A 144,179-nucleotide genomic window follows, 5' to 3' on the forward strand; every position below is an offset into this window, starting at 1 on the left:
AAGGACAGGATCATATTTGTCACGGATAATCCAACTACCTGTTTCTGTTAATACAATAAATTTTACTCTGAAGAAATATTTTTGATTGTCCTCGTATTCAGCGATGTAGTTGATGATAGTTGCCGCTCGCTTGTCATTCATTGTGGCGTCCGTGACTTTGTCAGCTTCCTTGACTCCGTCAAGGCGTATGATCTTGAACGTTGACCATGTATGAGATGCACCATCCGTGTAAAATTCCTTCTTGGCGTCGTGGATTTTCGAGATCAAACTTTTATTTTTCGGATCAACCAAATCTCGCACTGGCAAGTCTGGAGATAATCTGTCGAGGTTGAATTTATATTTAACAGGCCTAGTTTGGGATAATCTCTCAAATTCGTTCATATAATTAAAACAAATATTTAAAATAAAAAATTTTATATATACAATGTCTCAATGCAGATGGTTGATGATCGGCTCAGTAAATCGATGGAACAAATCCTGCAGAAAGGAATTTTGCTGGATGCACTTACAAAACATACGACGAGGAAGTCTAGGACCAATACCATGTCTGCGGTGTGGTATTGGAGTGCGAGGAAAAACAAAATTATGTGGAAAGTGCGGCGGAAAACGGTTCAGAGAACTTAAAAGATATTATGACAAAAAAAAATAATAACGGTGAAAACGCTATAAAATCCGTGGAGGATTATATATCAAGATTTCAAACAAACAATGATTTAAACAAATAATATTATTATAATGGAGCAAAATAAATTTGTCCCACATCCAGTCATTAAGAATTACGAATCAAATATTAATGGTATCATCAGAAATTGTAGGTTGAAGAGACCAGTTGGTAATGTTACTAATGCTAGTTATCTGATGTTTACTGTTAGGAAGAAACATTATTATTGTCATCGTTTCATCTACGAATGTTTCTATGGAGTGATCAAAGATGGTTTTGTTATTGATCATATTGACGGAAATCCTCGAAATAACTCCTTATCCAATTTACAAGCTATCACGCAAAGCGAGAACTCTGCACGTGGTAATACAGGAAGATGTAAGACAGTTTCTAGAAGGGCGGTAAAATCTACAAACACAGAAACTGGTGAAGAAATAATATTTCGTTCGATGCATTCAGCTGCTAAATATTTTGATATTGACTCGCGTGTGGTAAAATACGTCGCAGAAAATATAACCAGATCTACTTTCTCGAAAAAATATAAACAGAAAATTACCTTTCAGTATTGTTAACGAGATAAACTATCAAAATCATTTATTATTTGAGGGGACCCAGTACTGTCTGATTGTATACTACTGAATTTTTGATTATATAAAATGGAGATTACTTTGTAATATATAGTTTTCTTCGTAGATTTTTGATTTTTTATGATCGTAATTAGTCAGTTTAACTAATTACGTCGTAATTAATTACTCGTAGAAGTATTATTTATGGTTTTAAATATTTCCCATCATACAACATTACGAGAAATCATGACAATGTTATTGATCCGCAAGGAAGCTGTAATACAGGTACAGAACAGAAACCGTTGTTATGGTATAAATCGATCTGCAGGTGTGTTCATGCCGCTTAGGACTGCTGTTATTATTGATTCGCAGTCTGCTTAGGAAAACGATGTTTTATATTCAGAAACTGTTGTTATAAATACAGAAACTGTTGTTATAAGTACAGAAACTGTTTATTATTCAGAAACTGCTGTTTTAGTGTAAATATTGGTTCCTTAGCTATATATTAACTTCCGAAACATATGTTCGTAACAAGGTTCGACAGCTCAATCAGTATGGTATTGGACTGTGACGCTCGCGGTCCAGGATCGAATCCCCATGGCTGACAATTTGTCGGTGGTGCGCATAATTGCGATTTTTATAATATGGGGGAACCGCAAACCCCCCCCAGCAAAATTCAACCACAATATTGACTGGTGGTTGATACATTTTCGTATCACCCACTGGATTAATTATTGTGGGTGGGATGTTTGCTGAGCGTTTAGTTATATGTTTGTGCCGTCCAATGCATAATCTGAGCTCGCTAATACACTCGATAGGGGCTCTTCATTCATAATCTGAGCTCGCTAATACACTCGATAGGGGCTCTTCATTCATTGTATATGTTGTGCTGTCCTTGAAACATCCCGACGAACTCGCTAAAGACTCGATAGGGGTTCTAGGGATATTTTTTTTATTTTAAAGATTTATATATTATATAATGAACCATGAAAATATCAATGATGTAATTGTTGCTATTAAAAAATTGAAAAAAGATGGAATTAATATATCTGATGAACTAAATCCTGAAAAAATAGTTTCTGATTTTGAGATTTTACAAGAACGTAAAAACCAGGGAACACACACACTATCATCTGAATACAAGCTCATGAAACGGATTCAGGCAGCAATGTTTCAGTCGCTAGCTACCGTAGAAGATGATCATGTGAAGTAGTTCGTTCCTCTCTCTGCCGCCGTAGAAAGAATTAAATCGCTATTATCCCACGAGTTCGAGGCAAAGAAAACAATTAGTACTCGTATAAGACAATTAAGAAAAATTATGTTAGATCGTGAAACGATCCAGAGTAACTTCGTTACTGGTGAAACGATCCAGAGTAACCCCGTTACTGGTGATAATGAAAATGAAAGTTTTGGTAACTGGGGTCCCTGTCAACGCTAACCACGTGTGGGCTAGAAAAAAAAATAAAAAACATTTTTTTTGCAAGGCTGATTAATTTGTAGCAAACACAAATTTGTATCAGTAATAAAAAAATATTTTTTTTTAAGTTGATCGAATATCCTCGTGTGTAAAAACCCTCCATTACATAAAGATCTACGATTTCACATACAGATTTATCACAAGTTCTTCTCCACGTATGTCAATTACGCGATTAAGGTGGTCTGTAAGCTTAAAATTTATTCGTGTTAACATATTATTGTGACACCGCAAATACACAGGATTAGTTGGTTCTTGCACGATTAAACTTCCAGGGGAAACTTGTGGTGTGAACGTGTATAGGATGTATCCTTGTTGAGCCTGATTTGATCTTCCGAGATCTATTTGATAGCTGCCATCGATTACGTCACAAACTAGATTAACCGCGATCGTCGACGTTATATTAACGATTCCCGGAGATACGTGTCTCCCGCCGCCATGTGGATCATTATCATATCTGAGAACAAACTCCGGTGGAGTTATTTTTTTCCATGCATCGGTTATTTTAGGAAAGTTTTCATTGATAAGATCCTTGAGTAATTTTGTCAAGTCGTCGGTGGCAAATCCTGGTAGTATAAAATCTAATAAATTCGCTTCAGTTATTTTATAATGATCAAGATAGGTTTGTCTAGTACTTTTACCCGTCTTAAGCGGAAGAACACTTTCATTTATGACATCAATAAAATATCGATTAACGTATTTAAGATCTAATATAATTTGATTCAGATGTTGTATTGTTTCAATAATTTTTTCTTTCAGATTGTTATTAGGATACTCCAGGATATAATTTTTAAACAACTGTGTTAATGTCGTTAATGCATTTGTAAACTCGGCCTTAATTTTGTCGGATATAATCCTGACATATTCCTCACCAACAGTTGTGGTTGAAGCTGTCACATCAACAACAACAAAATGAGGAAATGCTGGTGTGATAAGTTTTCCACCAGCAGCAGCAACAAAATCTCTCCATGCTGGATACTGGCGAGAAAATCGACATCCTGGAACTGTTATAAGTTTTGCTTCATCCGTGAGAAATTCACTTAACTTCGGTTCTGATGGTCCATGATATTCTGGCATGATATCAGGCCAACCTAGTACGGATCTTATCGTGGATTGATAAATATCAACGACGTAATCGGGAGAATGTATTTCAACCGTCGAGGACAGGGTCGGTTCATGAACATTAATTGATATTTTTGCTTCTTTTCCCGTTATTGATTTTATTCTACGTTGAAATTCCTCATTGATCTCTTCAATCTCGTAACTGCCAGTTGGTATTCCAACAACAACCCAGTCAGGTGTTCCATTGGGTTTGTTCTTGTTAGCAAATACAAGCGAATTATTTGCTGGTGTACCATTAAATGATTTTGATCTGATATTTGGCCAGCTGTAATATACTCGTAATTTCGCTAGTGCTATTTCTTTTACTGGAATTGCAGTAGGAAAATTAATACTAAATTCAGGATTACATGAACTTACCGAGATCATCGTTATCTTTGGCGGAGTTGTGTTGGTCACGATCTGCTGGAGTAATTCTGTCATTATTAATACTTGTATCTTTAATACCGATACCTTCGTCGTATATTTTGGTCATCATTGAAAATTCGAAATCAGATATAATTCCATCACTAAGACTCGCTGATAACAACGAGGATAATTTCGAGTATGCTACCGTCGCTGTATGTAATTTTATTTTGTAATCGGATAATTTTTCGTTCGTGCAAGTACATATTTTTTTATGATGATATTAAGCACACCTGCAATAGTTGTTGCCGCTGAAATACAAATAGTTACAGCTACTGGTGCCATCACTGTCATCGCTGATAATATAGCACCGGTTCCAGCAACAACAGCGGATACTGAATAAACAATCACATCAACGATAACCAATCGTCGTCGATATTTTTTTACTTTTACTGTATATTGATCGAATTGATCTTTTAGCGCCGCCTGCCATTCACGTGCTTGATTGTACCTGTATTGTGCACCGTCCATATATTTTTATGCAGTAACCAATTGAGGTGTTTCAGCTACAAATTCCAAACACCACCAGTAAGATGTTGTGATTAATTTCTCATCAGCTGCTTCCAGAATAAATATTTCCTCGTTTCCGCTATTTAATATAACAGATACAACCCCGGAAAACCTATCGGTGGAATGACGCCATGGAAACGTTGTAAATATTTCAAATTTTGCAGCACTGAACACAGACAGCCTGTACACGCCAGTGACTGTTGAGGTATATTTGATAGTATTATTTTGTTTGGACCATGTTGCAAATCCCGATGATACCGTGCATACGATGCTTGTGATATGTCCGGGAGTTATTCCAGCTGAAATTTTAATCAGACTGGTTTTATTGACAATCTCAGGAATTCCCGCTACGATGTTTTGCTGTGTTTGTTTGATCGTGTCTAGGTTAGTTTTGATATCAACGAGTTTTATATCAATGGTGTGCGGAATGCCAAAGAATTTATCAATGGATTCGTCGGTTTTTTGAAAATTTCTTCGAAGTCTTGTAAACGCGCCCACGTGAACATCATACTCGGCTCGTAGCGTGGATAGTTTTCCATCCACGTTGTCGACGTATTTTTTTGTTGCTGCGTCTTCGTCAGATGTTGGATCTCTTAAAACTACTATTTTATTTCCGTTCATGCTGAGTTCACCCGTCATTGTATCACCGGTGTTTTTCACACGATTAGCAACGTTTCTTGCAATTTCATTTCTAAGTGTTGCTAATGATACGCTTGAATCTCTGATTCTACCACCGTCAGTAAACACGGGAATATTATCCGTAACTGCACCAAGTACTCGCCGAACTATATCATTCCATTTGATATTACTCGTTTTTAGTTTACCATATCGATCTTGAAAAATAACAACCTCATCTGGGTCAACTCCAGCCAGGTTCATGATATCAGCCAAGTCATCTTTAGTCGCGTACTTTGACAAATCAACATCTTCCGTAGATGTCAACCATTATAATAAGACCTGTTGTTTAAAACGCTTTACGCGCAACGAATTGGTTACTTGTATAATCATGCACAACTTTATGTGGTGGTTTGGATGATTTTGATATAGCGTCGAGTACATTAATTACTTCACGGCCGCATATTGGCGGATCTGTCATTGTTTGTGTGGGTAGCGTTGAATACCAAACTTTGGTTGTTGCGTGAAGTGGTGCAACATACTTGATAAATTCAACAGGTGGGGCTAACCCGTACGAATCAAAATAAACGATTCCACGTGGATCAACCGCGTATGCGGTCCAATGAGTACCGGGTCCGGAATGTTCGTCAAGATTAATAATACCTGTTTCGAGTTTGTTTGGTTGTTTCGGTAATTGATCTCGCATAAAAACACCTCTAAAGGCTTTTATTTTTAATTTTTTAGCAACATCAAGTAAATCAAAATTTGATGCTGGAACGTCTAACGAAGTGATCCTGGAAGCCTTAGGCCTCTCCCCCAACGAGATCCTGGCAATCTTAGACCGCGTCCCTTTTTTTGCTATATCGTCCACCAGTAATTTTATCAAATATTTTTTTTACCCGCTGCTCCAGCAGCACCTAACGCGACTGCTTTTGCTACGGCTGGAGCAGCAGATGCGGCTATCGCAGGTAACGCAGCTGCTTTTGCTGCAAGTAGTGCTGGTATTGCAGCTAATAGTGGGAAAAATCCACCTATTTTAATCATGTCTTTGATGGCGCTCGGAGAAAGATGTATTTGAACTCCAGTTTTTAATTCCAGAGCTTTACTGAAATGTTTAATCTGATTATTTGTCAACGATAATTTGTTTGGACCACCACTAATCTGATCTCGTTTTAGTGATATTTTAGTTCCGCATTTGCTGGCGGTTTTTGATTGAAGCTTCTTGATCTGACCGGGGGTCAGAGTAACATTAACATGACTATACGACATTTTTATATAAATAATATTTTTTCTGAATAATTAAAGATTTTCCACTGGTGCGTCAACGACTCTCATTCGACCACTACCACCTTCAAGTAACATGGCTTTATCGCTAAGTATGACCGCGATTGCTCTGTAGAAGCCGTGAACAAGTGGTGGACCAGGTATATCAGGAGGAGGGTTAGTAACATGAGCTCGAAAGTGTATATCAACGACAGATTGCTTGGATAAATCAAGATGCTCCAGCGAAAAATAATAAATCGGATATAGACCTGTAAAATCTAGTTGTGATATTTGCAAACCGGTATCTATATTTTGATCATGTCCCATAAATGACATCAAACGATGATATGCACGCGTTACATGATTTTGTTCAAAATTTAACAATATATCCTCAGCCGGTTCTTGATGTCCATTTATCCGCAAGGAAACTTCATTAACTCCAAGGTTATCAAATATCATATGTGAACGTTCTTGATTATTCGTCCGAGCATTATCTTGCAGCGCAATAAAAATATGTCGTGGCGCAGAAACACCCTGTTGTGATGCTATATTCCATGTAAATAAACCATTAATATTGCTTTGAACAGCATCTGTGGTTACTGTTAAACATGATATCAATGATTTACCGCCTTGATCCATGAAAGATAGTAATTTTTGTTCTTCAGTGATAGATGGTGTCATTACTGGCATCCACAATGTGAGTTTTGATATATTTACTTTACCTTCAGCAACACCAGCACCTCGCCAGATTGCATCATTATCATTATTTTTTCTTACAAGTACAACTGTGTGTTTAGCTCCAAAGATTACCTTTCTAACATTTCTGCAAAATCCAAAGATGTGAGATAATGGAATTGCACATGAAAAATTTCTATTTTCTCCTGACAACGCTGCTCGGCGTGTTGCAAATCCTAGGTTGTAAGTCGCACTAACACTTTTTATAATATCAAAAGCAGCACCCGGTCTGTCTGTGTGTTCAAAATCAACCGGTTGTGGATTAGCAGCAGTATCTACTGGTGTCCGTAACTTAATATACTGAACATGATCAGCGTTGTCAGTAATATCCTTGGCAAACATCATTGTTGGACCGGCTGATCTTGTAAAGTCGTCAGAATATCTCGCTAGACCAATTATTGTTGTAGCAACATCAACATCCTTCTGAATCGATTCAATATTTTTTCCATCAATCATGTATGTGGCGCTATCAAACAGTGCCATAATTCCGTTGTTAACAAAACAACACGCAAATTGGCAGCATATGGCGTATTAGCCACAACATTCGTTACAAGTCTACCTTCTACCGCAATAAACGCCTCAGCGGGTAAAAAATATCTACTTGTATCGTGAACCTGTAATTCGATTCTCCCCCGATCATTTGGTTGCCTTGCGTCATAGGAATAAAATTGATAATCACGCACCGATTCATCTTTGAGGACCGGTGTATCCATGTCAAATGCTGGGTCGGATATACGTTTAAACATTTTATTATAATTAGCATTTTTCCAAATGATGATCATCGTCGACGAAGACCGCTTCCTGCTATTAAATTTGCTGTTATATTTTTTCCGCTTCTTCAGATAATTCCGCTAGTTTTTTGATTTGCAGCTTGATTTATTATTTTGCTGACATCTGCAGGCATCACCTCAGTACTTGGTAATTTTACTGGTGGTTGTTGTTTTCGCCGCAGTAATCGTGCTAGTCTTTCTTTGATCGCCGAGAACGCCTTACCAGCAACATTGACAATTGCACCAGGAGCTTTTTCACGAACAGCCTCAATAGCCTTCATACCTAATTGTTTTGCAATCGGTATTGCTTTTGGAGCCATCCTTCTAAATAGACCGTGAATAACATCACCAAGTCCATCTCCGTAAATAACCCTATGGATTGGTAATCGTGAGTTTACCGCTCTGACCTGTACAGGTTTGCGATGATTATTATGTATTATCATCTTATTTTTATTTACCATTTATCTAACAACTAGTCATCAACAAGTTCATCGATAAGTTCTCGGTAAACTCCGATATCCATGATGCCGCCACGAAATAATCGCTGGCAAATATCAGCTGCTTCATCAATTATTTCTGGTGAATTATTTCCAGCACGTTTTCCTCCTATGAGAACTTCTAACCGTGACACGTCATTGATGATATTATCAGGACAAACAAAATTATTTCCCAGACCACTGCCAGTAGCACCCGGTGCATCGTAAAATTCTTCTGGAGATTGCGGTCGAGGAGGTTGTTGCTGCGGTGGTGGAGTTTGTTTTTTCCGTTTCTGCGGTGGCGGAGAAGAAGGTTGTATTTGTTGTTGCTGCGGTGGCGGAGAAGAAGGTTGTATTTGTTGTTGCTGCGGTGGCGGAGAAGAAGGTTGTATTTGTTGTTGCTGTTGTTGTTTTTGCAGTCGATCAAAATATAAATCTATTGCATTAATAAATGCAATATATTTAGTAACATTGTTTCTAGCTTGGTCAACATCATAATGTATACGATATATCCACTTGAACCAATTTTCACGACTTATAATATCATCGCCAAACTCGGTTTTTAAAACTTCTTTTCGATGATCATAACTCTGTGCGGCATATTCAGCTAATTTATCTATATTTATAAATTTCTTTATGTAATTAAGATGTTGTTCATTAAATTTATCTTTTATATGAACCTTTTCCCTTGCTTCTCCTGTTTCTGTTTCTGGTACATGATCTTTCATCTCATCTATTTCAGCACGAATTTTACCAATACCCTCAAGTATTTCTTCACCAACATGTGGAGGTTGAGCCGCAGCTATATCAGTTGGAAGATCTCGTAAAATCTTCTTTGTCTGTTTAGTTCTTCTTGCTATTTTTTCAGTCTGCGCTGCAGTTTGTTTTGATACCGGAAGAAGATCTTCTTTGATGACTGCAGTGACGGGCTTAAACAGTTTTTTAGTTTCTTCTTCGTACTCAACTTGTGCTTCTTGCTGCGCTTGCAGATTTTTTCTGAATGAATCTCTGACAGGAAGAAATTTTTTAATTGCTTCTAATCGTTCTCGTGCTGTTCTTGCAGTATGAGATTCTGGATGTATCATTTTATTATAACATAATGATTTAATTAATATCAGCAGAAGGGGTGTAAATTTAATTAAAAAGATATCGTCCATATAATGAACAACTATGCGTGGTTACGTCAAGGAACAACAGATAAATGCAACAAAAGGTGCCGTGGAGAATATTGCAAGAAATATAATTATCTTATAAAGAAAAACCTTCATGCTGGTCCACGAAGTTGTGTTGGTTGTAACAACGGCGTTAGAGGATTATATCAGATTTGCAAAAATTGCGGTGGAGGTCGATACAGACGTTTGATGATATATTATAAACACAGAAAGAACATAAATCCAAAAATAGAAAAACCACCATCAGAACTTGAATATTACTTGAAACATAGAACAAATAAAGATGAAACAAATAAAGATGAAACAGATGAAGATTCCCATGATTCAGATGAAAAGAAAAATATTCATCAAACTTAAATTTCTTTTACAACATGGATAGCAGCAGAGAGGGGGCGTCTACAATTCTGTTTGGGACAAACAATAATCGTAGACGTGGTATTGACCTCCATGAAGGGTCACTATTTTTTTTGGTCCAAACACAAGGGTGACCACTCCCTTAAGTGGTCTGTTCACCCTCTCTGCTGCTATAATGAACTGCAATCGGGTTTGGGAAGGAAATCTATATTCCATTAATATACACTGCTGTCGGGCATTTCTGCTCACCTAAGGTTTTCGTTTCTAATTTTGAAGCAAACTGCATACAGAAATCGAGGGATTGACAAAATTAAAATACAACAATGCTTATCATTTGAAAAGATGCAATTGTCAACACAATATTCTGTTCAAAATAATATTAATTGTGGGCACAGGGGATACCACCACCCCTGTTTTCCTGACTCGCGATATGTCGGTCTATTCTGCGCATAGCTTTGAAAAGATGTAATCTTTATCCATCTTGCTATAGAAATGAAATATATTACTTTGGACTGTTCCTGTCAGCAGTTCAGTCAAGTAACTAGGGCAGGTTTATAGCCAGTTTTACAAAATTTAACTTAAAAATGACAATAAATGGCAAGATATATTAAGCAAACTAAACCGATCCTGTACAAAAGTTAGTAAAGTACAACATGTTATGAAAAATAAGCTATTACGTGGAAGAGAAACAACAATGAATAGGATGTAATGTGTTTAAATCGTCTTGTTGATGGGGTAAAATTACTACAGTATTTAGAAGCAGACTATATGCCGGGGAATTTTTTGAGAATTTATGTTCTAGCGGCAAGTTGACACGTTGGGTAGCAGACGATATTGTACGTGTGGGACAACTTCTTGCAAAATTGGAAACTTGGATTAAATACAGTTGTTTCTTTTAAGGGACATATTTTATATAATGTATTCATGCGTATAATTCTAAACGATGCATAGTAAATCAAATTCTCTTGGTTACATGTTCAAGAAGGTCATGGAGTGTATCTTAACGTTGCCATTTAGAGATCACATTTTTATCTGCATTTCGAGTCTAAATGTGGGATATTTTTGTACACTTTATGAATATAGCTTTTCTTAGTTAATGTACGTTTCTTCTTTCTGGATACAAAATGGATTTTTGACCCAAAATAGCACCTTATCAAATGTTTACATAAATGACGTATCATTGCACAGAATTATCCGACGCGCAGAATAGGCCAACATGGCGATATGTGCAGCCAGTTTCATTGCGCCGATTGTGTTATTTGTAATTTTTACCATTCGATTGTCTAATAATTATTGTTTTTTGTCTGCTTCCATAAACTGAATTAATTGGTCTCATAAACTTATTGAACGCAGTTGTTCAGAAAATGAGATAAGGATAACAAAAAAGAGTAAGAATATTTTCACTTTACTAGTTCCTGCACGTGGAACCCATGTGCCTCACACGGAATAATTTCAAGTTGCAACCTCAGTTATAAGAATGTAAGCTAAACAAATGAGTTATCAAATCCGAGAATATAAGGAATATGTAAATAATAAATAGGAGATATATTTTGCAAATCTTGTTTAGAATATCGGCATGGCTAGCAAATATATTATCAATATACCATTAAAGGACAGATTAGAAAGACATGTAAAGGAGAAAGGCTATTTATTTTGCCATTTGTTGTACTTCTGAAGTGCTAGATATATTTTGATTGACATTTTTCTGTATAAAATGCGCAATATTATTTTACCCATACCAATATTATCAATCTAGGTAATTATTATGTTATGATTGTGTCATAATCTGTTTAGTGTTCAAGAATATTTCATTTTCTGGTTCAAACTTTGGACAAACCAGTATAAATACCTAACCTTCAACCGTTTCGGACGAATCAAGCACAATTTAAGTCACCGCCACTACTAAAAAGGATTAAATAAAGTTTTATATAGTCAAATGACACACAATTGCTAGTCCACGGTTTGATACAAGGTATTTGCTTTGCATCAGGGATGTATGATTTCGCTCTAGTATTTACATCTGATATATATTCCATAGACCTGGCTTCATAAATATGCAAATGTGTGCCTCAGCATAAGAAAAGCTTAGCATATGCCGATCTAGAATGCATTTGTCAAACAAAGCAATATGATTATTACGAAAACAAAACTGGGAGAAGAAGATGAAAATGTTTTATACATGAAATCTAAGTATACACTTATTGATGGATGTGTTATTATGGGGTATTGATCAACATGACAATCAATTAATTTTGTCCTGTTACTTCACACAAAATACCCCCGAAATAGTGAACATGATTTGAAGCTTTTGCCATTATTTGATATTCTTTTCGATCAGGTTTAACTTCCGTCAAAATAATAAGTAAATTGTTGATTCGAATATTTTAAATCGCATGAACTATTTGACCAACAAAAAAAATCGATACCGATACCTGCTTAATCGACTGACTCTTTGAGTGGCATCTTAACTAAGCCCTTCACCTAAGACAAGGCTATATAAAGATGCTGATTAAAAACAAACTTGACTTGATCCGTCAAATTAAGCATATACAAAATAATACAAACAAACGAACGGTTTTCAAGGAAAACAAAGGTTTCTTTGCCATTGAATATATTTACTAAATTCATTCTTTTTGCACCATGTTAATCAAACTTCACACTAGAATACATCACACTGAGTACATCCATCATATACCTGTTCCTTCTGATTTACTTGGAAATTGTACAAGTTATGACAAGCATCACTTTAAATAATACTCCACAAAAACAAACACACAATTCTCAGAACAATTTAATATCAAGCAATTTCTGCATCAAACATGATCATTTTAGCATTTCATTTCCTCTTAACTATTATAATTAAATAAGTTTTTGCATCCCTACTGCACCTTAAAACAGCATTTCAAACTATAACTACTCATTGCTGGGATGTCTCAGTAGTAAGTATTCCAGACATCTAGCCATAAAGTGATGATTCGGTAACTACTGCCAAAGCACTCTAGTTCGGCTACAGTTATGTTTCACTGTGCAAGTGACTTTATTCAAAATGGCTAAGAATGGAATATATTTGATATGTTTCTATACCCTAAAATACCACAAAAAGCAAACTCTTTGGTACATATATACATGATCGAAGCAAACATCTGGAGCAAGTAACTTCTAAATTACATACAAAAGGCTACAAATTAAAAATGAATCACATATCTTGGAATGGAGATGTAAGCTAATATTCGTAAAAATTTAAAAACATTTTAAGAGACGAACATTTTTGTAATTCACAAATTTACGTCAATATTCGTAGCAAAAAAATATGACACACTAATTTGCTAACTTAAAACCAGCAGGAATTTTGACCAAATATTTTCAACCATTGAAATCAACCAGCAATGGATATGATCACTCTTCGAAAAGAAAGCCGAAAATAAACAACCATCTATACTTAGATGCAATGCAGAAGTGAAACTTGTATTCTGTTTCCGAAATAAAACATATCTGATATTCTTAATCAGGTTTGTCACACAAATCGCGATTTCTCATTACATATTTGCCCGATTCAATGATCTATTGAATCGTGTCCTCGAAAGTCTTAAGAACTCATCCCCAATACATTACATCTCCAATCTAATCATTAAAATCAAGAAAGGTGAAAATGCAAGACTATAGATCATCAATGTGTCAAGAATTTACATAACCTATATAAAACATTAATACCTTCAAATTGATTGTAAAGTTGAAAGATATTATTTATATAATATGTTCATAAAAGAATTTATTCTCTGCATCTCCTGTATTAAACAGAAACATATGTTGATTTATGGGAATTGATTCGGATAAAAAGCTAACTAAATATATTGATTATTCACTTGTAACGAAATAACAAGTATTTGCTTTTTATACATATATACATTATCCAAGCTATTCTACTAAGGATTGTTAACCTGCCGTACTTGCAAACAGCGTGGTGCTGATTGAAATCCTAGCATCTGAATCAGTCGATAATTGAACTATGTGTTGGGCAAAGGCATATTACACAAATTGTTTTGGACCTAAATAACATTCGTGTTTTGTTGTGTCTTAAAATAACTCAACCATCCATGCATAGCAAATGAACCAATTCAATCAAAATAAATACGAACTCTTTAAATTTTGCTACTTTTTAAAGTCAAATAACATATGTTCCAATGGAACGGATTACCTTTTAACGAAATCTTTTGTAAAAAGTGATTGTACTTTCGTTATATTTTGAAATACATATAAAAACATGTATTTATGTAAGTGAAACTGTTTGGATATTCAATAAATTAAATACAGTGTTGCACACCAATAAACACTCGAACTAAACATATCTACGATGTATTAAATCTAGAATACTCATATATTAAACAGTATTGTAAATTAGTTACACACTAGAAATGAATCCAATGTAGATAAATGTAGGTTTTAGTCAAATATTCTTTACGGTATTCATTTTTCTTCATTACCGTGTTTCTATAATTAATAATTTACAACAATGTCCCTTCTCTCTCTTAATAAGAAAAGAAAAAACAATAGAGACAATACATTATTTCACCACAACCAAGTACACTGATTATTAAATTCTGATTTAAATATAAACTAATTAAGATAACAATGAATCATATCCCTGTTAATAGGAACACTGTTCAGATATTTAACTACTCATCATGGAAAGGACATTTATATGATAAACAATTTATATTTCTTTCCTATGCCACACCTGCAAAGAAATGGAGACAGTTCAATTTTTCATTTAAAACAAGCACTAACATTTAGAATATATTTTCCATCCTGAGAAGAACATACTCTTGCAACATACGTACAACCAACCATATATTTAAAGCAGCAATTTAAATTTAAAACGGGAAACTTACATTCCACAATGCTGCCATACAATTATCAAAGAAAGAAAATCACATTTGCTCATTGCCACTCTCAATTTGCGTCGTCTCATATATTTAGTCACCAATAAAGTATAAGAGAAATTGCATTAATTATTTTTCAAATCAAGCTAAGTCTAAATTATCAACGAAATAGTCAAAATAATCTCTATAAAGAATTTAAAGACTGTCTGTTAATATTGTATTACTTCTAATAATGTTTAATATATTTTGCTTAATTGTAGCACATACTTTCAACTGGTATACCGCTTCCAAACTTTTGTTAACTATGTATACATATGGTAAATACATGCAATCATATATTGATAACAGTCAGTTGGTTCGGATATGAAACAAGTCACACAGTGGTCACACTAGAAATGAATTTTAAAAAATGTGAAAATGAAAATTTCACTCAAATATGCTACACACAGTTTTGATATTATTTTATAACCAATCTTTTTATGTGTAGCAATAATCATTTATATTATATGCCGGATAAGTCCAATGGGTGCTACATAGCGTGCAAATTACTGCATAGTTTGACACTTTTAACTCTTTATGTGCAACACCAACCTTTGTTAATCTGATTGAAATCATCCTATAACGTATCAATAATCACACACACACACACACACACACACACACACACATATATATATATATATATATATATATATATATATATATATATATATATATATATATATATATATATATATATATATATATATATATATATATATATATATATATATATATATATATATATATATTTAATAGGGTAGATAAGTCCAATCGGTGCTACTTTGCGTACAATTTATTGCATAATTTAGCACTTTTAAATGTTTAGGCACACAGTGAAACCTTGCAGGCATTTATTCAAACTGTATTTATAAATATGGGCAATAATAGTGTTGTCAAGATATATAAAATACTAACTTTGGCCAATAAATTAAAATACAGAATGCAGTCAATCAAACTTCAACCAGATATTTGTTGGAAATATAACTTGATTAAAGCATTTGCATAATATATGTAATAAAGTTTGTATTTTCAATCGTTGGAAGGACGTCCAGTTCTAATGCTGTCTAAACCTTGTTACACAACCGTTACTTAGTTTATAAAAATAACCTTGAAGGAATATAACATTTTATTCATCTTGTATGTACAATATGGTGCAAATTTCAGAGGAAAAAGGTTCAAGACACAGGCAAGCTACTAATCTACAAACATCAAATATCTTAAGAAGAATCTTTATCATACATTCCGTAAAACAATTTATTATATAATTTTCAATAACAAGAATCAATGTGTACAGTTTCTGTTCTAGAGTTAAACTTGGTGACAACCGCCACGGCGTCAAGAAGTACCAATCAGTCACTTTTAGGCACAATGTCACGGCAATCCTTTTCAAGCGAATCGGCTTTGTCCCGCTCTTCGGCAAGGCAGGTGGAGCCGACGGGGAATGGCTGAAACTGGAGCTTCAACCTACACTGGGGAGATTGCTTTTTAGGCCCTACTCCAAGCCTTTTGCCTGCAGCCACATGTCAGTGATAGTCTCTACTGACGCGGTATACTCCAATTCTATCATAGTCCAACAAAGTAATTTTTTGGGGCTGTGGTTAGACACTTTTTGTTTTCGATTTCCATCTGTCAATATTTTGAAATAATCTGCTCTTATTTATAGACAAAAAGCGTCATATTATATGCATGCATGATATTCTGTTAAAGAAAGTATTAATTATCGTCAGATAAAAGACAAGTTGAAAAGAAAATTGCATCAAACACCCTCCGCAATATTTGTGAAACCAACCATTAATTAAAACATCTGTAACAAAGTCCTTCTGAAGGCGACATTTCTACATGCTTACAGTTTATTCCCGAGTTCTAGTACCTATCTGAACTCAATAAACTCCCGAGATTTTGATTTTCGTTCATGTGGTATCCCTAGTTCTACTTAATATCTTTACTGTATATGCTCATTATTAATGCTGATACCTGATATATATATATCATACGAATTTTGCAAAGGATGTGACCTTGCTGTATAAACAAAAACGTGTGATCGGCATCGAAGGATCAACGATTCTAATGAAATGAGGCATATTATTCAAACCTTTAACACCAATTAATGCCAGAGAATGCGAAACATATAATCTTTTGTGGGGAATTTGATTATGTTAGAATATGTACTTACTTTGTTTCACAACAGTGGTTCATCTCAATTCCTTCTCTTGCATCTTTGTAAGAAAAACATCATATTAAAGATTATTGTATAGGTAGCATATATAATGTATATGTAGAAGCTTTCCTACATAAAGCTTATAAAAATGTAGCTAAACATGTCTTGAAGACTGATACCTTGACCAAACCAGTGTATGATTGAACTTAATGGCTTGCGAATAAGCAGTAGTTGCATCGTACGTCTGTTGATTGATGCAGCTATTGTCCAAGAGGTATTCATAGCAATTTGGGACAAATATCTCTTTAACTACCGGTACGCATCCTTACGGAACAACTCTAATCGTATTAAATATATTGATGCGGTTCATTCTATATTTATGATTATTGCATAGTCCATTGTTTGTATGTGGTTGTTTTATAAATTGCATAGATATTGCTTCAGACTCCGTAAGGTTTGTTAATTCGAAATTCGATAGAGATGAATTAGTTATATCTGATAAAAAACTGTGGTATAAGAATGACTTTTATGATGTACTTGTTAAGATTAAAAATATTGTGTGACAATCAACTATGCCATAAATATTAAAACTGCGATGAGCTTGGAGTATATCATATTAAGTTGAATTATATAGTATATGACATAGCTAGTGTTCTACTTATTATATTCAAGTACATATTATATGTCACATAGCGTAATAATTATTATATTAAATTAAATATTATACGACAACAATTAGTATTGTACTAATTATATTAATTACATATTATCTGACCTACACTTATTGTTATGCTTATAATATTAAACGATATTTTATATGACATAATGTTAGCCTCATTTTTGGTCATACTCCCCGTACAAAGTGTTCTAACAGTAGAGGCCATATAATTTTAACAAAATATTTGTATTTTAATATATATATATATATATATATATATATATATATATATATATATATATATATATATATATATATACACTAGATGGTGGATAGGCAAAGTGGTGTATGTAACGTTTCCTTTTCTTGCAATTCTAAGGAATGTTTCGAAGGTAAAGAAGGTTTAGATTTAGTAGGCATCCAGTCAAAGTTTGTGTGCCTGTACCGTTTGTAAAATTAACCAGTGCTACAGATTTTGCCAAGTATGTCCGTATTTGAATGAGAATGAATGGTGCATTTACTTGATTGTTCTAAGGCTAAAATTCTATATAAAATGTGTAAGTAACAAACAACTATACATTATAACCTGATATAAACCTGCGATATTACACACACACACACACACATATAAGGTCTTGTTATAAATAGTTTACCTACATATTAGCTATCTGAGTATACGTCCATCATGAATTCTTGCTAATGTGCAAGGATATACTTGAAAAGCTCATTTTGTAAGACTCGAGATTTCAGTTCATATATATTCTCTTCATTATCGCATGGACGATTTCCAGTTAAGCGACAAGGTTACGTTATACCTTCAGCAAATTGTAGCAACTAAGGTAACAAAGAGTTTATGACGTGAGTCACTTTGAAAATACTTAATAAGGCCTTTTCACAATCCATATTCGATATTAAACCAATCTGTGGTAACACAAACTTTGTTTTAACTTGAAGATTATATACGATAAGAACAGAAGAGTTGTTCATTTCCTACGCGCAAATATTTCTCAAAGGTATGGCATACACCAAATATCTGGAAATAAACAAATCAGTCATATACGTTGAATGTGTATGTTTGCAGAGTATCTATTAAAATAATTTTACGTTCACCGAATATTCCACCATGATTTTATTTCTATTTAAAACGGGACGTTAAGCATGTTTTGCTAGATCAACAGTACATGAATTTTAGGTCCATGCAAACATCTCAAGAAAACAAAAAGTGGAAAACTAACTGAAAGTCTATGTAAAGGATGCTCGACATCATAACATTATATAGTTTTGGACTATGCCTTTAGCTCTGGCACTTCACATTAACCTCGCAATAAAATCTCGAGCATTGAATGACTAGGCTGGAATTGCTTTATTTGTTACCTACACTTATTTACTTTATTCCACAACAATGGCTTATCTCAATTGAAATTACTTACCAAGCGCTGAAATGATAATGCACTGTCATTATTAGTTAAAAATGCATTATTAATTAAACATTCATTGAATGTAGTGCTCGAAGTAGATTCGTATATTTCCTATTCGAGTGCAAAAACATGACTGAATGATGAAAAAACGCATAAATATTCTACTCTTTCCTAAAGTAACAATAAATCATTAACTGTTTGTATTGAATAATGGCACTTTCTGTGCTGATAGCTGATGTATATCATAAGAAAATCAGACATATAAATTGCAGTATAAACAATGTAGTATAAAATACATGAGAGAACGCTTGAGGAACGATAACACGTGTTTACTCTAGAGACATTTATTTCTGGTACCTGTCATCTACCGGTTCAAATTAAACAAGAGCACTAAATGTTATGTTATGTCGTCCAATTATGTTTCTGGAGAGCTCTAACTCCGCGATTTTGCATTAACAAGTTCCAAATAATCTAAACAAAATCTTAATATATTACAATATGTACTGATTAACTTTATTCTACAAGAACTGAGTATCTCATTTGAAATTACTCACCGCGACCTGGAACGAAAATAAATTATCATTATTTACAAATTCATAAGTATTCCATAAAATATATCTCTAAAACATATATCTACCTAAAACTTGTCAAGTATTTCATAATTCAGCAGAATTTACTACAAATCTGATAGCTTGTTTGTATTACAATATGATGATACTCAAATAATATTTCGATATATGTTGTTATCACGTAAACAAAATAACACCTTGCATGCAATTAATTGCTGTATCGATGAAAATGTTTTATCCCATGAATATAAAGACAGTCATAATTGTAATTCCTTATACATGTTCTATTTCATTCCATAAGAGTGGGGCTTTTGTTTTCTTTAGCTTACATCACTAATCTAACAGCAGGCTACTTCGGGAAGTGTTCGTTTGAAAGTCACGACTCAGGTATTGAGGCAGTTTAGCTGCAGAAGGGGGAGTGGGCGACCAAAAGAAAAGGCGTCGACCTTGAGTGGGTGACACCTCCAGCAAGGCCCAATTTTACAATCCGGGCCTTGTGAGAATGCTGAATTTACCTGTTGCAATGCTGACTTATTGGTTACCAAGTGTAAATCTCAGGCTTGTATGAAATCTCGGAGAAAAATGGCAAAATAAGATTGCCAAGCCCAAGTGAATGATATTGAATATACTGATATCAGTTATGTCAAATCACCAGTGATTTATAGTTAAATCATTGTTGTAATACTAATAATGAATGATTCTGCGTTTACACTATTGCTAGATCAGCAGCATATGGATTTAAGGTCCATGCAAACACATGAAAAAAAAACAAAAAGAGGAAAACTAACATAAAGTTGATGTAAAGGATCTCTCTCTCTCTCTCTCTCTCTCTCTCTCTCTCTCTCTATATATATATATATATATATATATATATATATATATATATATATATATATATATATATATATATATATATATATATGTGTGTGTGTGTGTATGTGTGTGTGTGTGTGTGTGTGTGTGATTGATGTCCGACATTATATAGTTTGGGACTATATGTATGCCTTTAGCTCTGGCACTTCATATTAACCTCCCAAAACAATCTTGAGCATTGAATGACTAGGCACAACACTTATTTACTTTATTCCACAACAACGTCTTATCTCACTTGAAATTACTTACCACGAGCTGAAATGAGAATACACTGTCATTATTAGTCAAAATTGCATTATTAGTTAAAAATGCATTAAATGTAGAGCTCGAGGTAGATTCGTATGTTTCCTATTCAAGAGCAAGAACATGGCTGAATCATGAAAACATGCATAAATATTCTACTCGTTCCTAATTGTTGTTGTTGTTGTTGTAGGGTTTAACGCCATTTTTCAGCACACGATAGGCTATACACGGCGGTCAGTATTAATGGTGGAGGAAGAACCGAGGAAAACCCCGGAAAGAACCACCGACCCACGAGAAGCTACTGGCAAGATTTCTCACATACTCACATTAGCCGAATCCGAGACTCGAACACATGCAGACAGAGGTGAGATGGCAGTGATCCGTAACGCAGAGCGCTTTAGACCACTCGGCCACTCGGGGCCCCTACTCGTTCCTAAAGTAACAATAAATCATTAACTGTTTGTATTGAATAATGGCACTTTCTGTGCTGATAACTGATGTATATCATAAGAAAATCAGACATATAAATTGCAGTATAAACAATGTAGTATAACATACATGAGAGAACGCTTGAGGAACGATAACACGTGTTTACTCTAGAGACCTTTATTTCTGGTACTTGTCATTTACCGGTTCATATTAATCAACAGCACTAAATGTTATGTTATGCCATCCAATTATGTATCTGGATAGCAATAACTCCGCGATTTTACATTAACTTGTTCCAAATAATGTAAGCTAAACCTTAATATATTAGAATATGTACTGATTAACTTTATTCCATAACATTTGAGTATCTCAGTTAAAATTACTTACCAGGACCTGGAACGAAAATAAATTATCATTATTTACAAATTCATACGTGTTCCATAAAATATATCTCTAAAACATATAACTACCTCAAACTTAGGAACCATTTCAACAAAATTTACTAAAACGTTGATAACTTGATTGTATTATAATATGGTATTACGAAAATAATTTTTCGATATATGTTAGTATCACGTAAACAAAATAACACCTTGCATGCAATTAATCGCTGTATCGATGAAAATGTTTTTCCCATGAATATAAAAACAGTCATAATTGTGATTCCTTATAGATATTCTATTTCATCCCATAAGAGTGCTTTTTTTTCTTTCACTCACATCACTAATCCAACAGAAGGCTACTTCAGTGTTCGTTTGAAATTTAAAAAAAGTCACGACTCATATTGAGGTAATCTAGCAGAAGCGGGGGGCGACCAAAAGAAAAGGCGTCGACCCTGAGTGGGTGACCCTCCCCCCCATCAAGACCCAGTTTACAATCCAGGCCTTGTGAGAATGTTGAATTTACCTGTTGCAGTGCTGATTTATTGGTTACCAAGTGTAAATCTCAGACTTGTATGAAATCTTGCAGAAAATAGCAAAATGAGATAACCACGCCCAAGTGACTGATGTTGAATATACTGACATCATTTATGTCAAATCACTAGTGATTTATAGTTAAATCATTGTTGTATTAATAATATTGAGTGATTCGTGCGCCTAAATTAGCTCAACGACGACTTGATGCAATTAAAAGATATATTCCAGTCCTTGATTCTAGGAAACATCAGCTATAACAGCGTCAGGAAGCTCGTGTGGAATTTACAGAAGGTATAGGTCAGTTATTTAAACCAATTGTCGAACCATGCAAACATATTGTTACAGCAACTGAGGCAACACAAAAAACTCTTGAGACATTACCTGCTGATATTGCTGACCGTCTTCACCCCCTACCAGTATCAATTCAGCTACCACCCGATGTTCAACCACCACCACCACCAAAAGGTAGATCTAGCATAATATATAAATTTACTGAGGAAGATATTGCCGCGATCAGTAACAAAATATAAATAGTTGATATTGCCGTGTCTAGATATGGTGACAGATATAAATATGTAAAACCCGAATATGGTAACACTCTCAAATTTGCCGACTGGGTTAAAGATGTATATCGCGCCCATAATAATACTCAACAGATAAAATATAATCATGAAAAAAGAAGATGTGATAGCTGAATCGCCAATGATTCGAGATAACATTAATTCAAATAATACAATCGTTAATGTTGGTCGACTTGAAAATTTGATTGGAGGAAGACTTGCCGACAAAAATTCCCAAGAAAGCATCAATGAAGCAGCTGGTATTTGTCAGAGTTTATTTAGCGGTGGCGTCATGGATAGTAGCCTTTATTCGACATAAATCGATGAAAGTACCGACGATTACTACATTGATGGATCAATTAGATCGGCGATAACAAAATAACAGGATTATACACATTGCTCAACGTGGACATGCACACGTCAGAGTGATAAATTCACGATAACCGGTTTATAAAGCGATCTACGGAGATGGAATCAACGCTGTTATTCAAGGCTTATTCAGAAGGATAACCCGAAATGCTATACGGATTGAAAAACAATTATGCATGAAAGCTACAAAACTTATTCGTAATAAGGGTATTGACACTCTTGCAGATGTTGCTAGTAAAGCATTCTCAGCGATCACAATATTATTCTCATGATGCGCGTATACCATACGCTCGTGGACGAATCGAGCTACAAGTTCAGGATACAAACTGATATTCCTTTCCGGCCGAGGCATTTGTTGAGATCGAAGGTCAACGTTTGAAAGCAGATACTACATTATACGGAATTGGAGATCGAGATGATTTTGTTAATAATATGGTTATGGCGTTGATTAACATTGCCACGTACAGAATTGACGGAAAGAGTATTCAATAATTTCTTAAAAACGTGGACTTCGCCTCCACGATATTGGCATAGGTAAAATATTTCGATGGTTATTAAAAAGCCGCAGGTTCATCAACGATTTTCGCGAAAAGATATCGCGAAAGATAACCCAGATTACCCCGAGAGCAGTAATGTGAAAATGAAGGCCGAAACCGAAGTCGCATCAATGAACTAAAATTGCAATCAATGATTCTCAGCAAGTCGATCGATGTTGAATGACTATGAAGAATTTTTATTCAAATCTCAATGTCACATATCATATGATTCTTTAGAAATGATAGAAAAGGTTTTTACGGTGTTAAATATTACTAGTTTGAAAAGACACGCACAACGATGTAATCTGGCATCCTGCTGCTGTTGATGTAGGTAAGGTGATACTGGCGAAGCTTTCATTGTGGATGCCAACAATGACACCATCACTTGTTGAAGAACAGTGACTGCTATTTTTCATGGATAGCGGCAGTAATTCAACGATGTCGTGCTTGACGATGACCAGAGACAGCGTATAGAGTAACGTTGCTGGGTTATTCACATGCCAGATAGCATGACAGCAGGGAGTTTCAACACCACGACATATATTTATAGCGCTTCAGGAAAAAGCAAGAGGAGATTCACAAACACAAAAACTGAGAATACACGCAAATCCGGAAGTTCTGGTGTATTTCACCAACAATCAAGTTGCACGTGCATATGATCGGTTGATGACATTCATAAGGCACAATCAGAATGTTAATTCTGGTTTGTGGGTATCTTAGCTGGACTTTACAACGCTATAACGATCTATTATTTCTCATTGTTCATACAATCAGTCGTTGAGATACATTTTTGGGAATGAATAGGTGTATTACCGGCTAGTCCTATTGCTTACAGAGCAATTACTGTATTACTATCAGACAAAGCAATGTTGCTTGAGGGCGTTGCAGGACGAATGAGAGTCATTAAATGAACCAGTAGAATATATGCAATTTATGTAATTAGATCATTCATGATTTATAATAGTCATATCATCAGGTCAACGTTACTCTGGGCCAGGGTAAGAATAAAAAGCTGAAATCTTCATCAAACAAGAATTCTGTGTCAAAAATGGCTCTAAAATCAACGGCGGTGCAATGCCAATATAAGTCATAGCTGACTGTACGTCAGCTCAAAAACTACAATGGGGCCAAGCAATCAAAAACTGGCGTGCGACTTGATCTTTTCACGAATGCGATCAGTGATACAGCAAGAATCGGTGGTAGATTTCCAGTTATAGCAAAAATGTAAGCTCTGTTTGCAGCTGAAGCTCAAGCTGTTGCGAAAACGGCCGCAATCGGTCCCTTTTGAACAGCTGCCGGTATGGCACTAAAGAAAGCGACAGGACATCGTCTAAAGACATAAAAATGGACGGACTCAATAATTACCCGGAACACTGTACAGCCAATGTCTGAGAAGGCCTAGGGCTTTTTGCTATAACTCCCCATGACCAATTTTGATTTACTTGATACATCTGGTCGATTAAATATCAGAAACTTCAGATGTGTTTTCATGCGTGATCAGTCATCGGAAAAAAACTGGTATCATTAATCTCAATAACCGTTCTGGTCTCGGTACTCATTGAGTTGCAAGCGCTGTTTCAGTTGTTTATTTTGATTAGTACAGATTAGCTCCACCGAGTGATTTGTGAAACTATTGTGTCTCAACCGGTAACATACCAATATGTATCCAACATTGCCAATGCAGACATTAACGCATTAACCTATATGCAATCCAAAAGTTCTTGCTGTACTTAACTCCATGTCAAGTTCAACATCGCAGCCGCATGAAGTCGTGCATGAGAAAACTAGCAGATGACATGGTTTTAAACAGGTTTAATAATTTATAATGGTTGATATTACCTGAAGAGTTGCTACACGTTAGTTCCCATGTGACGTTGGTTTGTCCGCGTAAGTGACGCGAGATGAACTTGCTGAACGTATGAGTCTCACCGGGGTCGTCCAGTATGAACATGGTGTTTTTCAGGATCAGCAAGGACGGTTAAAGACGAGTTATATCAAGTAGGCTGTTATTTCCCGGCGAGTTGTAGGTGCAACCAGTGAAAATATCATGGTATTTACTGGCGAGGGGAAAATAAAAAAACTCTTTTATATCAATCTGAGCGATCCGCGAAGAGCTCCTTGGATATGTTCCTATGCCAGATGGTTCAATGACTGGTTAACTCGTCATGACTGGAAATATAATTGCTGGTTTGAGGAACTGAAATTAGCCGGTGGTGCTGAAACGAAGACGTACGTGGACCACAGTAACGCCACGATAATGACCCCTTTAACGACAACGACTGAGACATTAACCTTTTAGCGATCTGAATATGATGCTACTATAACCGTGTTTATGAGCCATGTCGGAAACTATCAGATTCTGTTCAAGTCACCTATCATTTCTGTGGAAAACTATTACACGCTTGCACAAAGCTCTCTGACATTCGCACACAAACTCAATGATCTAGTCTACCTTAAAACCTCAACTGAAACGATTAACAGAACGCTCGCAGAAACATCAGGATCATTTAAAGGATTTGATGGAAAGATAAACGAGTTACGAGTTAGAACAGAATAAAACAATATAGAGAACAGTGTAAATAAAACTGAACAAGAGCTCGGTAGATCAACATATCTAATGGATTTAGCTGCAGACAGAATACTATGAGGTTCGATTAAAAGATTACAGAGATACATTCTTAGATTACAGAGATACATTCATAGATTACAGAGATATATACAAAGATTGATATAATATCAGAGCACTAGAATAAATGATATCCAAAGCTGAATAAGGTTAACATTTAAAATCGTATCAAATTTCATTAGATGTGACAGATTTAAAAATATCTACTCCAATCGGTAAGGAGTTGTTTATCAATGGATATTTTAAAATATTAACCGCACATCTTTGTTATCAAATAAAGGATTATGATGATAATATATTTTGAAATAAAACATATATACCAGGCCTTGAAGTATCTTTTGCCGTGGATGGAGTTAGGTTGACTATTTCATCCGAACAAAACTATTTCAGGATAATGTTTAAAATAATGTATAAAGTAGAACCAATAATTATAATAGTTTATAAAAGAACTGATGTCATTGTGTTTGCTAGGATAATAGAATAATAAACATTTATGATAGAGCTACATCGGAGGCATCCGGGTCGTACACAATTCATCAGTGGACAGTTGTTTTCACAGGTTAACACTGGTCTACAACTTTTCAGAAGTTCTCTGCACAGAGATAAAATGTGCTATTTATTATGAATTATGATGTCATAAATTCAAATATGACAACTAAAACTATTGATTGGCTACTGTTAACAAGATATTTAAGTTTTAATACTTTACGTCTATGTATATTGTGTAGAGTTTTAATCATAACGTGTAAACCTAAGTACTTTCATGTGTTTATGGTTGCATGACATAGTATTTCACTTTCCTGTTTATGTAACACTTTTATAATAAAAAAACAGCAAAAGGGTCACATATATAAATTTTATTATAAAACAGAAGTTTATTCCTTACTCAGTGTCTACTCGTCTCTTGTATTTTTTAAATGTAGCATCTATTGTCATTTCCAGTAATAGTCTGCATGCATTGATTAGTCCCAGGCTCCAATGACTGTCAGAGTGGCCAATCTCTCTTGATGTAGTGCGAATCTCTTGCACGACTATCCCATTCGCAGAGAAAACAGCTGTACTTTGTGTATCCAGTCTGCAGACCAAGCAAGAAAGCAAGAACCTTCAATTCACCACGAAGCTGCCATTGATTTTGGTTATAGTTTATGCACCTCAAAAGTTGTTTCATGATTTCGTAGGCTTCCTTGGTATGGACTGCATGACTAAGTGGAATTGATGGCAAAACGCTGCCATTATGCAGCAAAACAGACAAAAGACTCGTCTTCGATGAATCAATGATTAGTCTTCACTCATCAGGATCGTGAAAGATGTTGAGGGCTGCCATCACAATATCGATGTTATTGCAGGCTACACGATCACCTTCCATGAAGAAGAATGGGAAAATATCATTTTGAGGGTCAAGGAATATGGAAACTCATTATCATCTGCCACGCAATTCGACTGCTGTAGTGTGGAGCTCAATAGCTCTGCCTTACTCATGGATAGTCCCAAATCCCTGACAAGTTGATTCGGTTCACCTTGTTTATGATGTGTGGTTCAGATGAGGAAGATGGGAGCCAAAATAAAGGTGATAAGCTTTCTTAACCATAGTGGTTATACTAAACTTTTGTGATCCAGAAGTCACTTGACCAGAAGTTATCTGCTTTGTTCACACAAGTATGAGGTGTTTCTGCTAATTTTTGTGCCATTTGCAAAATCAAACACTGACCGATAGGAGAACACGACATTGTATGGTGTCTAGAGCTGACATAGGGCATTTTGTTCAGCAGATTGATGTAAGCTCAGTTATGTTTGCATCATCCATGACTTCTAGGAATAGCATGGCGATATTCATATCATGAACGATGCAATATCAGCTTTAGGTTTCATCATTCATTGTTGTGGGGTGTATGGATCCGCGTTCACGTCGCGCTTTCAGTAAGTACTCAGCCAAGGCTCCGCCCGAGGCTGTGGAAACAAAGGATCCAACTTGCAAACCGAAATTCAGCAATGATACCCGGTCACGTACCACTACCAAGAGCAGCCCCCGACTTGCCAATGTCCGCTGACTGTCAAGCCATCTAGCCGGCCTTACGAGTTTTACAACTTAACGCCGAGAGTCTATCAGCAACCAAACGAACCATCATCAGCGCTATAGCCCACAGTCATAATGTTGACATAATATGTCTGCAGGACACTCACACGTAGCAGACCAGGTAGCAGGACAATCCAACAATGGAGGCTTTTACCTTATTTCGTCAACACCTGACTCCAAATTCGGCCGTGCTACGTATGCACGCTTCGGATTATTGATACCTGTCCAGTTTCCTCTACCATATTCTGCGATGTGGTCCAAGTAGGAGGGTACAAGATTATGTCTACCAACCGCTCTGAATCGTCCGCAAAGCAGATTGGACGAAGTACACTGAAATACTGGAGTGTAGCATAGTCACCATACCATCTCAGTGCATACCAGTCAAGGAGTCCTACCGCCGCTTCCAAAGAGCCAAACTCAAGGCAGTCACTTAGTCTGTCACTAATGGTTGTCGGCCAGTCTGTACATACTGTTGTGATGAAGAATGTCAGGCTCTTCTCCAGGCCTATTATGCATCTGGAGACCCAGACATAGCCGATCACCTGATCGATTCCCTGGACAATGCCAGGATCACTAGCTAGGAGGAAAATAAAGGAACACTTTACTTCACGCGCTCCAGCCGGAACTGCTAGAATTTGATTCAAAGACTTGGCACCACTCAGGAACCACCAGTTCCAATTCACCCTGTTGTCAAACCAATGCTGCAGCTAGCCACCTATTACAAGTGGAAAAAGCATCTCTGAAGAAACAGATAAATCAGCAGGATATGAAAACATGTAGCATCTTGGTCCAAACATAAAAAAGAATGACTAGCAGCTTTTTACACCCGCTTTGTTAGGGAAAAGTGCATTACAACTTATTGGCACCAGATAAAGATTATTGCGATCCCAAAGCTAGGCAAAGATCCCAACAATGCGGCGGGTTATCGGCCGATCTCCTGGCTTTCAGTCTCTATTAAGGTACTGGAGCGCCTGATGCTCCAAAGAATTGGTCCTGACATGGAGAATATCAAAACTGTTGAGCAGGCAGGCTTCCGGCATGGCCATAGCACTTGCGATCAAGTCCTTGCCCTGACTACATTTGATAAAAACAGGTCTCAGAGAAACCTTAAAACTGGAGTTGCTTTTCTGGATCTAACAGCTGCATATGACACGGTATAGCATGCAGATTTCCAGAGCATTGCCGCGCTGGAGAGTTGAGACTACTGAACTGTTCCTTCGCAACAGGCACTTCAGAGTTCACATCAGAGAGAGCTGCAGCTCGTGGAGGCGTGAGACTAATGGACACACAAGTTTGCTGAATGTCATTAGCTGTACCTGTAACACAATCAGGCAAGTTCATGTATGCAGATCACATTACTCTCGGGACCCAAAGTCGCTCATTTTCTTAGCTTGAGGAGGTACTGAAAAAGGACCTGGAGGATATTCCTGACTTCTTCAAGAAAAGGCGACGACAGCCAAGCGTAACAGAGACATTCTGCAGCGACTTCCACCTTAACTATACAGATGCGAACCGTGAGCTTTGCATCCTCCTCAACGAGCAGCAAATAAGACACGACCCGACACCACCATACCTTAGTGTGACTTTGGACAGATCCCTTATATCCTATAACCACCTGAAGAAAACTGCAGCACAACTTAGCACTCGAAACAATCTGCTTTGCGAACTGGCTTACTCAACATGGGACGCTAGTGCTCAGTCACTCAAGATAGCCGCACTGGCCCTCTGTTATTCGACAGCCGAGTATTGCGCTCCTGTCTGGGCTCGATCATCCAAGACTAATTGATATCCAGCTCAACACACCAATGTGCATAATTTCTGGATCACTACGTCCTACTCCATTACTGTTTCTTCCGCTATTTTGCAACATTCATCCTCCACATCTGCGACACCAGGAAGCAACCACAAAAGTGTTGGATAAGATCTATGCCAGTGAAAAACTTCCACTGTACATGGCCTTAACCTCGCTCCAGTTAGGTCGGTTGCAGATGGATATGACAGCTATTTTGTCATCAAAAGTTGAGTGGTCGGAGTCATCTATCTGTCCTCCAAGCTTCAGCCTTCACTCTCTCTCATATGTGGGGTGGGGTGAAAAGGAAAACTGAAATATGTGTCGCTAGTGGTGGACGAAAATATCGCGTGTTGAAAAGATATTTTGAAAAATGAACGCTGATGATGATGTAAAAATAAATGACACACGAGATTACATCGATGGTTGCATAAAAAATTATAATGTCGTATTAGAGAAAGTAGAATAATATAATGGAAAAATCTGAGAAATGATTGATGAATTTGTGCAACATACGATCTTCACAAACTAAGAGGCTAATTTAGTAGGTGTAATCAAAAACTTTCGTCTTAAAAAATATCGGAAATATGAATAGTATGGTGAATTTCATTATCGGTATTGGAATTCATGGAAGTAAATAATCTAAATAGTTTCGTTCTAGCAGATTCTTATACGGTATTATCAGTGACGGTCTTGTTATTGACCATAATAATTGAATCAAAACAAATAATCGTCTGCAAAAAACTTGCAAGCGATAATACACAGATAGAATTGCAAAAGGAAAAAGAAATCAGCAAACACAAAACACACTGAGAGCCGTTAAATCAATAAATTTAGAGACTGAAGAAACAAAATAATATTTGTCAATTGGAGCAGCTGGCAAATATTTTTATATTAAAAATATTCAGAACAGCTTGTCGCAAATTTTGTGACTAACTCAGAACACTCGAAAAAATTAATCGAACAATACAGTTTAATTACATTAATCAGTGAACATCTTTGCTACACTTTTTCATTGAAGCCTCTGATTGAATTTTGAACAAAAACATTAAAACATTTCAGTCCAGTTTTGCAGTTTGGAGACCGCGACGGCTGGCTATTTTTGTATTATTTTTAGTATTTATTTTTCGGGCCCAAACTGTAAAATGGGGCCATGTTGGGGGTGACTCAAGGTCGACGCCACGTTTTCGGTAGGCCCACGCCCGCATAATCATTCAATAGTATGATTACAACAACGATTTCATTGGAAATCACTGTCATTTGACATAAAAGATTTTAGCAATGTGACTTTTTTATAACTACAACGAATTGCAGGGACGTCAGTTTGACTCACAATTTAGATGTCTCAGGTCACGCGTCTGGCTTGACTAAAAGTAGCACAGCCTAACCTAAAAATAAAAGTGACGCACTGACCTGTTAACAATAACACGTGGCTCAAGCAAAATTAATACCGCCTGCTGTTATTAATGAGTTGTGTTTGAAATAGTAAATATTTCTTATGTTAGTGATGCTAGTGAGTTGAAACTGATAACATTCTCTTTCTGTTGATACTGACAAAATTATCACCGCTGGAATCTTTCATGTAATTTATTTTAGTTGTATATTCGTAACACAGACGGTAGTAACGTGGCTAGTGCCGAGGACAGACAATCCTTCGATTGACCTGTGGAAACCTAGTTAAGATTCTATCCCAGTATACGACGGATTAATATATGTCGGCGTTACTAAAGAAAACTTTTATAAATGGGATGGCGGTCACGAGCATTGAAAAAGATGAAAAATCATTGAAATGGATAATTGTAAAACTTGACCCAGGTACACATGCCTAGCCCCCTTCTCCGTACTCAAAGAAGAGTGTTCATTTTAAATCATCCAGGGTTCACTTAATGTGTGTGCTTGATCACAAATTAACAAATTCAAATTCAGTCTGGACAGCCTTCTGAATCTTTACAAATTTGTTCTTAAATTTCATTTCTAACTTAGCACTCCACTTGTGGGGTGGTGTTCACGCACAATGAAAATTAAACAAGAAAAAATCTACAATTATCCGAGAACGTTATTAAATAGATATTCAACAACAATCACTTGTGCGTGGCAATCTCCTTTTGCAATTTTTCCCAATTGTTCATCAATATTTATATTTGGTAACTAATAAATCAGCATTGCTACAGGTGAAATCAACTTGCTTATAATGCTCGAATTGTCAAATTGGGCCATGATGGGGGATTTCCCCCTCAAGGCTGACACCACTTGTTTGGCTCCCACCCCCAAACTTCTGATGCTAGTCTCATTATAACAAATCTTCTTACTCATCCACTTTTTGTTAAATAATACTGTCGGAATAATTCATAGCGTTGATTTAATTCCCTCCACAACATAGCATGACTTAATTGAATTTACTTACCAAGAACTGAAACGAAAACAAAAAAGACGTTGTCATTATTAATGAATAATTCATAGGCTGTCAGTACGACATTTGTCAGGAACATTTACATTCTTAAAAGTATGGAACAGTTGCGGTAAAATGTACTACAATGCTGATTCTAAAATCGTATTAGATTAAGATGATGACATGCTACAAGTTCGATATTTGCTATCACTTAAGCAAATCAGCAATTTGCATGCAACAAATCAGAGAACCGATCAAGAGAGAGCCAGTATTTGATACATTTTTAAGCAGGTTATTCAGCACCCATTACCCATATGAACATTTACTAATATCAAAATCGTAACAGCGGGCTATTTTTCAGTGTTCCTTCGAAATGTGAAGGTCATCATTAACGTATTGTTTTGGGGCAGATTTATCATGACAAAAATGTCTAGCGCATCCCCTAAATGTTGTCGGGAGACATCATAAGAGACAATATTATGTTTACTGGACAGAACAGGTGTAAATTGGAATGTATCGTCTTGATTTTTTAATCATGGGGGGGGGGTCTCGCAATTGCCCGAGAGAGTTATTTAATAGATATTCAACACGAATCACTTGGGCGTGGCAATCTGCTTTTGTCATTTTTATCCAAGAGCTCATCAAGATTTACATTTGATAACTGATAAATCAGCATTGATACAGGTAAAATCAACATGATTACAAGGTCCGGATTGTACAATGGGGCACTGATGGGTCGTTTCCCCCTCTCATATTCGACGCCCCTTGTTTCTCCCACCCCAAACTTCTGCTGCATATCTTATTATAAAGAAATGATCCTACTCGTCCCCTTTACGTTATATAATAGCTGTCTAAAAATTCATAGCGTTGATTTAATTCCTTCCACAACATAGCTATACTTAAAGGAATTTACTTACCAAGAACTGAAACGAAAACAAAAAAAGACGTTGTCATTATTAGCAAATAATTAATAGGCTGTCAGTACAACATTTGTCAAGAACTTTTACATTCTTGAAAGTATGGAACAGTTGCAGTGAAATGTACTATAATGCTGATACTAATAATCGTATTATATTAGGATGATGGCATGACACATGTCCGATATCTTCTATCACGTAAGCAAATCAGCAATTTGCCTGAAACGAATCGGAGAAACGTAGAAGGCGCCAGTATTGTATATTATTATACATGTACGTTAATTGTACATTTTTAAGCAGGTTATTCGGCACCTTTTCCCCAAGTGAACATTTACTAATATCAAAATCATAACAGCAGGCTATTTTATTCAGTGTTCCTTAAAATGTGAAGGTATTTATTAATGTATTTTGTTTTGGGGCAGTTTTATCATGACTAAATTGTCTAGCGCATCCTCTAAATGCTGTTTGAAGACTTCATAGGAGACAATATTATGTTTTATGGAGAAAAGAAATGTGTAAAATGGAATGTATCTTCCAGAGTATCGAACCAATACATGTGTTACTGATATTATTATTTCAGACAATCGTGCATCAGTCTATGGCGACATCATCCTAAGCCATCAATATTATAATGCATAACCTTTCTTTATTGCACTCTAGCTTTCTTCTCAAATATCTTTTGTGCCTTTCGTAACATTTTACAGTAATAGTACGCATTTTAGGCACAAGATCTGCATAATACCGTAATGACATTTCAGCAAATTAATCCTTACAAAGGTGTAAGTGTTGACTAGAATGTAATTGCATTTTGTTAATATTAGGAGTAAGTAAAATCTAAACACTAACAGATGATGTATATCACAGGAAACCACCGGGTATTATAATTTTCCTCATTGCAATAAAGCATACGTGAGGGCAACTCATATTTCCACTAGACATCTTAATTTCTGGTATTTGACATTAATTGGTTCCAAATAATCTTGATCAACAAATGATATGGGCTGAACATGGATACTGTAGATTCAGATTGATTTGCTTTATACCGCAACCATATTGTATCTCAATTGCAAATACTTACGATCTCCTGAAAAGAAAAAAAATTATCATTATTATTATTTCAAATTCATGTATTTCATACAATATATGTCTAAGTTATATATCTACATGAAATGTAGGAAGAATTTCAGTAAAACATGCTCATAGCAATGATTATATTGGGTTATGATGATACCAAGAGATTATTCCAATATCTAGTATCACGTAAACACCCTGCATACAAGTAATCGGTACATCGAAGAAATGGGGTGTTTCCGTAAGTATGTAGAGTAAGCCATAAAATGTATTTCCATATCATACTAGATCCTATCAGAAAATCAACTATTTCTATAAAACACGATAAACATTTGCAGAGAAACGAGGAAAAAAGTATATTAAGTCGATATCAGTGATTTTTACATCCCTCTTGATTTCTGGAGCATGTCTGAATAGGTTCCATTGTGCTTCTCTTTTATCAATTTTCACATAGTTAAGGGACTGTTCCCGCAATCTATGGATCAGCTTATGTTGATAGCTTAAAAACAAACACACACTCACAAATATCCAAATGATATATATAATTTGGACAATGCCAAAATAAGATACATGAGGAAACAACAGAGGAAATACAACACATATTATAACTTGGCGCCTTTGCTCTGGTTCTCACGTTGACTGATTCCAAACAATCCATAATGTAAAATGATCAGAACATAAAATACAGATCGACTTTATTCCATAACCATAACATATTTTAGTAGACATTACTTACCACTATCTGAAAAGAAAATAAAGCGCCAACATTATTGAAAGATTCATATATATTCTGTAACATATCTGCCTGAAACCTTTATGTATTTGAATGTTAAGAATAATTGCAGCAAAAGCGACTAAAATGTTACAATATGATGATACCAAGAAACAATTCCGATATTTGCTATAACTAAAGCAAAATAGGACCTTGCAGGTGATGAATGTGGTAACGTATAGCATAGTCCTTAACATTCAAAGAAAAGGTTCCAGCACTGTATTTCATTACACATGTCCGATAACTGCACGTTTCAAACAGCCATTACGCACATTTTACCTACAAGTGCTCCTTATTACGGTTGGTCATATCACAATATTAACAATCGGCTATTTCCCAACATTGTTGCTTTGACATTTACAGAAAGTCTTGATTAGAGTAAAGAGTGCAAAAGGTAGTCGTATCATAAATATTCTAGTTCATTCTCGTCTTGTTTCATAATAGCTGTTAGAAGACATCACTGATGACGTCATTATTTTTCCTGGAAACAAATACGAACTTGAATTTACCGTAACGAATCGATGTTTGTGTAACTTATATTATTAATTCGGACACCATTCAAAAACTTTCCTTATAGAACACTAGCTTTTTATTCCCATATATCATCTTCGTTTCGCATACATTATGTTTAATGCAAGTGAAGCAATAACAGCGCTCAATACCATAGCGTTTTCAGAATGAAATTTCTTACAGTTATGTTGACTATGATGTATATGCCAATAAATATTCGCCTTCTTCTACAATACGCAACTTAAGGAAGTGCTAGCTTTATTCAATATGAAAAAGCTATTGAACACGTCTTCTTAAGAAGCATAGATAAAGATATAGAGACTGAGATATGACAGAAAAAGGGAAAACTGCTCCAAGATGCTTACTTCCAAATTTCCCCCAAACAGTGTATCATCTGCAATTTTTCGATGACATGGGTGGGCCAGTTCGCCTATATATCCTCTACTTGATACTTTGAGTCAGTTCAGATAGAACTGTTCAATTACTACACGTAAATATTTAACAGAGTCACGGCACACCCCCAAAATGTGAATATAGCTCTTCGATTGCATGTGCAAGAAGTATATGTTTGCAGCTTTGACTGCTGGATCATAACCCATTATTATGAATGGCCAGAAATGACCATGACATTAATTAAACTCCTGCATATCACCATATCCTTTGTAATGAATTTGGTATTCCTTTGCATACTGCATATTATTCTGGACTCTACATAATGTAAACGTCTTAAAATAATGATTGTATCTTCTTTATTACAACAAACGAAAGAGTACAATTTTACAAAACAAAACTCCGCTACAACCCCATCTGCAACCACCTATACATACATATATATATATATATATATATATATATATATATATATATATATATATATATATATATATATTGCCAAATATCACTCAGGTGACACAAGAATGTGCATGCTCATATTTAAGTCACGGCCATGAATTGATTACGGGTACTAAATAATCATCTATGCATGCACATTAAGCTAATAAATTATGTAAAAGCACACACTCAAACATCCAACATCATCTTACACTACTCTATTAAAGCACATTAATATAGTTTAAGAAAATGTCACACTTCTTCACATTGCAGATGGCGGTTCAGACATTGATTAGAATAAGAACAGCGATAAAAACAAGTCTGGGTTTTACCTAGTCTTTGATATTGTGAACCAGCTGACCCATGCAAGGTACACAAGAGAGAAGGGTAAATAACTGGTGAACATAATGCAAGCTTATGCTGCTATTCATAGAATATAATTTATGACCTTTGGTCGTACACCTGCAACTAATCAGTCCATTTTTAATATTCCTACAGATAGTTGCGTCACAAATGCAGACGTTTATCAATCGTTGAGGTAATTCATGACAGTATTTAACCCTTAAATAGTATGTTTCTCATTTACGTTTGAAGATTTTTGAAGGAAGAAAAATTAAAGCTAGTAATTATTTTTCAGATACTGATGATGCAACTTTAGTATGTGAATACATCTTTTCATTTTGAAAGCAAGCAGACAAAAATACATCGAGTGTGTGATTTGGATTTGTAACATCTTTAACAATGTTTCAGTCATTTCGCAACTATGCAGTGTGGAAGTATATACTGATGTCTAGCATTGGGGAATCAAGCCGCAGACACATGGTATAATGTCCCACCCAGCCACATTATCCTCACACCAATCAGACCAATCGTAACAATAACCTCTATATGCTGAATGCCAGTTGAGGCAGCTGCTAGTACCATTCATGTAAATCTGTGATATGACTCGGATGGAGGCAGACGCTCAGATCACCTAGGCCAGGCGCGTCGTCCAAAGTACATCGAACGATGTGCATTTGTTACTAGAAATGATTTCTATAATGTGAACACTTGTAAACAGTATAGGAAATAATTTAAATTCAGATATGTTCCCAATATTAGATTTTTGTGAGCGAACCTTTGGCAACGTTCTGTCTCATCCTGTGCACCATTGATAAAAGTCAAGTTAGTCAGGTGTAATAGAAAAAGACACATTGCCACGTAATTATCACTGTATGAATTAAAAATAAATGCACCTCAACACATTTCTTCGATTTTGAAAGTCCTCATTTTAGTCACAATATATCATTCAAAAATAGTATGCTCTGCATAGCTGCTCAAGTGCTGCCATAATAGTTAGGCAGTTTTAACCAATTAACATTGTTTAAAAATTTAATGACTATTTTTAAATTGCAGAGGAAAAATGTGATCATGTAAAATAAATGCCCAGTCACAATGCACGAAAATTGCAGTGCTAAACTGTTTTGGTATATAAGTAGACTTACAAATGTAACATTTTTACAGTGTAATACTACATCAGAAGTCGAAAATACAAATCAGAGATCCAGTTATCTTTGTACACGTTTTTGTAATTGTGACACATATATCCCAAAATATAGGCATGAGCACACTGTGGTAATTCTCTGTAGGACAAGCTGATTAGCTGCTTTCATAGTACCACATCGCATTCCACATCTGTATTCCAACTACATGAAGCAGAAAAGCCCATTGGAAACATTAATATCAGCATGAACGAACACTGTTCAGGGAGGTTTTAAAAAAGAGTATCAGACTCTTGTGCATAAATAGTGTATATTACAGAATGTGTTCGGAGTTACTCCATTTAAAAGATACTTTATAAAATAAACCCATTTCTTAACCTGCGCAGTCTTAAAACAATTATTAAGAAGATATATTTATTTATTGCATATTTGCAAAAAATATAATATATATTTTACAGCTTCTTAGCTAAATTTGGAATGAATAATGCATGAACTATATGGATGTTTATAAGTGTACTATAATATATTTGCATGGACATAAACTGTCTATTAGTATTTTTACCACGAGTAGTACAATATTCACACAAAATGTCTGCATGTGCCTGTAATTTTTCCTTTCCCTAAGCCTCATATTGTCAATAGAGTGAAATATAAGATTCAATTTGTTTTAAACATATTATATGATAGAATGTCATTCCATGCATTAATTCCACTACCTCTATTGTCCTCCTTTTAGAACATTATATCTTAACCAGAGTCTTTGCAAACTAATAACGATACATAAATGTAACATTACAAATACCAAAACAACTTTATCATGTATTTATTTTATTATGATAATCCAAAACTCTAATTCTAAACTTTTCTTTACTTGAACATTGTATAACATAGTAGAAATATTGACAGAAAATAGCATAGCAAAAAGGTGATTGAAGTTGAAATATATTAACTAAATAAAATGTCTTTCTCGATTTTTTGCATTCATACATCCAAAGGAAACACCAAACATTCTTATATCCTTCTATGCAAAGCACGAAACACCCACTGGACGTTATGACATAGGACGGGTCTAAGATAGCAGACATGGCGGATAACAGGTTCGAATACCACAAATATGTGCCAGAGGATCTAGCTATTAATCCATGAGTAAGCATTTATTTTCTTTGATGAGTTCTTAAAGACACCAAAACACACACTCGCATTTGTAGAGCAAATCCATAGAACCACTTCCAGGGATTAGTTCCTGCTATACAGACATGGCACAAGCAATGTGTTATTTTAGAAGAGTACAAAACAAAAGTCCACATTTTGGAAGGATATTTTCCGATGTAAATGAAACAACATCCACTTATAATCATACATCAGGACAAACAATTCCGGTTCAAATTTGTATTACATCAAACAGTTCTCAGGACCGATCTGGTACAAAATTCTAAATTAACGCATTGCTGAATTTGTTAAAAATATAAAAAGAACCCTGTAATCTAATCTTTTTTTGCAACCATTTGACCTTTAGTCTATCCAGAAACTGCTTGTGTTAGTTTCACAATACTAGGTCTGGGGTTAGTGCAATATACTCATGAAGAATCTGATCCACCTAATTCCTCGGTGGCTATCATAGAATGTACCTGGACAAAGCTATTCACTCCTATTGCTTCATCATAACTTTTGGTGTCTAAATTTGTTGTTAAAACTTAATTAAAGAAACAACTACTTGTTCAATTGCATAAAACTATTTAGCCTCTTATTTCTCTCTATCAAACGTTTTTTAATTCAACAACATGACGAATTCAATAGTACAAAGTTATTATCTGTACGTCTATGGGTTCCCTTCCAAATAAAGTTACATATATGAGTGTTTCTAATCTTAAACTTTAAGGGATACAATGGACATATAATGTGACCAACAGAAAAGAATTGACACAACTATACCAGTAAACAAATAGATGCATGAACCACCGCAACATTTACAATCAAGACATGGTCAACAATAGACCAACGTCCTTGACGTCAATGTGCTGCAAGGGAATGGAATTTATTATCAACAGACACCTGTTGGATCATCTGAAACAAAACAATATCATTTGTGACCAAGAATATGGTTTCAGAAAGAACAGATCCTATGAGATACAGTACTACTGTTTGTGATCTTGCAATATTGAACAATAAACAGCGGATACATGCCATTTTGCTGGATTTCAACAAATAGTTCGATGAGCTTAAGCATCAATATCTTGCAATCAAGCTTCAAAACTATGGCGTCAGAGACCGTACACTTGGTAGGATAAAGAGCTTCTTAACATATAGAAACCAACAGGTCGTCCTTGAGGGATCTGTATCATCATCATCCCAAATCACCTCAGGTGTCCCACAGGGATCAGTGTTAATGTCCCTCCTATTCCTCGTATGTTTCAACGACTTGCCCTCAAGTGTTTACTCTACAACTAGACTATTTGTTGATGACTCTCTACTGTATAGGATGTTTAATTTCCAATAAGATGCAGTGTCTCTACAAGAACACCTCAGCAAATGGCACTTGCAGGACTGGGATAGGAAATGGCAAATGAATTTCAACATGTCAAAGTGCGAACACATACGCATAACCAAAAATCTGAAGGTAATTAACATCTCATGTTATGTTAACCAGCAAATTCTGAACGAGACCAACAAAGCTAAGTGCCTTGGTGTCAATTTGGGCAGTAAACTATCTTGAAATTCCCACAAACTTGGTTACCAAGAAAGCCAATCATACGACATCGTTTCTACAGTTAAACATATCATCTTGCCCAAAGCACATTCAGGCTTGCTGCTACAAGACGCTCGTATGCCCCCAGCTCGAATACGCGTCTACAGTTTGGGTCCCACACTCCAAGGCCAAAGTAGACAACCTTGTAAGAGTCCAGAGGCGTTCAGCAATGTTATGTCACGCTGATTACCGACGAACCAGATGTGTCACGACCATGCTAACGGAATTCCACTGGAAAGACTTGTAACCTGTTGTCAACAGAGCAAGGTCACCATGATCTAACGTATTATCAACCAGCTAGTTGCAATACCGACAACACGGTACCTGATTCAAGCAGAGTTATCAGCCAGATACAAGGTACCATATTTTTTCCACGCAGTCTTTAGAACTGCCTGCCAACAACAGCCATTACAGTGCCGTCTATTGAATCCTTCAAGGCTCGTATCAGCGCTGGTGGCCCCATGTCGTTCTTTTAACCTGTTATTTTTGCTTGTGCAACAGCATTCCTTCACATATATACCTAATTCACCACAGCGTGACTATGCCTGCCATTGGGTCAAGCACTTAACTGGAAGATGAGGACAATACTGGAAAAGGTGCAATATCAGTTTTGTCCCAAATCCAGTTGGGATTAGGAGCTGTCTTCGCTTCAAACTGATTCAAAATCAAATAATTTTTTGTTCCGCTTTTATTTCAATTTTTTCTTCAAAATTATGTTTCCGTACGATCAGAAATGCCATAAGAATAGATATCAATTTCGCCATCGCACGACTTATGGCGGATAATACGAAGCCGTTATTTACCGAAGCAGGTGTGGCTGTGTAAATTTCCCAGCGACTTCCTTTTTAAGGCTGCCCCAGAGATGATAAAATTTTGTTGGCTAATCCGCTGAATTGAAGAGCAAATATGGAGGATTTACCGAAGAAATAGTTCATCGCGGGATCAAGGAAATACCTCTCGCGGACCGTAATTATCAACTTTTTCTCGAAACCACTTCGGATTTGGCCCACATCTCCAAAGGCATCCCTATGTACCCACATTTGTCCCCAATAATGACCATCAGAATATAAGAATCGTTAACGGACAGATTTATCGTTCAATAACTGATCTGTTAAATTCGATGAAAATATTTAAGGCAAGTAAGCTTCTGAGAAATTATATCAGAACAATACACAGTATGTAGTTTTTATGAGAACAGACATTGTAATACTTAATATTCCTTTTACCATATTTTCTCGGTGAAATAATATAATAAATATGTTACTAAAAATGGCATACACAAATCGCTTATTTGGTTTCGAAAACGGTTAGAAACAGATGCGCTTATTCATATATACACATACAGCGCTACAGCGCATGGCATTACTTGAACTGGGTATTCCACAATCAAAAATAAATATTTGTGTTTCAACTTTCCTGTGTTTAGTTTTCACGAAGAGATACACATTAATGTTCTTTAAAGTTTTCCGGCATGATATATAATTGCTCTGGTGAAGCACATACTAATACAAGTAAACGCATAAACCTAAATAAACAATGTCAATAGCTATGTGCAATATGTAATAACTTGTACACCGTACGGATGATTACTATAGCAAATAAAATGGCACATCATCCTTCAAAAAAATCTCCACATTTTACAATAAGTATTTTCTTCTTGCTTTAGTTATTTTGTCCCTAAATTGTGCGTACCATATCACACAGTATACCACTAATAGTAGGCATAAGCCAATGCAAGTAAAATATGGGTCATAAAATGTGCGCAATAATTTAATAATAAGAAACGAAAGTATACATTCTGTTTAGATAGGGCCTTTTTTGAAGATGATGGTAGTTTTTTTAACAAACTATGTTGCTGGAACAGTTATATTTAATTACAGATTGAAATGGTATGGACAAAAACATGGAAGAAAGTATTTTTGGACAAGATGTTTTGATAAGGATGCATTTTTGGAAGTTATAACAGTAGTATATTATGGACTTCGGGTGTCTATGGAAATCCTTTGTTAAAAAGGGTTGAAAGTTCATGCGTGTCTAAGGAATTTAACCAGAGAATGACATTATGAGTGTTACTGGAAATTTAACATTGGAGAGACACTACGGTGTCTAACGGTATTAGCATGGAATTGATAATGTTAGTATCTATGGGAATTTCACAAGGACAGGTAAGGAATGTCTTTGGGAATCATTTGCTAAGTTTACTTAATGATGCGAAACGCTCATCTACAATTTTTAGGAAGTCGTCTGCTTCAAAGATAATTGTGCTATTTATTATCAATTTGACAATTGTTTTCATCAGACCCAGCTTGGTGTGCAATGGAGGTAACAAAATATTCCTTGATTCAACAAGTGGTGGATGCTGAACACTTTTCCTCCCAAGCTCGTGGGAATCTCTCGCACGACTATCCCATTCGCAAAGAAGACAGCAGTACTTTGTATATCCAGTCTGCAGACCAACCAAGAGAGCAAGAACCTTCAAATCGCCTCATAACTGCGTTTGATGTTGGTCATAGTTTATGCACCTCAAAGGTTATTTCATGTTTCATGGGTTTCCTTCATATGCACTGCGTGATCAACTGGAATTGATGGCAAAAAATTGCCATTATGCAGCAAAAAAAAGACATATGACTCGTCCTCGAAGAATCAATGAACAGTCTCCACTCATCTGGATCATGAACGATGTTGAGGGCTGCCATCACATCATCGATGTTGCAGGCAACACGATCACCTTCCGTGAAGAAGACGGGGACAAGATCTTTCTGACGGTCACGGAACATGAAAACCCTAACATCACCCACCAGGGGATTTCACTGCTGTGATCTGGACCCCAACAGCTCAGACGTATTCTTAGATAGCTCCAAATCCCTGACAATGTCATTTAGTTCATCTTGTATTATGAGGTGTGGTTCAGTTGAGGAGAATAGGAGCAATTGTGGGTCATGTGACATTGATGGTTCAGGACTAGAAGTTTCAGCCGCTTCCTCTTCCTATCTGATTCATGTGATGATGATTCTGGTGCATCATGTACCGGCAGGCCTTATCCATGGAGTACTGGGCGTATCGCTGATGAAATGTTTGGATAATGCACAGTCCACGTTTGCTTCTTTGATACACCTTTCCCAAATGAAGGTACCATGCAAAAGTAACAATTGCTGGCATAATATGTTGGCTCTCTCCAAAATCATTGGCACTTCAAACGGAATAGATTTCCTTTTCCTTGTAACCACTGGCGACGATTTGTTGCACATGTGTTGCAGCACATGTGTGGAGCCTACATCTTCTCCTTACCTCCAATTTTGCAGCCAAAATAAAGGTGAAAGACTTTCTTAACCAGAGTGGTTATGCTGCACTTTTGTGATGCAAAAGTCCCTTCACTACAAACAGTAGATGTTATCTGCATTATTCATCTCTTCTCCGTTTGGCTAAACAGATCATATACTCTGAAAACATGGAACAGGAAACTACGGAAATAGACTAAGGTGATACTTTCTGTCCATAAATACAAGTATACATGAAATTGAAACCGACATGTTGTCATGTGTAAAATAAGAAGAACACTTAGTCTTCTGTTTTGCTCGCCAGTTGTATAAATGAATGACCAACATTGTTATATTGTGCAAGACGAAACATTTTTGATGACGAGTCAAAAAGACAAGTTAGAAGAGCATCTTAAATAATCATGGACACTCATTCCATAAGACAAAATTCTGCTCTGTGTTCATTCCCAACTTCCAATGACTTAATTAAAGTCGAAATGCATCAAAGGTCTCGTGCAACGGAGCACTGAGACTCCCATTCATCGACATACTTAGCATAACATTTTAAAGAAAGCTTAAAGTGTAAAATTATGATATATTTCGAAACATATGAGAATTTCATTATCCTTCTAACTGTTCATGCACAGATTCTTGGCATCATGTGGTTTGTTCAACAGATTGGGTAGACTTCTAATTTCCCAGCGACTACATTGTCAAATATATTGCTTCTTATGGATTATATCCTCTGGAAATCTATCAAATCAACTTTATTAGAAGAAATCCTGTGCAAATAGTCTTTCCTTGATACAACTGTGAAACGTTCTGCCTAAGTAACGGGTTTCTCTCTCAAAATATCGCAGTTTTATTGATACATTATTATTCGGCAGCAAATAAAATTCACAACAAAATGCAACCTCTTGTTACTATTTAAAATGGGCAAAACCCTTATATAGCTAACGTTGGTTTATTCATTATGGCATCTGACACAATTGTCCATTTAATACTTTCTTTTTATTAAAGAAAAAAAACCTATTCACTGTTTTGCAGACTCAGACGCAAATGAGTATAGTTTTTAGCATGTCAAATTCAGTCGTGGAAAAAAGGTTATTTTCGGATTTCGGTTTGCGTTGGTGCTGTAATTGATGTTATTTGCGGTCGTAGACAAATCCACTAGAATCCAGCAGAGGAAATAGTGCGCAAAAGGCTCCAGAGCTGGATGTCATGATGTTTACATTTCTTTTGCGTTTCCTTCTTCTTTAGTAATATAACACGGTAATGTAACCTTTTCTGTAAAAAGCTTAGTGACTAAAGAATACGTGTATGTGTGTGTGCATTTGGATTTTTAACGTAGCTTTAACAATTTTTCAGTCATATCGCTACGATGTCTGCAATGTGGCAGCTTCATAGTGATGTCTTCACTGGGGCATTATGCCGCAGACATGTAGCATGATATCCCACCCAGTCACATTATCCTGACACCAGGCCGACCAGTCCTAAAACTAACCTCTTACTGCTGAGCGCCTAGCGAGGCAGCTTTCAGTACCATTTTTTTAAGTATTTGGTATGACTCAGCCAGGGATCGAACCCACGACCTCCCGCATCCGAGGCGGACGCTCTAACCACGAGGCCACCGGAACGATCACTAAAGAATGCTCTCACCACACTTGACTGACCATGTCAAAGCGATCAGTTATATCATGTCAAAGAATATAAATGGGTCATGGATGACAGGTTACTCATTTGAAATCCATTTGCATGAGAGTACTGTATTTGGGGATTCGCCATGAATGAAAATGCTATTGTCGTTGCCCATCAACAGCTGACTGACAAACAATACGCTTATATAGAATTGTACATTAAAGCAAAACGTCTGTGTAGATTTTCCTTTCGTCGTCGTGATTATAGGCTAGAAAACACGGCAATTCGATGTACACAGATTAGTTCTCAATTTCCTGACAATATTGATTCATACTGAATAAATGTCAGAAACATTATCATTTACTCCACACCTATTATTTTTATCATACTTATAGTGCAGATTTCCATATACCTGCATATGCATCAAATATCTACGTGTATTACAAAATTCGACAAATGCTGTTTAGTCAAACAGGAAAGTGTCTCATTATGCACTTAAGAAAAACAAATAGGATAACATGATGAAACATGAACTTCTGTTATTAACACTTCATCTGGAATATAAGCATGGTAAATAATAAATGTAAATGTACAGGTTGAATAAAGAATTTCCATAAATTAGAGGAATTGTTATATTGAGCTTGTATTTGCGTCTGAGAAATCATAGCGAAACTTCATGCATTGCCTAATATGTACACATTTGCTGAGGGAAAATACAATAATACTTACATTTCCACGTTTCTCCTGAAAACAAATATTAAAAAATGTACTTGAAATAGTGAATAAACTTTTTTCATTTCAAAAGAGGGTAGAAGCTCATGCACATGATCGCGATTCCAAAAACTATTCATACTATACTTTTCTAAATTGAAAGCGTTTATGTATGAAATTATATTTCGAAATTATGGAGAGGAACTTCAAAACGCCCATGCTGTAATAAATTTTGCTGGTGGATCAAACGATTTTGAATCACAAGAAAGAAACCAAACATCCTAGTACTGGAAACAAGCTTGAAGGAAGATTTTAAAATGTCAGCGAACAAACACCAAATTTAATATAAACCTACGTGTCACTGCATGACTTAAAAAAATACATCTACTTAAATAAAAAGGTATAGTATATATAGTACGGTATACTCATGACTGTAACTAGACTTGCCTCATTTGTATAATGCTATAATAAAAAGTTTTATCTCCAAAAGAAATTACTTTACACCATTTTTCAAAACATTGAGAACAACAAGATAGATAGATAGATATATGGATGGATAGATAGATAGATAGATAGATAGATAGATAGATAGATAGATAGATACATAGATAGGTAGGTAGGTAGATGTGGAAGACATCAGCCTGTATCATAAAATTGGTCAAGTGTTATTTGAGTTAAAAAGAAAATATAACATCATTATGGGCTCAAATCAATAAATACGATTAGGCTTTTTTTACCACTTCGTTCTCAATAAAGAAGAGCTACGAAAAATAACTTTTAAATATGTACAGATCATACTAGAAGCTGTGTTAATTTCAATGAATGGTTACTGTTATTACAAGAAGGAAAATTAAAAATCATAACAGAACCTTATGCAACACATATTATGTACTTATTTCATAATGCCCAATATAATCATACTTTTCTTCTTTGCTCCTGGAGATTCTAAACACAAATATTAACGTGCTACATAAATGGTGAATTTACATCGCATTAGTTGCTTCATACTTTGATAGATACTCATGCACATATTCGCTTAAATAACCTTTGTGTACTTGAACGATAAAATGTTTTCTTAAAACTTCATCTTAAAAAAAAGCGCATGGAAAATAATTTCTTTATTTTAGAGTTAGAATTGAAAGAGGAGTTAACTTCGATGGAAGGTTACAATTATTACACGAATCTCTTTTGGACTTGGATTATTGAAAAAGGTTGCTTACTTCATATCAAACATGGGCAGATACATATTGCTAACACAGTGCATGTCATTACTTGAAATGTGACTTTTCTAATAGTTGCCCTTTGAATAATCTACTGTGACGGATGTACTGTATTCAGATCACTGCATATTTATTCTTTCTTTATCGAGCAGAGATCAAATTTAAGGCGCTATAACACGTTCCACAATGAAATATGACTAATTATTTAGGTAAAAATTGCATATTCGCCAACACAGGCACTAGAAAACAAGCAGAGAAATAAAACCTCTTAACTTGTACAACCTGATATAACTGGTACACTGCACGACTTTTTACTATGCCAAATCGTAGGGTACATAATCATATCATAAACCCTGCACTTTCTATAATATCTCTTTTGGACTTTGTTTTGATAATATTGCCCTTAAGTTGTATGTATGACAGTAAAACGTCTATCCATCGATTAGAAAGCATGTCGGCGCGAAAGAGAAATATGGAAATTCTCTAAATTTATTCAAAACTACAGCTTCGTGAGGCGTGGATGCAAACGTTATCTGCAAAAATGTCAAAACGTATAATAATCTGATCGGAAACGTTAAAACATCTTCTATTAAGATCAGCCAGTTGCACATCATGTAGGACCTTTATGAGACGGTGATGGTAGTTTTCGCAAACAAACTATGTCACTGGCATTTTTCGGTCCGATTAGAAATAAAATTGTATTGCTGAAACACATGTGAAAAAGTCTATTTGAAAAGAGTTTAAAAACTATTCATACTGACTTCTTCATGAAAGCAAATTAAGATTTCACGATGAAATATGAAGACTACTATATCCATATCTAAGTTTTGAAAATTGAACATAATGTTGATCTAAATCAAATTTATAGATTGTACGAAGAAATTCAAGATGAAGTGTGTGCTGCAATATATGGCACAAGGAAAATTCATTGTGGTAGATTAAACGATTTTAAATGTCATAAAATAAACAGAAAACATCTCAGAGAAGTTTCGAGGATCGTAAAACTTCCAGAAGTAAACCCAAAACTGAATTTAAGAATACTCTCTGTAGCTGCATTACTTAACAACATAGGAAATTTTAATGAAAAGGGTATAGCATATTATTAGTCTTTTACAGTATTATTATTCCATCTGGTATCTCCTATTCAATATAAATTTAAAAGTGTCATCTCGAGATAATGACTTCTGAAGCGATCGAATATATTAGAAAGTACTAAACGTACGCATGTATTATATACCATGTATCTATATATATTGTTATGAAATATCTATAGTATGAGTGTTCCTTTATCATTATATATTACAAGGGTCATTTAATCAAGTAAAACATATTAAATAGTTTGCTTTATCCATTGTGAGTTTATAATATAAGCAAATGTCATTTAATTTGAGTAAACATAATAATGTGGCCTTTTGACATGTACGGTAAAAAAGAAATGTCGCTGACGACTTTTAGGGAATTTGAGTTCAAGCCATTCCTTTAAACATAAGAAAATATAGTGACCTAATTTGTGATCCGTTAGCTGACAAAGGTCCTGGCCATGTTGACAAGTTAGTGTGATCTCGAAATGTATAGTCAAAAGTAATTAGGTTGCTGCATTTGCGTCTTAGCTATTAATATAACGGATGTTTAGCTGAGAGTTAGTAATTCCAGGTTAGCATCTCAAAATTAATAGGTTATTTACTAGCGTTCAGTTTCAATTTGAAAGCACACATTTGCTTCAATTATTCATTGAAATTACAAGCGCTTATAAATTTTAGGAATACATATTTTGCAATTCCTATGAAATCAATTAAAGACATTTTGGATTATACCATTGAGATACAACAAGATTGTTAGCATATCAAACTATTTCAGAGCAAGGGAACATTAAAAGTCAAATCCCTTAATATGGATTTCTTGACAAAAATAAATTAACAGGTGATGATGATACGCTAAGAAATATTAATGATATACTATTGGGAGGGGAATGAATGTGGTGCTAAATCCAATTTTAAGATGATACAAACTTATACCAGAATGGATGGATGGATGGAAGGATCGATAGATAGATAGATAGATAGATAGATAGATAGATAGATAGATAGATAGATAGATTGATTGATTGATAGATATATAGATAGGTAGATAGATGTACTCAAAAACAATTAGGAAGCAATGTTTCGATAAGAAAAGGAAAGGAATCCAGTTCGAGGAATGGTTGATATTTACTACATATTTGCACCTGATAAATCAAAGCACAATCTTATATAAGATATTAAATTAACTCATTTTCGAAGGCAAATGCAATTATACTTACTCTTTCTCTTTGCTGTTGCAATTCCTGAAAGCATATATTAAATGTGTTTCAGAAATCGTGAATAAACATCGTTTATTTCCTTTCAAAAGTCTCCAGATACACATGCACATATTCGCAAATACAAAAACAACATAAGTTTCGTTCTTGTTACTATCCGTTTTTCCTTTGTCCATATGCTATTTTAAATTACATCCATTCCGTTGTAGAATATGGCGAAATTGTTATCTGCTTAGAAAGTCCAGTATATAATAAGATTTAATCTTTATTAGAATATGCTTGTAATTCTTCATTTCCTTCAAAATACTGAGTATAGGTTCACCCCATGATACACGAGCCAAACGTTTGCAATGGGAAAACCGATATCCGTAAACTCTCTATCCGTAGGCTGCATCATAACATGGGTATTTATAGACTCGAGTTATACACTAACGTCACAACACAGCATTTGTCATAACGCTACCCACTTTATGGGAATAATCTTCAGCTGTAGGTGTATGCATAATATCCACTTGCAATATCTTTGCATTATCCATATTATGTGACTGAATTGTTTCATATATATATATATATATATATATATATATATATATATATATATATATATATATCCTACTTGTGAATGATATACTATTCGTGTTTGCAAAATATCATATATCAAACTTCATTTATCCTAGCAGTGGGGAAGGTGGTAAAATTACCTCTTTGAACGCTTTTAAGGGTCCATTTTAACATCGAGGCTAAAATTAAATTTTGATATCTTTCATTAAAAACGCTGATTCGAGCCTAGTGTCTACCGTAGATGCATCGTCTGTGATGTCCACAGGTGCAAGTTTGGGTCAAGCCCCCCACTACCACCCGAGATATGTGTTACAAAATCATTGAACTACTGTCGCTTAGCGCAAGGTAGAAATCGGTAATGAGTATCCCTAGAAAAATGAAGTTGATCAGGCATGTCGCTAGGATGACAATTTGATATAATATTTTTTAGTATATAATATATGTGCTGACCGGTACCTCAACCAAAGATTTTATCGAGACCAATATGATATCGTGAGTTTATATCGTGTAATCATGTGTGGATTTCTGAGCAGGTGCAAAGACGTTTTCAAACTTATTCATGTCCATATCGCGGTGGCACCAAATCTGATGAACATTTCTTAGTGTATGTGTATCAACGTCATTGAAGATAACTCAAAAATTGCAGGTATCTCTTATCACCTTAAGGATCTAAGCGTATCGATTTGTAACGTAAATGACATCCCTGGTTTTATGTCTGCCCCGTGGAGATATTCTGGCTGGATTTGTTTGTTTGTCAAGCATGCCTCCGTCGTAAAGTAAACGATTATTGACGCCAACATCGACTGACGGTGCATCACTGATGTCAGTGATAAATTTAACACCATCTTAATCGGCGGAACGATCGCGTTCCAAGGAATCCACTGCAGCTTCCCAGAATTCCTTGCGGACTTCATAGTATCGCTGGTCGTCCGCAGATGGCGTTACTGAATAAAGTTTGTCCCAACTGAGCCACCTCATCATGAGGTTGAGGAGCGACTGAATTTTACCAGATCCAGAGGGACTGATGATGATGGCTAAGATATGATTGGGTAATACTGGATGACGTTTGGTTGGTCCTTGCTCTGGTGTCGCTGAAAAGTCAGTCATGTTAATTTTGTAGGAATATATTAATATGTATAATCATGAATTTATATTGTGTTCGATGTAACTCGCTCACTTATTTTATTGGACAACGACAATGATTCGTCGTCGGGCACTTACAGGTACGTGCTTAAATTGCGGAACAAAGTAATATAAGTTTGTGTCTTCAGACATTCTCAAATCGCCAACAGCGATTCACGAACCTCCAAAAGCCTCTCACAAGACGCCGAAACAGCGGCGATGATATTACCATGACACTCGGTAAATTGCCATGAATTCCGTGGTCTAAGTGAAAAACATCTTTCGAGATGTAATTATTATAATCCAGGAAACCTACCTGATATCCGACTTGAACAGGAAAACCTACCAAATGCTGCCGAGTTTCCAGTGAAAACGATAGATCAAGCCTGCCATTCTCATAACATCACGTATAAAAATAAAGAGCTGCAACAGCTACATATCGTTGATGTCAATCTGATTTACACGCTGAAGTGGATAAAAAAATAATAGTATGTGGAACACACTAGCCAACTAACTTGATAAGATCTACGATGAGCCTTAACCTAGTAGTGGGGGTCTATCCCCACAGGGCCGGTAATTAATTGTCCAATAATTATATAATGGAATCGATTTATTATATTCCAAGAGGATAATGGAAAGGCACAGCGGCGATTAGCAAACTCGCTCATTCAGCTGGTGTAAAACGTGATGTTGCCGCAGACTGGTTGTCCCGGCAGGCAATATTGCAAATTTATTTGCCACCGCCTACACCGATTCAGCATGGACGGTGTGATGTTAAGGCGCCCAACAAATTTCATCGGGCAGATATCTTGTTTTTGACCCACGACAAGATACGCATAGGCACTTGCAAATACGCGTTGACGGTCACCAATCGCAGTTCCATCTGGTAGGTTTGCATTTTCTGCTGTGGCTAACACGCCTTTTTTGGCCTTAGCATCAATTATAAAATCAAGGTATGTTTCGTCCATGATTAACCTTGTGCAACAGCGCATGTTATCAGATTCGGCTCCATGTGTAAATTTCCTGAGTCCATTTCCTCGTCGCACTTTCACAAAATGTTATGTGACCCTTGGAAGTACGCAGTTTAAGATACCAGTCTTGGTGCTAACACCACTCACCGCTTGAAGATCATCGATGTTAGGTTCTTTTAACGTAACGTATAAAGCGCGTAAACACTGACAGACACTGGAAATGCTCGCTAATAATACGGCCTGTCAATACATGTCAACATCCCATCGTTGGATCGTTGTTGTGTTTGAGGTTTGTTTTCCCTTCCATTGATTTCTACTTTTGAACAAGTTTAGAGAACTAGTATCACTCATTTTATCCATAAGACTCTTAATTTTCGATATATTAATTTCTTGAGATGGAAAATCTATCGCTAATACCTTTTCCTATCACCATTACACCTCCATCAATGTCGCTCTCTAGCACTTCATCACTTCTGATTTTATAATAAACTCTCAATGCATTACTTTTATTATTAGATAAACGTTGACGAAGGGAGTCGGGGTGATAATATTGTGACCCCAACTCGGCCCTCCCCCTCAGGGCCTCGACGACGTAGCTAAAATGTATCGTTAAATATCCCATCATAAGTCGTAGTGTAAAGTATTTAGAAGTGAGTCTTGTCCTTTGTTCTTCATTTGGCTTTCGTTGAAATCACTCATAATAGTGTAGTCCTCCGCTGAGTTGTGTTCCAGTCGTGTAATTATGTCTGCTGTAATTATTATATTTATACGGATTATAAATTACGACTTATGATGGGATATTTAACGATACATTTTAGCAACGTCCTCGAGGCCTGAGGAGGAGGCTGTCGGTGACGAAGATGCAACTGCTGCAGTGCCGCTATTTCGTCATATGCTCGTCTTTGATTATTTTCAGCTATTCCTGTCAATCACATACTTGATTATATATGTAAGTCTGTTTGGGATTCATTGTGGCTATATATGTATTAAGTAATCAGTTGAGCTGTCGCGCGACAAATTCACGAGACCACCTGAACATTGCAGAATTTAATTTTTTGTCTTAGGGATCCGATATGAATATTTTCTCGGTATTTTGATTTAGAATGACTGGCACGATTCCACAAAATTTATCGGTTCAATGACGCCATGGATATATCGTAAATATACTAAATTCCGCGGAGCTCAACACCGAGAGCCTGTACTTGCTGGAGACCTCAACGGTATGTTTGACTGAGTTATTTTCCTTGATCATGTTGCTGATCCAGATCTCCTTGTGTATACCGCATTGATGATAGGGATCGTATGAATTACACCATAATCAACCTTTCTGACGCGTTCAGCGACGTCGGGGATATCTGCAAGCGATTCCTTGATCGTGGCTATTGATTTGTTTTTTAATGTTGGCCAGATCAGAGTTCGGTGTTAATTTCAGTGAGTTTCAGGATGACAATCATTCGACTCCCAAAGAATATTTCGGTGATTTCATCGAACGTCATACTTAGCTCACAACATGGCTAACTTACTATCAATCGGGGTGTCGCTGTCATCCACGTATTTCTTCATTGCGGTGTCGTCGTCGGACGCTGGTTCTCTCAGTAGAACAATTTTATATATGTTCATGTTGAGTTCATCTGTCATTGTATCACCAGTTTTAACAACACGTTTATTGATCTAGTTTCTGATCGCCGCGATTCATACGCTTGAGACTCTGGTTTTTCCACCATCAGTAAATACCACGATGCTATCGGTGGTGGCACCTAAAACTCACCTGATAATATCGACATAATATTGCTCGTCTTTAGCATTTTATATTGATCCTGAAAACCTTCATCTCTGTCAACCCCAGTGATGTTCATAAGATCAGCAAGCTCACCTCGTGTCGCATACGCTGACGAATCAATTTCGCCGGGACCAGGTTTACCTCTAACCTTAGCGTCATGAGATCTTCCGTAAATATTTACCATTATAAATTTCAAACGTGTTTAAATCGACAGATAGTAGAAACGAGTACTGCTTTATGCGGCGGTACTGATGACCTTGATATAGTGTTAAGTACAGCAAGTGCTTCTGGACCGCATATAGCCTCTATATCAGATTTGATGTTGGTAATATTGAGTGCCAGATCGGGACGGCAAATCCATCTATGTATTTTACAACTTCTTCTATTGGCGCCAATCCGTGCGAATAAACATAAACAACACTACGTGGATCAATAGCGTATGTATCCCAGAACGACCATCAAGATTATAAATACCAGTATCAACGCAGTTTGTTTGTTCTGGTAACTAATCACTCATCGGAAATCTTCTAATGGTTTTGATGTTTCATCGCCGAGAAACATCAAGTAAATCAAAATCAGACATTGGAACGCTTTGCGTTCTAAGCTTGCTTACTGAAATGTTCCTAATAGGAACTGACCTTGACCGTACCACGTTCCTGATAGTCGTAAACCCCATGACATTAGATTATATTTTTGAGGTCTTGAGGTTGGCCTTCAGACCCTGCCCCGTCGCTTTTCTCAATTCCATCCATGCAGTGGATCCAGTGATGCCGAGTGCGGCTGCTTCTTCAACAGTTGGAGATTCAGCGGCAATCAGCGCTGGAATAGCTGCAAGGAGTGGGAATATACTACCAGTCTTAATTGTATCGTTGATCTCACTCGCATAAAGAGAAGTTTCATACCAGTCTTTGACTTCTTAGCGTCATTAAAGTGTTTCATCTGACGTTCGGTCAACGATAATTTATTTGAGCCTTAGAACGCCGTTGATTTTTGTAGTTTTGTTGTTCCACAATTACTTGCCGATGCCGATTGTGTCTTTTGTGTTTGTCAGGGTAATACTGATGTGCTGATATGACATCTTACAAAATGTATGGTTCAATTACATGTTTTCCACAGGTACATCAACGACCCTCGTTCGTTTACCAATACCTTCGAGCTGCATTGTTTTGTTTGATAATATCATAGCAATTACTCTGTAATGAGTAACACCATCTGCCAGTGTACCTACGCGAACTGGAAACGACAAATTGTCTAAACTAATCTAAGTGTCACGTTCTGGAAAAAATCAAATTGCTTCGCTATAGGTTTATTGGAGTCTTTGTTAGACACATTCTAACGACAGTGCCAAGCTTAAGATCAGGATACCATGAGACTATCAATTATTCACGACTGTCTGAAATTTCCTGTGTGGATCAAGTTTAGTACACGTGGAGAATTGACTTTTCCAAAATCTTGAGCAAATTCAACAGCTACAACAATTCAAAGATGAGTCTGACATAACCGATTGAAAGGCCACTCTTCACAAGATGAACTTTTAATCTCCAAGATACAGTGGATGACGCAAGGTCTCAATTGTGGATGAAATCCTCAGTACCAAATAAAGTGTCACCTAGATGAACAACCATTAGTATCTGACATGTTTAGCAATTGTCATCAGGGCGGTTCAAACGCATCAGAAAAGAAAGATGCTGTATGACGATTATAGGAGAACATTAGACGATCATACAGAGCCAAGCAACAAATAAAAGCAAACCTCCTTTTGAAAAACGTATGCATTTCATATGAGACCGTGTTTGGAGTTCCTGAAATGTTAAACCTTCAAGACGCACTGTCTCCTCTTTATGTGCTCAAAGTATATCGTAAAACCTTCCCGTTTCGATCAGTACATTTTCAAGACGTAAAACAGATTCAAACGTATCATCATCAAGATCATTTTGCTGCTACAAGCAAAACATTATTTATCGGATACGATTAATATTGCTTCAAACGTGACCAAGGATTTAGCAATCGGGAGAGATCTGTCTGTTTAGCGTCCAAATATTGTATTCATGAAGACGAAGAACGAATGCAATGCTCTACTTGCCATCGAACATTCGTGAATCGATTAATTTACGAGCGACAAAACATGAACCAATTCCAACAACTGAAATGTGTTTGCGAATTAATAATAGTGTTCCACTTGTGGACAGCGTGTTTATATGATTAATTAAAAGTCGTATGTTTCGGCAGGATAGAAAATATGTCTTTCTTGAGACCAAGGCGTGGAGATGGGGGATGTAGCATATCATTAATAGATTATGAAGTGATGTATTTCTGAGGATTCGATATATACTGGGCAAAAATACTTATTCCAAAGGTCAAAATGGTTTTCTTGTGAGATATAAATGTGGAGCTTTTCAAAGAAAACGCGTTTTATTTTATTTATTTTATTTTTCTACTTACCAAGCACTGCATACACAAATACAAGATCAAAAGAGACATACCTACATTAAATGTCTTAACCGCTGCTTTAAATAGGAAGGGACCTGGCAGATACCGTTTATGTCGCCATGGTGACAAATGTAGTGCAGTTATACTGTCAGAAAGTGCCTGGGAACCATAGTTTGACTGGCCTAAGGTGGAGTAGCTAAAATAGTTCCCTGTGCTAAAGGACAGTTGCATAGTTTATACGGCGAGAACTGCTGGCGGTACAGAAACCTAACGAAAAGAGGCCGTGCGGGTGTGCGGTTGGTGGATATTTGGCAGGTTGTGAGATCTGTGGTCTTGCATTGATTAGAAATGTATGTCTAGAATGAAGTTTGTATGGAAGTCTTTGGAAATTTGGGGTAAACTTATGACTTCAAGCGGGAATCGCGCCAGGGTTTGACACCTCTCGGTCAAGTAAAGGCCCCTGGAATGTAACAAGAAAATTTATGGTGGCTAGCGGTGAAATATGTAAACAGTTATGTGATTGGGTTAAAAGTGATTTGTTTTTCGCAAATCGGAAAGAAAGACATGTCCTATAAAAAAATATAAAAAAATATTAATGTTAGAGTGCTTTTAAAATTTGCACTTTGGTTTCGCGACATTTAGTCTGCGGAAGTAGATATATTTATTTGCTCTTAAGAAAATATTTAATTTGACTGCATTATGTTCAGTCAAGACTGAATATTGTATCTCGGATGTAAAATACACCGATAATAAGGACAAGAAAGTGAAATAGCTGAGAGTGTACACAGGAGAAAAAATGTTCGGAGTGAGAATATCATGTTACATTGTGGACGTGGAAAACAGAACTGGGCAAAATGACAGACTCTTCGCCAGGTAACTAAGTTGGAATGATCTAATAATATTGGAATTATTGACCACGAAGTCCTGGGCAGGCGAGATTTATGAATTTGGTTGCATAATATTTTTTAAATAACAAGAGAAGAATTGCTAATGAATAACGTTTGTTTTTTAATACCCCCCGCACCGCTATATTGTGTTCAGTTCATAAGCTTTATACTGAATTTATTGAAATTCCGTAACAGATTTGTCAATAAGAACACCAAGAACAATAACAAATATAATAACAACAACAACAACAAACATCTCTATATCTGTTTTAAAATAGCAATTGGTAGTTGGCAAGTTTCTTACAAAGTACATCGCGACAGGCTAATAAGGAATACTGAAGGGGAATTATTATAAATTATTATAATGGCTACAGGCAGAGGTACCCTATCTCTTTAACCAATACGCCTTTACCAAAGTCGCCATTCTCGTATGTTGATGCGAGGCAGAGAAAACTTGTGTAGGTAGACTGTAGCATCCAGTTCCTACTGACCTCGACTCCGGGGGCCCCGAGTGGCCGAGTGGTCTAAAGCGCTCTCCGTTACGGATCACGGAAATCTCACCTCTGTCTGCGTGGGTTCGAGTCTCGGATTCAGCCAAATGTGGGTATGTGAGAAAGCTTGCCAGTAGCTTCTCGTGGGTAGGTGTTCTTTCCGGGGATTTTCACGGGTTCTTCCTCCACCATTAATACTGGCCGCCATGTATAGCCTATCGTGTGCTGAAAAATGGCGTTAAGCCCTACAACAACAACAACAACCTCGACTCCGTGCGAGGCCAATAAATGTGATGCCAATGCACGTGCATTTGGGGGCAGGTCTGATGATCTGAGGTTCGAAACTATAAAGGAGGGTGCGTCTGAAAACGTGAGGTCTGACAGTTACAATCGAACCACGTATCCAGTATCCAAGAGAACGATTAGTTTGTCTACTGAGAGTCTCCTCGAGACTATAGTTACCTCATTACAGTGAAGTACGAAAAATTTGGCACAACCATTGGACCAATTGTTAAGAGAAAGATCGGTTGGCAGCCGCAGTAACATAAAAAATGGAAAAGAGACGCCAGGCTCACATATGAACAAGGGAGGTGACACTGAACAAACAGAGTTTAGTTCTACTCTGGCTCTAACTCGAACTAAGGCAACAGTTAAAGCAGAGATTACGATGGTTCTCAACCTTTTCTCGACTATATGACACATTTCGAACACTGCTCAATGATTAATGATTGGAGCGAAACTGAAAAGGGATTGCACTTGGATACGTGTTTATAGAAAGATCCTCTCCAAGTCTTAACGGATCTCCAGGTCCAGCCAGGTCAAGTCGAATTTGAGAAGTTGCGCCTCGTAACCAAGATGAGTACTACAAAGCACAGCTCTACAGCTCTTTCAGGAAAAGGGGGGAAACCTCCCCGAATGAGGTCAAACGATACAAAGATTGAAATTTTGTTAAGTTCTCCTTGTAGTGGTTATGAAGAATCTGCAGACAAGTGTGAGGAGAGTAGAGCTAAAACTGTAATCGAATAGCTTGAAGCAAAGGTAGAACAATTAATGGAACAATATCAGAAGTTGAATGACGAACATCAGGAAAGATCAGATCGTTGGCACCAGTCGGAATATAAGCAACGCGATTCAATGCGATATGGGGTCCAGTGGTAGAATTGTAATGGTTGAGGTCATTGCCATAGCGAATGCACCAAGTCTTTAAACAAATACAACGAACAATGGAGAAAAAGAGACCAACGAAAGGGTGACTCTAAGAAGATAAGTACAGAACATTCAAAGCCCGAACGTTATCTAAACGAAGAACCGGGACTGTGCACGCAATGTCTTGTTAATGGAGTGGAGCTCACTTTTTTACAGGTGCTGCTGTTTCTATTATCAGCAAGAGGTGGTATGAAGCACTTAGTCATCGAAAACCAAAACTCAGCACTGTGGATAGCCAACTAAGCTGTGCCTCCATTAACAAAATTGAAACTTATGGTCAGGCTGAAATTTTGATTGTTTGCAATGGCGTCAGAAAGCGACAGGTTTTCGTCGTTGCTGACATTAGGCCCGATAGGATACTTGGGTTAGATTTTTTCCGTCTGCATAAGTGAGACATTAATGTAACACAGTGTAAACTGCAAATGCATGGACTAAACCTCCCGTGCTACTCTGCGGGGTCTTTGGGCTGTCATCGTATCACCTTGGCAGAAACTATCTTTATCCCGGCTGAGAGGGTAGTTATCAGGCGAGGGTGCATGGCGAATGTTGCTTGTGGGAAGCTAGCTACCGTGTCAGTGCTGGAGCCTCTATCATTGTTTAGACATGAAACGAAAGTCCATGTCGCGCGAGCCGTCATTAAGATGATGGAGGGAACAGTGTCAATAAGGTTGCTAAACCCAACTAAAGATGTGGTAAACTTTGCAGGCTGCTGTTTGTTGTGCTGAAGCCAGTGCAGCCCTATCGACACAAAATTTCGACCGTTCCTGACAGGATTTGAACAGCCGTCTGTCTTTATATTTGTCTGAATTAATTGAGAGATCAAGCGTCCATTTGACTCCTGATCCAACAGCCGCCAGTAAACAGTTGAGTGATTTTTGCAGTGTTTGCTAAAGATAATCAAGACTTGGACAGAACAAACTTTATCAAGCACGCTGTTAAAACAGGGAATGCCGCGGCAATTCGAGTCCCACCCAGAAGATTACCCTCCCAGCTCCGACAGGAGACTGACATCCAAGTAGACGACATGCTGAAAAGGGAGCTACAGAACCACCAGTAAGCCCCTGGGCAGCCCCATTGGTAATAGTGGTAAAAAAAAAGATGGGAAGAAGAGGGTTTGCCTGGATTACAGGACGCTAAATGCAATTACAGAGAAGGATGCGTACCCTCTTCCTGGAATCGATGATAGTCTCGATTCTTTGTCTGCCATGAACTGGTTCTTGACATTGGATTTGATGTCGGGGTAATGGCAAGTAGAACTTGAACAGGCTGATCAGTCTAAGAGAGCATTTGCAACGAGAAGGGGTCTCTATCAATTTAAAGTCATGTCGTTCGGTTTATGCAATGCACCAGGGACCTTTGTGCGACAAATGGAAGACGTCCTAGAAGGGTTGCAATATGACTTTTTCCTGATTTATCTCGACGACGTGATAGTGTTCGGAAGCACGTTCGAGCAGTTGCTTGAAAGACAGGCACGGGTCTTTACCTGTCTGTCAAGGGCCGACCTAAAGTTGAAACCAAATTTACACTCTGTACGCAAGCGGTTCGATATCTTGGTCATGCTATTTTATCATCAAGAGTTACCACTGATCCAGAGAAAGTAGCTGTTGTTATGAAATGACCAACTCCAAAACCAGTTACCACAGTGTGGAGGTTCCTTGGGTTTTGTAGTTATTATCGGCGGAACGTAGAACACTTTGCTGAAATTTCATCTCCCTTACACCAGCTAGCGACAAAGAATTCTGTTTTGCGCTGGACAGAAGAACATCAGATGGCTTTCGAAAAGCTACGCAAAACGCTTGTCTCTGCACCAGTGTTGGCTTTACCGGACTTCAATCGCCCCTTTATACTGGACGCAGATGAAAGTGGCGAAGCCAAAGCAGCTGTTCTGTCCCAGAACATAGATGGGAAAGAAAGAGTAGTAGCTTACGCTAGTCGGTGTCTGGACAGGACAGAACGCCAGTATTGTGTCACTCGTAGTGAGCTGTTGATCGTCATACATTTTATTCGCTATTTTAAGACCTACCCTTACAGCAGAAATTTCAAGGTACGCACTGATCACAGTAGCCTGGGGTGGCTCATGAGCTTCAAAGAGCCCGATGAACAGTTGGCCCGTTGGTTGTAGCAGTTGTCAGAATATGATTTTGTGATAGAACATCGCCCTGGAACTCGACATGTCAAGGCTGATGGTTTGAGTCTCTTACCATGCAACGGCTGCAAATACTGTAGTAAACGTAACGTAGGGTTCTTTGCTATACGGTTAGACCGTGGGATACAATTTGGAGAGATAAAGAGACAGAGATGCTACTCTATCACGAGTTATTAAATGGGTTGAGGCACAGCAACGCGCTGATTTGGGAAGAAGTATATGGGAATAGAGCATGCTTTAAGGCTTGGGGGGGGGGCATACAAATTATTAGGGATGTCAGAAGAGATGCTTGTGCGAGTTTGGCTATATCGTTCCGGCAAGCCAGTTAAAAGTTTCATCGTCGTACCATACAGTTGGCGGCGAGAAGTCCTAAAACTATGCCATGATGGAGCCGCTGGGGGACATTTACATTACTATTGGCCCGGTATGAGTTATGATATTCGTGACTAGTGTGCGACTTGCTATGTTTGTGCTTAGCACAAACGTACCAAGCAGAAGCGCCGAGAGAAACTTCAGGGCATAACGGCTGGGGAAGCAGAAGAGCTGGTAGCCCTGGATATTTTGGGACCTCTTACAAAACCGGAGAAAGGAAATACATTCTTGTAATTGGAGAACATTTCACTAAGTGGATTGAGGCGGTGCCTCTGCCTAATATTGAAGCCACCACAGTTGCAAGAGTGTTGCTGGATAATTTTATTTGTTGATTTGGTGTGCCTCGTTTGCTGTTATCTGACCAAGGCCGACAGTTTGAATGTGCCGTATTCAAAGAGCTCTGTGTAATATTAGGGATTACGAAGACGCGAACGTCTCCCTATCATCCACAATGTAATGGGATGGTGGAACATTATCATAGAACTTTATGCCAGATGCTAGCAGCATACGTGGATGATAAACAGAAAATTGTGACCAATAATTTTCTCTTACGAGCATGGCATATCGCGCATATGAGCATGCTTCCTCCAGATTCACCACGAACAAGGTGATGCTGGGTCGAGAAGTGAATCTCCCTATGGATCTTCTAGTTGGCAAAACACCAGACGAGACCCCAAAGAAAATGCCTCGATTTGTGTCGGATTATAGAGAAGCAATGTGGGAAGCCAACAAAATAGGCACCGCTATTCGGCGTCAGAAATACGCTTATGATCTCAAGGTTCATGGTCAGTCTTTCAGTGATGGTGACCTGGTGTTGTTGTACCATACTCTGAAAAAGAAAGGGAAATAACATAAACTACAGGTCAAATGAACTGGACCATGACGGATTGTGAAGAAAGTAACGGAGCAATCACAAAGCGAATCAGATTGTTCACTTCAACCGACTAAAACAATGCTTAGTGCGACCGGAGAGTGAGCATACACACACCGATAGCCATGAAGAAATACACGATAGGGGTGATGAAACCGATAAGGAAGAAGAAGTATAGCCATATCCAATTACGGCTCAAAGGACCAAACGAACGGAACGAAGAAGGACCCAGCGAAGAAACGCCACTGTGTTTTATTCAGTTACAGACATTATTTTAAACTGAGTTCAGTTATTTCATGTGCTTATAGCGCTGATTGGTGTTAAAAACAAATGATGGGAGGGTAATAATCGTTTCTCCGTGATTAATAATTAGTTGGGTATAGGACGAATAGTCAAACGGGTTTAAATACAAAAGCCGCGCAGTTAGAATCATATTAATATGCGCCCGTCAGCTGTGTAAATAGTGTGATTCGAGTGAATTGATTATGTAATGACAGATGTCTAAAAAAATTATGTTCCTGTGGATAAGTTGTATATATTGATCGTGTGCAGTGTTAATTTGTAATAGTTTCAAAAGTTGTTTGCTGCTTGAATCCAGAGTTTTGTAAATTATATATATTTGTTTGGGTTGTGCTTGGAGTGAAGCAGAGCTAAATTGAAAAGGGAAGGTGGTGGTATTATGTAAGAATTTTTGGAGATTAGTGGACTTTTTTGTCCCTGTAGAGTTAGTACTCGTGGTGAACAGTGATTGATGCAGTGTCATGTCTGGCGTTGGTCTGTGGATGACAATGTGTGTCGTGCCAGTTGGGCGTTGAAGTCATATTTGACTTGTTTTTGAGGTACGTAAGAGACGTGTTCTTCGCTGAAGAACGCATTCTCTAACCTCGTTGTACACACGAAGGTTCCTGTGTTTTATTGTTATTGACCTGCTAGCGACTTGCCAGTTTTTTCGCAAACAAGCTATGATGAGAAATATAAATGTATTGTCGAAAACATGTGACAATTTGTATTTAGAAAGAGTTTAACACCTACTGATATCAAAGCGTATTTCGATGCACAAATAAGAAAAGGACTGAGAGTATTCATTGACACTTCTGAAAGCTTAAATAAAAATTCTGCATGAAAACAAATTAAGAGGTCTTGGTGGCATAATAAGTACAATTAGTGCTAATGTAAGTTTTTGAGAAATGCCGAATTTCTGGGTCGAAATTAAATGCCAATTTAACAAATTCAAGAAGAAATCTTTACTGCAATAAATGACAAAAGGAAAAGTCATTGTGGTGGAGTAAACGATTTTAAAAGCCATAAAAGAAAACAAACAAATATACAAGTACCGGAAAATGTTTGGATGAAAATATTTTTTTAGAAATCAGCAAGTGGAAATAAAATTGACTTTTAAAAAAATCTCCCTGTAAGTGCAAGGCTTAAGAGGATTTGAGAATTTAATAAAAGCGGTATAGTATATTATAGTCTGGCATATACATTGTTATATCTGGCTTTCTCTTATTCATGACAAATTTAAAAGTGTCATTTCGAGATAAGTGCTTCCGATTATTTTAAGACAGAAGTGTGTGTGTGTGTGCATGTGTGTGTGTGTTAATTTGTATTATTATAGATTGTGATAGATTTGTATGGGTCAATCAGTATGCAAAAAAAACATAAAATTGCTGATTTTGTCCATTGTGGTTTTATGCCATAAGATAAGGTCATTTTGTTTGAGTTTCAATGACATTCGAATGTGTATAGTAAATCTTGGTCACAAAATTGATTAGATTCTTTTAGGTCATGGGTTTCCCCTTAAGAGAATCAGGTTATCTAATTTCTTATATGTTATATATTAAAAGACCAGACATTGTTTTCAAGTTAGAATGATTTTTAAATTTATTATTCGACCATCATTCTGCTGCTGAATTTGCGTCTAAGTTTTAAAATAAGGGATCTCAACATGACAATTAGTTATTCCTAGCTTAAACTTTATGAATAACTATTGTGGAATTACTGTGAATCATATAAAGTCATTTGGATTATATCATTGTGATACATCAAGACTTTTTGCACATAAAACTATTCCACACAATTATCAAATCAGCAAAATAGATTGAAGCATATTCGGAACACAACTGGGACTCACTTAGAATACTTGATACTTCTAGACTTGTCCTAGAACCTTTGAGTCTATTTATGATTTCATTCATCAAACTGTAATATATTTTTAATTTTTGACTTTATAATGTAGAAAAATAAGTTATTTTTTTAAAATGCTTTAAACGTTCTTGGCTTGAACGATTTTCTGTTATATTATTTAGACCACAAAATGTTAACTATATATATATATATATATATATATATATATATATATATATATATATATATATATATATATATATATATATATATATATATATATATATATATATATATATCTGTGTGTGTGTGTGTGTGTGTGTGTGTGTGTGCGTGCGTGTGTGCGAGCGTTTAGATAGATAGAAAGATAGGTAGATATATCATAACATTTGTCAGGTTTTATTTAATTTATGCAAAGAGAAAAGCGTTTCATTAGGCGTGCAAAACGATAATTAGGATAACCTAATGGTACCTGAGATGATTTTATAACCTTGTTCAGGAAATAATACGTACTCCTTTATTGTAGGTGAATAAAAATAATACTTGCTATTTCTCTTCGATTTCGCGTTCGCTGAAGAAACAATTATAGAAGCGCAATTACGAATGGTGAATAAATGTCATTTGTTTCAAAAGAATGTAGATACGCGTATACGTATTCGCGAATATAAATCGAGTGTATTTCATTACTTAAAAGGAGTTTTCTCCAATATAAATGTAATTAATATACTGTAAAGGTTATCCCGCATCTACATACCTGATCTTCTGATTCATTTTGTGAGGAGATTAAAGTTATTAACTACTTGTAACACGTCCCCCCATGCACTATAACTAATTTTTTCGGTGAACGATAAATTGGTAGCTTAGGGAGTATATATTCCGTTAACTTAGTATCGTTTTCCGAAGTTGCTGGTAGTTTTCGCAAACTATCCATGTCACTGGCACTGTTCTGACCAATTAGAAATAAAAAGGTGTCGCCAAAATTCGTTTGTTAAAGTGTAGTTGGAATGAGTTCAAAACTACGGATACCAATGCATCATTCGAGGTATAAATAGGAAAAACGGGAAATTATTCGATTAACAAATTAATAACCTAATATAGTATGTTTGACGAAAACAACCTAAAAAGTCATAATGATTCACCAAAATCTATTAATGCTAGACTATGTTTGTGAACACTGAACATGTTGTACACGATCAAATTCCAAGATTGTAAAGAAGAAATCATAGACAAATTTCTTAATAAATGTCATAAAGAATATTTAGAGTAAAAGATTTTAAATGACAAAAAAGAGAATTAGCAAACGAGTGGCAGAAAGAAGATTGGAGAAAGATATTCAAAACTTCACCAAATAAAAACAAAAATGAATTTTAAAAAGCCTTTTTAGCTGCAAGACTTAAATAAGCTTGCAACTATATTAGTTTATATTACGAAATAGGCATTAATATGTCTATGTCGAATCTATGATACTATCAAAAGTGTTGTCTTCAAAGATGTCAGGTGCATTTTAATTGTTCTGAAGAGTTAAAGTTCTATAACAAACAAAAAGCTGAAACTTCACGGTCACATATATTAAATACATGTGTGTGTGTGTGTGTGTGTGTGTGTGTGTGTGTGTGGATAGATAGAGGTAACATATATCTACCTGTCTCATAAAATGTGCCAGGTTTTATTTGAGTCAAAGAAACAGCTTCTCATTTTGTACTCAGATGTAACTAGGATAACATGAAGGCTAGATTTATAATTGAATTCCAAGTATAATCGAAAAGAAGGCAGGATACTGTATCGCATCAAAATCAGGTTGTTTACATTTGAAACCTGTTCCTACAAGATCGAGACAAGTGGAGCACACAACTGGAATTGACTCCTAAATGAGCAATTTTTTACTGCCGGTCCGTGCTTGTATACATAAATCCTTTCCCTCAAATATTAATGTAACGGCTTATCTATGGTATATAGTCATACTTTCGATGGTAAACTTACAAAGTAAACTCACCATTTTTACACGCTATCGGTCAGTCGGAATTACATACTAAGGGAGACAACTCATGAAGTTCAACAGATAGTCACTAGGGCAAAGATATTAAATATATGTGCGATCCGCAAAGATGTGGATAGGGTTTCTTGGATGTCGAGGATGTTTAAACAGTATCAGCCAATAAGAAAATAAGGCAAAGTCGTCATTAAGACTATCATTACAACTCTTCAACCAATACGTAAGCATATATTTATCGATCCTATGTAACATTACACTGTTAATAGAGTCAGGTCATGTAGACAACATCTAACTAAGCGTACTCTGTACAATAGACAGGGATTTACAAATATTAGATAAAATCATGTATCAGGAGTTACAAAAAGTAAAGATATACATAACACCTCCCCTCATAGGGAAATCACATATTAATCAGACACACAATTGGTAACAATAATAAAATTTCACTGGAAGATGTATAATCAATGTACAAAACTGTATACAAAATAAAACAAAATGTACCTCCAATACACGTGAAAGTGCATCTGCGATGAGTTTCTGAGTTTCTATTCTCTAAATGTGCCAAATGTCGATGTTGTATTCTTACAACATCAAGCTCTATCTCAACAAACTTTTATTTTTTTTTTATTTTGCAGCATTAATATACACTTTAAAGTATTGAAAAGCCAAAATTATAGCCAAACACTCTTTCATGATAGTGGAATAATTTCGCTGGTACTTATTATTTGTTTGTTTTTATTCATAGAAAAAAACACACTAGATAATCCATGCACTTTTTATCGTCCTGAATAAATACGCTACTAAACCCTACATCACTTGCAGCATCGAACATCTTACACTATTGGTTGAAATATGAAGCTGAAAGAATGGTGCACTTTTAAGTATGGCCTTTAATTTGTCGAATGCTTCGGGACATTTCTCAGGCCAATAAACATGGTTTACTTTGTTAATAAATTGGTCAGTTGCTCAGATATTACAGAGAAATTTAAGCAAATGTCCGATAATATTTAGCCATACCAGGAAATTGCATCAGTTGCTTTTTACTGATAGGCACAGGGAATTTAGAGACAGCTTTAACCTTAGCTTCTACATGCTTGACTTAATCATGTCCCACAATGTTTCCTAAAAATGTGACACAAGCTCGGCAAAACTTAATTTTACTTCAATTGTCAAATTTGCTCACTCAATCAAACGAACAATTTCAGGATAGTTTCCACGAGATCTGTCCACGAATCGTTGTATATGATGACGTCGCCGATGCATGCATCACAGCAATCTGTACCAGATGTCATCGTGTTCAATAAGCGCTTGAATTTTGAGGGAGAATGTTTGATATGGCATCGCTTTGTATTTGTAGAATCCAACTGAAGTTGCAAAAGCGAAAATTTCTTTTGCTATATCCGTAAGTGGAATCTGCCAGAAATCTTTTAACAGGTCAAACTTGGTGGCATATTTTGGCCAATTCTGTTAATACAGTCATCAATTCTTGAGTGTTTTGGTGACACCGTTCACTTTTCTGTATGATCTACAGAGCTATCTCGATTAACATACTCCTCAAAACATATTTACATTGTTGATGGCAGAGTTATTTTTATTTCCGCTTCCCACGAGTCTTGATTTAACTTAAATCAGATTATTTTAACTTTATAAGGATCACAATATCTACCATGAAGAGGATTTTGATGTACTGGCAAGAAACAGCGAACTTTGTCACCAGGTTGACGAATTCTTACCTTCATAGTTTTTACCTGCCTTAACTTTAGTGCGTAGACAGAAGATTATAATTTACTACTTCCCAATCGGACACATAATCTAACAACTTATGTGGGAATTCTCTGTTATTCCTATGTTTCTCTTTTAACAATTTTAATGGTCCATGAACAAGCCCTGAAGATAGTTCAAAAGAAATAACACTGACCAATTGAAAAATAAAACCAGATCTACAACATTTGGAAACATCACCTTTAATTTCCAACTAATAAATATGATTTAAGATCGTTGTGGTAAGTCTTATCGACTCCCAAAATACCAGCAAATTAGTTTGATGGCTAACCTAAGCATTTCCTGTCTATATGACTTAGGTACTATAGCTTGATAGCTCATTGATCAGTCGTCATCAACGGGTACCTCCGTGGTCTCTATCTTCTCACACGAACCCTATTTCTCAAAATATAGCAAGTACCTCTGCATAATCAGTTTCACTAATAGACCTCTGAAACGAACAGGAAATCTCAGGGTCTTTTTAGTGGTCAGCGGCAAATAATTGTTGCTTAGAAACAAGACAATGAGTGGTTAAAAAGATCACAATGATCAATACATTTTGATCAGTAGCAGGAGCAATATGGACCTCATCAAAAGCCTGCTCAATAAATGTGCTAGCCAAACGAATAGTTTCCTGATCAACTTCATTCATAAATCTCATTTTGGCACAGCTCTAGTAACTGCACAAGCCGGGTATAAATAAGGGATTTTCTTTTCAACAGACTGAACCTCTCGATTAAAACAAGACTTGTCCGTTACAAGTGGATTATCCAAAACCTTATCTCCAGCTATCAACAGCTAAGTCATTAACTAGCAATAAATTAACACATTATATGGACAAAAAATTCACAACGCCGACAATCACTGGTCCGGAAACTGTATCTGATGACAAATTAAGATTATTGAAAGGAATTTGAACAAAACTGCACTCTACTACCTGAACAAGAACACTTTCAGGAAAATAAAACTACTTCTCAAACAAAGGCAAAATACCTGACAATAAAAGACTATGAGAAGCTCTTGTGTCCTTTAATATTTTAAAAAGGGATAGACAAATAACCAATAAGTGATAAAGAACCCTTCGACATCAGTAGTTAATAAATTATCCATAATAGAATCAGACCATCAGACTCGAGTTTGTTTGACCCATAAATATATTGTTTCTAATACATGACCCTGACCTATGGGAAACAAGATCATTTGGAAATGCTTTGTCTTTATTATGTTGCTTATTTTTTAACTTAAAGCAATCAGAAATAACGAGTCCAATTTTCTTGTAATAATTACACGTACGAAAAGGTAATAATTTCTTATCGGTCTTATCAAACGTTGGATTCTCATAAGTTGTACCAGGTTAAAATTTTTAAGTACTTGCTTGAGATTGAGTTGGTTTCTTTCTAAATATCTGTCGAGAGGAAAACTTATTGAGAAATCAAACTTTGTCAGCCAGTAAATTATTCTTTGGGTGTACAAGCGACGTTTTCCAAAGTATATATATTGTATTCATCAAGTTAAACATTTAGATCACTGTGGACGCAGTTCTTTAACTCATCGACAAGTAGGAGTTGTCACAATCTTTATCAATATTTTTAAATGCAAACCACCTGGCAAATTATTTTCTTTTTTATAGCAAACTCAACATGGTTTTGGTTTTTTTCATTATTGTAGTTCCAACACCTCTGTCGATATGCCTCAGATACTAACTCATACCCTTCAAAATAAATTCCTTCACCAAACCACATCAGTATTTGCTTCCACTGACAGTAAGGTATAAACTTCACGAGCTTTGCCAATAAGCATATTCTGTAATAACATAGCCCTGTGCTCACTTGGCCATTTTAAATTAGCAACTAATTGTTCCAGATGAGAAAGATATTGATCTGCATCTTTTGCGTTAAAATATTTGTGTAACATCAAAAACTGAACATTCATGAGTTGGGTACTTTCTGGTTTCCAGTTCTAATTCTTTAAACAATTATCTTGTTCCTTTCCTTTAGTATTTGCAAGTTCATTTGCATATCGTGTCTTCTGCATTTGCAATTTGATCTGAATCTCTCATTCTACTCTCTGGGTTGTCTCTCGCTTTCTTTTTTCCGCATGTGCAAACCGTAGATCTAGATGATCACATACAATAGCAACCGATAGATAGATTTTGGTAGCAGGTATCCACCTGTATCATAAAATTCGAAAGGTGTTGTTTGGGCTACACAGACCAGTATCCCATTATGCACTCAAAATCCATTCTGATAACCTGATGTAACATAAAATGATTTCACTAGTACTTTTGTCCTAATTAAAGCATAGTTAATTAATTTATGAACATTTGGAAGAGTGAAACTAGATGAAAGGTTATATTTATTATATACAAGCGTCAGAGAATTCATTGCAGAAACTTAGACAATACATACGATGCGCTCACTTGCTGAGGGAAACTAAATAAGACTTACTCTTTGTATTTGTTCTCCAAATTCCTGAAAAGAAATATCAAACGTAAAACTAGAAATGATGAATACAATTCGCTTACACCCCATCAAAATAGGGTAGCTACGCATGCAAATATCTGCGGACACAGACCCAGCGGATGTCATTATTTGAAGAGAGTATTCTAGAATAGTTCCCGTTTCTTCTAATCTACTGTACAGGTTTGAAGATCTGTATGTTGTTGTTTTCTTTTCGCGAGAAGACAAAATTTAAGATGTAAATATTTCTGAAATGAGATGCTACTACTTGCTTAGGTGAAGGGTGCTTAGTCAAGTTCACAAACAGAAATAAGGAAACATAGATATAAAGATTTTTCATAACCTGTACAATCTCCTAAAACTAGTACACAGCACAACCGACTGTTGTACCAAATATTATGGTACTTATTCCTGTCAAAATTACGAACACTTTTTATTACGTTTCGATTTTGCTTTGATCTTTTTAACCTTAATTTGTACATATAATAGTATATCTTTTTAGTTGGCTTTTTGGCAAAATTGTAATTTGGAGATTTATAATTATTTACTTAACAACTGAATAAGAATGGATCCAGACGTTTTTTGCGAAATTGACAAAATTTGCAAACACTGTATTTAGTCAGAAACGTAAGTATGTAGCCTGTTAAGAAGTTGAATTTAGTCTTCATGAACAAACAATGTCCCTGGAACTGACCTCTTCCACTGGAGAAAAAGTTGTCGCCGAAAAAATGTGTGAAAAAGTGTATTTGGAAAAAGTTGCAATCTGCTCATAACAATGCAGCATTGACTAAAAATGTATGAAAGAGCGTGTAAATAAAAAGTCACTGTTGCTCAGTTGACGACTTTAAATGACAATAAAGAAAGCAAAATATCCAAATGTTGGCAAGAGGTTTGGAGGAAGATATTAAAATGTCCACAAAAGAAAAAGTTCAACATATACATATATAAACAAAACTGAATTTAAAAAAATCATCCCTGTGCTGCAAGACTACAAAATACATGTATTTAAAGGAATATATATATATATATATATATATATATATATATATATATATATATATATATATATATATATATATATATATATATATCCTTCTATCTTCAGTTTGCTGAGGAGATAAGAATTTCCAGTTGTAAATCTTTCCAGCATGTAAAACGACTAATAATTTACAGGAAAATGCATTACGTAGGCGAACAGACAAAACAAGCAACCGTAACTTCTATAATCGGATATAACTGGTATATTATACGACTGATTACTACACATAATGTTGGGTCGCATAATCCTATCACAAAATCTGCACTTCCTATAGTACATGTTTTGCTCATGCTACGGTGCAAAAATTAATTTGTGCATAAAATATTCTAAAGTAATTCAGTCGTGTAATAGGAATATGGGTACAAAAGAAATAAATTCGGATATGCATTCCTTTATTCAAAAATAAAACTGAACTAGCTACACACGATGTCTACGGAAATATCACAATATGTTAAATTTTTATCAGATGAGAAACGCGAGCATATATTCAATTAAGATAGGAAATTCATCAGAAGGTGATAGAAGTTTCTCAAACAAACTATGTCCATGGCACATTTTTATTCAGTTAGTAATGAAACGGTGTTGCTTAAAAACACGTTATCAAGGGCATATGAAAAGGTTTAAAAACTGTTGATACCGATGCATTACTGGATGAAAAATTATGAAAAAATATAATAAGAAATCACAGAAATTAAGTGAGGAATTATCTATATATTTTGTCTTAATGTTCATACTGGAACAAGTGTGGTCTCAGAAACTGTCCGTTGTACATCATTTCCTGAAGATGTTCGGATATAAGTGATCGAATAAATCAAGAAAGTGTGTGTGTGTGTGTGTGTGTGTGTGCATATATATATATATATATATATATATATATATATATATATATATATATATATATATATATATATATTCCTTCGTTGAGACAAATATTATCATATCATTGTGACTTTTGTAGCATATATACAAGGAAGAGCTTATAGTTATTAGCTTGCTATGGAAATTAGGGTTTGTAAATGTTTACAATAACTACTATGTACTAAATATGTAATTAAACGTCGTTATTTAAACAATCGATATTTACAGGGTTGACAATCACATTACACGCCTCCCAAACAAATTACCTAATGTTATATATATATATATATATATTGTGTGTGTGTGTTTAACTTTTGTTATTGAGTATAGATTGAACGGGTCATTGTAAATAGCATATAACAAAACTAAGCTTTTTCCATTATTATAAATTATTATTTAAGATCAGGTTTATTTGTGAAGATCATGTTAAGTTGGATTTGAGTTCAGGACAATGTTTTTCCCTTGGAAAAAGAAAACATGATCTACCAGGTCAGGTCTATCTATTTATTATATCCTTTATTTACTATGTAAACATATCCAGTTATTTGCTAAATTTTACGAATGTGATTGGAAATTTTAATTGTGTCCTAATTCTGGTGACAGTCTGTATATAAGAAAGTAAAATTACAAAATTAGTGATTCATGTCTTAATATCAGTATTTTAAATTGTGTTCAGTTATAATCTGAGAGGAATCTATTATTTAAAGTATTCATTGGAATTGTAAAGTGCTCAATTATATCTTGGATTAAATAACTATTTAGGGATGTTTGTGAATTCATTGAAGGATATTCTATATTATATCATTAAGATACATCAGAACTGTTGGCACATCAGCTCGACCAAGATTATAGGCATGTCATCATATTCAATACTGGAATTTCTTCGTAATACTCTATACTTCTGAACTTGTGATAGAACTTTTAGAATTATTTGAGACTAAATGCACAATACCACTGTAAATTAGTCTTAAAATGTTCATTTTATAATTTAAATTATTTCTTGCTTTTACTTAACTTGTTGGTTTTGCTTCTTTCTGTTACATAGTTTACATAGAATCGTAGCGCTACAAATGCAAGATTTACTTGGAACACATCATCTGCTGCTAGTCTTTTACAATCTAAAATAATCCATCCGATACCTTTTTAGTTATTGTTTTCCTGATTTTACCTTGCATATGCCTTTACAATAATTCCTGTTGGACAGATTTAAACGTCCAATATCTGCTACAATTTGTCCTTAGAATCGGATATAAATAGAGAAGTTTCAAAATTCTTCAATGTTTTATGCTGTTTTAAAATTCATTGCTAAATGTTTTCTTCTACTTGTATAAATTTTCACTAAGTAAAGCACATCTTCCTCTCATAAATGCCAGAAGAAATTCCACAACCAGCTTATGATATCTATATTGCATTTTTAAACCGATTTTTCGATATATTCGTGTAATCTAACCTTCACTTCCAATTAGTGTGCAAATATTTAAAATAATATTTAAAGGCTTTTATATGCCATTATTTGTTTCGGAATACTAGAATATAATCTCGTTAAATATGATTGAGAGTAAAGTCTAATGAAATGCTAAAACAACTGGACAAGATTAGGAATAAGTGCTATTCAGCTGACCTTTTCTTGTTGATTTTTAATTTTAGACTAATAACCCATATTTAAGTATTACAAAAAAAAAACTATGAATATATATATATATATATATATATATATATATATATATATATATATATATATAACCAAAACACTAAACAAAACTTGGCGGCAAACGTAACTGAGCGAATATTACATTGATAACAATCAGGTTTTGCACCATTTGTTTGACAATATTTAACCATACTGTAAGGCAGTGGTCATTTGAAACTTTGGAAAATGTGTTCATATAAACATACAGATAGACTTAATGGCCAGATTGATGAGGCCACAACTCGGCTTACTCAAGATATTTAAAGTAATGAGTACAATGATATCAAACAATGCCTGTGGACATAATGAACATGCGTGAAATGGGTGATGTTACTGAATGCATATGTTACATTTTGCTTTTCAAATAAAGCGGGAAATAAAATGAAAATACAAGATTGATGTGTGATAGGATTGAATATTTTAACACTGCACTAGATTGTTATCAATCGCTCTAACACATCGTGTATTTAAATTTGAATAAGTGGCATGACAACCCGAACACCAATGTAAACAATAGGTACAAAAATTTGTTCTGCTTACTATGCTGTTGAAAATATGTTGAATCTGCCAAATGATCATACAGACAGCACATCAAAATAAATTCAGATGAAAAGTGAAAATATTGATCATTGAGAAAACTGAGAGTGAATCTGATATATATGAAATGGTGTTGTAAATACTGGAAGGTGGATACGTTACCGTCATACGTCAAGTTTTGTTCCTTCGGGACTATTTTGCTACACAACATCAGATAATAGAAATTACAATTAACCAGTACAAATAACTAACACAAAGACGGTTAGACAAGTTGGCATGTTGATAATATTAATTTCAAGCGATCATAATATCTAGATAGATCAACTGTATCTTTATTATATTTGGCGTCATCAAAGATACGCAAATCAGATGGATATAATATAGTTTTATATAGTCTAGAAAGGCTACCAAAATACAAAAGCTATGTTACAATGTAGACAACATGGTATACATAAAAACTTAAGAAGACTAGGTTATCCAATTTATAAAATTTCTTAATAAATTAGAAGTGTTTTTATTATGTTTATTTAGATTCTGATTATATCAACATTTCACAAAATTGTAATATTGCTACAAATCCACCCGATATATAAGGAAAAACGCAAACATCTAAACACGTTCCATAGAAGCGGGGGATGGGGATTGTACGTCAATACCATTCTTATATTTTACAGGCCGATGGTTGACAGAGGTACTGATTGCGTTTAGATGTTTTATAACTTATTAGCTAAGAAAGCACAGTTTGTGTAAGAAGAAATAAGTTCGACAAATGCAACACCATGATCTCTTTACTAAAATACATAAGGTCATATTCACATAAAAACAGTAATTTGAATTTCCGATTCCCCAAAACATATGACGTTATTCATTAATAACTTACCCACCTATGAAATCATCGGTTCCTTAAGATGCTTGCTAAATTTGAACCAGATGAGTACGGAATAAAGTCACCGAATAAAAGTAGGAACTATATTTCATTCAAGAAGGGCCTCGTGTTTGCTAAGATGATGAAATATGTCAAGCAAATAACCGTTAAAAGGGCACTTCGATTCATATATAGTTATAGGTTCATGTGACAATCTATAGAGCAGCTGGCTAAAAGCATGAGTGATTCAATTATTAGCTGAAACCCATTTTGATGAGACTTGTGCTGAACTAATAGTACACATTATAGGTGCATCGACATGTATATTTTTAAGAACATATATGTACATACATATAAATTTAAAAAATACAAATATTTACATATAAATACATGGATAGTTTTAAAACGTAGTTCAGAATAAGAAGTGATATTAATATGTTAGCCCATAGACACAAAAAAGCAAAACAAAATATAACAGAGAATACTATTCTGATGCAAATGGCGATGTACCTGTGGGAAAGACCGGCCTTATACCGATTGGACAGATTTGGTACAATCAGACCCCGCGCACACAGGGACATCGAGCGTTAGTAATTTTTAAATATATATCTATAGAGGCGAAGTAATTTTAAAGTGATGGACGACAAGTCTAAGTTCAATGTTATATAAAACTTGTTTAAAAGTTCTAAATGTCGTGCTCACGGGGCTGGTCTCAAAGATGAGCTAAGCGGTCTGCATATTAATGTAACTTCATTCATTTTGTAACAATGTCGATGAAATAAAAGTATTCAAATGAATTTTAGAAATATGCAATAAAAAGTTATTATGTACTGACATTGTATTTTCAAGAAAAATAAAATTACCGGAAATAAATATACTCAGTTCGTGCATTATAAGGCGCAAAGCATCAAGCTAAAGTAGGAGCTCATACGATGACATTATTTTATTATAATAACTATTTGTATGACCAACTAGTCAGATTTTCTCATAATAAGTCTGACCGCCACTGCTTCATGTATCTATGTAACATTATGACCAGTGAGTCGAGCTTCTCTCATAATTAAATCTGACGATCTGTGAGAAAGGTTTCTCGTAGCAAATGTGATGACCACTATGAATGGTTTCTAGCATATACAAGGTTGAAGACAACCGCGCCAGATGATGCGCTGTTAAAAATGAAACAACCAGTGAGCAAAAGTTATGCTCTTAAAATATGGAGAATTTCACAGTTCTCGCTCACAATACATCTGACGACACCAGACACAGAAGTTTCGCTCACACAAAAATGTACAAAATTTGAGCCAGAAGTTACACTCATGGACATTTTCAGGACCAACGAGCCCGAAGTTATTATCATGCAATCGTTGACGACCATTATCTTAAATAACTCTAAATGTTGTGAAAAGTTCTTTAAAAATAGTGTCTGGAGTCTTATATTCCTTATATGTATAAACAAAAGAATGAAAAAATGGGTCAAACGTTGGTCATGTGCGCCTGGAGCTATGTTTCCTATACTACTAATAACAATTCAAACCAACACCAACAATATCAGATTTTCAACTATCGACCTTACATGGTCTTCCAAAGTTCCCATTAAGGCCCTCAGTGGTATCACCTCGATTCCAGCTGGTTTATAAAGCTTCTTTCCGAAATTCTTTAAGGACACTGCACTGGTCGGTGATGGCGCTTTACAAATCCTTTGTTCCAATTTTCGTCCTTCCTCAAATATTTTTATATCTGTACCATGGTCAATTAGTTTCATTGAAGAGGAGTACAACTCAATTTCATCGCGAACTTTATTCGTAACAACTTTATTTTCATTCCTAACACTTTCGTAAGCTAATTTCACTTTGTCCTTCATTTCTTTAGCCACCATTCTCAGGTTTGTAGATAACTTCGAAAGCTGCTGTTCAATGGCTTTAATTTCTGCCTGCTCTTGTTCATTTAAACTTTTCTCAGCTCCTTCACATTGTTGTTTTAATTTTATTAGATCCTTCAGCCTTTCATCATATAAACTCTGTTTGGCCTTCAGATTATCTTTTACTTCTGCCGCCGCCTTAGCGAGTTGTTTAGATGGATGTGTATCATGATCAACTGCTTTACACTTAAGGCACATACAAACATTACACGTTTGACACACAAGCTGAATGTCTTGTCCTGGATGTTTACTGCAATTTACACCTTCATCCAACCGATCTTCACATTCGGTCAAAATATAGAAATTGTTTTGGAAAGCTTTCACACCTTCGCTTGGTAACACTACGCTTCTCCTGCAGATCGGACAGTTAAACATACCGTTACAAAGGCTAACACGAACATGATCTTCTAAACATTTGTAACAGAAACTATGATGACATGGTATTAACTTAGGATCCCTAAATCTTCCCAGGCAAATACTGCACTTCTGTTGCCTCGCTGCCATTTTGGTATGCGCTTTTGATTTGTCCGATCAATATAAACAGCGCTACATCCGGGCAAATGTCCCTCATGTATGCGATAACCTGCATTATAGTTTGTTTCTTTGCTGCTGTTTTATTTGGGGAGGTCGAGGGGTGAGCTTTCCCTTGACTGTCATCAAATTTCTATAATACTAATGGAATGTTTATAAAACATTATAAACTTGAATCCATGTGTAGTTGGTGTAATTATCAGCTTTCCAGGTCAATGACTGATAACACTATAGAAATGAGTACAGCTGTTACGTTGGCCTAGATTACAACCCTGTCTTTCACAAACGTGCGATAAACGTGGCTTACCAGAGTTTGTTGTAACAATAATCAATTCATTCAGTTTGCCTTTCATGTATGTCAAAATTCCCTCTATGTGCATAAACAGTACAAGATACATATATTGCAAAAGATAATATACTTAAGTGTGAAATATGGAGATTTATTGACGAAAATAATTTTCATATTTTTTTTTTATTTCTATATTGTCAAGCGTGAAAGATATATCCTTATATTCACACATGTGAAAAGCATATCCTTATATTTTCACATATAAGATTTCCAGTCATGTCATGCAGCGCTTGATTGTGTGTTCCCACAAAATTTGTACATGCAGCAACATAATTGAGTACTTTGTGAGCTAGAAACTGCCTTACATTACAAACATGGAAATTAATCTTTGATAAAGAAATCTTAACCGACACCGTTCGCGTATCTCTGGAGTTATGTCCCCTTAGGCTCTTTATCGAGAAATCGCTAGCAACAACTTGGAATTCCAAACTATTAACCTCTTTCTCGAAAAATTGCATGGTCGTTGGCTCCAAGGTCTCACTGGACAGTTTATCTGGTGAATTGTATCTGGCAATGACCTATTGCAGAAAAATGTTTAATTTTACACTGAAGATACAAATAAAAACAAACTAATGATTTTTGTAGAAAGCATGCATGTGAGATTTTGACTGTGGTAATCAGGTTAATTCATGATACAACTAGTGGCTTTTATATTGAACCAACATTGCCACCAACCCCTAAATTTTACATTCATTTTTGACAGCAAAGAGCTATTTTGAATATTTTCCTGTGACAAGGCAGCTAAAAGAATCAGTATGTGCCTTATGCATGAATAAAGTTCACTAGTACTATAACAAATTAGCATACGTTTCATCATCCCTCAACCATATCGATTTTTTTATATATATTTACCTCTGTAGCAGAAAATGTAAATACGTACGCCAAGTCGACTGTTCATTTGCAGCCCCAGTTACGCATTTGATCAACAGTGCTAGTCTAACTGTGACAGGCAGTCACCAAACAAGCCAACCCATTTTCAAGCCTAACTCAAAGTAAATGTAAACCACATTACAGATTTAGCTTCTGTGTGAATTTTTAAATGCTAGGCTTATGATAGTTAGGTTCATGCCTTCTACCTAAAAATTAGGTGTCAAAATACGCAGACAATCCAGTTAGACACAACTTGGACTTGGCAATTTCTAGAGAAATTGTGCGATACAACTTTGAATTCCAAGTTCTCATAGGTATCAATCGGTGTGCGCCTGTGTGTGTTCTCTACTTTCAAATTGCATTAAGTATTAAGTATAAGAAAAAAGATTCTTTACAAAATAAATTCTAGGTACTACTCTGCTATCTAATTATTTCATATTAGTTTTCAAAGACACACACACACACACACATATATATATATATATAAGAGCTTTATTTATTTAATCTGATTTTTCATTTTCATGTCATTTTTTAATATTGTACTTGAAATATGTTTGACAAAAATATTTGTACCTGAAAAATATATTTGAACAAAATTGCGAGTTTGTGTGTGGTTTGATTTTTTAATGTAATTTTAATAATTTTTCAGTCATGTTGGTACGATGTCTGCAGTGTGACAGTTTATAGTGATTTATCACATAGTCAGTAGATTTTGCCTATAATTTGCGAGTTTCATATTTTTGATATTGTAACATGTGAACATATCAGTTTATGTGTTTCTTATTGGTCCAAAAATACCCATGAAATTACTGTGCAGTATCCTCTTTACTGTATGGCTGCGATCTTGTGAAAACTTTTTTCATCCCGCCTTCTTGATTTTTTTTTAAAAAAATTTGTTTTCAATTAATATTTTTAGCTGCCATTTTTTTAATCGACTCTTTAAGGGGCATTGTGGAAAAATGGTCTCGTCTGTTTCAATATGGTTAATTTACCCCCGCAGTGGTTTGTTATGTTATGTATAACATATCACAAAATGAAAAATGGCTAAAACCACAAGACAAAGAAAAACACAATAATAACAAAAAGCAAAACTACGCGTATTGCTTGTGTGGGGCGGGGGTTGAGGGAGGCGATATTTATATAGCATGGAATCCACCCTATATACAAGCGTGGTTTAAATGTTAACTTACAGAAGTAAATAAACTCACTTCTGTTCACAGAAATATGTGGACATAAACCAGTCTCCAGACTGACAGACATTTATCCAACCAACACATAATTACGCAATTCCGACTCAAAATGAAATTTGTTAATGTACTCTGTAGTCTGCTATTCCAAGTCACATACTGCAAATATCCAGTCACAAATACATCACTATAAATGTGGCAATGTCTACATCCAGTAAATCTTCTTTCACATGAATATTGTGACAATGTAATGTTTAGTTGTGAAAGTGACATGTTAGGTTCAGTAAACATAGTTCGTTTACTGCATTTTAATGGGGTACTGCATCAAACAATGCGACATAACGCGCATCAAATGTTCTGTGTTGAAAAATGTTGCCTGTGCAAAATGTTCCTTTTATTAGGAAGGACTCTTTGTTCTTTGACTCGTGGAGAGTAAGAAAAGTATGATCTACTTTTAAATGTTAATACTAGTTCAACTTTGTTTGGGACTATTTTTTATGCACAACAAATGAAAGGCCCAGCGTCTGTCAGAATGAACGAAATTATTCGTTCTTCTTTCCATCTAAATAATTTCCACTGAAATAAAAACTATGTGATAAAAAGAATCTCAAATGGGTATTGATTTAATATTTATGAAACTGGTTGACGCAAAAGCTGGACATTATTTAACTCGTTTCTAAAATCCAATATTAATTCATTACCCATTCGAGATCCTCTATACATACACCGCTGTTGGGCTTTCCTGCACATCTAAGGTTTCCGTCACCAACATTGAAGAAAAGCGCATACCGAGTTCGACTAATTGATGAAAATAAAATGCCACAATGCTTACCATTTGAAAAGAGGTAATTGTCACCTGAATACCACCCCTGTGTTTTCATGACTCGAGATATGTCAGCCTATTCCGTGCATAGCTTGGAAAAGATGTAATATTTATCCACTGGGCTATGGAAATGAAATACATTACTTTGGACTATGTCTGTCAGCATTTCAATCGAGTATGTAGGCCAAGTTTATAGCTGGTTTTACAAAATTAAATGTAACATTGGAAATAAATGTCAAGAGATATTAAGCAAAATAAACAGATCTAATAAAACTTAGTATTGGAAATAAATGTCAAGAGATATTAAGCAAAATAAACAGATCTAATAAAACTTAGTAAAGTTCAACATTTTATAAAAAGAAGCTATTCTGTTAAAGAGAAACAACAATGAATAGGATGTAATAAGTTTACAACATCTTGTTTATGGGAAAAAAATACCAAAGAATTTAGTAACAGACTATATGCCAGGGAATTTCTTGAGAATCCCGTTCTAGCAGCAAGTTGAAATTTTGAATAGCAGACGATTTTCTAGGTGTATGACAACTGCTTGCAAATTTGGAAACTTGGATTAAAATGCAGTTTCGTTTTAAGGTACATATTTCCATTTTTTTTTGTCTAATGTATATAGCTGTATGATTCTAAAAGATATATAGTAAATAGTATTTTCTGGGTTAAAAGTTTAAAAAGGTCATGGAGTGGGTCTTTGTATTGACATTTAGAAATCACATTTTCATATGCGTTTAGGGTAGAAATGTGGGATATTTTTGTACACTTTATGCTGTTGTTGTTGTTATAGGGTTTTATGCCATTTTTCAGCACATGATAGGCTATACATGGCGGCCAGTATTAATGGTGGAGGAAGAACCTCGGAAAAGAACCACCGACCCATGAGAAGCTACTGGCAAGCTGTCTCACATACCCACATTGGCTGAATCCGAGACTCGAACCCACACAGACAGAAGTGAGATGGCAGTGATCCGTAACGGAGAGCGCTTTAGACCACTCGGCCACTCAAGGCCCCATACACTTTATGAAAAGCACTTTCCTTAATTAAAGGTTGATCATTCTTTCTTGATGCAAATTTGGTTTTCAACCAGAACCAACATGTGATCAAATGTTTACAGGAATGTTGTATCGTTGAGCAGGATTACCTGATGCGCAGAACCAGCTGACATGGTATACCAGTCTTAGAGCGGCTGATTTAAATGCAAGAAAGGTCTTGAAGGGAATCTATGATCCATAGAGTTAATAAAGTATGCATGTGGACATACAAAGATTTTGAAAAAGAAACAACTATGTGACGATTTAAAGAAATGGCCCACAAAGTTATAACACAGGTCCAAAAGTATATAGTATTCCAATCTTGAAAGTGCTGATGCACCAACAACCTGGAATAGGTTTTAAGTGTTGATGTGCTAACAGACTTGAACTCTCGCAACAATATAATCCAAAATGTATGTACATTAATTCACAATAATCCCAAAATAGTGTTTTATTTCAAAAATTCATTCTCTTTAAGTTGCTCCTGAGATTTCCTGATTTTGGACACAGCCAAGAAATGGGTACGGACTCCATCTTCTAGTATAGTCATCAATCCATACCCTTTTTGCTCAGCCTGTTAATACAAACAAATACAAGTAATAATTACCAAATCTTGTTATGAAGTTATTTTCTTGTTATCTTTCTTTTTTATCTAATAAATCTTATGTTACTTAAACAGATAAACTGCTATAGTGACATACGTCATCAGAGCATGTACCTCACTAGAAGGAGGTTGCAGGTTTTTAACCCGGCCAAGTCATACCAAAAACTTATTTAAATAGTAATAGCAGCTGCCGTACTAGCGTTAAGAGGTTAGTATTAGGACGGGTCGGCCCGGTGTCAGGATAATGTGACTGGGTGGGACATAATGCTACATGTCTGCAGTATGATGCCCCAGTAAAAGACATCACTATAAACTGTCACACTGCAGACATCGTAGCAAACTGCTTTAAAAATTGAACACACAGACACACACACACTTCAACAGATAACTACTTAGGTAGATAGTTTTGATTGCTATATATTCCTGTGTCCTCACATGTGCATGCTGCATCAATTATCGAGTTTATTAGAATTTTCTCTGATTTGTATCAGAAATTGTACTAATTGGGTCAGTCAGCATCACATAAAATATTCCGTTCGCGATATAGTTTAGATGACCAAGGTGGTCTTTTCTATTGATCCAATGTCTTTAATTATATATAACTTTATTTTTTTCCTTTCACTTTCATGCAATTATAGCTTACATTCCAGAAATAAACTTTCTATTGTAAAACTAACCATTGTGACAATTAAAACATTGATATAAAGGGAATTCTATTTTTCTTCACTATTTAATATATATATATATATATATATATATATATATATATATATATATATATATATGTTTTACATACTTTAAGAATTTTTACATTTCGGGAAAAATTTTAGAGCCATTTATTTCCCTCCTTGTTTCAGAATTATGATACAATTCTTTATATGTCCTATATTTTGTTGGCCATTTATACTGCATTCGAATATGAATTATTATAATGTAAATCTGGTTTCAGTTTTAGACATAATTATGACCTACACGTGTAGTTAATGAACAAAATAAAATCAATGTTTTCATTGATTTATTGTTATATTATTATCAGTTTCGTCTTTCAGCATATACTGTTAATCTGTTATTGGTTTCTTGTACATTATCTATATCACATCTAGAAAAGATAACAAGAATGTATGATCATAAGGTGTTATATCATCCTATATCACATCTGGAAAAGATAACATGAATGTATGATCTTAAAGTGTTATATCATCCTATATCACATCTGGAAAAGATAACATGAATGTATGATCATAAGGTGTTATATCATCCTATATCACATCTGGAAAAGATAACATGAATGTATGATCTTAAAGTGTTATATCATCCTATATCACATCTGGAAAAGATAACATGAATGTATGATCATAAGGTGTTATACCATCCTATATCACATCTGGAAAAGATAACATGAATGTATGATCATAAAGTGTTATATCATCCTATATCACATCTGGAAAAGATAACATGAATGTATGATCATAAAGTGTTATATCATCCTATATCACATCTGGAAAAGATAACATGAATGTAGTTGTTGTTGTTGTTGTTGTTGTTGGGTTTAACGCCATTTTTCAGCACGCGATTGGCTATACATGGCGGCCAGTATTAATGGTGGAGGAAGAACCCGGGAAAACCCGGGAAAGAACCACCGACCCACGAGAAGCTACTGGCAAGCTTTCTCACATACCCACATTAGCCGAATCCGAGACTCGAACCCACGCAGACAGCGGTGAGATGGCAGTGATCCGTAACGAAGAACGCTTTAGACCACTCGGCCACTCGGGGCCCCTAACATGAATGTATGATCATAAAGTGTTATATCATCCTATATCACATCTAGTCTACTTAACAAGGAATATTCTGTAATGCTGTAATAACACTTTGATTCAAGGTATGAAATACATGGGTATTTAGGATGTCAAACAAAATTAGTCTACATTATTCAATTATTCTGTTGGTTTGTAAACATGTTAGCATGTAAAACTCAGAAACTACTGGCATGAATTGTGGGTTGGACATTGTGTGATTTATTCATAACTGTTGTATCTTCATTTACAGGTTGGAGTTGTCGTGTGCTATACTGAATAATTCTTACACTGTAAAGCTCCTTAAAATGGTTCGGTCTGATGTAAATAAACTTTAAGGTTGTTATAATTTTTCTAAGATGGCAGCTTGTATATTAGTGAAGGTATTAATATGATTTGTAATACCATCGGGACTAAGCAGTTGCTACAGCTACCATCAGTAGTCAATACATTATTAAAATTCAAATGTTGTCATAATTTCTTTCTGTCATTTTTATTCACTTCAACTGTGTTACAAACATTTGTCTTGCCTAACATTCCTGTACACTTGATTTCTGACTTAAAAACGTTATTTAAACAGCAGCGGCATTCATTCACTATGTTCATGCCAAGTAGAATATAATTCATTTATTTGATAAATTCATGGGCAGTATCTAAACAAGTTTATTATTTATTTGTGTAAATCAAAATCAATTTAACATAAAAAAAATTGTTCCCAAATTTAACCAATATAAAATGTTTCAAAGTTTTTAATCATTGTTGTAATAATTAGGAAAGATAGAAAAACTCATATTAACAGTCGTTAATATAATTTATACAATATACTACAGGTACTTAGATAAATATTCTGCAGGAATTAACTTCACCACCTATCTTAAAATTCACTTGAAACTGTGATGAAAGTGAGCAAAAACTAATTAACTAACTTTGCTGACGTATAGTTGCAGAAACCTGATGCACCTTTAGGCCTCCCATCTAGTATACAAAATCCCTTGTCATAAATTTATTTGTTGTCTTATTGTTCGCGCATTTTTCCCTGCAAAAAGAATTTTTAAAATGTCTATTAACATACTCCATTGTAAAGGCACTAATGGAACTGATACAGAACCACTTACATACTTATCACTAATAGAACTGATACAAAACCACTTACATACTTATCACTAATGGAACTGATACAAAACCACTTACATACTTATCACTAATGGAACTGATACAAACCCACTTACATACTTATCTTTTTTGTTCTAGTTTGATTTTCACAAGACTGGAAGTAATCAATACGAGCTTTGGTATGTGAAATCATTGATTTATAGTTATGTAAGCATGATGAGTATCTCCATATAAGACAAAGAATGCATTAGTTTACACAATTTATTTCAGTATGTAAATTAACTACCATGCAGATGTATATTCATATTCATATGCAACCTATGATTCATGTCTACCTAGCCGTATGTAAAAACACACAGTTATATGGTGTCATATTTATTATTGTTAGATAATAATGTGAGACCATACCAATGAAAACCCTTAATTACAGGGTATGGTTGACATTGCTGTTCATAGGAAGAATGAGTTGAACATTTATAGCAGTATTTCATTGTTGCTATACTTGTGAGAGATATTTTTATTTATCACAGAAGTAGACAATTATAATTCTTAAAATTGTCATTCCTCACTTTTTATTAGTGCAAAGTCTATTGTACGTCACCTCTGAATTTTAATGTCTTTTACAAATAGCTTAACAAAATTTCAATTACCCTAAGTGTGAAGTCTAGAAAGGAAGATGCATGAAATTACAAATCAAGTATATGTTTCTTTTAACAGGACTGACAAGAAGAAATCTAATTTTATTTTACTTAATTAGTTTTGGTAATAGTGACCGAGAACTTATTAATTCTGGAAATCAGTTTGAGTATTAACTTTAATATTTGATAAATTATAGAAGGCAATTGTGGTGATATTCTGCATTTATTCAGAATAAATGGTGGATAATGCAGCACAGACATTGATAATTTCATCAATAATTTGCAGCAGAGTAATCAGAATGTTTTCCTTAAAAAAATTTAATATTTTTAGTCGGTTTATGGCTTGTCCCACATGAATCCTAAGATTTGCAATGTTTTTGGTTATTTTAACATCACATGAGGCCATTTGCTCCTAAGTATACCCCATTCACCAGAGACAATGGCAAGGCAAGCAAAGTGTATCAATAGATCTTCTTTAATTGGTAATCCTCTATCTGCCATAACTAGGTTATGTGGATCTTGCAAATTTAGAAAGCCTGACTTGACAACAATTTGCTTATCTGATGCCTTCTCACCCCATGCTTCAGATATGTAACTTGTCATACCTAATGGAGTTATTCCAGCAAGAAATTTTTTGTGTTTTTTGTAGTCAGACCATGTCATTGGGTGTATATACAGATCTCTTGGACACTCAGTAAATATCTCCATACAATCTTTGATGACCCTTGTACTTGCGTATTCATTTTTGAATGCCTTCCTAATCACTTCCTGTTGGGAAAACTGGAACTAATCTTTCAATTTATCTGACAGGAATATCACCCAGGTATTCATAATCTGAGAGCATAATCCCTGTGATATGCCAAATCTATCTGCTTAGGATCTTCACATGTGAGTCCTAAGCAAAGTTTCATTAAAACATCCTTTCACTTCTTTTCTCTCTTCAGTTTACAACTGTGCTGTCTTCTTTCCCTTCCAGTAATGCAGATTTTCAGCATCAGAAGAAAGAAAGTATATATAGCATAAAAAGTGGTTTCGTCATGAAGTTAAGTGCAAAATCTGATTTTTTTATCATTCCGTAAGTACATGTACTCCACTGAACCATGCAATTTCTGGCTATTTTTCTTAGTTTTGTGTCAAGGAGTTGATTGTTTTCTCTTTAATTATATAGTTATCACAATTCTGCACAGCATAACTGTGGTCAAATTACTGTATATTTTCATGATACTCAGTCAGAACATCGATGTTTAAAATTTGTTTCATGTCCGATTGTGAATACCAGATGAACTTGCATGATTATGGAACATTATTATTGTTCTCTGCATTCTCAAAACCTACTCCAGATTGAACATTGGCTATCTTTCTTTTTTGCCCTGACTGATGTTCCAAGTTTGGATCAACTCTACACAAGAGTCTCCATACAGATTTTGATTTTACTTTGCCATGCCCCATAAGTAAATGGTGATCTGGGTTATCTTGTGTGGGGCATCCATGCTTGAAATGGTTGTTACACACCATATCTTCTGGTTAGTCTTTTTACTTATGGGTGATATCCTTCTGATGTTTGACCTCCTGTCAGGATCTTTCATCTCCGTTGGGAATGGATTCAGTTTAACTGGGCATATACATTCACACAACATCCTTTCTCACTTGTGAAGTTCACAATACTTATTATGCTAATCCTTTATATGCTTTTGTTACTGCTGCATCCTATAACTGCACATCTTTAACTGCAAAAGCTCTAACACTAAAGTTTCCATATCATTTACTGGTATCTGACATGCTTTTTGCTCTTCATGTGTCGGACCTTTAAACTGAATACTAACCATTGTCTGTGGAAGCACATAAGTGAAATACTTCAGTATCGCTCAAATCTGCTCTAGTCACTGTAGGACTGAACATCTGTCACTTAGCTGGATTGATGTGTACATCTGGTTCACCTGCAAAAAGATAAAATGCATGTCCTGTTAATTCCATAATACAATGTTTAATGAAGTTGGGGTTTTTTTTCAGAAATGAGAGTCAAAGGCTTTCATGGTGATACCTGATAGTGGAACTTAATTGTTCTCTTCAAGATAATAAGCAGCCAGCAAAAGCTTTGATTATGTGGACAAATTTAGTTGTACCTAAAAAAACAATTGTTTTACCATGTCAGGTTTAAGATATTATCTCTGTGTTATCTTTGGTCTGTCCCTCTGTCTGTCTGCTATCACATTAAATTATTGCGTGGCATTATAAGAAACAATGTAATTATGCTGCCCCTGTGGTAACCATTTTCCCTGAGAGGGATCAGATATACATATATTTCAGTTAACATTTTCAGACACTTTATTTTCTGATCCGACTGCCTAGTGCAGGAAGATTTATCATATGCTTGACAGAATTTGCATTGAAATCCCTGGGTCATGGGCAAGGGGAGGTGGTGAAAATGAATGCCAGGAGTTGGATTTGAAAGATTCAGTACAAGTGCAAAGCTTTTGGATGGCACACTATTGCAGCTTTTTGGTTTTATTTGTGTTGTTTTGTTATTGTGTTTGTTTGCAGGTGGGGGGGTGTTTTTAATTTTTCCTTGCATTCTGAAATATGATTTCTTTATCGTTATGTCCTTTACTCTAATTGGTTGGATGGTTGTAAGTTTTGATTTCAGCTTGTCCCCGTTTGACTTCACAAATGTGCAAGCTGGATTTGTGAGCCAAGTAGTATAATACCTTTAAGAGAAGAGCAGCCACATGTATACAAGTCTGACTGAATCAGAAGAAAAAAGTTAATACAAATGTAAATCGATTCCTAAAATTATTATATCATTCACACAACTTTTCCAGTACTATTTTTTGGGAAAAAGGGTGTTTCTCCTAAGCATTCTTTTGCTACCAGTACAGTGCATCAGGTGCCACGGTGTATAAAGGGTAGGCAGCAGAAAAGTTCATTTATACTTTACTTTCATATAGTTACAATGGCAGCATGCATGACCTCTATATTTATTTTTTTGCAATCTACATTCATCTCTCTCTCTCTCTGCCTCTCTCTCTCTCTCTGACAACAATAAAGAAAACAAAGATGGGTAGATTAAAAAGTATAAATTCACTTTTGCTCACCCATGCAAAACATCTACAGCAAACACTTCTGACAGTACCAGATTTCTTCTCTGCACAAATACAAACCTTGTGTGGCACTGAATTTAGATGTTGAGATGGCTTGCAGAAAGCATCAGAAAAATTGGAGATCTATTCTGTTTGGTGATAAAATATTTCCTGGAGCCAAGCTGATGCGTAATAATTGTATGCCAATCCTTCCTTTTAATCGCCCATAATCCTGTTTAAAAGTTCATCTGGTTGTCCATAAAACTTTATAAAATTTGCAATGTCCCTGTACATAATAGGTAGCCCCATTGTCATTCCATCTTTCTGACCAGTCCGCTCATTTGGTTTCAGTAGTATAGGATCAGGAAATTACCCATCTTCTGTCATCAAAAGTGATTTGTACTCTTTTCATTTTTCTCTTTCAACTTCTTCATGAGTTGCTGCTAAGGGTATGTAGCAGAGATTCCCTCGGCTACACTACCATGAGTCTCTCAATGTCAGGGTTCTTTATGATTGGTCTTTATATTTGGAGTGATACCCCACTGTATCCTCTGAGGACTGATGCTCCAGAGTGCGACAGATTTCTACCCCAGCGGGATACTGTCTTATTCCTGTCTTCTTGTTGCTGACTGTTGTTGACTAAGTTGCTGAGTCATTAACTGCATCATACTTCTGAGTCACTGACTGGGTCGCTGAGTCCCTGACTGTGTCATCCTTCCTGTGTCTCAGACTGAGTCACCACTGAGTCACTGTGTCATGGACTGGATCATCATCTGGGTCGCTGATTCATTGACTGGGTGGCTCAACATGTCATCGACTGAGTAGCTGACTGATTCATTGACAGAGTCATCATTGTTCATCGTTACTTGCTCAAGACAGACAGACAGAGATGAACAGTGCAAAATGATGAGAGATGAAAGATCTTTTGTTAAAATGAGTATTGTTACAAGGTTTTGATTCCAAGGTTTTCACACTTTTTAGACGAACCTTGTAGCACCTATAGTCTGGTGGATAAAAGTCCTGGTCCCTGCTCTTTTTAGATTCTCTGTCCAGGCCCTTTCCTGTTCAGTGAACTACGACCACATGAACTTGCTCTGGTGAGTGGTCATACTGCTTCACTTTTAAGGGGACGTCTTCACACAATACCACTTCATAACACACCACCATTGCAGCAGGTATATATACCCAGGCGAATCACATGACCAAAAATTGAAGACACTAGACGGTGCTACAAAGCCCGCTAACATTTAAAATCAATCATAAACTTTAGCAAAACGAACATTAGCTTATACGAAATGAAAATTACTGTCCAAGGGATTTTCTCATTAGAGGTAGCTTTTGTTCTCTTGCAAATCCTCAAGCAACTAATTCCTGTCGAAAGCCCCTTTTTCTTCAAAAATATATTCAAGCTGTCAACTTTCCTTGTTTCTATAGCATCAAAAGACACCAGTCCTCACCATCAAAAGACATCTTTTCACTCATGTTGTATGCTGTGATCAATGAGGGTGAACAACATAGATACCTTTAACTTTCAACTCATGACAAATATGGCAGTGTCTTATCATGAACTCACTTATTTCACACATACACAGAGTATTATCATGAACTCACTTATTTCACACATACACAGAGTATTATCATGAACTCACTTATTTCACACATACACAGCGTATTATCATGAACTTGCTTATTTCATGCATATGATAGGATCTACCATTTTAAAGGGGTTGTGTCTAATAGTATAATGGTTCCAATTGTACAACTCCAGGTAGGCGGAGCTTATGGTGAAGGGAACACTGTATTCAGAAATAAGCAACAAAACTTATTTGTATTTGGTGCATTATGTAAGAGTTGTACTTTCCATTAGGCTTTTTTTTAAAAATTGAGCCTCTTGGTAACATGTGAGATTATGTTAATTCCTATCTAGATCATAATTTGTATTTTTTATTTTTTTAAAAATGTGGTACACATGGCTGAAAATGTGTCTGTTGTGACTAGATAAATCTACCCCTGTCTAGTTCCGGCAGAGTTATCTTTCTTAAAAGAAATGGAATATCTGGTTCTGTCCTTGTCAAACTGACAATTTAAAATTCTTCTCTATGGCAGTGTGTGACATGCATGCTGAGGTAGGACAGAAAGTGTATTTATTTCACAAAACATTAGCATTGAGGTCTATGGAAAAACAATTGGTACCATGATACCTATAGGGAAGAATGGCCTCACAGTGTCCATAGAAATGCATGCATGTGGGCAGTATTTATGAACTGTACTAATTTTGATGTAGAAAAACGAATGCTGAACATTTCTGGTCTTTTAATAATTAACTGATTTGGGCTTTTGATAATAGCTAATGACAGACATAGATTTGTTATGCCTGATGGCTTTATGTCAGTGTAGTCAGCTACAAGATTGGCATACATGCAACAAAATACATTATGTAAACATAATGTAATTGATTTTGGCCAAATATTGAATATTTTACCTGCAAAAGATGAAAAATCATGTGTACAAAAATAGCTATCTTGTTCTTGTAAGGCATGCCATAAACCAGGATAGAGAACACTCTAGGTTTACTTGTAGATCACTTTGTATTAAATAGGATATTCTGGTATGAGAAATTTTAGTTAATTTATTAATGACATAGTATTCTTCACACTTTTGTTTTAATTGTCCTGCAATAATTGTCCATTTTTGTACACTTTCCTGCCTTGAAATGGTTCAAACAGATAAGTTCTCTTGCATTTCCTTTTGTTGAAGTAGCTGGGAATACCAACAAACAGCAGATTCTTTATGTCAGCTTTTTCCACTGACACTTGTATAAGCCCAGTTATAACCTACTATTGACTTTCAATTAATTCTATTTATTTCTGTCCAGCTTTTCTTGTGGAATTTCCATATTAGGTCAAACATTTTTGAGTGATAACCATATTAGTCACATGTTGCCCATTCCATACAAGTGCACACTGTTCTTCAAACTTTGCATCCCATTGCAAGAATCCAAATTGGCATGGGATCATATCTGCATGTTTCTGGAAGGCTGCACTCCACATGCTGGCATTGTAGAGAACATCAACTATGTGATATAAAGCAACCACCTCATTGCAGAAAAGAAAATTACCTTACTGTTACGGTCTTCACTACATACAGAAGCCTGAATTTTAGGTTCTCACTTTATCAATAATGTATTTTTGGACAATTTTATTGCATTGAAGTTAATACATGTGTTCATGAACTAATTTATATTACATTGATAATATATTTTGGAGGGAATAAAAAACCCACACCTTATGTATATCATTCAGTATCTCCCTTACACAGGACATAACAGTTCAAGAAATGGAAACTCATATTTTCTGTGATTGGTTTATGAAAATAAAGAGAAGATTTACAAAGTATTACATTAGCTGTCAGTCTTGATGCAAAGGTAAGCTAAGAAGTGATTGAATAATTTCCAACAGTAAAGTTAACAAGTATAATGTTTTGTTTGGTTTAGGTTACATTTTTCTGCCTAACTTAAGGCCATTATTGTTAATTTCTTATGTAGAAGAAATATAAATTATATGCATCTATATTATCTAAATTATTCACCCTTTTATTTTAGATGGGAATACACACTACTTCACCTGAAATGTCAGTGCTTGTAAGGTATGTTATAGCACAGGTGCCTTCTGTCTGTCCTTGGACCTATGGGGCACTGCCTCCATATATTTGTCTAAGCTAAGGTCATCAAACTTTTGCTTCTCATTTTTCTCTTGTTGCTTTTGTCTCCTTTAATACCTTTATCAAAAGCTACATATCCCTTTTAGATACACACTTTCCTCCTATTTTTAACTCCATTTGACTCGCAATACTTTCTGTTTATCTTTGGCATTATTCTGTATTTCTTTCCCCCAAATTTCCCCCCAATTTGATCCAACATTACTGCTCAGAAGCTGTGACAGACTGGCTTATAAATGCACCAAAATTATTCACTTCACAAAGAAGTGATGCTTTCTATTTATATTACAAAGAGGATTAGTAGATCCCAAACCAAAATGCATCCTTGCGGTTAGCTTGCCAAAAGGTTGCGGCATGCTTCTGTCATCAAATAAGCATGCAAATAAATATTTGTTAGCTTGTGCAAGCTTACGCAAGCATGGCACCATTTCTGGTCATTTTCTTACCAGCATCTGCAAGCTTGCACAATTCACAGGCTTATAAAAAGCACAAGCTTCTACATATTTCCAGACTCAGTTTCTTAGAGAAATTTTGTTCATTGCCTGCAAATAACTTTTAAACAATTTCAGATATCAAATTTACAAAAAATAATTTTATACTAAAGGTGACCTCAGTTAATTTAATAATGTGGATTATTTTAATTTCCAGCAATTATATTTTGTTATATTTAAAATTACCAAATTTATATGTATTTTAATGTGGTAAATCAGAGAATTTAATAATAATAATAATAATAATAATAATAAACAATTCCATTATTTACATAAGCTAGATAAGTAAATGAATATGATTTTATTTCAAGCTATTATACATTTCCAAACAATATCAATGCTCAAATAATGAGAATTTTTTAACAAAAAGGGGAAAAAAAACCCAGTCATTATTGATAAAATGCTGTTGTTATGGCTGTAAGTGTTGTATACAATATTATTATTATTATTACTCTCTGCTGCCAGAAGAAACAAATCATTAGCATTTCATTTCATACTACGTAAAAGCTTAAAATGTATAGAAGTATTGTCTTCTCTGAGGGAGACAGACAGACAGACAGAGAGACAGAGAGAGATTCTGCCAGCATTCTATAAAGAATTAAAGTTCATGAATTTTGCTTTTCTAAAAGAAAAAGGAATCAAATAATAAAATCACTCGAGATGAAATGTAGTTTTCCGCGACTGAGAGCTAATTCGGCAACGAGGTAGCAACGGCAGTTACTTCCCTTGTTTTCAGTCTTGATACTGATTTACAAACCAAAATCTACACAACATACCTCAGTCACCATAAACAAAAGGTAGCCTCCGTTTTAAAGAGGGTCCGTTTTCAAAATTGGACCGTCACAATTTAGCTCGTTAATTCTGGAATTTTCATTGCAGGCATTACCAGTACATAGCAGTAACTGATCATGGAATCCCATAGTACTAATATTAGTACCCCTACTCGTACCTCGTGGACAACCACAACTAATCAAGTTGAGGCTACGACATCGTAGCTTGGAATCCCAGAGATAATTTAAATTCAGAGCTAGGTTGGGTGTCTAAAATCAAACATTATTTTGCATTTTGCCCATTTACTGGACTGCAGTTTTGCGACCGATGATAGCATTGCTGGGCTATTTGCTAACAATACATTTAATGTCAAAAGGTGATTTTATAAAGTTCCTGCGCATGCTCATTGAGACGTCAACTTTGCAGATCATTATTATTTACTGCTGCGCCTGTCAAACTGCAGATTTCGATGTTGTCAGTTATCAAAAATAGGTTGATGATTTATAAAGTTGAATGCAAGCATCTTAATCTCATTTTCGTTTTTCTTAGGGACTTTTTTCTTATTATAATAAATAATAATAATAATAAAGACTTAATTTAGAGAAGGTAACTCAGTCAGTTACAGAACTAATCTACCTTGAGGCCTTCTATCTGTTATGTACACTATATACAGTATATACAACATGATGTGAAGAGCCTGGCTTGACACTAAATAATTAAGTAATTTTAAAATTCAAAGTATCAAGCCTGGAACACATTCACAGGTATCAGTGAAAACATAAAAATATATATTAAACATAAAATATAATCCTGCATTGAAATATTCAGCTACGAAAATGATGTAAAATTACAGAAAAGCAGGCGGTATTTTTTGTACTAGAGCTGTTCAATTTTCTAAAGATTTCATCCATTTAAGACATTGATTGTGAAAAGATGAAATGCTAGGAGCCTGCCTTATGTCACTGGGAATGTTGTTCCATACCAGTGGACCAGTACATATATATTGAAAACATTTTTTAAACAATTCCTTCTTTGGCCTTGGTATAATGTAATTTTTTCTTCTTATGGATCTTAAATCTGAGTGCCATCAGCATCTCTTTGGTGAAAGATATTGCTTAGATAGACAGGAATGTCTTTTCTGGATACTTTATACATCAATTTGGCCTTTCCTAGAAATATTCTTTCATGTATTGTTAAAACCTTTATATTATTCATTGCATCATGAAAATTGTCTATACTTTGGTCTAGAATTAAATGGTAAGCCCTCTTTTGGAGTCTTAAAAGTGTTGTTATGTTTGAATTAGAGATATTGCCCCAAATTACATTACAGTAGTCCAGATATGGCTGCATATCAAATTCGGCGATTACCCACTTGCAATGAACTTTAATTGAGACAAGTTAGAGGTCACTGCATAGATATATTTTTTTTAAATTTTTAATTTTCAAAAAAGATGGTAGAGAGTATATTTCAGTGATCTCAAAATATCAACTGAGCAATTTCATTGATTTCTTCTTTTTAAATATGTAAAGTACCAATCATTTGGAAGATGTCATATCCCACTTGAATTGGATGGTAAAACTAACATTTGGCCAGTTTGTGTATAACACTTATAAAGGTTTCTATAACTTGTGAAATATTTCTCTATTGTTGAACTTAGATGAAATGTCTTTGCCAAACAGGTAAATAGTTAGGTATTTTTTTACCAGGTAAATGTTGCTTTATCTATTTCAGTGAATGGTAACTGACTCTACAAGAAGCCGGGGAATTTATTCTGAGAGGATTTGTTTAGAAGTGGTTCAGTGTATTCAAATGGCTAACATTCTTGTTTTCACCTAATAGTGTACTCAGTACAGAAGGAAGTGGATTGTAACCATCTGACAGCATTCTTCCCCAACTGGATTTCTATATAAATGTGAAGTAAAAAGTTTCTGAAGCCATGCAGACAAAAATGTGAAGATTTTCCCACATATTCAAGAAAATGGCCATGTTAGATTCCTCAGACTGATGAGCTTGCCTAATTTCTGTGTAGTAGTCAGAATCACATTGGATGTGATCCAGCTCATGTGATTTTCAGATTTTGTTAGATTCTAGATGCAAGTTCTGCCTTATTTGCATGTTGAAATGCACACAAGACTAACATGAGTTAGATCTCATTTGGGAATCATTTGTGCTAAAAGGTAGCCCATTTTGGTGTAGTTGTATCTTACAGTAAAAGTACCCTAGAGTACTTTCTTGTTTAATATGATCTTTATAAACTGGTAATTTAAACTAAGCTGATACCACATTTGCAATCTGCACAGCATGACTTTGCATTCCATAAGGTATTATGATAATTTCAAATACAAAATCTGAATACAAACATAACGGTCCAAGTTGTTTTACAGTGTCTGGTAAATGCAGTCTATGATGTAAATTTGCTGACATGTGCTTTTCACCATACAATACAGAGAATTAGCAAAAGAATTTTATAAGAAGTTCATATTTTCTTAACACTTTTTTAAAACATTTTATTTGAAAGAAAGCTGTTTCAAGATATGTGTACTTTTTGTAAATAAATCTACTTCAGAAATAGTTGAAATTTGTTCAGTTTATTTCAGATTTTTTTAATATATAATCTCCTTTCTAATTTAACTGCAACAATTTTTCATAAATAATATTCTTGAATGGTCTGTAATGTCATCCTTCATGCAGCAATATACCTTGCATAAGCTTGCACAAGCTTGTTTGAATCTATGCAGGCTTGTTGTTTGAACACAAGCTTGCACTAGCATGTTGTTAATCCTTGCAAACTTGCGCCAGATTGTATATATTTAGGATTGTGCAATCTTCTGCAAGCTTGTAATATTTCTTTCATGTGGTTTATGCAAGCTTTTACAATGCTTTTTTTCAGACCAGACAGATGCAAGCTTGTCACACTGTTCCAAATACTAGCTTGCAAGATAATAGTTTGTGCAAGCTTGTGACAAGCTTGCATGAAGAGCTTGCTATTTCAGTTTGGGATTGACCTTTGTGTGATGACTGGGGGTTAGTGACCTAATGTATCTGCAGACAGTGTAAAGTGTTCCAAGCGTATACTTTATAACAAGACTGGGTCATGTCCACCTGTCTGATGTTAAATTCTCCATCTACTAAACAAAATACAATGTCCTTTATTTTAAGTGAATCGTACTTTTTGAAAAAGGAGAGGTACATACTATTTGGTACATTGACCTAGCTTTTATATAATATGATACAATATTATTTATCCCATATCACCCATGTGAAGTTCAGTAAGTGCTAATATAAATAAAACACATCTCATAGTTAAAACAATTTATTTTATTCCCAAAAAGTAGGTTGGTAGTAAAGCACAAATATGAGAACAGCAGCTGAAATAGTTCAATGATCATTACATATACTTTAATATTAGACCTAGCTTGGTACCTCATAAAATTGTTTTTGACAAGCAAGACTAAGTACACGTTACTTGTACAGTCCCGCTATACAGTACAGCTATATCTCAGATTATTGCAAAAAAGTTGGCTATATGTTTAACAATACCAATTGTTCAACCCCAGGTGAGCAGAGTGTAGTGGACATAATATTCAGAAATAAACAACAACACTAGCTGTGATTGGTGCATTATGTAAGATTTGTACTTTCCGATTGGCTTTTAAAAAAAGTTGAGCCTCTTGGCAACATGCGAGATTATTTTAATTCCTATCTAGATCATATTAGATATTTTTTTTATGATTTTTTTTATATGTGGTAGAAATGTCTGAAAATGTGTCTGTTGTAACTAGATAACTCTTACCCATGTCTAGTTCCAGCAGAGTTATCTCTCTTAAATACAGTGGAGTACCTGATTTTGTCCTTGACAAATTGACAATCTAACATTGTTCTCTATGACAGTGTGTAACACATACTGAGGTAGGTTAGAAAGTATACTTATTTCACAAAATGAGGTAGGTTAGAAAGTAAACTTATTTCTCAAAATATTAGCATTTCACAAAATATTAGCATCGAGGTCTATGGAAAAACAATTGGTACTGTGATAATTCAATGCTGACTGAATAGACCCTGGCTGATTTGGATCAAGTTATGTGTTGATTCGGACCAAGTGATAGGCTGATTTGGACCACGTGATGTATTACAAGAAAACCCATGAAACACACATACATGATTTATTTTAGCAGTTATTATTGTTTTTGCAATCACAGTAAGAGACTTAAAATGCTGTTTCAGAATTTAAATTTACATAAGATAGTTGGTAGCAAATATCTAGCCAAAATGAGAACCAAATAGATATAAACTACAGCAGTTACTATTTCAAGTGAAAAGAAATGTTCCAGACTGAAATAACTAAATATCTACCTGCTTTTGTAATCAATGTAATCAATGAAGTTGACAAAATTGTCATCTTCTCATGCCTAAAGTGACTGCAACAATAAACAAGTTTATTCAAAACGTATAGAAGGCTTGTCATTAAGTTGGCATTCTTTGATGGCACTTTTTGCTTGAATTGAGCTCATCATATATTTAAAGGACTCTCAGCTGTATCAAGATGAAATTTGTTGTTGATGCTAAGATTTGCCGTTAAAATTATTTATAAGAAACAGACAAAGCATTAAAAATGTACCTACACTACTTAATAACAAACAAACTGATATGAATAAACACAATGATATTATACAATTAATAACAGAAAATATATTTCATGAATTCATTCATATCAATGAGATATGTATCCAGCAATATGCATTGATAAGTAACTTGCACAAGTGCTGAATTTCACATGTTACTTGAAATAACAATGCTTTGTAGCAAGTACAGGTGTTACAAGTCAGTGCTTTCTTTGTCGGACTGGGGTATGCAAGAGTATTGCAAGGGTATTATCAATCAAGTTTTGACTTATCATTAAATAAACAAAACCAAGAATCTTTTGATTACTGAGGCATAAAGCTATAAAAAGAAAAGGACTTTGGATTTAAGCAAAATTTTACAAAGTCTGCTGTTGTATTAATTTGTGATCTGTTGGTAAAAATTCATTTCAGTTGCAACATGCCTCCTAAAAAGAGACAAATAAGAACCACTAGCAAAGCTGCATTTTGGCCATGCAGTTCATATCGTAGAAATTGCACATAGATGTAATGATATTTTTCATTTAATTAATTTAAATATTCAAATTTTGTGTGCTTCAAATTAGGCTACTGATTTTGGCATGGGTTACCTTCAGGCTGTTGCAAGACTGGCTAAATCTGTGATAACGGAAGAATTTCTTCTTTTATGCATCACTAATGTATTTGGATTCGTGCTCCAATTACCCTCTCAATGACCATTAGCCAGTAATGACAACTGGAAATGGAAACTGCCTTAATGCAGTATTACTAACCCTGTATGGTAATAAATTGAGGTGCACATAACTGTTTATGGACTTGTATTGAAATGGTGACAAAGATGTATCTCTTGTGCTAAATCTGGTAGCAGCATCATTCTGCAACAGGATATGACATTTATGCTCTGTACCCACTAGTTGACGGCATGATGGACCACATTGCAAAATTATTTACAGACATAGAACTTGAGGAGCCTAATTACAGCATTTCAGAAACAGAAGAATTATTTGACTCATCTGTTCAACACCATGATCACAAAGATCTTTATGTGGATGACAGTGATTTACCAAATTGTTATATGTCCAAATTGTAAGATGAGTGTTCCATATCTGAAGATATTGTTGATGAAATTGCTACATCTGCACAGGAAGGTATACCTAATGACAAGGAGTATAGGTCAGATGCACTTTACCAGTCTTACACTGTCAGAGAATGCACTTCCTAAAGGAAAATTTTTAAGTCTCATTTCCGGCTTCATATGTTCCGCTATACAAAGTCAAGTGAATAAAAAATTCCATAAATTGTCATGTGATTAAAACAAAATGGCTTTATATGGAAAAATTCTTAAGTTTAATTATTGATTCCTTACTGACACAGTGTGAACTTCAACACTAGTGGCTTGATCTATATCAGTTGTTACCATGTGTTGAAGCTTAACCAGCAGTTCAGTCATAGAATTAATTTTGCAAATATTTGCGCAAAGATGAAGAAAAGAGAACAGAAAATTACTTCTTATGTTTCACATTTCCCACCATGTCATATTAAGAACTACTTCTCCAGTTGAGTCCGTAGTAAATTTTTGACGTGAAACTGTTTTAAGGTAATAGATGATTCCCAGTTCTAAAGGTCAAGGCTACACTAACAACCGTTTCTTGATTATTGTACATTTCCAACTGTGTCAGCAATAGTTTCATTTGCAATTGCAATTGATTCTTTGTTGGATTTGAATTTTGAAATCGAAAGGCCAGCCTTTGTTTTTTTGAATGAAAAATTTGACAGTGATGTAATGCAGAATTCATCATTGGTGGACTTCATGACCATCCAGAGAAAGTTCGACATTTTCTGTAATTTTTATGGCATGCTATATATAGATTGCACTTAAATAATTATGCTTATACCTCTCTTATCAGATGGCAAGTATGAACCTACAATAAAGCAGTTCAGGTTCACATTTAGTACAATTTCCCATTGATCGGGTACCCAGGTAACCGATGCCAGGATCGATGGGTACCTGATAGTAGTTTCCTAAACATTGATAGGTTTAATTATTAGGCTTTTCAAAATAGGAAAGAAAAAAAAAATACTTGTCCCAGACTGACTTTGAAAATTTTGCTTGCCCGACTTCCAAAATGAGTAGTCCAAGATGTCTGGTTAGATCCCTCACTCTTCACAAGATTACAGTGTAAAGAAATATAGTATTAGCTGTAGTTCAATCACAGGAAACAATTTTTTGCAACATTTGCTCTAGGAACGGGGAAATTCCTAAGAAAGGTCCATGTATTGATCTATACCGGATCCCAAAAGCATTCTTTTAGATCTTTGTTACTGAGGTAATATATAAGGTCCATTTATAAACCTGTGTTCAGGAAAGCACTTAGATGATTACTCTGGGTCCATTTAACATGGATGCCGAAGTAAATTCTTGATCAATTTTCAGCCATCATGGAATTAAGGACAGTTTAGGATCCATGGGAATACTCATGTTATAACGGCAATAGTATGATAAGGGCTTACAACAGTTTGATGGGACCATGACAATTCACATATCATATGTACAATAGCATAAATAGGGACTGACAACCATGGTATCCACGACCCTGTTTATATTATAAGAAAGTCACAGCATCAGTTCAATGGCATCCATGACCCATAGAGTGGTTCGTTGACCCTGGTCATGTTATAAGAAGGTCTCAACAATTTATCGGGATTCATGACCATAACTACGATAATAGAAGGGTGGTGGTATAAACAGTGCTTCACAACAATTTAATGGAATCCATGACCCTTACAATGTTATAAGACTGGCAGTGGTATAAAGTGGATTTGACCACAGTCTAATGGGATTCATGACCATTAAAATGTTTTAAGACTGGTAGTGGATTTCACAGTTATCTAATGGGATTCATGATCATTCCAATGTTATAAAGGCAGTGGTATAAAGTGGACGTAACAATTTAGTGGGATGCATTACCATTCCCATATTATAAGACAGGCAGTGTTATAAAGCTGGCCTGTAATAATTTAATGGGATCTATGACCATTCCATGTCATAAAAGGACAAAAGTATAAACAAGAATTAATAATAATGTCATCCGTGACCCTGGTCATACTAAAAGAAGGTCTCAATAATAATTGAATAGCATCCACGACCCTGATCATATTATAAGGTCCCACCATCAATTTAATGAGATCCATTACCCGGATCATTTTATAAGAAGTCTCAACAACAATTCAATGTGATCATACCAATTTTATAAGAAGGGGAGTGGTATAAAGTGGACTTCACAACAATTTAATGGGATCCATGACCATTCACATGTTTTAAGGACGACAGCAGTATCGGGGGGCTTTACAACAATGTAATGGCATCCATGAATATTAACATGTGATAAGAGGGGCAGTCTTATACTGAAGATTTAAGGAAGACCTGTATTTTGTCCACACTGTATGATACTGGCAGATATCCCAATACATGCTGCCAAGTATGTGCAAACTTTATTAGCCAACATTGCAAAACTGAGAAATCTCAAGGAAGAAATCTAGCAAGTATAATGTAGAACGTATTTACTTACCTCATCTGGTCTTTCATTTTTATTCCTCTTTTCTACCACTGACCAGAACCAGCGTTTGAATCTCTAGACCTTTTAATTGTCCTCACCTAGAGGAAAACTTGTATCAATAGCTGTGGAAATACATATTGTTATTTTTATTCACTCCAATTATTTAACATCTAATTTTATGGATAGTTCAATCAAAGTGACTGAGTAGTGAAATCTTTCAACATAATATAGTGAAACTTAGGAGCTATCCTTTTGCGATAGGTGTCTTATATACAGAGACTATATATGGACATGTACATATGTCGTACACAAGCACAAAAAAATATGCATAAAGTGCAGGTTTTCTTTATATGAAATTGAACTGCTGGCTGCTTGTGTCTTGCACTACACTATACCTAACATTGTCATAAAATTTGCATAAATCGAGATCGCCTTACTGTAATAACCAATCTAAAACAATCCACCTTTCTAAAATCAACACTTTTAGACTTTTTACATCCTAATGCAAATGTTTTGATCCCATCAGAGCAGTATATTTTATCATCAAACTTAAAAACACCAGATTTTATAATAACATCATCTCAATTTTATGACAGTATGATCTTATTGACATCATCTCAACATAACTGAAAAACCCGTCTAACGCAGCTATATAATTATCGAAACCTATCACCTTACATACCACACTTCTTTTTAATCCCTTAGCTCATTTCAGAACTTCATTATCAGCTAGTTTTTGACAGTACATTCACTACGTAATCCGATGAACTCGATTATAATTTTCATAGCAAATCATCCTTAAACTATCCTATTACTTTTTAATTGTCATAACAATGAAATCTGCTGCTTGTGGATAATCTGAAAGATCAAACATTTCTCAGTTATCCTAAAACTCTTGATATATATCATCAGATATTATCTTGTACATAAACGAGTCGGTGTCTGTAAATAACAACTCTGCATCAGGCCACTTAAGTTTAACAAAATCGTAATCAAAATTGTTACATTAGCCATTTTGATATCTCAAGTACTGCAACTCCAATATAAACGAGCTTATTTAACTTCTAGTTTGTCTTTCTTCATTGAATGGCTACTAAAGTTTCATTAGAAATTTTTGCACTGACAAAATCGTGAGATACTACAATTTTATTACGACGTTCCACGTTATTGACAATCTCAATATTGACTGTTTTTTATGTTCTCCATGGTCTTGCCGAACACGGCGTTATTCATAAGCTTTAAAAAGTCTTGTTCGAATTTTGTTTTTGCAGCTGCTCGTCATGCTGTATTTGAGTCTATATAACTCTTCATCCACGTGATTTATTAAATGTTAACACACGATGAACTTTTCTTAATTTTAGCTCATGATCAAGTACTTGTTTAAAATTTTATAATGACAAACGTATATCCGTTTGTCGAGCAGATTAGGAACTAACTTTTTAACAACAGATTTACTCGGCGAATAATGTTTCTGTTCATCGGATAATAAACAGAAATCGATCAGCTTCAACTCTGTACAAAATGGATAGTCGTTATGATGCTAAACAGGATCATCAAGATCAACATCTATGAGATAACCAACATTATCCAGGGTTAGTTTCATCAGTTTCATCAAAAAACTGTTTTTCACTGATCCACCTAAACCGATCATATGGCTTAGGCTCCGACATTCCGTAATCATATAAATTATTCCTATCTAGATAGGTCATAAAACTTGATGGTGCTGTCTTAACATAGTCGGGTAGATATTTATTATTAGCTTTGGCATATTGATTGTCACAACGCTTATTCCGCCTAGGATTCCAAGTTCTATAAAGTTGAACATATCTGGGTCTGTTAATAGTTCTAGTTTTATTTTACAGTGCTTGAGCAATGCATCCCAAATTAGTTCGCGTGCCGAATAATACCAAGCTGGGTCGAGTCCATAGTTATGAGCGTTGACATCTCTGAAATTTTCAAATATATCTGAGAGCAACAGCACATTTGTGATAAGATATAAATCATGATAATCTCCCACGCTTTTTCAGCCGAACGAGTTCCAAATCGATAGAGCATAGGAATAATCATCATCACAAACACTTTCTAGATTTAACCTAGAATTGAACTTATCTTTGTCAGGTCGACAGGTTTCATCAAATTTATCCCAATTATCAAGATACTCGTGGGAAACGATACCTTTCTGTGTCAGCTAGCTTGATTTGCCACCAAAAATGCTCAGTCAAATTATCAAATTTACTGCAACCTTGTACTAGCTTGTCTAGCGATGCTGCCATTAACTGCAGACCATCAATAAATCTCAACTTGCCTAGTGTCACTGACATGTACTTTTCATGTTATATGGAATGCATTTTATTTAATCGTTGTTGTTAATTTTCAGACGGTTTATTATATTCTTTGTTTCCGAACGCTTCAACTATAAATATGAGCGGCATATCCTCTGAAATTAGGATCAAAATCTGGTGCGGTATATTTTAAATTGCATTTATCATGTGGTGAACCTGATACTCTCCAGTAATGTGACAATGATCTTTTACTCGATCTTGAGACAAAAGTGCAAGGGTAAATGCGTGCTCACAAATCTAGCACACTTCTACTGTATTAAAATCAGCTTCTTGTTTTACTGTTAGCGGTTTCATTTTTTCTCTTAGCGAGTAACATCATGATGAGGTGAATTTCGTTGATAACGTTTCTTAGCAACCAGACAGCAGGATCCTTTCCACGATAAAGCTTTATTGGTTTTCATAAAGAGTTATCAGAAGCACAAACGACGTTATACGCTACTCCGCAAGGAATATGCTTTTGTGTTTCTCCTTTCGAAGATTTATCGGGGTAATTTTCTGTTCCTTGCACTGGAGGTAAAAAAGACTCAAAATCTGCCTATACTATAAAAGGAACTTTCATCTTATGTCTGTAATTTGTAAATTATGTCTTTCAGTCTTCACCAGTCATAGATATTCGCTGTTGCTTAGAGAAGTATTGAGATGTCTATCAAATACATGTTGTGATTTACAGCCGTACAAACACCTGAAACACAAATATGTATTTTTCTTGCGCTTGTTATATTTACCTCCGACTAGCCCGTTAAAGTTTTTTATCGACGCGTAATGATTTTTATAAAACAATACATTTACTGTTGTTTGTGATGCTCGACTGCTCATGTATCTAGGGTATATATTTTGTTCATCATCGACACCAAATTTATTAATACCTTCAGGTAACAGCTGTATATTTTGCTTTTCGAATTTTGGAATTTGATATTCAGAAACAGGAAATACAATCCCACTAAAGCTTAGATTGTTAACATAATTAATATAATTCGATGCTTGATAAGGATGATTCCGTGCAAGAAATAATACTGCCCCTTTGGAAATATTGTTTATGGTAATTTTTATATTAATGCAACATTTTGAGATTTGTATCTTAATTGGCAACTCGACACGTGAGTTACCTTGCAACGGATTATATTTCATAGTGTGAAACAGTATTTCTGTTATTTCATCAAATTTCCAACCAGAACCATATGCAGTGCACTCATCTATTTTCTTCTATATCTCATGAGATATATTATTTGACAACCATATTAAATCTGCCCATGTCAGAATTCGACTAGAGTTTGATATGATATAAGGATTGGCAAATTCCTCACGTTGCTTAGCAGCAAGGTGCTCTGACGTAGCCATCTGAATGAGAAGACTATCCTTGGCTTGCTGTTGGGATCCCAGAGATACATTTAGCTAAATTTACTAGCAAACATTTATTATCGAATCGCCAACTGTTATCGAAACCAGCAAAAGCAGTTGCGATTGTTGTGGGCTGATATCTTTCTGCTGAGTATAGATTTTTCTTTGCTATATCGGCAAGTTTCAACATTCTATATCTACTGTTTTATATTTCTTTAATTGAGTGTGCTGTGAAATTTGTCAATTAACTAAACGAAATTGCTATTATATAATATGAGCAAAATTAAGCTTAGTAGACTTAAAGCAACGGTTAACGAACAGGAAATATTCTACGATCACGGGAAGTATAACTGCTATGCAGGAAATATGCTGGGAACTGTGATTAATCTTAAAACTAGAGCTTCTTTTGGGATTCGAACCCCGGCTGGTTATAGAATAAAAATTAAATGTGCTGATGATACCGAGTATACTAAAATTTTAATCAAGGACTTCATTTATTTGTTGTTTTGTGAGAAGATTACAACTGGGATGCGAGTTTATCAGGTAATTTGAGCATTACTGACAATAACATCGCCAACTTGTCATTGCAGGACGAGTTTCAAGTACATTCGATTTATAATTTGCACGAAGCTTCTGACAAGGGTATTATCACAAATACTAAAACAAAGAATATTATTGGAAATATAAATAAATTTGGTTATCTTGCTGTAAATATTCGAAGAACACTAACCGGTTATATTAACTATATTTATCATAGGTTCGTGTTTGAGGTTTAAAAGGTTTGATTCATAGTGGCTTAGTTGCAGATCACAGAAACGGAATTAAGACTGATAGCCGACTGATTATTAAGACTGATAACCGACTTCAGGATCTTGATATTATTTCACAACAAGAAAACTTAAGACAATGTAAGGAAGGAAATCCTAACAATTTCAAATCTCTCAGACCTGAAATATCAACTTACTCTGTCACAGGTGAAAAACAGCATTTTCATCAGTCTATGCAGCATCAAAGTATTTTAACATTTGATCAGCATTAATAAAATGTGTTGCGGATGGCATTACAAATTCCACCTTTTCAAAACAATTAATGTCAGAATCGTTTTTCGATACGAATCACATGGTATTTAAAATATTTGCCACGTCGTTGTTTGTCCAGCAGTAATTTAGATATTTGTTTAAGGTTTCTTTGTCGTAGTCGACAAATATCTTTCCGTATTTCAGCATGAGATCATGTTATACGTTGCTTAACAAAATCATTGTTTTTCTCTTTCTACTTCAGAGCAAGCTACTACGTTGTTGTCATATTTCTTACAGCCTCTTCCAGCTGATAGGGATTTATAACATTGGGTCAAGTAACAAATATATCCATTATTTGATAATTAACACAAGCTTTAAACAGCAAAGCTGTTTAGAGATCAAGTTTCAGAATATTTCTTAGATCTTACCTTGCCAATAAACAGTGGGCCCATTTTATAATAGTTTCCCTGTCATATGAAACAGATAAGAATTTTTTGTATTTTTCAAGTTCTGATACCTCAAAATCTGTCAATAACAAATCAAGCGCCGTGTAAGGATTATATTCATCAATAATATTTACATACTTGTTTTTAATTGCTCATAAACAGCCTGACAGCTTAGAATAAGAAGTTCATATTTAAGATTTTAGCTCTTACGATTCCTATTTGGTCCGGCATTTTATTACACTAATTTAGATAAACGTCTTATGAATAAGATATATGAAACAAATTTCATTTCGCGAAAAGGTTGTCAGATTTCTACTGTGATATCGATCGTGAGAAACAGCACCAGCCAGCGCATCAGGATTCGAAGAATTCAAATACTAGCATTTCGAATTTGATCTAGAAACATATTTGTTCCCTGTCGTTGAAAATAAATTTGCGGATGAGCCAGGTATAGAACAAGAAGAGAAACAAGGTTTTACTGCAGCAAAATCAAGGTATAATATAAAATATCACTTCGCTAAAAAGATTTAAAAAATTAATTTTACAGTATCTGAACATCAAAAATATTTTGGGAATTGTTACAGCCATTTATACATCGTGGACAGTTAGAAATTCATGACCGTCGAAAAAATATAAAATTTGAATTTCTGTTCGTTAAGACTTAACTTGATGGGAGAGTGTACACTAACAACAACGCGAAGAGAACTATTGGGCATCGTTGTGGAGGCCAGTAAAATGTAAGTCTGTCCTTTAGAAATACGAAACTATTTACAGTGACTGGACTGGATCGTTGGGTGAATAATACCCTGCGATCGGCACGCTTACGATTAATCAAAGATTTTTTATTTCACTAGTTGGTATCCAGCTATTAAAACTAACCGTAACCTCTCCATTTGAGTAAACTTCTGTTACTTTTTCTGCTATCACTCGCTCGATGATAGATATATCCTGATATGTCTGCTGTAGTTCTAACTATATCATCCACGCTGAACTTGTGTCTTCAGCACATGTTCTCGTTTACTAACACTGGATCGTTGACAGCTTCGTTGGGTGACATTCCAATTGTTTTATGTCTTGTGTTATTGTAATCCGACATAATCTTTAGCAGATCATCAAAATACCTGTTAGTAATTTTGGCTGATAGTTGTTTGTAGAGCTTTTCTTTTAGCGTGCGATTGAATCTCTCGACGATGACACTTTTTCTTTCATTTCCGGTGATGTATTTCATGATATTATTTTGTTCCAGAAACTGTTCGAATTCCTTATTAAAAAATTCTGCTCCGTGATCTGTCCATACCTTATTTGGTTTTCCTTATGTGTTGATTACAATCTCTCTCAACGCATTACATATAGTTTTCCTTGTTTGATCTGCAACAGATATGCTAAACGCGTATTTGCTAAACATATCAACTACAATCATCAGGTACCATTTTTGTCATTGTGCTTTGCAATATTTGACATATAGCTAGATATATTGCCCATATGTCATCAACTGAGTTTCCAACAACTTTTCATAGAGGAAATTTATTTCTTGAAGTACATTTTTACCAAGCGGAGACTGAGGCGCATGCGCCTTACCGAGTCAAAGTTTATAATTTTGGTAGTACCATTATAGCACTAATTACTAGTGCAGATCTCAGAAAACCACCGCTTATTTCATGACTTCGAAACATTGCAGTAACTTAAACTTCTGATAAATTTAAAATTAAAGGTTTTTCCATTCGCATTTTATTTATTTGCCTCTGTGTTAACATATGTTTTGCTGGCAGTGGATCGCTCTGCTTTCGTGTTCCGAAATCTATCTTCAGCGAAACAGACTGTCATTTAATAATCCCATTGTGTTAATTTTTTAATTTGTCCCGGCGATAAATTCACTTAATGTATAATGTATTTCATTTTGTACTTATTTTTCTTTCGTCTCATAAACTTTGTATGCACTCATTCCGCTGCTTGTTAGTGTATCGATAAACATCTTTAACATGTTGAGCATTTCAAGAGCAGAGGGCCTAACACATGGTAGTCATTCTCTTGCTAGAAAATCAATACATTCCACCACTTGTCTGATGAAGTTATAACGCCCAAACCAAGTTTAATGTGCAGAGCACTTGGATTTATACCTGGAGATTAATTCTTCCCTTGGTAGAACATATTGCTAATAATCTATCAGACACAATTAGTGCGTATGCATAAAACTCCTGGAGCAAGAACTCCTGGACCCTGTCCAGGTGTCCAAGTGACATCAATATCTGAATTTGATCCGATAGCTGGTTCGCTATCCTTACTGACATCAAAGTGAATTGTTCGACTGAAATTTGAGATCCACTGTCAATAATTTTATATTTTAGCATAGCTTCCAAAAAGTACATATACGCACGAGAAAATGTCAGTTAGGTAATGCTGCATTAGCTGCAAAATTACATTCGATCGTTCGTTCTGAATACTGCTTGGAATATATTCTGTCAAATATTCGTCTAACATCTGGACTATTAAATACAGAATTGTTTCACAATAAACACATGTCTTGGTAACTGCTTGCTTGGTACTGTTTGATAAACTTTGTTCTGCATAAAACACACTTTTTGTGAATGCTGTCAGCATCGCCTCAAGTTCGACTGTTTTATCGATCGACGGAACTATACGTAGCATCCACAACGCCAATCGTGAAATTATAAATTGTATATCAACGACACCTGTACCTCCCATCAGACAATCGCTTTGATCAGCCCGGTCAAGTATAAATTTATGCTTGATACCACGAAATATCTTATTATATTCTCTGCAAAATCCAAATATTGTGCTAAGAGGAAGCATCATGATTATTTGAAATGATTTTAACGCTCTTTGTTTAATATAGCCATCGTTATAAGTTGCAGCTAAAGTGACAGAAACAATAGATTGAGCTTTTGTTAACATCGCATCCTTATCACAGCAGTGGCTGGTGGATTAATAGGTCCTGTTGCATCCTAAAAGCACCATCAGCGCGTTTCTAACATTAGCTATTGCATCATATGCAGTAATATTAGTATGAGCCGTAGCGTTGTCAGCACCAGCAGCTACTGGAGGGGTATTAACTAATCTAAACAAATCAGCTACAGCAAATGTTCCAAGTCCAATAATATTAAACTTCATCATATTTGTTGTCGAGTAGTTGTCGGTGAACCAAATTATGTTAAGAATAGTACTTGCTACTGGCAGATCCACAGAAAAACTTTTTACGCTTTGATTAGGGACTTAGAATCAGACACTTCAAATAAACTTCAGCCGTTATTAACAAGTGTCACTTGTGTATCTGCATCAGTAGCAACTAGTGGTACAGTCGTTGTTATTATTTTACCTCGTACTTCCAGTACGGATTTATGTAGTAACAGAAACACGTCCACGTCTCTTGTATTAAACGTACGTATTCCTCGTTTGAGTTTTCGTCGAGATACTCAACGTATTCAAATTATGTGTTGAGTTATCTGTTGGTAGTTCCTCTGTCAGGTCAAGGTTATTTTCAAAAAACATTTTTTATTAGGAATTGTTAAACAAATTCGTGTTACGACTCCGATGTCTAGTTTTAGTTACTAATGTTCTGATAATTTCTTCATCTGACGGAGATAGCATTTTCTTTCTCGTTTTTAATATTTTCTGATATTGGTGATATTTCAGATATTACTTTATTATATCCCTGTCGCTTGCAGACCACTTTGTTGTCCGCCCTTTATTTTATCAAATATTTTCTAACAGCTATACCTGCCGCAGAAGCTGCGGTGGCAAAAGCTTTTAGATACGTCTAAAGCAATATGCGCTACTTTTTTGCAATTCCAAGTACATTTTAAATTATTTTAGAGAATGTATTTCCAAAAAAAACCTCCTACGATATTTCTATGATAAACATTTCGTTGCTTCATTTTGTTATAAAAAAATCAGCCAGATAACATTAATTGTGGTCAGAATAGCTGTGATGAGCTAGCTCTAGTCTGTTAACTGTGATCGGTTAACTGCGGTCAGCTAGCTGACCGACCTCAAGCGCAGATATTATGATACAATTTCGTTATTGACATTTAGCTGCCGGCCGGATTGATCACTACTGGTCATTGTGATAGATGATATTTGACTTGCAACGCTAACAGGATAGTAAATTATTTGTCTTGGATTTGCTTGCATCAGTGAATAAATAGTTTGACCTTGTCTGTCACGTACAGTATACGACCTCGCTGTTTATTAAAATTGTATCTACTTCTGTTATATCCACGGGTGACTCACCCTCGTATGAAATTGAAGCACGTTATGATTTAGAACCGTGTTGTTTCTGAGGAAAACCTAACAACGGCGTGATGCTTTTGGCGTCACTGAAATCAACAAGAAAATTGTTTTTCAAAGTGATTCTGGCACGCGATGTGTTATAGTTTGGAATGAGCTCCAATACTTGTCTGATGTTGATTCAACTCTAGATGTAATCAATAACTTCGTTGCATTATTTAGATATTTAACGTTATAAGCGCCCTGTACATTGACAGAAATCCAAGCCCGGCTGGATTGATTGAAATGTAAAGTTATCAATCAAATTAGTTCTGATATTTGCCAAACAGTAGCTGATACTAGTCCTATTGATATTGTATTCCTCAGTCCAGGTGAATTAGTGGATTATAAATTACATAAAAGTTTGAACTGTTCGCCATAAACTGCGATGAGTCAAGAGTAATGTGGTTGATAACAGCTTTCTTTTATCTGACATATAAAACTGAACTGCTGGCAGTTTGTGCTTTGCTGTCAACGAATTAAACCACTATGTAAAATATAATATTCGTCAGATGTTTGATAACCGTTTGATCTCAGATTATCTAAAATATTGATCAATTTCCTTGTGATTTCCATGCTTATATTTCCGGCTTCCTTTCATGATATAATAGCATCAATCGGTCAACTCTTTTAGCGGTCGAGTTAGAGATTTTGATGCCGTGGCCTCTCTTCCTCTACTCGTATCTCATCAAGATCTCCTGCAAGTGTAATGATTTTTTCTTCCATCGGTAAACCCGTTTTTCCCCTTCTATACATGCTTAATAATCTTAATATAATGACATGCAATGATACCTTTTCACATAAATTTCTTGCTTGTACCAGATCAGCTGATTACATATAGGCAAAGTCGCTTTCATTATTAATTCTAATAGTTTCCAGTTTCCTGATGATTTTATTCCTTTCATCGTCTTTCATTCCATTTATTTCTTTTATTAACGGCGATTTTCCGAATAATTCTTTATCAAAACCTATGTACTCATTATCAGAACTTGTATTAAAATTTTTAATTTTTTGCGTATTGATAAAATATCGTTGTTGGTCTTCTTTTATTTCTTCTAATATCAATTTTTGTATCTTTTCATCTGATGTTCACTGATCGTCAATTTTCTTAATCATTTATTTCTGTGTTTTAGCTTGTTTACGTACTTGCTCAACAAATTGTACTGCAACTTTCTTTTGTCCTTCTATACCAAGTAAGCCTTTTTTCCCCGCTTTTCGATATCTTCAGGTGATACCCCAGAAATATATGGCTGTTTGCCAAGTACATCATCGGTCACTGGTCTAAAAAGTCTAGCAGTTTCCTCTGCCGTTTCCTGTAGACCATGACGTTCCTGCTCAACCGTCCTCTTGAATGCGGCTCTAGTTGCAACAAATTTCTTTAGAAACTCTATTCGTTTCGCATCCATTTTTCATTTTATTTATTTATGTTAGACTAATCGTGGCCGTAAGACTAATTTTCAGATGTTTACAGTTAGATCAATTTCACAGTCAAAACACCTATCTAATCAACATCTGAACATAAGATTTAGATCTCTTGCAAGCTTTTTAAATAAAAATAAACTGTCCGTCATCACCAGTAGCGCAATGATAAAGTTCAGCAAATTGGTCTTTTAACACACACCCGTACTGTTCTCGGGCTTTATTTTGTATGTTTTATTGTCTAGTCCAGCGAATAGTATGAAACGATTTGTATTTCGCCTGATAAATCGATCCACGTTATAAAATCTTTGAGTTAGGTATACTGCATAACATAATTTGTTGCGCGATAATGAAAAACAAGATTTTATTTTATTCATCTCTGCATTGCTGAGCGGAATGTCATCAAATACAATTATTTAATGCTCGTCACAATCTAGCTCAGCAGTAGGAATTAAATCTTCGGGTAGTTTTATGATAAATATATCATCGCATACGCCAATTTCATAATTCAGCTTTTCATTGCAATCGCTGTGCAGTATATATGTTTTTCTTCTGTGGATTGATCGTGTAGATATAAACTCGATAGTAGTTGAAGATGTCGTTAAGTAACAAATTCATCAGAAGTGTAGCTTTGCTAGATCAACTTCGTCCTACTATCAGATAATGACAGTTTGGTAGGTCGTGGTTATGTTGATGTTTGATTAAGCTCTCCGTGTCAAAGTTGATTACGCTCATCCTTTGCCAGGTATTCACACAATTTTATCTCGCAGTAATAATAAGAATGAGCTATTACACACAATTTGGTGCACTAATCTATAGCTCAACAGAAGAAAAAAACAAAAGTAACTGCGGCTGGCGTAGACATAACAAAGTAGTTTACAAAATCTCGGGATACAATGACAGGTAACTTAAGTATGTCAGGTCTGCGAGTGTTAGACCTTGAAACAACATATCCACCTATCAACGGAGATAACTCGCACGCCATAAGCTTTGCACAACTTAGTACGGTCAGCAACAGCAAGTTATCTTTATCAGGTGGAAAGATTATCGAAAATATCAACATGAGTGGAAGACAGATGGTAAATTTGCAAACTGAACACGCCCGCTAACATCAATAACTCACATGCGGTGAGGTGCGCACAACTCAGCGCGGTTGATAATAACAAATTCCCATAATGCTGGTGGGACGATGGATGAAACTATAGACATGGGAGGGAAAAATATTTAGTACTCTGCTTGATAATACAACTTTAACAAAAACGATTTTGTTAACAAATGTGAAGTTTGTCAATGTCAACTTTGAAACAAAACCTGGCGACACTATGGTGGAAAATCTTGACATGGGATCGAATAAGATAACAACCAAGGCAATTCGAACAGCAACGACAGATATAACAAATAAATATTACGTCGACGATATGACAGCAGGAAATATTTCATCACGATTAGCAAACTCCGGTGATATAGGGACAGGTATGTTAAAAATGAGCTCGAATAAATTATCGGCCACTTATAATCCAGTCGCCGGATCTGATCTTACAAATAAATTTTATGTTGACGCTGAGATAAGTGCAGCATCATCGAGTACAATTGCTACCGCAGATGCCAATTATCTTAAAAAATCTGAGGGCAGAGTTACAGGTGCGATCGATATGGCTGACAATGAGATAGCTTCTGAGTATATGCCTGTTTCTGAATTTGATTTTGTCAGTAAACATTACGTGGATAGTGTATACAATCGAATGCGATTGGTGGTAGTACAAAACGAGCTAAAATAGAGTCTGCCACATTCCACTTTTCGCTGATGATGTTAATAATCTTTGGAGTTTTGCTACATCTGCAGTTATTATTCGGAAAATAAGCCAGATTATGCGTTTGCATTTAACAGCACTCTTTTTGACGGGTTAGAATGGATGGCAGACGGAGAAACATTAAACTTTTGTATTAAAGTACAGTGTCTAGAGGCTGTAGCAATATGGAAATTTCAAATACAAGGTAGAATAAATGCTAATTGTGGACAAATGTTTGCCTGTGGTTTGGAAGGGTGGAATGATAATTTAAGATGAAATACTTTATATATAACACCGAGATTTTTGTTAGTGCCTCTTGTCAATTTACACTTGATCCAGCAGAAATCACAAAAAGTACTCGTATTCCCGGACTCATGTTTTCGGCTCCACAGGTACTTGTCCAGGTTTGTGTGTTTCAGATATATACACTCGATGACCCAGTATAGGTCTGGCGTGCTACCTGTGATTGTAATCTTTAATATATGTTGCTCCTCCATCGATCATGGATGCAAAAGAGTTTTATAATTTTATACTAAACCCGAAAACGGAGATCGTAATAGCTGGTGTTTATTCGTTAGACCCAGAAAGTGCTGAGGAAGCAATAGCGGTGAATGTAATTGCTCGAATGAAAAAATTACTTTTACGTTACCACGGTTTAACTGAGAACAGTGATAACTTTGATAGAGTTACTGGTATGAGATGCAACTAACTGAGATACGCGTTCAGAGACTTTCATATAATTATCAAATACTGTCCTCTTAGTGAGTACGGGGAAAGACGATTGAGGATACGTTTTGCACAAAAACATTTACCTCATTCATCCTTTAAAACTCGCATTCCAATAAATATTATTGACCTTATGACCGAGTGCTATGCTTAGTTCACAGTTTGTTTCAACACGATAAACTCTTCCACTGATAAGTCATGGTTGAGCAACAGTTGCTCTCTCTCTCTCTCTCTCTCTCTCTCTCTCTCTGCACCAGAGTAGTTGAAAAATAAAGCACAGCCAATACCATATTTTGCATCGTAGTTAACACTAAATGCAAGCATCAAAACTAAATTATATGTAAATGTAAAACATTGTATGCCGTATTAAACAATCCACTAGCTTGGATGGTGGTGCCAGAACAGATCACGCGCACTTAGTTCTCCAAAAGATGTCTTTTTCTGTCTAGGATGATGCAATGTTTCCGATGATCTGGGTAACAAAAGATTTGTTTTAAAATCAACCCAATCTGACCCGACGGTAGACATCATCATTCCCAATTGATTGTAGAGCAGGAATACGCCTAAACAAGTAGCATAGGTTGCCATTCCTAGAAGTGCAAAATAATAAGCGGCGACAAGGCTCTTCATTATTCTCTCGCTGACTCAGACTATCAGCTCTATCTCAAATCGCTCGACCCGTTATTGGATTCGGTTTGCACTTCGCAAATCGATGGAATGATATCCGTTTAATGCGCTGGATTTTAATTCATGAAATTCCATGACAATGTGATAACAGAGCGCATTGCGAGCAATAACCAGTCACTTAGTGTCTTGAACAAAAGCTTAAAAACTGCTGTTGTGTCTAAGCTTCTCAATAGAAGCAACTCAAATGTATGAAAAAGACTTGCCTTAATAGCAGTCATTTCCGTTTGGTATCGTTCTACTAATGGACATACTTGAAACGATAGCAGAAAATGTGTTTCAAAATACAATACTTCACAAACAATGTTTAAGATGCTAATATAAATTATCTTGTGACATACTAAAGAAAGTAAAATCTTAAATAATATAACTAATATAACAAATATTATTTAATGCAATGACTAGCAACACCTTCGTCTGTTTCTCCCTGCCTTTATGTAATGTGTCATCATTTAACCCTCAAAGTCATTAATCTTTCCAGCACTTACACATTGGCAATGGTAATCAATATATAATGTATTCTTCACAATGTCTACTTTGAAATATTTGTCTGAAGTCGCCACAAACGGTCAGTCACCAGTATATTCCTTCTCTCTTAATTTAAATCCGCAGTGTACTGATCTTGGTAAGAGTTTCGGATTAGTTATAAAATTCTTGTAATGAAATATATAAACTACTAATAATATCCAATTTGTTTTGTGTAAAGTAAATTTATGCCAACTGAAATAAAAACAATTTCTCTCTTTTCTTATAATACAATTTATGATTGATAGAAATCAATTTTGTTTCTACCCACCTGCCAAGTATGTTATGACATTATACAGTCTAAACATAGTATAATATACTTAATTCTTTGGTTGAAATTCTAGTAAACCATTTATGAAATGCAACATACAGAAAATATTTTCAAAATAAATTTCAGGTGTTATAACTATGTATACTATATTTAAATCAAGATTGCATCTTTGACGCAATGTGGTTTGCAATATATATATATATATATATATATATATATATATATATATATATATATATATATATATATATATATATATATATATATATATATATATATATATATATATATATATATATATATATATATATATATATATATATCAGAAACAAACCTCTAGTACCTTTGAAATCCTATATGTGTTTCTCTTATATCTGGTGCTAAACACCCAATTTTATTTTCAGAATGGAATGAGCGATAGAGTAGATGAGGAGCACCATATTCATGTGCTAGATAGTCAAGGCTGTTATTTCTGCAGAACAAATCTGACTACCAATAAGCACAAGCTAACTGACAACTTGCTGTAAAAAATCAGATTTTGGAAGTTCGTAAGTTCTAGTTGAGGTCAACTACTTACTACTTATTTTCAGCACATCGTTTCCGTGTTAGGATTAAAGGCATGGAAAACTTGACTAACATGTGTGAACTTATTATATTACCTCAATCACAATCATTTGTTCATCATGATAAATAGACATACATCCAAATCTACCTCATTCACAATGAATGGTTCATCATCTTACAATCTTGTTACATTACATAATTCATGGACAAATAAAATATTTAATAAGTGCAACAAGCTGGGTTATTCATAGTATTATTGCAACTGTTGTTCAGTACATAGTGTGTCGGAATCGCAACGACATTGGTACATGCTCTGATCCAGCTAAGACCAGGTCAATTGAATGCCCCGGCGTGTCCGTGCGCTTGACTCCAATTGCTAGACATTAAATAACCTTACATGTTTTGCTGTGACATTAAACACCAATCATCCCAGCTAGTAATTTAATGTTGCAATTCAGACAACATTCTACTGTCCTAGGTAAAGACTTAGAGATTTGTAATTTGCAGAAATTGTTTGTTTAAAATATCCATCTATTTCGAATCGCTAACTTAAAATAAGACTGTTAATATATTAGCAAACGTTAGACCAGTAACAAACGGTCTATACATGTAAAGTCGACAATAAATTCAAAAAACAAACGTTAATATTGTATATATCAGAACCCGTGGTGATAACATCATTCAAATGTCAAAGTCTGGTTCTCGTTCTCCATCAATTTCCAGCTCACGCTTCGTTTAATTTTCGATTTCTAATGAACTATTTTCTTAGCAAAAGAGATTGGCATTTTTGCATGAAAAGTTTAACTTATTTCATTTTAATAAATCTTGTCTCTTCGATAGACAGTATGTATGTAGTATGTACAATGTTTAACGATATGCTATCACGACCCAAGCTATATAGTGCGCAATGGAAAGAAATATATATACGCTTTATTAGCCAGGCGTTTCGTTTCCAATTTGCAAATAGACGTTTGCGACTCTTGACTCTAATTGTGCCTGAAAATATTCTTTCTGACAAAGACTGGCATTTTATAAACTATATAATTTGCACCAGCCACTTGGACACTTAAAACTCCGATGTTTATTTAGGAATTTCTCTTACACGAACTCTTATGTACAAATACAATTCCGCGAGTCAAGAAGACCTTACCCAAATGCATAATTTAATCTTAACTATGTTCAAGGAATGACGAAAATGATCTGATATCATAAAATAATAAAAGTTCAGTTCGATATTTAGTGCATTCATTTAATTGTGAATAAGGATACACCCTTTTAAAGTTTAATCACTGAACCTATGGTAAAAATAACATCGATCTAAGATATCGAAACATATTTTTCAGCTTCACCAAGTGTTATTGGGACGAACACATGGATCACGAACTAAATTATGTATCTGAAACTTTAATATTTTGGTCATTCAGCAGTTTTCATATGTATTCATTAAAGATGGTGTTGCTTTGTGTATAATTACCAGCGACACATGGTAGCTCGGTTGGTACTGCTTGACACTCGTTCTCCAAGGAACGCGGACCGATACCCGCGATGGCAAGCCACAGTCGAGTGCCTCCATGTGTAGTTAGTATATGCACTTAGCTCACATTTTCTCTCCATGATGTTGCGAATAAATTGCTAAAAGTGTCATTGAAACCATTCATATTGCAAAACAAACTTGAAAGGAGCTCTTGCACGTTGTCTTTTTCTTCTATTGTACGTAACAATATTCTTGTAAATTATTATATGAATGATTGCGTTTCTTATATTTCTCTCCTGTAAAATAAGTTTCGATCTTAATGAAATTAATGAGGTGGAAGATAATTGTGTGATATATGATACATAAAACACTTTGTCTCGTGTATGCTATAATTAAATCAAGACGAACTAGAGTATGTAAACATTTTCTTACTCTTAGTTTCAATATATTTACTTCTTTATATGTATTGGTTTCATTTGCAATCAGTAACAAATTAGTAAGTATGGATTACAACGGGTCAATTGCTATTTTCCTTTCAATATAAATGAGCTTCTAAACAAATAAGAGGAATAAATTATTGCATTCTATATTAATTTTGCACTACCGATAACACGGATTACGCTAAGTACATTAAGCCATATGGATAGAAAACAATAGAAATGTTTAAAGTGTGAATAGCAGAAAAAGAGAGAGATAAGAAGTGAATTATTATGGAGTCACGTGATATATATGGATAGACCTTTCTCGGACTACGAAACAGAGCTGCACAATGGCAACATGATTTTTGAAAATCAAAATAGCACTTTGGATATCAGCCATGTACATAGACGAATATTTGACAAAAGTACTGAGCAAATTTTTTTTGAATCAGCATATATGGACGAGCGATCGACGATTTAGGCTGTGTGAGATTTAGTTTTTTTAAGGAATAAAGGATAATAATCAATAAATTTGTCTCCACATTCATAGATTTTATCAAACATTTATACTCGACATGTACATAGTACATGTTTCTCGGATCAATCTCAAACATTTTCAGGCAAGGTTGTCTAAATTAATGATTGTGATTTTTTCTTCAACTGATATAACTGAAAATAGTTTTTATATAAGGCGTACTCTTAATGCAGTTACTGACACCATGAATCTTTGTGTGGCCTCTCTGTTTCTAAGAGGCTAGTATTGTAGGTCCCTCCTTGAAATGAAATGAATATGTTCCAAGTAAAATATAACTTAGTCATTCAGAAGGGGCTAGGCGACATCGAAGGATTTTAATCTAAAGACAACCTAATGTGCAAAAGTTCTTAGATGGTTCCGTTCTTTTATATAAATCAGTTTTGGAATCTCTTCTTTATCCTATCTTTTGTTTCCCTGCAACTGTTATGTTAGGTCAATTTGTAAGGCAATATTTAGCATAAATGATCCAAAATGGTAACACAAATACAAAGGTAAATACATTTTTCTAGTAGAACGTATTGTAACCGCTTCGGTGTGTCTGCTGAGGAACAATGAACTATTAGTACTTTAATCAAGTAAACTAAACCTATCATATGAATGCATGTCACAATTAATTAATACTCAAAAATGAATAGTTTTAACTGGAAACTGCATGAGAGAATTTTATTATGCAGCTGATGTTTTATTTTTTCCAGAGCACAATGAATATCAAGATATTTCCCTTTGATTAGGGAGAAGATGGACATAAACTTTGTATAGGTTTAACGGCATCATTACTGACTTGAAAAGGCCCTAATCTGTAGTATTTTGGTGTGCCGAACACGAATATAACCGTGAAAAATTTGTATTGGCTCTCGTTTTGAAGATATTCATATACCTCATTTTCTATGTTTCACTGTATAAATTTCTCCAGTAGGACTGCAGCAACATCCGGAATAATGATGTAACATTGCATAATACCATCATGCTCACATCATCCACAGTTGATTGCATCATTTTCTGATGCAATGCAATACTAATGCCATGCGGCTGCTGAAGTAAGTTGACGTCAGCAGTGTACTATACATGTGTAGGCCTATTATACTAATGCCAGGCAGCTGCTGAAGCTGACGTAAGCAGTGTACTATATAAAGCCCAATCAGATAGGTTCAGCATTTAAAATATTTTAGACGTTGTGCGAGACAGTTCAAGCTACTGTTACATAAAACTTATTATTTTATCCATTTACGTACAATAAAGAACAGTAATGCCTCGAAAGTGTGTTAATACCGCGGACAATTTTTGCTATATTTGTGGGGAAGTGACATTTGCCAACCAGAAGAAAAGTATCAATTCTCAAGTGAAGAAGGCATATCATCTTTACTTCGGATGCAAGGTTGGTGACCAAGACAAGCCTTGGGCTCCGCATATATGCTGTGCTACATGTACAACACAGCTTTCACAGTGGTTGAATTGCAAAAGGTCATCAATGCCGTTTGCAGTCCCAATGGTGTGGAGAGAGCCAAGCAACCACCTAAATGACTGTTACTTCTGCTTGGTTCCTCCTCTTTCCGGCGGAATAACGAAGCGAAAGAAGTCGAGAATAGTCTACCCAAACATTCCGTCTGCATTGAGACCAGTTCCACATGGTGAGGGACTTCCTATTCCAGAACCTCCAGCAGAATATTCTCTTGATTCATCTGACGAAGACAAAGGTGAGTCGACCTGTTCTTCTCCTGGTCCATCAGCATGCAGTGATCCAGATTTTCACTGTGGTGCATCATCAACCCCACACAGAATAACACAGGAAGAACTAAATGACCTGATTCGTGATTTGGACTTATCAAAGAACAAGGCAGAATTGCTAGGATCAAGACTCCAACAATGGAATCTTCTAGAAGAAGATGTCACAATTACTGCATATCGAAAGCGCCACCAGCAATTGGAGCCTTTCTTCAGAAAGGAAAGTAATCTGATATTCTGTTCCGATATTGAGGGCCTCATGAATGCTTTAAAAATCACTCATGACCCACAAGAATGGAGACTATTTGTGGACTCTTTGAAACTGAGTCTCAAGGCTGTGCTTTTGCACAATGGAAACATTCTTCCATCTATTCCAGTAGCGTATGCTGTCCACATGAAAGAGACATACGATAACTTAAGGCAGCTACTGAATTCCATTGAGTATAACAAGTACAGCTGGCACCTCTGTGGTGATTTGAAGGTAGTTGCCCTTTTAATGGGACTGCAGCAAGGATATACAAAATACATGTGTTTCTTATGCGAGTGGGATAGCCGAGCAAGGGAAATGCACTACATGAGGAAGGAATGGACTCACAGGCAGAATGTAGCCATTGGAGAGAAGAATATCCAACACCCAGCTCTGGTTGAGGCTCAGAAAATCTTGCTACCACCCCTTCACATCAAACTAGGTTTGATGAAGAACTTCGTGAAAGCCATTGACCGGACTTTGCCAGCATTCCGATACCTGCATGAAAAATTCCCTCGACTCAGCGAAGCAAAGATTAAAGAGGGAGTTTTTGTGGGTCCTCAGATTCGAGAGCTTTTCAAAGATGACCGGTTCAACAACTTGCTGGAAGGTGACGCGAAACAAGCATGGAATGCTTTTCACCTAGTTTCTACAAACTTCCTCGGAAATGTTAGGGCAGAAAACTATAAGGAACTAGTAGAAGACATGTTGATGAAGTATAAGAAACTTGGCTGCAATATGTCTCTAAAGATTCACTTCCTTCATTCCCATTTGGATTTCTTTCCTAGCAACTGTGGTATTGTTAGTGATGAACACGGCGAACGTTTTCATCAAGATATCGCAACAATGGAACAAAGATACCAGGGAAAATGGTCCACTACAATGCTGGCTGACTACTGCTGGACACTCCTCAGAGATGCTCCCGAACAGCTGTACAAGAGACAGGCGAAGAAATCTAAGATGTAGTCAATGACTTGATTTTTTTATAGGTAGGCTATTATAGTTGACCTTTTACTATTGGAATGCATTTCGTTATGTAAACATTAATTTCTTGCAGATTACAAAAAAACTAGAGCCAATTTTGCAATTTGACTGTCATCTTCGTGTTCAGCACATAAAAATTGATAAGAATTGACTAATTTTATTTCAGTAACATGACTTTTGTAAAAATTTGTTGTCCAGTGTAACCAACCGATTATCGTCTGTTTAAATGACGTTGGAATAAGGCATTTGTCATAAGCGTAAATTAAAATGTGGTAATATAACTAGACGCAAATTACCTTAGAGCAATTATTTTGATTCCTCAACTACGTCTTCTGCCTAATGAATGGATTCAAAATTGCAGCATCAAGATTACAATTGTCAAACCCAGAACAAACGTTTTCTCATACAAAGTATGTTAGTCACTCTGCGTGTACAGTTCCATGCATTTAAATTGGAGGCCCTCATAAATGGAACTAAGTTCGAGGGTATCTCCATATGTCAGATTATTTCCTTTTTACTCCAAATTATTATCAAATGTGCACTGATATTATCTGCCACACCGATATAGATATCCCAAAAATAATGCAAAAACCCAAACGAGGAAAGAGAATAGATGGTGGTAAGAATACATTTATGAAAATCGAGTACCCGATAGCAAATAGTTACTAATATTTTATCAGAATGTATATCAATGAGCGATCTCTATTCTTGTCAGGGAAGTTTGTAATAGGCCAATGTACATATTCAATGAATACTGTAGCTGTGAGCATTAACAGGTTCATCCATCTTACGATCAGGAATGTAAATTGACTACATGATAGCAACGTGTATTCATTGGTGGTAAATCGAATGCAATTGTAGAATTGAGCGCAAACAAGCATTTGAAAATTTGCAAAGCCTGAAAACAAAGTTTTGAATTTCCCATATCAGTATACTTTTGTTATTGCTGCTTCATCTTAATAAATGCAATATCCAAGCTTGAAGATCTGATTAAATAGAATTTAAAATTCGCGTGCTTTCAAGCTCCCCCTAAATAGGTTTCTCCATTAGCATATGAAAATCGCCCAATTCAGGTCCAGGAACGTATGTTGAAGAAGATGCCAAGGAACCGCTTCTTGGTGTTAGAGTCTACGACGAAAGAGATGCAACTGCACAGCCGAACTATTGTGAAGTTTTTCGTAATATAGTGAATATTGCTCTTTAACATTAAAACATGTAAATTTTTGGTTAGCAATATACATTGAAGAAAAGGATCGTTAAACCTATATTTTGACTCCTCATAATTGAACAATCGTATGTGATAGATTACAATAGCCATTACTGTGGCTGCATCATTATCTTTTCATTCACGACATACCCAGTACCAGCGTTGTTTGTAATTTATTGTATGAAAGTTATGTGGAACAATCTGCAAGTACAACTCCATCTACTTCATTTGAATGCCACATATTTAGTTCTCTTCATCCTTCATCGTATTTACTTTTAACTAAACAATACATTATAAAGATATCTGTATGCAGCCTTGTGCGCATAAAAACAAGAAATTATATTGGCGCTAAAACACTATAAGAGACATACTGTATGAACAAAGTAGGAAATAAGTCTCTGTAAACAGACTGTGAACACCGTAGAAGATATTTTGTGTTTCTAATGTTTGTTTGTGCCTTTCGTTCTCTTACTGTTTATTATAGCTTACTTTTCTATTAAATTGCATTGAAGTGGACAGACAAATCGGAAACATAATTATATGAGAGATCAAGTTTGTGTCATGTTGTTGTGACTGAAATGAAAGTTCAAGAAAAGGAAACATTAAAAATGTCACAAGAACAAGGTGGGATGGAAAGGCTTAAGAAAAGTAGCTAATAGGTGGCAAATAATTATCAGTGTTATGTTATAATGGATCCAACTGAGCCATTTATATTCATAATGAAGGAAGTTTAAAGAGGCCAATGTACTTGGTCACTTGGAATAATTGGAGTAATAAATAGGTTGCCAACTTGAAGGGAGAAAGAATTACGATTTGCATCTCCCACATTTGGTTATCTGATATGTTCACCGATATAAAGGGTTTCACAGACAAAAACCTGGTATAGGTGAAAGATAAATGAACGCTGGCTATTGACTTACGAGCATTTGATTTTTAGTGATATTGAGTTATAGTTCCTAAAGTTATTCTCTTTATTATTACTAAGTCTACTACATTTTCCTGATGAAGACGAACAAGATATTAAGGTCTTTAGGCAATAATAATCTGTCGCAAATTATGAAAGCAAATTGATACTTTAGCTAATTAAATCAGATAATGCATTATCTAGACTTACTGAATTACAGAAGGAAAAGGTGCTCATCTGTCACTATATTTACTTGTCCGATAATCCTTGGATTTTAGTTTCAGGGACAAATGCACATCTTTATATATATATATATATATATATATATATATATATATATATATATATATATATATATATATATATATATATATATATATATATATATATATATATATGTATATATATATATGTATATATATATATATGTATATATATATATATATATATATATGTATATATATATATATATATATATATATATATATATATATATATATATATATATATATATATATATATATATATATATATATATATATATATATGTATATATATATATATATATATGTATATATATATATATATATATATATATATATATATATATATATATATATATATATATATATATATATATATATATATATATATATATATATATATATATAATTGTAATTGCTACTTATAAAGCTACACTAGGAATCTGTGAAAAGGATTGTTTTAGAGTATTATCATTAGAACTGGGATTTGAGACTGAACGAAGATGAAATAATATTTGAACACAAATATTCAGCAACGAAACCATTAAAAAAATCATACATAATAATAATAGACATGGTGTTCAGGAGGAAAATGATCACCCACCCCTTCAAACAAACATAGTTTTGTCTCTCAGGATTAAGAGACACTCAGGATTAAGAGACAGCAATGTTTAACCAGAACTACAATCTAGAATCAGCCTATACTCCCGGCAGTTTATACTCCTAAACTCCGCATAATGCAAACAACTTAGTTCTTTCAGTCCTCAATTTTGTAACACTGGACAACAAATTTTTACAAAAGTCATGTTACTGAAATAAAATTAGTCAATTCTTATCAATTTTTATGTGCTGAACACGAATATGACAGTCAAATTGCAAAATTGGCTCTAGTTTTTTTGTAATCTGCAAGAAATTAATGTTTACCTAACGAAATGCATTCCAATAGTAAAAGGTCAACTGTAATAGCCTACCTATAAAAAATCAAGTCATTGACTACATCTTAGATTTCTTCGCCTGTCTCTTGTACAGCTGTTCGGGAGCATCTCTGAGGAGTGTCCAGCAGTAGTCAGCCAGCATTGTAGTGGACCATTTTCCCTGGTATCTTTGTTCCATTGTTGCGATATCTTGATGAAAACGTTCGCCGTGTTCATCACTAACAATACCACAGTTGCTAGGAAAGAAATCCAAATGGGAATGAAGGAAGTGAATCTTTAGAGACATATTGCAGCCAAGTTTCTTATACTTCATCAACATGTCTTCTACTAGTTCCTTATAGTTTTCTGCCCTAACATTTCCGAGGAAGTTTGTAGAAACTAGGCGAAAAGCATTCCATGCTTGTTTCGCGTCACCTTCCAGCAAGTTGTTGAACCGGTCATCTTTGAAAAGCTCTCGAATCTGAGGACCCACAAAAACTCCCTCTTTAATCTTTGCTTCGCTGAGTCGAGGGAATTTTTCATGCAGGTATCGGAATGCTGGCAAAGTCCGGTCAATGGCTTTCACGAAGTTCTTCATCAAACCTAGTTTGATGTGAAGGGGTGGTAGCAAGATTTTCTGAGCCTCAACCAGAGCTGGGTGTTGGATATTCTTCTCTCCAATGGCTACATTCTGCCTGTGAGTCCATTCCTTCCTCATGTAGTGCATTTCCCTTGCTCGGCTATCCCACTCGCATAAGAAACACATGTATTTTGTATATCCTTGCTGCAGTCCCATTAAAAGGGCAACTACCTTCAAATCACCACAGAGGTGCCAGCTGTACTTGTTATACTCAATGGAATTCAGTAGCTGCCTTAAGTTATCGTACGTCTCTTTCATGTGGACAGCATACGCTACTGGAATAGATGGAAGAATGTTTCCATTGTGCAAAAGCACGGCCTTGAGACTCAGTTTCGAAGAGTCCACAAATAGTCTCCATTCTTGTGGGTCATGAGTGATTTTTAAAGCATTCATGAGGCCCTCAATATCGGAACAGAATATCAGATTACTTTCCTTTCTGAAGAAAGGCTCCAATTGCTGGTGGCGCTTTCGATATGCAGTAATTGTGACATCTTCTTCTAGAAGATTCCATTGTTGGAGTCTTGATCCTAGCAATTCTGCCTTGTTCTTTGATAAGTCCAAATCACGAATCAGGTCATTTAGTTCTTCCTGTGTTATTCTGTGTGTGGTTGATGATGCACCACAGTGAAAATCTGGATCACTGCATGCTGATGGACCAGGAGAAGAACAGGTCGACTCACCTTTGTCTTCGTCAGATGAATCAAGAGAATATTCTGCTGGAGGTTCTGGAATAGGAAGTCCCTCACCATGTGGAACTGGTCTCAATGCAGACGGAATGTTTGGGTAGACTATTCTCGACTTCTTTCGCTTCGTTATTCCGCCGGAAAGAGGAGGAACCAAGCAGAAGTAACAGTCATTTAGGTGGTTGCTTGGCTCTCTCCACACCATTGGGACTGCAAACGGCATTGATGACCTTTTGCAATTCAACCACTGTGAAAGCTGTGTTGTACATGTAGCACAGCATATATGCGGAGCCTAAGGCTTGTCTTGGTCACCAACCTTGCATCCGAAGTAAAGATGATATGCCTTCTTCACTTGAGAATTGATACTTTTCTTCTGGTTGGCAAATGTCACTTCCCCACAAATATAGCAAAAATTGTCCGCGGTATTAACACACTTTCGAGGCATTACTGTTCTTTATTGTACGTAAATGGATAAAATAATAAGTTTTATGTAACAGTAGCTTGAACTGTCTCGCACAACGTCTAAAATATTTTAAATGCTGAACCTATCTGATTGGGCTTTATATAGTACACTGCTTACGTCAGCTTCGGCAGCCGCCTGGCATTAGTATAATAGGCCTACACATGTATAGTACACTGCTGACGTCAACTTACTTCAGCAGCCGCATGGCATTAGTATTGCATTGCATCAGAAAATGATGCAATCAACTGTGGATGATGTGAGCATGATGGTATTATGCGATGTTACATCATTATTCCGGATGTTGCTGCAGTCCTACTGGAGAAATTTACACAGTGAAACATAGAAAATGAGGTATATGAATATCTTCAAAACGAGAGCCAATACAAATTTTTCACGGTTATATTCGTGTTCGGCACACCAAAATACTACAGATTAGGGCCTTTTCAAGTCAGTAATGATTTCACTGTTGACCAGTGTAATCTCTAGCCTGATTTTGTCGCCAGTGGGACTCTAGAACTGTCATCCTTGTTCGCGTTTCAAGGAAAGATTCTTTTATACAAAGAAGTCATATTTGCGTGAGCGAGTCAATTATTTTCAGACCAGACAACAGGTGTAATTTTGTTCATAGTCTGCGATAACTGCTGAGTAGTTCCATATGCCATTGGATATTATATCCTTTTGAACAAAGGATTTAAACGACTAGTCCATTTTTTAGTCACATTACTGTTGGACATCGCAAATATTGGATGCAGACAAAATGGTTTCCATTCCATGAATCACTGCAAACAGACTTTTCCAGGAACAGAAAAAGTACATCAAGCAAGCTTGGTTTTTATAACATGAAAGCATTAGTTTTGATTGAACGTGAACAAAATGACAGTATTCGGGACTCCCAATAGGCAATCAGGTTATAAAGTTTAAAGTAATGATTTAAATGAATATGGGTTGCTCAGTTTATATCACTGATAGTTTTCCTTTTCCAATACGGTAGTGGGGTACAAAATGTCGGTAGGGTAGATAAATACTATATACATCACCAAGGGGTGCGTGTATAGCATTTACATTTTCTTTTTGTTGTATACTTGAAAGCTGTTTGGAAAAGGAAACGAAGTTACAAGTTACAAGTTTTATCAGAAAAGTATTTTACTTTTGTGAGTGTCGGATCGACAGTTTTTAAAGAAGAAGTCTTTTTAATGTGTTTTCAAACATAGGTGTCAACATGCCTATACAATATGGGATGGTGCTTTAAAGAAATGAATGAAATTACTTTTAATTCATGGATGGATGGATAAAGAAAAGAGGGATTGATCCGAGGATGCATTTTTCACGTACCTGCATACATGTGTATATAAACGCAAAATGGATGTGATATGATGGAATATTAAAAGAGATATAGGAAGGATGCAAGAAGAATGCATTACCTTGCCTTAACATCGATGAACACGATTACATGCGTTCAGTCTGTATTACTGTGCCACATTTAGCATACTACGCATACAATTATATATATATATATATATATATATATATATATATATATATATATATATATATATATATATATATATATATATATATATATATATATATATATATATAAAGAGAGAGATGAATCTAAATTACGAATAAGTTCTTGCAAGCGTTTATTCCAAGTTTAAATATAATTGTTGCTACTGTGAACTTTACAACCCGACGTTAGCTAGCAAACGTTTCTTATTTAGACTTGTTTTATTTTCATCGTAAGAGAGGGGTGAGATAAAAGACACCTGCTTTCACATTTAATGATGGTCGTGTTCATTTCCTATGGGTAGTTTTCTACGTGATACTCGCTTTCAAAATATTATTCATTACTAATGAAATATTATATGAAAACCAGTATTTGAAGCAATGGCTCTACGTTATATTATTTTCTCTTTTTCAAGTGGATATGGTAAGGTTTTATTTCTTTCAAAATATTTAGTACTTTCTGTCATTTTGCGTCTGCATATTTTTCCATGAATCATAGGAACTAATTCGATAATAAAATACCTTTTCTCAATTTCGAGGTATTTTATGGTGAGAATCGTAAGGTTCTGTTTGACAAAACATCTTCTAATACTATTCTGATTCTGATGTAATGTACATAAAGGAATTTGTTTATATCTATAGAATCAGGTTTGGGGTTTGCACCAAAACAATGAAACTTCTGTCAAGTATTACTTTATTTTTCTCAGAACAATTCTCTCTCCGTACAAATAGATTATTTTTCGCCCATCCTTCCATTCAGATTAAATAATCTTGCATTTAGCAATATTGCTAGCACATTCAACGCATACAGTACTCTTCAGATTCTAGTATTGCCCTACTTTTTATAAAGGTCATCCGTTCTTATACTGTTTTAAAAAAAATTAAATAATTACTTTAGTAAGAACCTATCATTACTAGAAAAGAAAAAGCAAAACAACAACTAGTCATAAGTGTTCCGTGTTGTAAGTATTGCAAGATCCACGTGCTATTTGTTTGAAATGTTGCGCATTAACACGCTGTTATTCTGGGCATTTTGGATGACCTATCAACCCTGCATACACAAGTTCTAGGCATTTGATATTATGACCGTATTATCAAATATAATAGATGGATATCATCTGAAATTAACAATATGCAATTAAAATGTTTTATAAGAATAACTTTTGACTTTTATTAGTTCTAATTTGGAAAAGGTAGGTGGTAGTTAATTATACGATACAGCTCTATCGAAGTGTATAATGCATATAGTGCGATTTATGGGTTGGGCTATGCATGGAAAATTATATACCTGTGTAACTTACCTTTTTCTTGGAAGAGGTAAAACTGTATATGGAAAACTGATTTTGCGATTGATACCGGTTGTACAGTTTTAGCAGTCAATTAAAGACCCTCAACTGTAACAACCAGCTGAAAACCATGAGATGATATTTTTTACTTCATGATCTTTTTGGAAAGTTATATTTGCTGTACTATAAATATTGCTAGCGTTGCTTTTACTAGTGCAATGATACACTATATGGATATTTTAGTGTAGAATAGCGAGTGAACTGATGAATGAATTATGCACTGTTAAGTGCAGTAGTTGCATTATTATGTATGATTCAACTGGGTAAGATATGGAGGGTCGGACAAAGTATAAAGAAAGCAGGTTTGATATAACACATTTCAGGTAGTTGTTGAAAGAGTTTGGATTTTGTAAGCAGTGTTATGTATAGATATGTGTCTTGAAAAATGATTTATGTTAGTTTCGGACATTAATATGTTCTCAAGATTATGTTTTAACTTATCTTTGACAGGTATGTTTCCGCATCCTTTATTTTCATTAAGATTCTCAGCTTTCCTCTCCTAACTGATGTCTTTACAAAAACTCCATTGCTCTTGTGGATGGATAGCCAGGGTCACAAAATTCCTGGCCCGTTTTGTTGTCAAAAGAGTTGAGGTTCATAACTCAGACTGAGTATATAAAAAGAATAAAACTGAAGCAAAGTTTCAAAGGAAAACTAGTGATATATACATTAGTAAATAAGCTTTTACACATTTTCAACAACTAGCTTATGCCTGTTCTTTGGAATTATTTCAAAATTTCAAAAGATGTGACCCAACTCCCTTCAAATATTGAACTACCTTACAAAGAATATAAAATCATTGTAAAAGCGGTAAAATTTCCACTATCATGTTAAAAACAAAATAATTTCAATATTATGCCAAACGGAATGTAATAATAGTTGTGCAGATTGATTTGTTTCATAAACGATTCTTGATAATCACGAAATATAAGTTCTGACTCCATAGACCGCATAAGGTTTTCAAATTAATCTAACCTAGTCACACTGTTATAAAATATTATGTGAACACCATAATCCTAGTTCTTTATAAAGTTCCTTTCTAGTATGATCATTAATTTAATAAAATAAAATTGTATCGAACATCCTTCCAAATAATTTTCAATCATTTTCGTTTTCTTTTATTAAGGGAGCCGCGATAGCTCTAAATTCAGTGTTCCGGATATCCATCCATAAATATGCAGGTTTAATAGCTACGGTCGGAGTAAGTCGGTTCGGGTTCAGTTCTGAGTCTCTCTGCAAGGCACTTAATTGTCTCAGAAATAAATAGCTTAAAAGTGTTGTACCATATTAAAACACAAACAAAACAAAACCCTTACAAACATAACAACTATATAACTTGATGACAATATATATATATATATATATATATATATATATATATATATATATATATATATATATATATATATATATATATATATATATATATATATATATATATATATATATATATATATATATATATATATATATATATATATATATATATATATATATATATATATATATATATATATATATATATATATATATATATATATATATATATATATATATATATATATATATATATTAAGTGTCAGTTATGTCGGTTCAGTTAATGGAAGTGGAAATTCAAATGACGATCTCCTTATGACTGACAATGTGTTTACTGTTCAATAGAAAGCTTTAATCACACGAAGTTGCTTGCCTACAACAAGCAATAACTTTTACACTTCATTATAAATATATTCTTAGTCAAGTTTAGGAAAGTCACACTGTACAGAGTTTTAAAATCTGCTTTCTTTATTTTGTGATAAATTGATTTATAACTCTTATTAAAAAATCGCAATATCAATAAACTACCTTTCCAGTCGAATCTTTTAAACAAAAGCAAGTTAAAATCAAAGAATATCAATCTCAAGATCTGTCTCCATATGAAATTTGCATTTATTTTCAAATTAATTTCAGAGTTGACTCAAATGAGTTATATTCATAGATATCTTTCAAAACGTCTTTATTATATTTATTATCTGTAATATATAGAAAAGCATATTGATTAATAACAACCCGATATAGAATAAATAAAACAAGATTATTAAACACTAGGAATAAATTAGTTATATATAAAACATATCATTTCTTTACACTATTATACAGGTATCTGGGGAGATTCAATAGTGAACGTTCCGTACTCGGTATCAGCCGGGTGCTGATTCAAATCTTAGCAGCATGGTCAGGTCATGTCCATTTCCTTGTTGTCTCTTTGGTCAAAGGCACCTTACTCATATTAATTTGAAACAAAATAGCTTTTTGTTGTTCTATATTTTAACTTTGTTGTTTGTTAATTTATATTTCATTTTTTCATAATGTGCGATGGATGATAGTATTTGGATTTGATCTTCTCCACAATAAACTTCACCTTTACCTGACCTGAATGACTGGGGCTATTTGTACTGTAAACAACTAACAAAGCAAATACCTTCCCCATGAGTAGGGGTTAAACATTAGGATTATTGTCTTTGCATGTGTGGGGGACATTGTGCTTACTGCGTTCTTTATTATGATTTTAGTAATAGACTTTCTAATTATGAATAACTTGGTATCTTGTAAACATTAGGAACCTTCTAGAATCAAATTTTCCTTTACGTAAGTTTTGTTTTTGCAAAATGTTCATTGTGACCTGAGGTCAAGTAGAGAACCATATAATCTGGGTTTTTTTCTGCAAATTATTTGTTCGTACTTCGTAAGATCTTAATAGAATAAATTCGATTGTTGTTGTGTAGAGTAATTCATTTGGGCAGGAAGTTATTTATTAAAATTATTTATTTATTGGAAATTCAAAGTGCACATAAAAAAAGAATATTATTGGAATAGATACTTCGATGATAGTGAAATTTCAAATAAGGATAAGTAATTGGATTGTATTAGGTGGTTCTACATAAGACTGCTAATACGTCACCACGACACAAGCCACAAAGTCACAAAAACACTTTCATCGTTGGGTTTAATTTGGATTACCAATAATGTTTTTATCAGAAATTTAATCTGTAGGATTTGTGTCACTAATTCTGGAATTATTTGATTCGCAAAACCAAACGTTATTTTAACATTCTTCACTTTGAACTCTTTGGAAATAAATTTATTTAATATTACAAATCATGTTGCATCTAACTCATTTATTTATTTTTTTTATTTTAGGACCACAGGGTCGTAATAAGGTGTTGTCATCGAACCATACAAAACTATCAAACTCAAAACAAATTCCATATATAGAACTTATACTACTTGTTAAGGTAGACCAGCTACCATATGTTCATCTGGAAAATATTTTTTCATCAATATCTCTTGAGAGAATGGCTTTACTCTCTTTATACTTTATATTTTGCAATTAAAACAAATATAAATCAATTCAGGTGAATCAGATCGGATAAAGAACAAATCACACACATTGCACTAGTAATGAATTTACATCGGAAAAGTTGAGACTAAGTACCTCCAAAAGGTGCTCACAACTATAAATATGAACCATTCCCAAAACTAACTAAACAGATATCTATGTAAAAATCTGCAAATAATAAATAATTTTGCTGATTCTACTATAAATGAGTAAATCCTAAATTAAACATTTTGATGATGATGTTTTATTATGTTTAGCAAACGACTTTGACATGATCTTCCAAACTTTTCCCAAACTAATTATTTCTAAAATCAGATGTGATTAAATACGATCCCTTTTAAAGCAAGCGCAACCATTGAAACGGAAACAAGGACACGTGTGATTAAAATTTCTGAGTTTTATTATGCTCTATATTTGAACAGTTAAAACATATAGCAAATTCCAAATGATACTGGTAATATTATATGTTGGTACAATAAAGTCTTAATCTTAAAACATTTAAATCCATAATCAACGTCTACAAACAGGTCAAATTAATAACACAGCTAAGTAATGTCTACAATTTACTTTATCCTGCAAAGAATCCACACATACACACTAAAGAAATTATTACATAAAAAATCCGTATTTTTCAAAAATATCTATTTTAGGCTGAAAAGAGAAACTTGCAATCTAAAATGTTTCCCAAAAATTTTCAAAGAGGCTTATGCAAGTTCAAAGTAATACAATTTATCCATTGCACTGTTTGCTTACGGTATCTTCGTATTTCTTTAATCATCAATCTTCCGTAAGAATATCATTCACAATATATTACATTTCTAACGGAAGTTTTCGAATTAACCTACATCGAAATTATGACAGACATAGAAGCAGAAACTTTATCAAGAACTGCTTAATAATAACGTTTGTTAAATTCTTAATTTAATTTTGAATGACCTTAGTTCACTTGTAATAAATGCTTTTGATTGAAAGACCTCATTGCAAAATTGTGTTTTTGTCTATTTACATTTGAAGATTACATTCAAACATATCAAATAAAGTCAAGTGTTTCGATATAAATCAAGTCACATACACTAGTCACACTAGGAAAGAAATAACATATGTCATGTGAAAGATTCAGAGAAATATTTTTCATACAGTTTCCTCGTTATTTATATAACTCATATGATCATGTGCAGGATAAATTTACATTCCATGAACAAATTTTGTGATACTAACAAAAAATGGCCCACCTACAAGAAGAAAATAAACCAGCAATTTTATTTAAAGCTCGGGATAAAATACGCTTTACATTTTATCAAACCTTTATAACATACCCATATATATTCCAACAGCAATAATTTTACAGATTGAGTAATTTCAATTTTAATTACTTCATTCTAAATTGACCTACAATACTCTAATAATAACGATTTATATTTTCTACCGTAAAAAAATATATTGAAAATGACATATGCTAATGCATGCTATTGGATTCATCGACACTAGACATATTCCAACACCTAAAAAAAGTTTTAGTGGTCACGGGAAATATACTGCAGTTACAGTATACATTTATATGAAGACGCCTGTATTAATAAACATAAGGAATTGTCGTCATGAATAAGTTTTAAGTAAGAGATTTGAGAAAGAATGCTATCGAGTTAATTTCCAACAGCCATATGTGTGGATGGCACCTGACGAAAGTATGCTATTGCCTAATTTATGTAAGTAGTTTTTAATTTTCAAACAACGAAATGGCCTATGCTTTTAACTCTTTCAAACATTGTTCCAGAACCAGATATTGGTTTATAAATATAGTCTTAAATACGAAAAAGGAAATAACATTCGTATCAATCTTGTTATGAACAAACAATATCGCCTAAACGTCTTTTCGATTATTTTGTATGCACAATATCGTCAAAACTTTCGCATGTAAATAAGTTTAAAGACACATAAAACACTAATACCAGACGAAATACCTATATAGCTCCAAAACCTATTTGCAACATAAATTTAAAAAGTAAGGATAATAATGTACAGGTTGCAAGTTTACATTAAATTGTGTCAATTCATATAATAATGATGAAAACATATCAAAGGTGCACAATCTGAATATGTTGCTGGATATCGGACACTGAATATCCTCTTTGCTGCATCGTCATGACCACTAGAATTGAAATTATTATTATTATTATTATTATTATTATTATTATTATTATTATTATTATTACTAATATTATTATCATTATTATATTATCATCATTATTTTCATTATTATTATTATTATTATTATTATTATTATTATTATTATCATTGTAAATTAACACGTATATTGATTTATTGTTCAACAATAAAGTTAAACACGTAGAAACAAACCCAAAAATTGATTGACACTGCAAATATTATTATGGCTTATATAACTGAAATTGCCATGTATTTTCATTTTATGCAGTGCAAAAGGCAGCCTCATAATTTACATGTTGTGATGTTGTTGCCTATAAACATAAATGTTTATTTCGATTTAAGTTCTAATCCTGGAGTTTTCTCTGAGATGATCTATTGTATCTTAGGTCCTCCGGGATATGTAAATAAAGGATTATGTAAACATTGCTTTCATCGTATTGTATAATCATTCTCTGATATAATATTCAGTTGCGTCCACATATCATTCCAAAGAAAAAAATCATCAATCTAAATTATTCATAGCTACATAATTGTTCCCTTGGGTTGTCATACGTAACAACATTGTGTCTTTCGGAAAAAGTGAGTGCATTTAAATTCAGCTTCCAAACAAATCAACCTATATATGTTAAATTATAATATCAATCCAGATCAGAGTTTCAATATTACAAATGTAATGATTTCATGAATTCTGAGTCAGTGAATAACGACTATGTACTGTACATTGGCACTTTCTATTCTGACGCCTGATATGTATCCGAACTCTTCCGACATTATTCACTTTGGAGCGATTAGTATAACACACGTCAGCCACGACATTGGAGGGAAAGCAACAACACTCATATAACACATTTAGTTATTGTATATCAATTTTAAACTTTTCAAATAATCATAAGCATCAAATGGCCTAAATTGAGCTTGATTATGGGTAGAATATGCGCTGCTTTCTTGCATTACACATAGTTTCTCTCAAGTTGAAATTACTTACCGGAGACTCAAACGAAGAAACATTTTTCATATTAGCGAATAATCTAGTACGTACTGAATCCTTATGAACAATTGCAACAAATGCTACCAAACTTCTGATAGTAATGATAATGGTACAACTTGATGATACTATGAGAGAATTGAGAGTGTTGCTATTGCTTTTACATCTTGGAACCTTGCATGATAATGATCGATTCTGCTCTAAATACATGCCTTCACGTGGAAAGAAATGCAGCCAGTCTTGATATTTCTGATACAAATTATAACCCCTTTTCAAACACTGACTAAGGAACATTCCGCATATATGTTAATTTCCCCTTACATTTTGCTGTTTAACCTCATCTACCAACAGCCTATTTCATGCCGTGCTCATATCAAATATAAAGATGGGCTATCATTAAAATGATGAGCGCAAAAGCCTATATTACATGTAAATGCATATTCTCCATATTAAAAGCAAATATTTTCATATAATATATTTAGTTTCCTGTGTGTCAATCGAACTGCTTCTAAAAAATCAAGAACATCAAATGCTCTGGGCTGAACTTGATCCTGATCGAATATGCGCTAATTTACTTTATTCCACAATCAGAGTTACCTCAGTTAAATTTCTTCCTCTTCCTAAAAGAAAAAACATTTTTTCATATTAGCGAATATTTCATATGTGTTTCATAATGTGTGTGTAACACGTACCGCAATTTTAGAAACAATTCCACCAAAAGATGTTACAATTCTGCTATCAACAAGTATGTTAAAACTTTTATAGTAGTAGAAGAGAATAATAATATATGATATCATTTAAATAAATTGGTGCCTTGCATACAAAAGATCGTTGTAGCGTCGAATACGGATTATCATATGGATTCAACGGCAACCAATATTATATTTCCCTTAAGAAACGATCATTCCATTTGAAACAGGGTCTACGGCACCTTTCAAATAAACCTTATTTTCCTTTCTTGTTTCCCACATACCGCTCATCTACCAAAACGATACTGCATGCAGGGTTCGTTTCAAATTTAATTAAAGTTCATGATTCAAATATTCAATGCAAACACCAGCACTTGTAATACAGAAACATATTCTAGTTTATCCGTAAAATGCTCCATTATTGTTTTCCCAAGTCATCATATGATATAACATTAACTTCCTTAGAAAGTTCGTGATTGCGGGTAGAGATTTTTGTACCTAACTAATCTTATGTTTTGCCTGCCCCTGATTTTTGTCATGATGTTTTCTACTAAGCAATCTGTTTATTTAGATTAGAGTCCTAGACCTGGGAATTTCCACGGAGAATTCTTTTACGTGTTAGGTCAAACGAAATACGTATACAAATGATTTTGTGAACAAAGCCTTCCTTCGTGTTGTATGATCATTCTGAGGTATCACCTTTACTTGTGTTAAGATATAATTTGAAACGAAGGAATGTGTATTTAAATTATTCATAGGAATTAAACAGTTCTCATTGTCTTTTTGCTATAAAACAATATTTCGAGTTTATAAATGACTCAATCAAAGAGATCCTGGAATGTATGCTTGTGGAACACCAAGACTATTTGTATATCAACTACATTCAAGAAGGTTGCTACATCTGTACACTGGAGACCATTGGTATAGTAGCACATTCAAGACTGTTGGCGCATAAGCATATTTAAGACTATTGGATATGATTCGGAATATCCTACACATATGACCACAAGATAGAACATTTAAGCTTTTGGGATATTTAATTCAGAATAATGTTTTTTTTTTTAATTTTCACTTTGAATATTAGGGAAATAAATAATTTTTGATTTTATTAAACTAGTTATGTGTGCTTCTTAAATCCGTAGAGTCGAAACACTCCTTAAATGCTGATAGTACGAATTCTATGATAATACTTTCAGAGAATGAGCACGTCCAATGGCACTTAAACAAATTAAGTACCTTAGATGCAAAGATACTCTCCTTCGTAGAATAACTATTTGCACATGAAATGAAAGGGAGCTAATGCTAAGTTTCCTTTAGACACGATAATCCTATCGGAAACAGTCTGATTTTATATTTCACCTAGAACTAATTTTTCTTTGTGATTTTACTCATACCACTATTACACAACAAGCTAATTTGTGCCGTGTTGGTTTCAAAAAAGACCATTATTGTAATAATGAGCGTAAAAGGCTGTCTTAATATAAATGCATATTCCAATGCATCCTTTTACTGCTACATAATTGTTCCCTTGGGTTTTCATTCGTAACAACATTGTGTCTTTCGGAAAAATTGAGTGCATTTGAATTCAGCTTCCAAAGTAAACAACCTATATATCTTTATCTTATATTATCAATCCAGATCAGCGTTTCAATATTACAAATGTAATGTTTTCATAAAATCTGAGTCACTGAATAACGTCTATGTACTGTACATTGGCACTTTTTATTCTGACGCCTGATATGTATCACAACCCTTCCGACATTATTCAGTTTGGAGCGAGTAGTATAACAAACGTCCGCCAGGCCATTGGACGAAAAGCAACAAGAATCATATGATACATTTAGTTTTTGTATATCAATTTTAAACGTTACAAATAATCCAAAGCATCAAATGGCCTAAATTGATCTTGATTATGGGTAGAATATGCACTGATTTTATGCTTTACGCAAACATCGTTTATCTCAAGTTGAAATTACTTACCGGAAGCCGAAACTAAGAAATAGTTTTCATATTAGCGAATAATCTAGTACGTACCGATACATTATGAACAATTGCAACAAACGCTACTAAACTCCTGATAGTAATGATAATGGTACAACTTGATGATACTATGAGAGAATTGCGAGTTTTCTAATGATATGTATCCGAACCAATCCGAAATTATTCAGTTTGGAGCGACTACTATAAGAAACGTCCGCCACGCCATTGGACGAAAAGCAACAAGAATAATATGACACATTTAGTTATTGTACATCAATTTTAAACGTTACAAATAATCATAAGCATCAAATGGCCTGAGCTGATATTGATTATGAGTAGAATATGCATTGATTTCTTGCATTACAGAAACATCGTTTATCTCAAAGTTCAAATTACTTAGCCAAGACTATAGCGAAGAAATATTTTTCATATTGGCGAATAATATAGTACGTACTGAATCCTTGTGAACAATTGCAACAAACACTACTAAATTCCTGATAGTATTGATAATGGTACAACTCGATGATACTACGAATCAATTGAGAGTTTTACTATTACTTTAACATCTTGGGACATTGCATGATAATGATCGACTCTGATCTGAATAAATGCCTTCACGTGGAAAGAAATGCAGCCAGTATTGCTATCTCTGATACAAATTATAACCCTTTCTCAAACATTGATTAAGGAACATTCCGCATATATGTTAATTTCCTATAATTTTTGCTGTTTAACCTCATCTACCAACAGCCTATTTCATGCCGTGCTCATATCAAATATAAAGATGGGCTATCATTAAAATGATGGGTGCAGAAAGGATGTCTTATATGTAAATGCATATTCTCCATGTTAAAAGCAAATATTTTCATATAACATATTTAGTTTCCTGTGTGTCAATCGAACTGCTTCCAAATAATCAAGAACATCAAATGCTCCGGGATGAACTTGATCCTGTTTGAATATGTGCTAATTTACTTTTCCCACAATCTTAGTTATCTCATTCGAAATTATTTACGCTTAGCTAAAAGGAAAGACAAATTGTTCATATTAGCCAATATTTCATATGTGTTTCATAATATGTGTATAACACGTACCCCAATTTTAGAAACAATTCCACCAAAAGATGTTACAATTCTGCTATCAACAAGTATGTTAAAATTGTATCATACTAGAAGAGAATAAGACTATCTGATATCGCTCAAATAAATTGGTGCCATGGATTGAACGGCAACCAACATTATATTTCCTTCAAGAAACTGTCATTCCATTGGAAACGGGGTCATCGGCACATATCAAATAAACCTTATTTTCCTTTCTTGTTTTACACATACCGCTCATCTACCAAAACGATATTGCATGCAAGGTTCGTTTCAAATTTAATTAAAGTTCATGATTCAAATATTCAATGCAAACACGATATTCTAGTTTATCCGTATACTGCTCCATAATTGTTTTCCCAAGACATCATATGATATAATATTATGTTTCTTAGAAAGTTCGTGATTGCGGGTAGAGATTTTTGTACCTAACTAATCTTATGTTTTGCCTGCCCCTGATTTTTGTCATGATGTTTTCTGCTAAGCAATCTGTTTATTTAGATTAGAGTCCTAGACCTGGGAATTTCCTCGGAGAATTCTTTTACGTGTTAGGTCATGCGAAATATGTATACAAAGGATTTTGTGAACAAAGCCTTCCTTCGTGTTGTATGATCATTCTGAGGTATCACCTTTACTTCTGTTAAGACATAATTTGAAACGAAGGAATGTGTATTTAAATTATTTATAGGAATTAAACAGTTCTCATTGTCTTTTTCCTATAAAACAATATTTCGATAAATCACTCAATCAAAGAGACCCTGGAATGTATGCTTGTGGAACACCAAGACTATTTGTATATCAACTACATTCAAGAAGGTTGCTACATCTGTACACTGGAGACCATTGGCATAGTAGCACATTCAAGACTGTTGGTGCATAAGCATATTTAAGACTATTGGATATGATTCGGAATATCCTACACATATGACCATAAGATAGAACATTTAAGCTTTTGCGATATTTAATTCAGAATAATGGTTCTTTGAATTTTCACTTTGAATATTAGGGAAATAAATAATTTTTGATTTTATTAAACTAGTCATGTGTGCTTCTTAAATCCGTAGAGTCGAAACACTCCTTAAATGCTGATAGTACGAATTCTATGATAATACTATCAGAGAATGAGCACGTCCAATGGCACTTAAACAAATTAAGTACCTTAGATGCAAAGATTCTCTCCTTTGTAGAATAACTATTTGCACATGAAATGAAAGGGAGCTAATGCTAAGTTTCCATTAGACACGATACTCCTATCGGAAACAGTCTGGTTTTATATTTCACCTAGAACTAATTTTTCTTTGTGATTTTACCCATACCACTAATTAAACAACAAGCTAATTTGTGCCGTGTTGGTTTCAAGAAAGACCATTATTGTAATAATGAGCGTAAAAGGCTGTCTTAATATAAATGCATATTCCAATGCATCCTTTTACTGCTACATAATTGTTCCCTTGGGTTTTCATTCGTAACAACATTGTGTCTTTCGGAAAAATTGAGTGCATTTGAATTCAGCTTCCAAAGTAAACAACCTATATATCTTTATCTTATATTATCAATCCAGATCAGCGTTTCAATATTACAAATGTAATGTTTTTATAAATTCTGAGTCAATGAATAACGTCTATGTACTGTACATTGGCACTTTCTATTCTGACGCCTGATATGTATCACAACCCTTCCGACATTATTCAGTTTGGAGCGATTAGTCTAACACACGTCCGTCACGTCATTGGAGGGAAAGCAACAAGACTCATATGACACATTTAGTTCTTGTATATCAAATTTAAACGTTTCAAATAATCCAAAGCATCAAATGTCCTAAA

The 144,179-nt window shown here is 34.9% G+C and overlaps 1 protein-coding gene and 3 long non-coding RNA genes across 5 annotated transcripts; 1 reads left to right on the plus strand and 3 right to left on the minus strand.

Annotated features, from left to right (window-relative positions):
• Positions 1-19,812: 19,812 nt before the first annotated feature.
• Positions 19,813-82,946, minus strand: LOC149784031 (uncharacterized). The gene is made up of 7 exons (XM_089932937.1): positions 77,837-82,946; positions 50,104-50,127; positions 34,646-34,651; positions 32,666-32,671; positions 28,694-29,179; positions 21,778-21,783; positions 19,813-19,836 (listed from the first exon to the last, which is right to left on the minus strand). The coding sequence occupies exons 1-7, from the start codon at positions 78,683-78,685 to the stop codon at positions 19,813-19,815; spliced, it is 1,401 nt and encodes a 466-aa protein (XP_089789063.1). The 5' UTR covers positions 78,686-82,946.
• Positions 82,947-87,337: 4,391 nt separating this feature from the next.
• LOC149784032 (uncharacterized) lies at positions 87,338-95,559 on the minus strand. 2 transcript variants are annotated; one of them, XR_016413725.1, is made up of 2 exons: positions 95,195-95,559; positions 87,338-89,070 (listed from the first exon to the last, which is right to left on the minus strand). It is a non-coding gene; the product is annotated as an uncharacterized LOC149784032 (long non-coding RNA). The 2 variants fall into 2 exon arrangements; XR_016413726.1 differs by lacking the exon at positions 95,195-95,559 and adding an exon at positions 89,175-93,855.
• LOC149784033 (uncharacterized) lies at positions 93,862-97,761 on the plus strand. Its single transcript, XR_016413727.1, has 2 exons — positions 93,862-95,215; positions 96,922-97,761. It is a non-coding gene; the product is annotated as an uncharacterized LOC149784033 (long non-coding RNA).
• Positions 97,762-135,821: 38,060 nt separating this feature from the next.
• LOC149784034 (uncharacterized) lies at positions 135,822-143,354 on the minus strand. Its single transcript, XR_016413728.1, has 2 exons — positions 139,188-143,354; positions 135,822-137,588 (listed from the first exon to the last, which is right to left on the minus strand). It is a non-coding gene; the product is annotated as an uncharacterized LOC149784034 (long non-coding RNA).
• Positions 143,355-144,179: the final 825 nt, after the last annotated feature.

The sequence above is a fragment of the Sinohyriopsis cumingii genome, chromosome 14, assembly GCF_028554795.1.
Source record: "Sinohyriopsis cumingii isolate HCF-2022 chromosome 14, ASM2855479v2, whole genome shotgun sequence".
Lineage (NCBI taxonomy): Eukaryota > Metazoa > Mollusca > Bivalvia > Unionida > Unionidae > Sinohyriopsis > Sinohyriopsis cumingii.

Bases quoted from the DNA above. Each gene is read 5' to 3' on its own strand.
- LOC149784031 (XM_089932937.1), bottom strand. From the start codon at position 78,685: ATGGCAGCGAGGCAACAGAAGTGCAGTATTTGCCTGGGAAGATTTAGG. The intron at 50,128-77,836 runs GTAAGGTCGATA...ATATGCTTTCAG, and splicing joins TGGGAACTTTGGAAGACCAT to GAATTGCAACAGCAAAGAGA.